Here is a 144,179-nt window from a genome sequence, read left to right as displayed (position 1 = left end):
CATCAGAGTGAGGGCCAGGCCTAACCAAGTGTGGTGATCTGTGTGATAAAGAACCCCATACAAAAACTTAAAAACAAATTTTGGGAAAATATAGGTCCTGAACTGGGGTGAATGGTAGCATGCAGATAATTCTTTTCTTTTTCTTCATTGCTGTTTAAGTCACTCCTTTTCCCAATATTTACTTTGTGTAAATCCTGATTCCTCCCTGGATTAAGTCTTTTTACTACTTATCATTTGGTATTGTAGGGAGAACAAATGCTGCAATTGTAATATTTGGAGTATGCTTTTATCATATTTCATTGTCTATCATCTCTTCTGGTTTGAGGATGCTGATAATATTACCTTTTCCCACAAGTAGTTGTAATGTTCAAAGGAAGAAAAGTGCCAGCCAAGTTATCCTTATTTAATTCAATTAGTTCCTTCTATTCAACAGATACATGCTGAGGCCAAGAAGTGTCATGTTCTTTGCTGGTTTCTGGGGATACCTAGAGTAGGTCTCCCTGGCCATGTGATAGTTACATACACTAATCACAACACTGTATGATAGGAACTATAATGGAGATATCTGATCAATTATATGGCAAATCAGATGAGAAAAGTGTTGATTCTCCCCAAAGGGACATAGTTGAGCTGAGTGGAAAGAATAAGACATCATATGTCCACTGTGGAGGAGAAGGGGGTAAGCAGGAAGTGAAAATATCAGAAAAACATAGAGAAGTGGCTGATCACAGTGCACTCAGGGATGGATCTCGTGTGGACAAAGCAACAGGGCCCCCATTCGGGGCTAATCTCACTGTCCTCTGGAGTAGTCTTTCTCTCAACTCCTAGAAAAACTAAAAGCACAGAGAAGCCACTTTCAGAGAAACAGTGGAGGCCAGAAAACAGCGCTTCGTTCTCAGGAGGAAACGTATTACACTGGCTTCTTTTCTCTGGGGAAGAGGCGAGCAAGGGAAAGAGGAAGATCTCTGTTGCTCTCTATCTGAAACCTGCTAGGGCTTTTCTTTGCCTTCTAAATATAGTTCAGCCTCCTGAACAGCACAAACAAATCTCTTCATAATATGAAACTAGTGTAGTATCTATTTGCTATTTTTCCGGGTTTATTATGGCACAAGAATCATCGTTTCAAGAACTTCTTGGCAGAATCTGAGGTAAAAAATAAATAAATAAATAAAATAAAACTTTTATAGTTGAAGATGCTTGCCTTTAGTAAAAACACCAAATTCAAGATTAACATGTTATAAAACCATGGTTTTTGCAAGTTGGGGCAATTGAACACTGCAGACTTGTGAAATGACTGAAATTGGGAAGAGCCAGGACAGCACCCTTCATTTCGCCCTCTCCAGAGGCAAGAAGGCAGTGGACTGGGAACTCCTAACTCTAAACATACCAAGTGCAGGTGAGAGCCCTGTTGCTGAGGCAGGTCCTTTGGCCTCTAAGAAGAGAAGCATTGTGGTGCATGTTAACAAAAGACTAATTTTTATTGGGTTGTTAACTTGGAGGATGAGAAACATTAAAAGATTGGCAAGAAACAGGTTAAGGAAAATACAGTTCGGTAGAGAGCTGAAGAGGTAAGCTGTGACGTTAGCCCTGGCAGCAATCTGAATGTGGTCAAAGAAGCAGTGACTCTGCAGAGCTCTCACCACAGAGGAGATGACAACCTTCAGTGAAGACGGAAGTTAGAACAGCTGCTTCCTACTCTGAGGGGACAAACAGCCACGTGCACTGAAGGACACATACAAAGTCCTCTGAAACATGAGTAATGTGTGAATGTGTGTGTGTGGTATATGAAACATTTTGTTTCTTTTATTTTTCTTTTTTTTCTTTTTCTGAGATGGAGTCTTGCTCTGTTGTCCGGGCTGGAATGCAGTGGTGTGGTCCCGGTTCACCGCAATCTCCACCTCCCAGGTTCAAGCGATACTCCTGCTTCAGCCTCCCGAGTATCTGGGATTACAGGCATGCACCACCATGACCAGCTAATTTTTTAATTTTTTTTAGTAGAGACGGGGTTTCACCATGTTGGTCAGGCTGGTCTCAAACTTCTGACCTCAGGTGACCCACAAGCCTCAGCCTCCCAAACTGTTGGGATTACAGGCATGAGCCACCACTCCCAGCCTTGTTTCATTTTTATAATAATAAGCTAGATGCCAAAAATGCATGCTCAAGTCAATACTTTCTCGATAAGTCAATGTTAGGACCACTCTTGGGGCCATACATCCCACATCATCTTCATCATCATCTCTAGAACTCACAAGTGAGCTCGTCATCACTCCCTTAGTGCCCATCCTTGGGGGGACATTCTCATTCCCATCACAGCAAACAGCTCCACAGTCTACACAATAACTTGGGCCAGAAACCCAGAAGTCATTCTAGATATCTCTTTGTGTCTTTACTTTAACATACAGATTACAGTTTACATCTATATCTTTGTTTACTTCTTTCTGTAAAAAACTGATATAGCTACTCCATCATCAGAGTGTAAGCTCATTGAGAAAAAGCCTTAATCCCATTTCTGTATGTCTAAGACATCATGCACCATCTTGAACACAAAACATGTTTGTGAGCTGAAATAATACTTTTACACCCAAGAAGTTTTAATTATATACCACATAATGTATGTAAGCATTCAAGCATTTTCACGTTGTTGTTGTTTTTTATAAAGTTCAAAGATTTTAAATGTTCGTAGTCAAAGATCAATACTCGTGTCCTATATAGGATGATTTGTTCCCTAATGGCTATGCAGAGTAAAAAGTTCTATGGTACTCTCCTGCGACACTGGCAGGTCAGATATTTTCACTCACTGGCAGTAATACCTCAAAGTGTCATTCAGGCCTGAGGATGGTCCCTTTCTATTTGGGAGGTGTTCGGACCATCCATATTCTTAAACAGGCTCACTCAATAATTACACAGCACTATGTATCTGAAGACAAAAAATTAATAACTCTTCTAATTAGTGCAAAGAGAATTGTTTCTAGATTTATCCACCAAATGTTATTCCATTACACATAAATAAATCATGATTTTCATCTTTAAGAGTCTTCTATTCTAAAAATAGAAAAGACTGACACACCTAGAGATAGATAAGAATGTAGACAAGCAGAATGAGTTCTGACTTCATTCCAATGGAAACATTCCAAACTAAATTAAGAAATCTCTAGCTCTCTACTCTCTTCTTTCTTAAAGCTTCCTGCCTATCTTTTTTTTTAGAGAAAGAATTATTTATTTTGATTTTACCTTTTGATTAATCCTATTCTCCCATCATTCTTTTTCTTTCATTACTGTCATGGCAGTAGGAAATTAACGGAAATCTCTCAATGCAAATGATGGTGTGGAAATTTTCCATCTAATTATGACAGTTTTTTTTAAAAGGTTCTTTATCACTTAGAACCATCCTGCATTTTAATTTTCTTTGTCTTCATCCCTATTCACATGTCCCCTTGAATCAAACTTTTTTGAGAAATTGAAACCACTACTTTTCATTACAGAATCACTTTATTGTATTTGGTTTGAGTGGTTGCTCTTTGCTTGTGAATTTCTTGAGCTGAGCTTCATGTGTTGAGCATAGTTTATGCACTGGGCTCCTGAAACATGAAAACATCTTCCCTCTCACACTATGTCAAGTCTTGGCTGACATCTTTCTGTAAGGTTAGCTGTAGACAACTGCTTATTTAAAGGTAAATTTCCAACAGGGTATTTGCTTGATTGTTTCTGATTGATTAATTTCCATTTAATCATTGAAACCAGAACCAGCTGCTTAAGACTGTGACAAAATGGTGTTTTTCTCACTTTCTAATGAGTCCAATGTAGTTATTTCTTTTTTTGATGAAGTAAAATGTCTCTGATAAAATTGATTTGTAACATGCATTTATTGCTTTGTTTTCTCTTGAATGCCTCATTTATCTCAGTGGTAGTATAAATGGGAAATACATGGAGACCCATTGTCTAACAACTTATGGTGCTCCAAGGGTGAGTACCAATGAACAGAGACCCACAGGTGGCTTCTTCAGAAAGAGAGAAAATGATTTGCCTTTTAGATTTGCTCAGCTTGCATTTCACTTATTCTGTAAAGAGCCAACAATGACACATACACTTTGGTTCAAATTTAATTTATGCCGTTTGTTGTTAAAAATGACACAGTATCTGTTCTGTTTACCAGGGGGCTGTTGAACAAGGCTGGCCAGTTTTCTTTGAATTCCAGTATTTTCGTGCTATGGGGAATTAGGTGTTTAGCTCAGAGTCATGTTTGCCCAATGCCCCACTGTCAAGACTGGGCTTCCCCGGACCCTCCAACAAACATTTGGTCTGAGGATGCAGTTCTGTTAAAAATAGCAACAACAACAACAACAATCTGAGGAGTAGCCGGTGTTGCAATCCCGCTTTCATGTTTGCTGACTGTCTCAGCTGGCGTTCTCTAGCGCACGTGAGACAAAGACATAGAAGGTGGTTTGCTGGGTTGACCCAGGAAATACACATGAGGGCATGGGGAAAGGGAGGAATGGCAGCGGGGAAGGAGGAAAGAGAGGAGTCATGCCCTGGGTAGCTAGGGCATTTGTTCCCCCACCCCCACCCCGAGGGTCTTATGTCCCCAGCAGTCCCGCTGCCTCGCATGCTGGCTGGGCAAGCTGGCATGACTTGGGCACCTGAGAAAAACCCAGGCAGGACCGCTGAGGGAGAAGTTGTCAGGTGCTCAGAAATTGACTTCTGCCAATGCAGAAGTGAGCTCAGGTGCAGCGGACATAGAGCATCTGCTATACTAATGCATGAAGCTTCCTTGCAGAAACCCGGGTAAGCCTTGTTCTTAGGGCGACTGCTTTGAACACACTGCAAATTGGATGTTAGCTTTACTGGCGTTTTCATCTGAGAAATGTCTGCCCTGTCTGGAAGAGAATGGCACTGCATCCCAGGCAAATTACCAACCGTGATGAGTAGCAGTGTGGTCTTGTGGTGAAGAACACAGGCTCAGGGGCCTAACTGCCTGAGTGTGAATGCTGACTTTAACACTTACTACCTGTGTGATACTGAGCCAGTTACTGAATATTTCAGTCCCAGGTCCACATCTGTAAAGCAGAGAGAATCAGAGTGTCTGTCTCTCAGAGCTGTTGGGAGGACCAACTGAGATCCTAAATATAAAGCTCTTAGCACTCTGACTGGCACACTGAAGCAAAGATGAGCTGTTATCCTGATGAGGTAGTAACGTCTGCTGCTACTTCTCAGCTGAAGGGATGTACGGTTGAGAAACTGGTTTTATCGTTAAAAGCATATTACTAACAAGTCCCAAAAAGACAAATACTGCATGATTCCACTTATGTGAGGTACTTAGAGTAGTTACATTCATAGAAACAGAAAGTGGTTACCAGGGGCTGGGAGGAGAGGAGAATAAAGAGTTATTGGTTAACGAGTACAGAGTTTCCATTTTGCAAGGGGAAAAAGTAGTGGAGATTGGTTTCACAACATTGTGAATATACTTAACACTACTAAACTCTACGTTTAAAAATAGACAAAAAGGTACATTTTATACAATTTTTTACCACAATTAAAAGTTAAATATTTTCAATAACATTTTGTAGAGGGGCTGGGCGTGGTGACTCACGCCTGTAATCCCAGTACTTTGAGTGGCTGAGGTGCATGGATCACTTGAGCTCAGGAGTTTGAGATCAGTCTGGGCAACATGGAGAAACCCCATCTCTACTAAAAATACAAAAATTAGCAGGTCATGGTGGTGCATGCCTGTAATCCCAGCTACTCAGGAGGCTGAGGTGGGAGGATCACTTGAGCCCAGGAGGCACAGGTTGCAGAGAGCTGAGATCGTGTCACTGCACTCTAGCCTGGGTGACAGAGCCAGACCCTGTCTCAAAAACAAAACAAAACAAAAAAGCCATATCATTGATAAGCTTCATCAGCCATCATTTGGACATTATATTTATCAAATGGAATCCACAGTCTATTGTAAGCATTGCTCTCATTTTGTGGTCATCTACTTCAACATGGAATCTGGAAGACATTTCAGATCACCCTGTGTGTAGAATCCACGTCCCCCAAAATGCCATTAAAATGATTCATTTGGGTCACACAATTAAAGACTCTAGCCAGTGAAAGAGCTTCACTGCTTGTCACAGAAAATCAAAGCAGTTGTTTTTAATATAAATGCTGCCTCTTAAACAGTAAGTTTCCAATAAAGTCAGGAGGATACAAGAAAAACAAAATTCAGGAGCTTCTGGATAACTGAACATGTGGAGGTTCCTGGAGGATGGCAAGTCCAGGGAAGGCATGGAGGCCCTGTGCCCCTTCCCACATACCTTACCCTATGCATCTCTTCATCTGCATCCTTTGTAATTCCTTTATAACAAACCAGTAAAAGTAAAACAGACAAATAAACAAATATAATTCAGAGGGTTTGCAGATTGAGACAGGTAACTCTCCATTCGGTCAGCATTCATATTCAGGATAGATTCAATTTTCCGACTGCAAATTCAGGAATGTGGAAAGCCAATTCTTTACAAAGAAAGATCATTGTACAAAAGAAAATGTCAGGCCAGGCGCAGTGGCTCATGCCTATAATCCCAACACTTTGGGAGGCCGAGGCAGGTGGATCACTTGAGGCCAGGAGTTCAAGTCCAGCCTGGCCAACATGGTAAAAGCCCGTCTCTACTAAAAATACAAAAATTAGCCAGGCATGGTAGCGCATGCCTGTAATCCCAGCTACTCTGGAGGCTGAGGCACAGGAATCACTTGAACCCAGGAGGTGGAGGTTGCAGTGAGCCGAGATTGCACCACTGCACTCCAGCCTGAGTGACAGAGCAAGACTCTGTCCTCAGCCTCCCCCCAAAAAAAGATGTCATATAAATTCAATCAGAATAAAGTACAGAACTACCAAAGCAGCCCTGGGCAGTGAAGCCCCAGGAGTTGTATTCTAGCTGTAGGTCCCAGGATGAGACGATCTACAATCCTGTAGAACACTTAAGTGACTAAGAAGGAAGTAAATTGCAGGCATGACCCATTATTTACTAATATTCTCACTTTTAAAGAATTTTCTCTGAGGGATTTTTGCCATTAGCAAGATCATGATGATATCAGAGAAGTACAGAACAATCTCTCAAAAGTGTCCCTTGAGATGGTAATGCCTGGGCGTGGCCCCCATTTCTCAGGCCTGGTTCTTAGTTTCAAAATCCAATTTTTTTACTTCCCAGTTCTTTCAAATCTAAGGACCAGACCCTGAGAAATGACCTGCAATCCTCTAGATTGTCAGTAATATTGGACTGTAGGAGTGTAGGATTTTTCCTAGGTGATTATACATCTTTTCTGACACTGACTTAGGTTAATCAAATTTACAAAAGACTGATGTATACGGTAGACTTACAAATTAATAATTTGTCTGGAATCCAGGCCCCAATTTTTCTTTCTTTCTTTTTTTTTTTTTTTTTTTTGAGATGGAGTTTCACTCTTGTTGCCCAGGCTGGAGTGCAATGGTGCAATCTTGGCTCACTGCAACCTCTGCCTCCCGGATTCAAGCGATTCTCCTGCCTCAGCCTCCCGAGTAGCTGGGATTACAGGCATGCGCCACCACGCCCGGCTAATTTTTTGTATTTTTAGTAGAGATGGGGTTTCTCCATGTTGGTCAGGGTGGTCTCGAACTCCCGATCTCAGGTGATCCACCCGCCTCGGCCTCCCAAAGTGCTGGGATTACAGGCGTGAGCCACCGTGCCCATCCCAGACCCCAATTTCTTATACCCAAAGTCAAGATATTAATTGGAAGACTGCTTATGTACATGGAATTAGAAATAAAGAGGGTGGGATAATCTTAAGACCCATATGAACCAGAAAAAAAAAATCACCCTTGTCTTCCAGCAGCCTATACCTCTCTAATGATTTTAATATATGGCTTCAGTTGGCAGTATTAGATTAACACTAATAAATTCTCAATCTCTACTATAATATCCCTTTTTAAAGCTCCAATCAGACCATCTTCTCTTAATACATTTTCCCAGACGGGATAAACTCATTAGACTCCAGCTTTCCTAGTTACAATCACATTCTTTCCCTGCTTTCTTTAGATAACAATGAGACGGACTTTTTGGGCTTGGATCTTGCCCAAACTCTCCCATGTATTTACTGGAAATCTCTTGGCTTCTTTCTGCTGATTCCATTTGGGTCAACTGGCCTACTTTCACTTTTAGATGAGAACAATTCCTCAGGATATCTCACTTAAGAGGGTCAAAATATTTACGACCATTCTTGAAGTTTGCAAAGGCTTCTGCAGTACAGTAACAGCAAAGGAATTAGCATAGGTGTGAAATAGGCTGTTTTGGTACCTATGGCATTTCTGATATCTAGCATAGTGCCTGAAGCATAGTAGGCATTCAGTAAGCCTGATATGTATGTCATGATTGCTGCTACCATAGAAAGTAGAGTTCACAGAAATCCCTGCTTCCCCTTGCTATTACTCTACAATGTGTTCCCCCGGATCACTGATTACAAGGCAAAGAGAAGCAGATAGCTTCCGAATAGTGCCTGGGATGCAGTAGGAGCTCAGGACATTTTCATTCAATAGACTTGGTTTACTCGTCATGGAGTCATCAGTGCCTCTGTTAAATAAGCAAGGAGCTATCAGGAAATAGCACGGCGGGTGATGTCAATCAAAGTCACTTAAATTCTAATTCTTACTCTGTCACTTCACTAGGTATGAAAAGATAAGTCATTTATCCATTCAGAGTCTTTTCAATTTCTGCATTTGTAAAGTGGAGATGATAGTAGCTAATTTTGCAACGGAGTTGAGAAGAAAATGCATGGCAGGTGGTGATACCTGGTAAGATATAGGAACTCAGTAAATACAAGTTCCCCATTGTAACTTTCTGTGCTTTTCCTCAACTGTTCTGTGGTCCTCAATCTTCCCAGCTGTCCTATCCCCTTGTTGTTGGACCCCAATAAGCCAACTCAGTAGCTCTTAGCATTGGATCTCAGTTTGGCATGTTACTTCTAGTCTCGTTTCTCCTGCCTGGCCTTCACCCAGTCCTGACCTCTCTTACTCACCCACTGAATGTCAGATCTGGAAGAAAGTCTGAAGTCATAGAACCCTGACCCCTTAGGGACTGCAGGGGTGTTACCTCTTCCTCTGCCTGCTCCTCTCAGTACCTTGCTGGGTCCGGCTGAAGTAAATCTCATGCTGCACCGTAGCCACAGATCAGCACTACCAATGCTGAGCTTAGAGCCTGTAGATCCAATTCTTCCCCCACTAACTTCTAGCACAGCTCAAGGGATTGAAAAAGACCTTGTAGTTTCAGGGTGTTCCGAACATCCAATGATCCAGTTTTAGATCTGGAACTCTAAGACTTTCTATGTTATTTTATAGATACCCGAGATGAAGAGAAAAAAATGAATTTGAAACATTCAGCATCACCATTTTAGGCTGTCACACCAATGTTATTAGCATTAATTCCTCTAAAGAAAGGAAGAGGTGGCCAGGTGTGGTGGATCATGCCTGTAATCCCAGCATTTTGGGAAGCTGAGGCGGGTGGATCACCTGAGGTCAGGAGTTCAAGACCAGCCTGGCCAATGTGGTGAAACCCCATCTCTATCGAAAATACTAAAAATTAGTTGGGCATGGTGGCAGGTGCCTGTAATTCCAGCCACTCGGGAGGCTGAGGCAGAAGAGTCATCTGAACCTGAGAGATGGAGGTTGCAGTGAGCCGAGATCAAGCCACTGCACTCCAGCCTGGGCGACAAAGTGGGACTCTGTCTGAAAAAAAAAAAAAAAGGGAAGAGGATTGAAAGATCAAAGCAGGAATTCCTGGCCTTGCTGGGCTACTGCATACGTTTAATTCTTTCCTTCCATAAAAGTAAGCCTAGACCAGTCCCAACCTCCTCTCCAGAGCCCAGACAAATGGGAACCCAGTGTGCTGGATCCAGACTGGGATTCAGAGTTCAGGAAATATCATCCTGTCCCTGGGATCAGGAAAGTGGGGAGAGGGTGGTTTCAGGTGAGGGGATAGTCTGCTCCTTGTGTGGAAAGTGGTGAGTCATGGAGGACCCAAAGAGGAGCAGTGTGTGTGTGTAAGGAGCCAAATCCCAAACACAGAAAACGTCCAGCCCAGTTGATAGTCAGAGGAGCTAAGGTGGAAGGTAGAAGATGAACTAGGGAAACAAGACCACAAGACAGAAGATTTGGAGTAAAGGAAAAAAGATGGAGCCTGTCCTTCCAAAAGGCTGCAGGAACACTTTGTAGCTACTTTCTGCAGGCTATCTACCTTGCCTGGAAGGGAGTTATAGAGCTCAATTGTGAAGCACCAATTGTTATCAGCCAAGAGCATCTGTATTAATTTTCTCTTGCTGTGTAACATATGATCACAAATATGGAGGCTTAAAACATGTAATAGTTAATACTGAGTATCAACCTGATCGGATTGAAGGATAGAAAGTATTGATCCTGGGTGTGTCTGTGAGGCTGTTGCCAAAGAATATTAACATTTGAGTCAGTGGGCTGGGGAAGGAAGACCCAACCTCAATCTGGTGAGCACTATCTAATCAGCTGCCAGCAAATATAAAGCAGGCAGAAGAACGTGAAAAAGAGAGACTGGCCTAGCCTCCCAGCCTACATCTTTCTCTGGTGCTAGACACTTCCTGCCCTCAAATATCGGACTCCAAGTTCTTCAGTTTTGAGACTTGGACTGGCTCTCCTTGCTCCTCCGTCTTGCAGACAGCCTGTTGTGGGAACTTGTGATTGTGTAAGTTAATACTTAATAAACTCCCCTTTATATATATATATATATATATATATATATATATATATGTATGTATATCCTATTAGTTCTGTCCCTCTGGAGAACCCTAATTGAAAACAACACCCATTTATTAGCTCACAGTTCTTCAGGTGGAAAGTATAGCACAGCATAATGAGATTCTCTACTCAGGGTCTCCCAAGGCTGAAATCAAGATGTCAGGCACATTGTCTTCTCATCTGTAGGCTTTGGGTAAAAATCCCCTTCCAAGCTTGTTCTTGTTGTTGACAGAATTCAGTCCCTTATAGTTGTTGGACTGAGGTTCTCATTTCCTTGCTGTTGTCAGCTGGTGGTCACACACAGGCTGTCTTGAGATGTAACCCCCTCCATCTCTAAACCAGCAACAGTGTGTCCATAAATCCTTCCTGTGTTTTGAATCTCTAGCTTCTTCTGAGAGGACACTGGAGAACACTCTTTTTTAAAGGACTTATGTGACTAGGTCAATGCCACTTGGACAATTTTCCTTCTTAAAGGCAACTGCGTCACATATCCTAACCTAATCACAGGAGTAAATTCCATCACATTCACAGGATTACATAGGAGGTATATATGGAGGATGGAGGGAAAGGAAATTTGGGGGTCTATCTTAGACTTCTACCTATTAAAGGATCTCATATGATTTGTTTCATCAATAGGATACTTCCAGCTATTATTGACATATGAATCTGGGCTACATTATGCAAAACTTCATATATAAATATGTATCAATGGTAATTCACTTTGCTATTTTGAATTTGTGTCTCACCACAAAACTTGAGCTGTCTCTGGACATATCAATTTCCTTTTGAGGGCCGATGGAGGATCCAGACTATGGCATTAGCCAGGCAAGCCAGGGTCAGGGACTGGGCCTCAAAGAGCTTGGAAATAGAGCAGGGCATGCAGCTCAAGGCAGCCAGGAGCTCTAGGGGAAAGTCCTAACCAAGTTAGTAGTGAATACTGAAATCCAGCCAGAAACCAGAATCCAAGTACCAATTCTAAGAGGCAGAAAAGGACAAAAATATGAGATGAAGGCAAAGGGCAGGAGCTTGGCAGCATGGAAATGCAATAGAGCAGCTAGAAGCCAAACACAGACAGGGACAAGGTGATTGTTTCAAATGCCACTGTCTGTCTAGGGGAGTTGAGGTAGAAAGAGATGTGGTCTCTGCCTCCTTGTGAAGGAAACGGGCACCTACAGAACAGATCCCTGACCATATTGACAAACGAGCATTTGATGTCTCCAAGGAACAGAATCCACAGTAACATTTGCTTCTGACTGTTCTGGCCCCATGCAGGCAGTCAGCTCTTTTGCAGTCTGTCATGTGAGCATGTAGAATTCATAGACAGCACATTTGCACATGTTGTGACTGCCCTTTACTATGGCTGAGCTAGCCAAGCTCCTTTCTTCTCCTACACTAAATCCCATCTGATCTGATCTACTCCTGCAGTTCTCTCCCTTCTCTCTCCTCCATCATTTCCCCCTTCTTCTGGGTTATTTTGTGTTATTTCTGTTGCCTAACAAAAGCCTTCTCTTGACCTCCCCTTATATCACTTGCCCCATTTGTTTGCTCCCTTTGGCAGCAAAACTCTTTGAGTTATTGTTACTCTCTGTCTTTCATTCCTCCCCATAGTTCCCTCTTTAACCCGTCTGTTGTCATTTAAATGTGTCTTTCCACAAGCATGTGCAGGAAACTCAATCTCAATGCAACAGTACTGAGAGGTGAGGTCTAAAGGGAAGTGTGTAAGTCATGAGGGCATCATCCTTATGAATGGATTAATGCCAATCATAAAAGGGCTTGGGGCTGCAAATTCAATCTCTCTCTCTCACCTGCTCTCACCCTCTTGCCTTCCACCACAGGATGATGCAGCAAGAAGGCCCTCACCAGATGCCAGTACATTGATATTGAACTTTCCAGCCTCCAGAAGTGTGAGAAATAAATTCTTCTCTTTATAAATCCCCCAGTCTGTGGTATTCTGTTGTAACAACACAAAACAGACTAAGATACCATCCAAATAGGATTTCATCCCCAGTCACCTCTTACTGAGGTCATCAGTGGCCTCTACATTGTGAAATACATTGGTTGGCTCTCAGGCTTCATTTGACTCTGTGAATCACTCCACGTTCTTCCACGTTCCTCACCTGCTGTTCAGGACTCCACACTCATTACCCTGGGGAGGGCACCAAGCCATTCATGAGGGATCCACTCCCATGACCCAAACAGCTCCCACTAGGTCTGATCTCAAGATAACATTTCAACATGAGATTCAGAGGGGACAAACATCTAAATTATATCACACTGCTTGATATTTACCCAAGTGAGCTGAAAACATGTCTACACAAAAACCTACATAGGATGCTTCTAGCAGCTTTATTCATGATTGTTAAAACTTGGAAGCAACTTAGATGTTCTTTGGTTCAGGATAAATGAACTGTGGTACAACCAGACAATGGAGTATTATTCACAGCTAAAAAGAAATAAGCCATCAAGTCACTAAGAGACATGAAAGAAACTTAAATGCGTATTACTAAGTGAAAGAAGCTGTATTACGGTTCTCCAGAGAGACAACAAACAGGCAATAGGTCGATAATAATTCAATGGATGAGATAGATAGATAGGTAGATAGATAATAGATTAGATGAATGGAATAGATAGATTAGATAGATAGATTAGATTGATTAGATACATAGGTAGATAAATAGATTAGATGGATTAGGGATAGATATAGATTCGATGGGTGGGATGGATGGGATGCATAGATAGATGAATATATAGATAATGGATTATATGAATGGGATAGACAGATAGACATACAGACAGACAGCTAGATAGATAATAGAGGATTTACTATGAAAATTGGCTTGCATAATTATGGTGACTGAGAAATCCCACAATAGGCCATTTATAAGCTGAAGATCCAGGGAAGCTGATAGCATGGCTCAGTCCAGGTCCAAAAGCCTCAGAACTAAAGAGTTTGATGGTATAACTCTGTTAGAGGCCAAAGGCCTGAGAAACTGAAGGATCACTGGTGCAAGTCCCTAAGTCTAAAGACTATAGAATCTGGAGTTCCAACGTCCAAGGGCAGGAGAAGAAGGGTGCCCCAGCTCCAGGAGAGACAGAGAGAGAGAGAGAGAGAATTCACCTTCCCTCTGTCTGCTTGTCCTATCTAAGCACTGCCCACATTTGTGAGGACAGATCTTCCTTAGTCTACTGATTCAAATGCCAACCTCTTCTGGAAACATCTTCACAGACATACCCAGAAATAATGCTTTATCAGCTATCTGAGTATCCCTTAATCCAGTTGAGTTGACAGCTAAAATTAACCATCACAGAAACCAATTGGAAATGGCTGCATACTGTATGATTCCAACTCCATGACATTCTGAAAAAGCAAAACTATGGTGACAGTAAAAATTTCTGTGGTTACCAGAGGTTGGTGGGGGAGAGAAGGATGAATGGGTGGACCACATAGGATTCTTCTTAGGGCAGTGAAACTATTCTGTATGATACTACAATGCCAGATACATGTCATTAGACTTGTCAGAAAACACAGAATGTACAAAACCAGGAGGAAACCTTGATGAAAACTGTTGACTCTGGGTGATGTGTCATCATAGGCTCATTGATTGTAAAAAAATGTACCACACAGGTGAGGGATGCTGAAAATGGTGGACACTGAGCATTTGTGGGGGCAGAGGGTCTACAGGAACTCTCTGTACCCTCTGCTCAATTTTGCTAAAAACTTAAAACTGCTCTAGAAAAAAAAAGTTAAAGTTCATATTTAATAAATAAACGAATAAATATAGTATGTTTTTTTAAAAAGTCTCCAGACATTGCCAAATGTCACCTGAGGCCAAACTTGCCCCGGGTTGGGAATCACCAATTAAATTTTAGGCAAGTTATATGAACAGTGGTTACAAATAGTGATGTGGTGAGGAAGGAGACAGTAGGTGATGTGATCAAGAGTTAAAGAGAGTCACTTTATGCAGCATAGTAGCTAACCCTCATTTAAGGGAGGAAACATTTAAGCTGAGGCTTGAATTCTAGAAGGGGTTAGCCATAGGGATGGAGAGAAGACATCCAGGCAAAGGGAGGAAACTTGCAAGGCTTTGAGGCAGGATGGTGACTGGAACAGCTGAGGTGCTCCCTGTAGAATAGTGACAAGTAGGGCAGCAGGAGATCAGGCCAGAGAGGTGCCTTCTGAGTCACATCAGGCTGTGCCATTTCCAGTCATGATAGGGGACTGGAAATTTAAACTGAGAGTGATGGCCAGCCCCAGAGGGTGTTAAACAAAGAATGTCATAATCTGACTCATTTAAAAAAATGAGGGATTTAACATTGAAACCTTGATGTGATGATCAATTTTATGTGTCTACTTGGCTAGGCTATAGTGCCTAGCTTTTGGGGCAAACACTAATCTAGATCCTTCTATGAAAATTATTATTATTTTGAGATGGAGTTTCACTCTTGTCGCCCAGGCTGGAGTGCAATGTCGTGATCTCAGCTCACTGCAATCTCCGCCTCCTAGGTTCAACCGATTCTTGAACCAGCCTTCCGAGTAGCTGGGATTACAGGTGTGCTCCACCACACCCAGCTAATTTTTTTTTCTTGTACTTTTAGTGGAGATGGGGTTTCACCATGTTGGCCAGGCTGGTCTCGAACAACTGACCTCAGGTGATCTGCCCTCCTCTGCCTCCCAAAGTGCTGGGATTACAGGCATGAACCACCACACCCGGCCTATGAAAATTATTTTGTAGATGTGGTTAATATCTACAATCAGGTGACTCTGTAAAGGAGATTGCTCTCAGTAACATGGGTGGGCCTTACCTAATTGGTTGAAGGCCTGAAGAGGAAAAATGAGGCTTCCTAGAGAGGAAGGATTTCTGCCTAAGACTCTAACACAGAAATTCTGAGTTTCCAACATTTGGGTCTGCCCTGCATATTTTAAACCTGCCAACCCTCCCAATTGTGTGAGGCAATTCCTGAAATTAAATCTCTTAATGTATATCCTGTTGGTTCTGTTTCTCTGGTGAGCCCTGACTGATGCACTTGGCTGCAAAGAAATTGTGGCCAATGATTAGATTTGATAAGTCCTTCAAGGACAAGGCCTGTGGCTTATTAAGCCGTGAAATTCCACCTCTTCTCTCAGCAGCTTGGATAGATGAAGCTGACATTGAGGTCTGGATTCTGGGAAGGCCTGGAGGGCTAATATTTGATGGCCAGAGAACTTGTGTAACCCAAATGCTCAGAGTTGGGAGACTTTGTGAGACTTTGAGACTCAGCCCTGCATCCTGGGGCCATGTCTTTTCATCATCCACTGCTCTGATGTGGAGCGTTGTATATCACGGGGGATCAACAGGAAGCCAACTCCCAACCCTGTGCCTGGTCCACCAAGGAGATGAGCAAATCTGCAGCACTGTGGACTCATTCAAAATCCGGTTTTTTCAATGGGTTGCTGGCCACAACTGTTTTTTCCACTGAGTCTGCATTTACCTTAGGCATGCAATCATTTATTCACCCTGTCAATCTTTCAACATATTTCTGCAGCACCTGCTGTTTGTAAGGTTCTATTCTAGGTCCTCAGGATTAGATTAAACAGAAGTGAAGCCCTGCCCTCATGAAGCTTTCATTCTAGTGGGGGTGATAGGTAGAAAAGGGGCAAACCAAAAAAATAAAAGAAATGATTGCAAGTTGTGGCAAGCACTGTAAGGGAACCAAAAAAGAGGCTGAGAAGGGAGTGGTTACAGAGTGGTTAGAGAAGGTGTCTTCAATTCACAAGTTGAAATCTGGAAAACAGGGAGAGGTTTGACCACGTGGAGGGTGGAGGAAGCATTCCAGGCAGAGGGTGCAGGGTTAGAAAGGCTCCAAGGGAGGAAGCAGCTTCTCACTGTGAAGGATCTTGTGGAAACAAACGAAAACAAAGCAGATGAGAAAAGTGAAGGCTGTTTATTCCAAGCTTGCGGTAGCAGGGAGTCAGCTACCATCACTTGAGTTTTGGCAGAGGCTCAAAGGCAGTCAGAGGAGTGGGGAAGCTTTCATAGTGGAGAAAAGGGAAGGCTCCGAAAGTGTGCTGATTGGAAGCTATTGGCGTGGGAAGCTGTAGGCGGCTCACTGGAAGTGGGGCATCAGGTGCATACTTGGCTTTCTCTGGTTGTTCATCTGTTGGAAGTAGGGCCAAAAATTAGGGAAGCTGTCAGTTACTCATCAGTCAAGTCCTGGCCACTTCGGTCCTGTTATTGAGGGGTTCTTTTTTTGTCTTCCTGGATCAGTTGCTAGAGACAGTGGTCTGGCTTCCTACAAATCTGGCTTCTAGAGAGAAGGCTGGCTTCCTGGGTTGGTTCCTCTGGATAATGGGCTGGCTTCCTGGGCTGGTTGCTGCAGGTTGGGGGTCAGAATTCTGTTTTTATTTATGGTCTAGCCATTGCCCATTTGTATAGTCAGACTCTCAAATCTGAATGCACACCTCTGTGTTGGAGAGTCTGGAGTGCTGGGGAGAGGGGCACTTGATGAGGCTGGAGAGGAGGCAGGGGCCCGATCATACGAAACCTTATAAACCACAAGTCAGGGCTGGAGTTCCTTCTCATATAATGGGGAGCTACTGAAGGGTTTTGAATAGAGGAGAGACCTGATTGGATTTGTGTTTTAAAAGGAACACTTTTGCTGCTGGGTGCTTTACGGATTTCAGAGGCGGGGAGTGCAGAGAACCGTCAGGAGGCTGTTGCAAGAATCCAGACATAAGACAACGGTAGCTTAGACTAAGGTGATGGTATCTCAGCTGCATAGTAATTTATGACCAGGAATCTTTTCTGAGCAGTTAATCATTTGGGTATAATTTAGCTATCTGTCTCTCTCCTATAGGGGGTGATTGAGCTGCACGTTGACTTAATAGTTATATTTTTTATTATGAATTAATAAGTTGGCATTGCAGTGCACACATAAATCTGTCATGAGTTTATTCAGTATAAGCCAATTGCTAATCACCATGGGTGCGTTTACAAAATTATCCTTAGATCCAATCAGTGCAGCGCAGACGCAGTGGCCACATTGTGTTCCTACCACACTGTTTGTGCAGCCATTTGGCTTCCCGAAAGGGCCCTATATCTATCCCTATATCATCATTTATATCTTGAAATCACACAAATAATAGTTCTTCCTACTAACTTTCTTCTTGCTAGGCATTTATATCCCTTCAGCATATTTCTGGGTCCGATTATTCTGGCTTGTTTGCTTATTCATTCATTGAGCACCTACTGTATGCCAGATACAAGGCTCAGCACTGGGAATGTCATAGTAGACGAGACAGGCACAGTTCCTGCCTCCCTTCAGTCTATACGGGAAAGTGGGGGTTGGGGGAGGGGTCATTAAACAAGCATACACTCAAGTGAATATATAATTATACATGTCTGTAAGTGCTATAAAGGAAAAGATCAGAGATCAAAATGATGGAAATGGGGCTATTTTAGATTGTGTGATCAGGGAAGCAGTCACTGATAAATATTTAAATTGAGGCATGAATGATGAGGAGGAATCAATGCAGTAAAAATTTGGGGAAAGTGAGCATGAAGTCTCTGAGGAGGGAAGCGGACAGAGAAAGGAAGCAGCACTGGCTTGGTAAGTAAGGAGAGCAACTTCCGAAGAAGGTAGAGAATGAGAGTGTGTCTGGGCGAGAACTGCTGTCTTAAGGGTCAAGGCAGCAGAATTCCCTTAAAGATCGCTGTGGTTGTTATGTGGATGGGCTGTAGGGAAAGAAGTGAAGGCTGAGAGAAGGTTGGGAGGTCATTGTGGTTGTCCTGGTGAGATGTGTCAGTGGTGGAACCAAGCATGGAAGGTAGAACTCAGTAGAATGATTTGAGAGATGTTTTGGAAGTTGAATTAATGGATAAGATGTGAGGGAGAGGGAAGGGAAATAGAAAATACGATCCCCGATTTCTGGATTGAGCAATGGGTGGATGGCTGGAGAATTCTGTTTTTAGATTTCCCCCCATGGGTTTTCTTATGGAATTCAAAGGGTTGCTTTTAAATGGTGTGATCATAGCTTCATCATCATTCACTGCTTCTCAAGTATTTCCTCTAGTTTTGTGTTGGTTCTGTAGTCTTACTCTCTAATTTTCATGTTACTTAATAGTTTATTTACACCTGGCTTTGTAGAACTGATACTTTGCTTCTTAATTTAGTCTAATATTTACTTCCATGTGTACAAGAAATGAATTCACATAATTAAATTTGTTTTGCTTTTACCGTTCCAATTTAGTGAACTCTAGGAGTGTGGTTGCGTGAGTCCACAGAACATACCATGTGAACAGCTAGGCTATTAATGGGAGCTGTGTGGACCACTGGCCTCTTCCTCCCTATTTTGCCTTCCAACATAAAATTATATAGATATGCCTTCCATCAATTTACCTGACCTATAGCTCAATGAACTGTGTTCATTCATATTTTCAAGCTTTACCAAAAGAACCTATTCCTTAATTTAATCTTAGATTAAATCTAAGGTTAGTTTAATCCTAGATTAAACCAAGGAATACATATTTTTGGTTGCATATTCTACTTTTAGCCCATTTTTTCCCCCTTTTAAGGTTGATCTTAAAAGTTGAACCGAACAGCTATATTTACATAAAGCTGCTCTAAATCATACCGAAGCTTATTTTTTACTTTATATTTTTAGTTCCATATATCATAAATGAATATATTCCCAATGTAAAAATTCAAACCAAGAATTATATGAAACAAATCTAAATTAAGGTATGTAAATTCTCCTTTGTCTCTATTTATGTATGCATGCAAATATATGTATGTAATCATACTCTGTCAACTGATATGCAACTTGTTTGTTACATACACAGCAAAATATATTGAAGATCTTTCCATATCTATACATGTAACACTATCTCATTCTTTTTTTAATAACTGAAACGTATTTCAATGCCTGGATGTTCTATAGCTTTTTATTAACCATTCTCCTTTTAAGGAATATTAATGCTGTTTCCAGTAATTTGCTGTTACAAACAGTTCGAATGATCTTTCCTGTACATACTTCTTTTGTACACATTTGAGTATTTTTGACAGATTCATAGAAATTAAGTTCTTTGGTCAAAAGTTATGCGCATCCCATCTACACCAACAATCTGTGTGAGTTTTTGGTTTCATGTTCATACAGTCATCAACCCTGAGTAGGAATAATCTTCAAACATTTTTGCCAATTTGGTGAAAGCATCTTAGTATTGTTTTAATTTGTATTTATTTCTTTATTAAGGGGTTGAGTATATACATTTCCCATTGCCTTTTTTTTTGGTAAATTGCCAATTTATATTCTTTCCCCATTTTTCTGTTGAGTTGTCTTTTTATTTATAGAAAATTTTTATTTATTTTTTATTCTAATTGATCTTTTATACACATTAAAATGCTGTCAGCCTGTTCCACATCTTCTAATTTGTTTATGGTATATTTTATCATGTAAACATTTAAAATTTTATGAAATTACATTTTTCAGTTTTTCTCCTTAGACCTTGCAGATTTTTTAATGCTAGGTAGAAAGCTCTTTCCCAACTCAAGATAATAAAAACTATCCTCTAGCTATTATTAAAAAGTCAGAAAACAACAGTGCTGGAAAGGCTGCAGAGAAAAGGGGATGCTTATACACTGTTGATGAGAATGTAAATTAATTCAGCTACCATGAACAGCAGTTTGGAGATTTCTCAAAGAACTTGAAATGGAACTATCATTCTATCCAGCATTCCCTTTACTGAGTATATTTCCAAAAGAAAATAATTTGTTCTACCAAAAAGACATACACACTCATATGTTCATTACAGCACCATTCATAACAGCAAAAACGTGGGATCAATGTAGGTACCCATCAGTGGTGGACTGGATAAAGAAAATGTGGTAATAGACACCATGGAATACTATGCAGCCATGAAAAATGAATGAAATCATGTCCTTTGCAGCAACATGGATGCAGCTGGGGGCCATTATCCTAAGCAAGCTAAGCCAGGAAAAGAAAATAAAAGACTGCATGCTCTCACTTATAAGTGGGAGCTAAACACGGGGTACTTGGGGACATAACGATGACAACAATAGACACTGGGGACTAATAGAGGAGGGAGGGCCAGGGGAAAGGGGTGAAAAACTAACTGTTGGATACTACGCTCATTACCTGGGTGATGAAATCAATTGAACTCCAAACCTCAGCATCACAAAATATACCCAGGTAAGAAATCTGCACATGAACCCCCAAAATCTAAAATAAAAGTTGAAATTATTTAAAAAAAAGTTCTTCCGTGTTTTCTTTTAATACTTTTTATGGATTAAAAATGACTTAGCTCTTTATGATATTGGATATTTATTTTTGTACATGGAGTTGGTTAGAGATCAAATTTCTGTTTCCAAAACATGTGGGCATTTAAATATCTGTTGAATAAATAAATGACATTAATTTTCCCAAAGGATTCAAATTATGCCAATACCATTTATTGAATAGCAAACTGTTTCTTCACTAGATGAAATTATCATCAATATCCTCTACTAAGTTCTCATAGAGAGATAAGTCTGTTTCTGGCCCTTCATCATGTTCCATTGATGTCTACTTGTGCTCCTGTTACCATTTTAATAGCTATAGATTTCAAGTATGCTCTGATATTCGCTAGGGCCAGTTATTAAAATTCCTTTAGCTATTCTTACATATTTTATCTTCCAAATGAACTTCAGAATCCACTTATGAAGCCCTATATAATTTGGTGAGGATTTTAAAGTTGGAATTACGTCAAATTTATAGATAATTTGACGTATGTTTAATCTTAATTACTCTTGTTGTCATAAGACCACCATTATAATTAGAGATGTTTGGTTCTCATTTCTGGAAAAATAAGAATGCTTGTCTTAATATTAGTGATTAAGAATTGCTTAAAATAACTGGAAGTGTGTGTGTGTGTGTCTTGTGCATCTTTAGATCTCTTAGTATGGTGCCTAGCAGAGGGAAGTCATTCAATCATTACTTGTGAAATAAAGGTTATTATCGATTCAAATCTGCAAATTATTACAACTCAATCCTTTTTGCAGCTTTTAAAATTGAAATAATTTAGGCTTAGAAAACAGTTGCAAAAATATTCCAGAGAGTTCCTGTCTATCTTCACCTACCTTCCACTTACGTAGACATCCTATATAACCACAACACAATTATGGAAAGGAGAAAATCAACATTGATGAGACACAATTAATTACTTCACAAACCTTCACATTTCACCAGTTTTTTCACTAGCGTCTGTTTGGATCCTGGACTATATGGCATTTAATTGTCATATCTCCTAATCTCCTTTCACCTGTGACAATTTCTCTCTCCTTGTATTTTCATGGCCTTGATACTTTTGAAGAGTGCTGGTGGGTCATTTTGTAAACCATCCCTTATTTTGCATTTGCTTGTTATTTTCTCAGCATTAGATTGAGATGATGCATTTCTGGTATGAATGCAGGAGTGATATTGTGTCCTCAGTGTAACACACCAAGACATACATGATGCTGCTGTCTTATAACTGATGATGTTAACTTTCAGTACTTTATAAAGGTGGTGTTTGCTGTGTTTCTCCAGAGTAAAATTAGGATGTTCTCTTTTTAATTAATAAATATCTTGTGGGGAGATACTTTAACGCTATGCAAATATTCATCTCATTTTCTTTTCATGGTTTTGCCCAATAATTTTATCATTCTTGGGTTGTTCTTGTGTTTGCCTAATGGTCATTTTATGTGTCCCTCATTTCTTTTATGTCTGTGAAATGAAGTTCCATTGTAAGGAAGAGTATCTTTTTCTTCCCTATTGATTGATTAAGTATAGACTTTTAGATATTTACTTTATTTGATGGGTTATAATCTGATATTATCATTATTTATTTTGTCACTCAAATTATTCCAGCTTTGGCCATTGGGAATTCTTACAAATTGGCTCCTCTGTTCTTCTGACATGGCTCTATCATTTTTCAAACGTGTCTTTATTTTTTGGCACCACAAGATATTCTGGGCTCATCTTACATCTTCCCTGCCAGAGCCCTAAATCAATAATTTCTCCAAGAAGTCGTTATTCTTTTTATCAGAGAATCATATTTAGAACCAATATCTTGGCTCTAGGTATGCTAATTGCTGCTGGTTTGTCGTTGTTTCTAGGTTTTTTCAGCAGACAGAGCTAGGAAATATGCTTGTATATTAATCTGTGCATAAGCACATACCTATATATCTTTGTCTATCCACATATATATACACTTACATACATATGTAAATATATGTGTATATATACATATATATACATAAACCATGAATTCATACTAATACCTTTAGTTTTAATACCATACCACACAGTTCATTCTATTCTCCCCCCTTTCCTTATTTGTAACTTTTTTTCTCCAAAAGTGAAAAACCCAACTTTCATTGTCCACATTATATTTACATATTTGTTCAGTCCCAGTATAAACTTAAGTAGTATTATGGGCTTTTTTATTTAAAAAACCCTCGGATATTTTCTGATATAATTCCTTTATTTTACAAGTGAGAAAATCCAGGCCCGCAGTGATTAAGCTGCCAGAAGAAAGAAACAAATTACTAGAAGAATTATAAATGTCAGGATTTTAAATTTTAATATTGTATATATTTTACAGGAGAGTTTAGAAAAGACAGGAAGTGTAATGTCAGGTCACTGCTGAGAAGAGGCATTAATTTATTTTTTTTCTCCACTGTTGCTATTTAACTGAAGCCATTCTAGTTAACACAGTAAGGCATTTGGTCAGCATGGCTTGTAAGAATAAAATAACCAAAGGTCAGAAAAATTAGACACCCTGCTCGTGTGGTGTTAAAACAGCCTCTGGAAAATGGAAGAACCAGTGTTCCATTACCATGTCTAATTTCCACAATTATAAATACAGTTTAACCCACAGAGGTCACTGAGGTTTTCAGATCTGGTTACATGAAGCAGACTTAAAGTAGGGATTTTATTTCTTCTTTCTCTTATAAATGTTATCAACATCTTGTCTTTCATGACTCTATTTCAGTCACAGCAATTGAAAGTTGTAAAGGTGAGTTGAACAGTATGCCTCCTAGAAAGCCATTCATTTTTCCAGCCTGAAAATGGACAGTTATATGTCATGCGTTGAAAACCCGATCTTTAAACTCCTTCAGTGTCTCATCTCTCCTCTGCTATGGAGATTTGGGATCCTGTTTTAAGGATGCCTTAGGATTCGGATTTTCTTTGAGGCTGGAGAAAAGGAAGAGTTTATTCTCACTAAAAAGTGGGCTATGGAAAGAGGTGCTCATGAAGCATCTAGGAATTGAAACATGAAACTAGTTTTCCCATAAAACAATGGCACACATAATGATCAGGCTCTGCTGTTAATAACACAATGTATATATCTTGTGGGTTGAAACTTAAATTCCACATATATTGTTATTGTTGTGGGAAATTGTTTCCAAAAAATCAGCTTGGAAATCAGCTTATAATTGGTGACACCCTGTTGAGTTCATGTATCTGTAGAATTTCAGCAATTCTATTTTACTATATTTATAATTTGTTATTCCTAAATCTTTTTTTTTTTTTTTTTTTGAGATAGAATCTCACTCTGTTGCCCAGGCTGGAGTGCAGTGGCATGAGCTCGGCTCACTGCAACCTCCGCCTCCCAGGTTCAAGCAATTCTCCTGGCCTCAGCCTCCTGAGTAGCTGGGATTACAGGTGCCAGCCACCATGCCTGGCTAATTTTTGTATTTTTCAGTAGAGGCGGTGTTTCTGCCATGTTGGCCAGGCTGGTCTTGAACTCCAGACTTCAGGTGCTCCACCCGCCTTGGCCTCCCAAAGTGCTGGGATTACAGGCGTGAGCCACTGCACCCAGCCAAATTCCTAAATCTTTATTCACGTTCTAGACACATTTTTTTTCTTTTGTCTTGGCTAGAACAAGACCTAGGAAATGGTAAATTGGATCATTGCCTTGAGTTTTGGGAGCTCTGCAAAGCTGGTAGAAGAGCCTCGCCATTTCCAAGGAAAGTTAAAAAGACTTCATGCATCTACAGTAGTCTCACAGATAATCCTCATCTTCTTCAAATCAAATACTTCTCCCCAGTTTCAGACTTGCATAGTTACCCTTCCCAATTTTTGCTCTATCCTTTTGCATTTGATATATTTTTAACTTCAAGTCATCTATAATGAAATATTTAAGTGGAGATGAGTATATGGTATTGTAACCAAGACTACACTCTGGGGATATGAGTTAGTCATGAATTTTTATCCTGATTCAAGATATTTATAAACATCAAAATATGGAAAATATGATCTTGCTTTGTGTGTCTTAAAGAACTGGAAATTATTTCTGAGTTGTTTGATTGAAAAGGAGATCTATAAAAATGTCACCTCACAAAACATTGAAGGGTTTACTGCTTAATTACAAAATAAACATTCTTACCACAGAATAAGTAGTACACTCTTTAAAAGGGGTCTTCATATTGCAGAAGACATTATTATAAATCTTTTTTAGAAAATATACTGATTTTTTATGGTTGTTACTTTACTGAATCCCTTTTCTTATTTGTCAATGACAAAAATAGTTCTCAAAGTATGTTTTCTTTCTTTCAGTCCAACAAAATGAAAATGTTTATAACAATACAAGTGAGCTTGAGACAAAAACAAAAGCAAAAACAAAACAAAACAAAAACCCCAGATGCTGTTATTTTGAGGAATGCACCAAGGGGAATTGTGGAGGGCTGTGAAGAACTGATTTATACACATATGTTTGCAATAATAATTGAACTTAAAATTATACTCCAAATCGATTATATTTTATGTGTTTTCTCTTTTCAAATGTGTTAAGATGAGAAAGTTTCTCTTTAAATTTACAAGGATTTTGAATGCTTAAATTGTTCCCACGACTCACATTAACATCAAGTGGCCTCATGGTGAGAAAAGAATAGTTCCCAGAGTGTCTAAATGACATTCTGAAATGGGTCCTATCAATTTTACTATGTCACTACTCTTCTCATTTTTGATCCATTTCACATTTGAAACAGGAAATGAAGTTATGGTAAAAACATTTGTAAAAACCAGTCTACCTGTTGATGATGAGTGTAGACCCTTGAAAAGCTAGAGCTGGCAGGGCACAAGTCATTGAAAATATTCAGGAGGACAACATGGATAATATTTCCAGTCTTCAAGGGAAAAAGATTTTGCCCTAGGAAAAAATTGAGACACTGGGATGAGAAGTCAGGTAACATTTTACTTTGTTACCAAAGAATCTTATTTAGAGAATTTCTTAGAAAGTTTCTCTCTGAAATAGGCCTAAGTGACTGACCCCTCCACAATTTATATCAAAAAGGACTTGCTAAGATTCTAAGCTATTTCAAGTAAAATGTAACTCATTATCATAATTTTTCTGTATTTTTCAACAGTGCTATCTACAAATATGATTAAACATGCAGGGCTAAAATAATCTATGAGTAGTCGATCTTGATATATGTCCCCCCAACTCAAATTCACAGGTTGAAGCCCTAGCCCCAGTGTGACTGTATTTGGAGATAAGGCTTTTAGGAGGTAATGAAGGTTAAATGTGGTTTTAAGGGTGGGGCCCTACTCTGATAGGATTGGTAGCCTTATAAGAAGAGGAATAGAAAGACTTATTTCTCTCTCTCTGCCATGTGAGAACTCAGTAAGAAGATGGCCATTTGCAAGCCAGGAAGAGAGCCCTCACTAGAAACTGAATCAGCCAGAACCTTGGTCTTATACTTTCAGCCTCCAGAACAGTGAGAAATAAGTTTCTCTTAAGCCACACAGTCTACGGTATTTTGGTGTGACTACTTGAGCAGATGAATACAACTTCTTTAGCAATATTTCCAATAAGCAGCCAGAACTTGTGATTTAAAATATTTCTGACCCAGCTTCTACATGTCCATACACAATTCACAGTTCACAGTGTAAGGACCAAACTGTGATGCAGGCTGAGTTGGCTTTTGGAACCATGAAGCTCCAAGCTTTCTGACTTTTGTTTTTGTGGTGTCTCACCTCAGCTTGATTTCAAGCTACTTTACTTGAAATGTCAAATAAGGGTCTGTTACCAACAAGTTTCCACTAGAGTACAAGTAGCCTCTCAGCATTGTTCTTGCTTTAAGTCTCTTAAATTCAAATTTTTAATGAAAGGCTAACAAAATGGTGGTTGTAATTGTTTTTGGTTGTTGTTGCTTTTACAAAGGTGGATTGTTTTACCATTTGTTATCATGGAAATCATACCACTTTTACAGGAAGGACTTAAAGGCTAATCCATGAGTTGTTTTAGAGTGATGTGGAGACTGAGGTATCAGAAGATAGAGGGCTTATTTCCATGTTCATCTCTGCTCTGCCTTTTCTGGAAGAATAATCTTTGGGCTGGTCCAGCTGGATTTATTATAAGCCTATTAACAGGAATGACGAGAGTGTTGAGGTATTGCTCAATGTTTTGTCTGTTTATTTTTGAGTTCCAGCCTCAGGATTAAGAGGTTGCTTTACCTTGTATAAGTGTTTCTGCAATGCCAGATTTTTTTTCTCCTTTTCTTTCCCCAAGCACAAGACCAGCTGCCTTCTTTTACACGCTTTTCTTCCTCTGTCTCCTAAGGCTCAGATTCCAGCAATTAAAACTTCATTATTAACTGTCTCCTCTCTCTTTACAGCATAGAGTTATTGCTATAGACGTCTAAGGCAATTTTTCAGTGATTGGATCATCCATTGCTTCAGGCCCATTGATATCCAGCGTTTTGGTTTGTTTGGGCTGCTGGAAGAAAATACTTTATTTAGGCTGGACAATTTATAAACAACAGAAATGTAGTCCTCACAGTTCTGGAGGCTGAGAAGTTCAAGATCAAGGTGCCGGAAGATTCAGTGTCTGGCGAGGGCCCAGTCCCCATAGATGGTGCCCTCTATGTGTGCTCACATGGTGGAAGAGACAAGTAGGTTCCCTCAGGCCTCTTTTATATGGGCATTGATGCCATGAATGAGGGCAGAGCCCTCATGACCTAATCACTCCCCCCAAAGACCCCACCTCTTAATGCTATCACCTTAGGAGTTGGATTTCAGCACAGCAATTTTGCGGGGACACCAACATTCAGGCCATGGCATCCAGGACACAAGAGAACAGCCTTCCTGGATGGTACTGAACAATGATGTTCTTGTGAGTGAAGATTAAGCCTTGTACGTGTCTCTAGATCCAGTTTTGTGGTCCATGGCTTGTGGGAAATATTTGTTAACTGACTGGTTGAGTAACTGATGCATGAATAAAAGTAAATGGGTGGGAAACAGCTAGGTGCTGCCTAACAGTCTCAGGAGTGAGGTGGAAATTGGATAGAAGAAAATAAGCTCAGTAAATATGAAGAACCAGAAGAACCAACATTTCTGGAACATAGGGCATTGTATGTAAACAGGAGCTCCCAGAATACTCTGTAGAATTATGTAGGACTCCAGGTTATTTTTCAGGGAATGCGGCTATGTATAGATGTGTGCACATACCTATGTATGGATTACACTGTGCAGAACATAAGAGATATTAGTTACAAAAACAACCCTAACAATGAGAGGCGATAAGCTACAAAATGTGTTTTGAATATGTAAGAGTTATATTGATTGTAGCCACTTAAGTCTCTAGTGATCATGAAGCATAATGTCATCTGTGTAAAACAGTAATTTTATTGTGAATGATAGAATACTAAATTACATTGAGCAATATGTGGTTTTTATTGTGTATTATACAGGTAGCAGGGTTTGGTGCCATAAATTCAAAAATCTACATGGGTATGACCATTGATAAGTCTCACATGCCACAGTGCCTGAAACGTAGTAGGTCTTACTAAATATTTATTGTTGAATGAAGCTGTAGGCAATTATGCAGAAATCTTCAACTACGGAATTTCAGTAGCATTGAACCACTTGTGTTCTCTCTTACATCTCTGACAAAATCATTTGGAAAACATTTGCATTAGGATAGGTACCTTTTTCAATGAGATTTTTATTTTTGTGCAATTTTGTCTCTTTACCTATGACAATTCTATATACCTATCTGCATATATACAATTTTTTAAAAGGACAAAGCCTGATGGACAGCCTGAGACTGGAATTTGATTATTATCAATAGTGATCCAAAGGAGTTGGAGATCTAAAAATATGTAACTGTGTGTTTTTGCAGTGAGAGAAAATTTGATAGCCTTTTCAATTTATTTTTTTCCAGCTTGATTAAAGTATACTTGACAAATAAAAATTGTATATATTTAAGATGTACAACATGATGTTTTGGTATACATATACATTGTGAAATGATTATGACAATCAAACTAATGAACATATTCATCATCTCACATAGTTATGCTTTTTTGTGTGTGTGTTGAGAACACTAAAGATGAACTCTCTTGGGAAATTTCAGATATACAATACATTATTATTAACTATAGTCACCATGCTGTACCCTATTAGATTTCCCAGTATTTACTCACTGTGCATAACAAAACCTTAATACCCTTTGACCAACATCGCCACATTTGTCCCAACTCCCATTTCTTGGCAACCAACATTTTACTCTGCTTTTATGAATTTGACTTTCTTTAGATTCCATATATAAGTGAAACCGTGCAGTATTTGTCTTTCTGTGTCTAGCTTATTTCACTTAAAGTAATAATGTCCTTCATGTTCATCCATGTTGTTCCAAATGGCAGGACTGCTATCTTTTCTCTAAGGCTGAATAATACTGTATTATATGTATATATACATATATGTATATAACAATTTATTTTTAATTTAAATCAGAGAACAAATATAACTAATAGCCTACTAAGTGAAAGGTGCATACAAGATAATTCCTGTGCTCAAATCCAAGTCTGGGTAAAAAAGGCATAAAAACAGTCATGTGTCACTTAACGGAAGGGAATATGTTCTAAGAAACATGCCATTGGGCAATTCTGTCATTGTGCAACATCATAGAGTGTACTTACATAAGTCTAGATGGTAGAGCCTACTACACACCTAGGCTAGATGGTACAGCTTATTTCTCCTGGGCTACAAAGATGTTGTACAATATGTTGCTATACTGAATAGGATAGGCAATTGTAATCAGTGTTAAGTATGTGCACATCAAAACATACTAAACATAGAAATAATGTGTTGTGTTATGACATTATAATGGCTATGATGTCACTGGGTGATAGGAATTTCTTAGCTCCATTATAATCTTATGAGACAATAGTCATATATGTGGTCTGTCATTGATCAAAGCATTGTTATGCAGCACGAGTATATAGGAAAAATCATTGCTAAACACAAAAGGCAAGGGGTTCAGATTAGAGAACTGAACCTAGACCACATCTGAATCGAAGCAGTGGAAGGCCAATACTAAGCTAGAAAAGTAGCATTGTAAACAACACAACTGGGTTGACAGGAACAGAGAACAGAGATGTGAACTCTAAAGGTGCAGCATCAAGTCACAGAATTTAGCACCTCCTTTCTCCTAGTGGATGACCTCCCTCACTGCACTCCAGAGAGAACAGATTTCACGCAGGAGGTCCTGCAACTTCCCACCCATTCAAACCATTCTGAGTTCCAAATAAAATGATTATAAGCAATCCATTCCTAGGTAATAGTAAGTTTTTTTTAATTTCACAGATAAAGAAAATAAATTATATAAGCATGAAAGCAGAAGAAAAAACCTAGGTAATGGTAACATACTATCTTAGAGTTCTCAATAGGATGTGTGTGTGTGTGTGTGTGTGTGTGTGTGTGCATGTGTGTGTGTATATAAAGAGATTTATTATAAGGAATTGAGTCAGTGGGCTGGAGAATCAGGAGAGCCAATGGTTTAAGTTCCAGTATGAACTGAAGGCTGGCAGGTGTGAGTCCCAGGAAGAGATGATACTTTAGTTCAAGTCCAAAGGCAGGAAAAAACCAATGTCTCAGTTTAGAGGCCACCACACCGGAGGAATTCTCTCCATTACTCAGGGAAATCTTGGGGGTTCCAATCAGGTCATCAAGTGATTGGATAAGGCTTACACACAAAAGGAAGTGTAGATTTTGCAACAAGTCAATTTAGTGATTTAAATGTTAATTGCATCCAAAACCCCCCTCACAGAAATACCCAGAATAAGAGTTGACCAAATAAATGGGTACCCTGTGGCCCAGTCAAGTTGAGACATAAAATTAACCATCACACATACAAAGGCTAGCCTCAGACTTTGTCTCCACTATTCTGTATATCAAACAGCAATAGTTATACATTTGTGAGGGAAAAGATTGAGGTGTAAGAATTCTGTATCCTGCAAAGTGTTATTCACGTATGATAGCAACAGAAGGGATATTGTGTATATGTAAAGGCTCAGAAAGTACCCCTGTATGCTTCCTAAAAAATTTACTCAAAGATTTATGATAGCCAACTAAGACACAAGTAAAATCCAATAACTCAGCAGTTTGAAGTACAGGGTAAACCAGCACTGTGAATAATTATTACAGATAAATGGTTAATAATCTTAGTGGTCTTGAGAAAGACTTCGAACAGCAAAAAAAAAAAAAAAAAAGGCACTAAATCCTCAAAATATGACCAAATAAACGTTGCTCAGAAAGACCTAAAATGCTATTCAATATTATATATAATAAAATTAGAATTAAAAAAATTGTTACCTGTCAAATAGGAAAATTTAAAATATGAATAAAATCTGAATGTTGTGAAACAATACCTCTCATTCCACTCAGGAGTATTTTTTTGAAAAGCCATTTTACAAAATGAATTAAAAGTCATAGAACATGTTCAAACCTTTTTACTCAACATTTCCATTTTAGCAATTTATCTCAAGGAATTAATGAGAAGCATGCACAAGGATGTTACTGTGAAGATGAAAAATTAGAACCAAACCAACTAGCCGATAATACAGGAATGGTTATTTAAAACGGCCCATTCATATAAGATGTTATGCAGCCCTTACAAGCCATATTTTGAAGACAAATTAATGATCTCATACAACACTTGCTCTATAGTATATGAAAAAATCAAAATATATACTTACAACCAGTAAGGTCTCAATTTTGTTAAACGTATTTAATGAGAGATAGTTTAAAGACTAGAGGGCTTTAAACCCTCTAGTTGCCAGTCCTTAGTTATAGGAAATAGAACTAAAATTATTTAATTTTTCTTCCTTGCATTTGTATACATTCCTCAACATTTTTTCATTGGACTTTTATTTTAAAATACTTTTATTTAAAAAATCAAATTTTATTTAACAAAGATTATTTCTTAAAATGTCCATTAAAAACTTACTTTATTAAAAAATCTAACAAGCTTTTTTAATAAAAGGAAATAATTTGTCTGACTGATAAGCCTATAAAGAAATAGAATATTTACACTGCTACTGAGGCAAGACATAAAGGTGTAAATAAGCAAAATTTTTGTGGATTAAATTTAGAAATTAGTAAAATATAGTCTCAAAAGAATTTACTCATTTTGACATAGCAATTGAATTTATGAACTCTTTCTTTCTTTCTCTTCTTTTTTTGAGACAGAGTCTCACTCTGTCATTTGGGCTGGAGTGCAGTGGTGCGATCATGGCTCACTGTAGCCTCAAATTCACCCCGGGCTCAGGCGATTCTCCCACCTCAGCCTCCTGGGTAGCCGGGACTACAGGTGTACTCCACCACATCTGGCTAATTTTGTCCTTTTTTTTTTTTTTTGCGGAGATCAGGTTTGCCATGTTGCCCAGGCTGGTCTCTAACTTCTGGGCTCAAGTGATCCTCCTACCTTAGCCTCCCAAAGTGCTAGGATTACAGGCATGAGCCACTTCACCCAGCCTGAACTCTATCTTAAAGCCATAAAAATGCACTTTTACTTAAAAAGATTTTTATACATGGATGCTTATGCAAAGCATTTGGAACAACCCAAATTGTTAGCAGTAAAGGAAAGGCTAAACAAAATTTGTAGAGTCATTTGTTGTAATATTGGTCACTCATTAGAAATCATGTTGTCAAAAATTATTCAATGATGCTGGAAGATACAGTATAATAGTAAGTAAAAAATGTAGAATATGAAAATTGAAGTAGGATAAAAAGTGTATAAGTATGTAAATAATGGAAGAAAATACTCCAGAATATATTTAGTAATCCTCTCTGGATAGTGACAATATAAAAGGTTTTTAAAAAATATTATACTATTTTTAAAACATATATATAAACATAAGAGCAATAATCCTTTTTTTTTACTCTCAATGGCTTAAAAGATTCTCCAGTTTCCTTAACATGTTACACAGGTCTATTTCCTATCTATGTTCTGAATACCTCCAGTCTCATTCCCCATCACCACTGAATACTACCCAAGCTGGTATATTTACAGCTCTCTGAGAAGTTGGGTTCTTCTGTTGCGTGACTTTGGGTTAAATAGCTTTGCTTCCAAGAATAATCTTCACCCTTTTTCAACCCATTCTGGTTAATGGTTAAATTAAAACATCAAACATCAGATTAAGTATCACCTTCTAGGGAGGGCTTCTGGATCTTTCCACGGAGGGGAGGTAATGTACCCTTACTCTCTGATCTAATATTACCATTTTCATTCTTTTTATAGCACTTGTCACACTGTCTTAAGATTAGTTATTTGTCTGCTTCTTTCTCTCATATGTAAAAGGCTTGAAAAAGTAGCATAAAGATTTTTGGTAGGGTACTGTGGATACTCAACTATAGGCACTCAATTAAATAGTTTTAATTAATGGATATCTGATTATACACACTTTAAATTCCTAAAAACATAATCACCCATCAAATCAATCACCAATGAAAATGATTCACAAGGATTCAATATTATATTAGAATTTTTATTTACAATGTAAATCATATTTACCAACCTATGACATATGTATTAGTGTCACAGAGATATTTACATGTATAGGCTTATTGAATAAGATAGATTTCATAGAGGGCAAGGAAAAATAAACTTTATTTTTTTTTTCGCTACTGCTTCTGCAAACCTTGCTGTGTGGGTCCATGTCTTCCTGCACCTTGGTAAAGTATCAGCATGTCCTAGAACTATTGGCTTCTCTCTCAGATAATGAGTCCTCTGTCTCTTCCAGATGGAAGAAAGTCCAGGACAATGTGATGTCACAATGCCAAGCTTTCAAACAATTTGAAACTTTTCCTCCTTCCTTAGTTCATATCTGATTACTCAACCCATTTTTAATTTCTCTTCTTTCCCCAGGTCAGGCCTAATCGACCAGATAGTTCATGAGCTTCCCCTACCTTTTAAAATGACCAATTTTCCAATTACCTCTCTTGCAGTCGGGTTGGGGCTATGTGACTAGTTATGGCAAATGGGCTAGATGCAGTTAAGAGTGATGTGAGTGGCACATGCTCTTTCTTCCCCTTATGCAGCTCCATGTTGAGATGGCAGCATCACAACGTGGTGTAATACCTGTTATCCTGGATCTACTTGAATGAATCAGTGGAACAGAGTTCCCATCTAATAAGCACTGGATATATAGCATGAACACATAATAAATCTTGGTTGCGTTAAGCTATTGAAATATGGGTGTTTATTTGTAACCATAGATACCTTATCCTATCTTTTTTTTTTTTTCTTTTGAGATGGAGTTTTGCTCTTGTCCAGGCAGGAGTGCAGTGGCGTGATCTTGCCTCACTGCAAACTCTGCCTCCTGGGTTCAAGAGATTCTCCCACCCCGGCCTCCTGAGAAGCTGGGATTACAAGCACCGGCCACCATGCTCAGCTAATTTTTGCATTTTTGGTAGAGACGGGGTTTCACCATGTTGTCCAGGCTGGTCTTGGACTCCTGAGCTCAGGTGATCTGCCTGCCTCAGTCTCCCAAAGTGCTGGGATTACAGGAGTGAGCCACTGCACCTGGCCCCTTATTCTATCTTGACGAATTCAAATCGAATTGATGAATTAGTCTTCACTCTAATTGTAATTAGCTGGAATTTGACCTGTGATCCTTCCTTGTATTTATGTCTGCCTTCTTCCTCTTTTCCCTCACTCTTGTTGCTATATTGGGTTATCTTTTTCTCCTTCATGATTTTCCCTGTCTCATAACTCCAGTCACCAAGACCATCAAACTTCTTTTGATCCAATCCTACTCATTTAATGCTACCCCATCACTCTGTCATGTTGCTCAGCACCTCTTTTTGTAATGAGTAGACTATTGTAATAAGCCCTCATCAATCCATTGCCTCTTTTATCTTGTATATAGTGCCACACAGCTTTGATCATATTATTTGCTCAGAAATCTCTTGTTCACCTATGTAATATCTGAACTCTTCTTAGGCTGACATTCAAGGTCTTTCATATCAGTTTCAACCACTCAGCAATAATAACTCCTGTTTTCTCCTACATGTTCCTGCTATCTCTGATCCTCCCCACAGATGTGTCATTTCCTGCCTTTGCTCATATCAGATGTTCTCTGGCTAGACTATCCAAATCCCGGCCACCTTCTGAGCACAGCTCAGGTGCCTCCTCCTCCAGGAAGGAGCCCTACTGGCCCTGGTGCTCTCTTCTTCCTCTGAACTACTCATACGTACTGTCTAAAGCACCTGTTTGATTTCTCACCTGTGTGCTGCTTTTTCACATTTTAAGGTTCCAAAACCTGCCAAGAAAATAGCGTTTTTTTTCCAAAAATTGTTATAGACGCCTGCATTCAGATTCCAAGAAATAATCATTTCATCAGTCCCATGCTTTAATAACAGTCTTTAAGAAATAACTTAAAATATGTAAATCAAATTTAATTTTCTCATCTAAAGCATCAATCGATGATTTAGAAAAGATAGAAGCCTGAACAATAATACTGAATTGTAAATGTGCATTACCAAGTCCTATGTGTTATTTTACTTATGAACTCAGTTTTTCTTTCCATTGCTCTTAGATACCTGGACAATTCAATCTTGTCATCAAGGTAATTGAATCGACCTCTCTGAACAAAGCCAAGGTGCATGAGCTCATTTAAAATTCACTTGTGTAACAGAGGAGTCGAAAACCGAAAACCGTATGTTCTCACCTGTAAGTGGGAGCTTAGCTATGAGTACGCAAAGGCATACAGAGTGATATAATGGACTTTAGACATTCAGAAGGGGGAGGCTGGAAGGGGGGCTAGGGATCAAAACTGCACATTAGATACAATGTACACTATTTGGGTTACTGGTGCATTAAAATCTCAGAATTCACCACTATGTAATTCATCCACATAACAAAAAACCCACATATACCCCAAAAGCTATTGAAATTAAAAAAAAAACTCACTTGCATTGTTGTTCACTTATTAAATGAAATATGTTTATATGTTTTTTAAAAAGCCAAGCATTATTAATTGAATTGTGTACCCCAAAATGATTTGTTGTTCAACAAATAGGAGTACTGGGGTACTCCTAACCCACAGTACCTCAGAATATGACCTTATTTCAAAATAGGGTTGTTGCAGATATAATTAGTTAAGATGAAATCATCCTGGAGAAAAAGGTGGACCCTTAATGCAACATGAGTGGTATCCTTGTAAAGAAGAAGGGAGAGACACTGGGGGAAGGCGGCCACAGAAACAGAAGGCAGAGATTGGGGTAATGATGCCACAAGCCAAGGGTGGCTGGCAACAATCAGAAGGGAGACTGGCGGCATGGAACAGACGGCCTCCCTGAACTCCCAGAAGTAACCAACTCTGCCAGCACCTTGATTTTGAACTTACAGCCTCTAGAAGTATGAGAAAAATTAAATACGTATATTTATATATTATACATGTATATGTGTGTATTATATATTATATATAATTTATATTATCAATATATCATATTCTATATTAATAATATAATAAATTTATATTATAATTTATTATAATATAAATTTATTATATAATTATATATTTAATAAATGCATTATAATTTATAAATATAATATATTAATAATATAATAAATTTATATATTATAATTTATTATAATATATATTCATTATATAATTATATATTTATTATATTTAATAAATACATTATAATTTATTATAAATATATTAATAATATAATACATATATATTGTATATATATTTGTTGTTTTAAGCAATCCAATGGCATTTTGTTACAGCAGCCCTGGGAAACTAGAGCACTAAGTATTCAAGATTACTACTTTTTGTTTTTTTTTTTTGGAGACAGAGTTTCACTCTTGTTGCCCAGGCTGGAGTGCAGTGGCGCAATCTCGTCTCACTGCAACCTCCGCCTCCCGGGTTCAAGGGATTCTCCTGCCTCAGCCTTCCCAGTAGCTGGGATTACAGGGACCTGCCACCACACCCGGCCAATTTTTTGTATTTTTAATAGAGACAGGGTTTCACCACATTGGCCAGGCTGGTCCCGAACTCCTGGCCTCAATTGATCTGCCTGCCTTGGCCTCCCAAAGTGCTGGGATTACAAGCATGAGCCAACATGCCCGGCCAAGATTATTACATTTAACAGTGATGCTCTATCACAGGGAGAAGTGAGCTGTGGCATGTGCATCAAATTCTGCTTGTTACCTGTTTTCATAAATACAAAATTATTGAAGCATACCCATGATCATTACTTTATGAATTATCATGGCTTCTTGCATGCTTTAATGGCAGAGTGGAGTAGTTATGAGAGGGATTATCTGGCCTACACAACCTTGAAATATTGACTTTCTGGTCCTTTGTAGAAAAAGTCTGCCAATTCTTGATATATGCTACTAAGCCTTTGATTAAAAGGTTGAAATGTATAAGAGTCTAACTAGATTTTTAGTTAGCTCTCAAAACTGAAACCCATTCTTCTCTGTATCAGGACAGGCTACGCTTGCTACAGTAAATAACAGCTCCTAAATTTCAGGGTTTTTTAAAATACAGTAAAAGCTTATTTCTCACTCCGGTAATGTCCACTATGGGTCTGTGAAACACCGCCCAGTGCAGTGATTTGCAATGGAGGTTGCTTCAATCTAAAGTCTCTATTATCTCATAGACTTCTGTCAACCTTGCAGATTTAAAGAACTAGAGAATTGCGTAAGGTTTTTCCATGCCTTGGCCTGGAAGTGACACACTTCATTTCCTTTCACATCCATTGGCCAGAAACAGTTATGTGACCCTGTCTAACTGCAAGGAGGCTGGAAGAAATAGAAGAACGAATAGAATATTCACGAGTACTGTTATCACCACCCTACTAATACCTTGACTGAGTATTATTATTATAAAATTAGCACTTCAATGACTTCTGGAATTTAAAATAGTGAATATTGTTGTAATCGTGAATGTTGTTGAAGAGTCACAGGTAAGTACTCTTATTGTCAGGTAATTTCTTGGGAATCTCTATTAGCCATTTGTAAACTGGTGATCTTTATAAATGGTGAGACTGAGATTTTGTGAAACGTCGTAAATGATACACATTTTTGCGTTTTGCTATTGTCAAAGAAATACCTCATGCGGCTTAAAAGGCATTACTCAAATTAAGAAATAAAAAAATCTGAATATGTACACCTGGCACTAGGCTGTAAGCATGTTTAAGCACTATTACTAATCTCTGCCCCTCTTCATACACATGAAAGGAACTGGCTCCAGAAGTCACACACTTTATTTGTACATGCAGAAACAGATATTCCATATTTAGGTGTTTTTTTTTTTTTTTTTTTGAGACCGAGTTTCACTCTGTTGCCCAGGCTGGAGTGCAGTGGTGCGATCTTGGCTCACTGCAACCTCTGCCTCCCAGGTTCAAGCAATTCTCCTGCCTCAGCCTCCTGAGTAGCTGGGATTACAGGCGTGTGTCACCACATCCGGCTAATTTTTGTATTTTTAGTAGAGAGGGGGTTTCACTATGACCCACCCACCTCGGCCTCCCAAGGTGCTAGGATTACAGGCATGAGCCACTGCTCCCAGCCATAGTTAGGGTTTTTTACATATAGAAGTATAGGGTTTTTTTTTTTTTTATTTTTGCTGGACACAAGCAATTAAAGAAAATGAAATACCAAAAAATAAATACATAAATAAATAAACCTTTGTGATCCCAGCATTTGCTCCCTAGCTGGAAGAGAATGAAGGAATGAGACAAGGACTCAGGAGATTGTTGGGCCATCTACCCCCTGCCTTACAGAGGGAGTTGTCAAGAAAAGAGATCAGCAGGTGCTCCGGAGGGAAAGTGGCTTGGCCAAGGTTCACAGCCCGCGTTGTTCAGATACCATGACTGCTGGGCTTGCTCCCCCTATAGCGGTGGGGGAGGTTCAGATGTTGTCAGGATAAGGAAGTTCCTTATTTCGCTGTCTTCCTGCCACTGGACGCTCTCAAGCCCTTCATGCTCTGTCCCAACTTGTGCCTCTGCTCCGTTGGCAACTGCTCCCTTCCCCTGTCTGTGTGCCAGCCTGGCAGACCAGAAGGGACAGTTTGGTTCCTTTTGTAGCATTTCTCCAGCTCTCACCAGCATCCATCCTTTCACTGTGTAGCCCCAGTGAATGGATCGGGGACTCTGTGATCTTTGCTTTCGTTTAAAAAGTTTGTTTTTGCATGTCCACTGGAGCCGATCATTTTCTCCTATTCACCTTGGTGACATCTTAGCCTTGAGGTTTATCTGAAATGTGATTGTTGCTGATTGATTGCTTCTAAACATGCTGGTGCAGCCATTTGAAAAATTAGTAGAGTCAGGGTTTTTCTTTTGTTTTGTTTTGAGAACAGTCAAACCAGTTTGTGCAAAAGTATAATTATATACTTCAATTTTCTTCATAAAAGCTCAAAAGCATGGTGTAATCACTTGTACCATTAAGCTATCTAAATGTGCTTATTCAGACCAAGTGTAAATAATGCCAAGAAAAGAATATGCTGGATAAAGAAGTAGAACTGCATCACACATAAGACTATCCTGCATGATGATTGCACATAAATAGGTATTAAATCTATGGAAAGACATTGTGAATTCATGCTTCTTACAGACGACAAGCTTTTAAAGTATAAAATCAAGTTGTGTAGTAAGTATTGCAATACAGATTCATTTGAGCCACTGAACTCAATACATTTTTAAATTATATCCATTTATGGAGCAAAAAAATTAAGTGGGTCTCAGCAGCAGATAAAATTAGTCATACTTACATGAATTTGACTAATCATATATGCATGGTTGCAAAAAATCGACTACTTCCCAACTCAAATTTAACTGCTATCAATGCTAGAATCTATAGGACCAAAATTATAACTTTACAATTTGTAAACTTTGTCCATGTACATAATCTCATTGATCTGCATTGATTTCTTATGAGGCAGGTATTATGATTCTCGTTTTGCTGGTTAAGAAAGTGAGGCTTCACAAGGTTTGTGACCTCCCTAGGATCACCTGAACATTAAATGATCTTGGAGAAAAAAATCAAAAACCTCTACTGTCAGTTCCTAATTAGCAACCAGAGCTCTTTGTTCATTGAAATATTTAGGTATTTTCCTCATTTGAGAATTCATAAATGGTTCTAGGTGTATTTTCTCAAGAGTTACTGTACATCACTGTTGGAGGAAAATTTCTTATACATAATGCCCACATCTACTCTAGGGGTCAATCAACCATTCCAGGTATTTTGATCTTCTTCTTAGGTATTTTTCATTGGTAGGAGTTTGGGGTAGGCTTTTGGTTTGCTTTAGGCACAGTTTATATGTAAAGTTTATAATCTCAAACAGGGAAGGAATTTAATCAGTTTTAAATTAAAAAGGCTAAGGAGGTTTCACTTTCAGAAAGATGAACTTTTATTTTTTCATAAGATTATTCGATGCTTTCCTTTTTACTACAAGTACCCAGTGTATGCAAAAAAAAAAAAAAGTAATTTGTGGAATCAATATTTATTATCCCCAAAAATGTGTAATTATAAATGGAAAAGGCCTCTAATGTAGTAAAATAATAATAAAAATCTATTAATATGGGAGGCTGAGGCAGGCGGATCATGAGACCAGCCTGGACAACATGGTGAAACCCTGTATCTACTAAAAATACAAAAATTAGCCAGGCATGGCGGCGGGTGCCTGTAATCCCAGCTAATCGGGAGGCTGAGGCAGGAGAATCACTTGAACTCAGGAGGCAGAGGTTGCAGTGAGCTGAGACTGTGCCATTGCACTCCAGCCTGGGCGACAAAGCGAGACTCTGTCTCAAAAAAAATAAAATAAAATAAAATAAAATAAAATAAAATAAAATAAAAAATATAGGACCTATCGCTGTTTCCAATGTACCTTGGCAAATTTTCCTTCTACCCTGGCTATCAGGAAGCTCAGAGTCTAATTTACAGCCTAAATTTGCACTAACTACATCTTAATATCTTTCCCGATTTCTTCTGCAAGATTTTCCCTGATACTCTGAATTTCATACTGATGGGATAAATCTTTTAATTATAATTTGTCTCAATTCCATTAAAAAAGTTGGTGTAATTTGTTTAACATTATTTCAACATTGATTAATCACCTACTATCTACGTGATCTTATGATACAGAGATAAGTAGAACAACTGCTTCTGCCCTCAAGCCAATTATGAATTCTCATATAGACAACTAAAACTAAATAAATATGCAAACAAACAAATAGCTCATGCATAGATACAAACATGGGTCTAGACTACCACATGAATCAAATATACCTTTTAGTTGTTACGAAATCAACAGATCTTCCATCTCATAGCATGGTAGGTACATTTTATATATATATATCTGTTGAATAAATGAGTTCATTCATGCCTGGATGAAAAAAACTATAAAATATAAACATGAATACATAATGAAATAAATACAATTTCAGAGAAAACAATGTTATAGGTTAAAAATCCAGGAAAAGATAGAACTAATTCTAGAGTGATCTCGAGAGCTTTTTGTTTTCATTTTTCTTTTGAGACAGAGTCTCACTCTGTCACCCAGGCTAGAGCGTGGTGGTTTGATCTTGGCTCACTGCAACCTTCACCTCCCAGGTTCAAGCCATTCTCATGCCTCAGTCTCCCAAGTAACTGGGATTACAGGCACCCACCACCATGCCTGGCTAATTTTTGTATTTTTAGTAGAGAGGGAATTTCACCATGTTGGCCAGGCTGGTCTCGAACTCCTGACCTCAGGTGATCTGCCCGCCTCGGCCTCCCAAAGTGCTGGGATTGCAGGTGTGAGCCACCATGCCCAGCCGAGAACATGGAGTTTTTAGGTCCTCCTTGTCCCAGCATGTCAACAGGCAGCAGGGTCATGGAGTGCAGTCTGCCTCTTGGTGCCTCACGGTCCCATGTTACCTTCTCCATGGTCCCATGTTACCCTTCTCCACATTAGATGCAGGGTGAGATCTCCGTTATACCAAAGACCTCACCTACCTTGAGCATGTCATCCGGAGAGAGCTCTCTGAATCATCTTAAATACTTCATTGACATGTCACGTTCAACTAGGCTACCATACAGGGAATTCCTTCATCTGCTGAGTACCTATCATGCGAAAGGTCCTTTGAGGTGGGGGATAAAAAGAATAGAAAGGGACTAAAAAATAATTCATCAAAAGTGAAGTACTGATGGTTCTAACCAGCTGGATCACTGATGTTATATAGTTTTATGAAACTAGGGATGTCTAACAGATACATAAAGTACTCTAAAAACTGATTTGGGGAGAAAAAATGTTTATGGAAGATGTCTCATAATGCTTTAGGAGTATCTACTGCTGAAATCACTGAAAAGGTCATTTATTAAATAGATCTGATGTAGTCAAAAGCATCTCATATCTTCCAACAAAATGAACAATGGATCCTTCTTAGCAGCAAGCCAGTGAGAAAAGAATTGTGCTTCTCATTAGGCATTCTGTAATTCCTCAGTCTATCTTCTGAAAGGCCTGTACAAGGTAAATATTTCTTTTTTTTTTTTTTCTATCTTATCTTGAGCGTGGGGAAGGTTAAGGCAGAGAGCAAGAGCTTTGCGAAGGCACTATAAATTGGGCTAAATTGAGTTCCTCCTACCTCCGCTTGTTATCAAAGCTGCCCATAGTACAAAAAGTACTCTTTGCCACACAGATTTGTACTTGTAAATATGTTGCAAAACCCGGGTGAGACTTGCTAGGGCAGCCCAGTCTTGTTTGTGCAATAACAATCATAAGTGAAGGTTGAAAGTATTCTGGCATCCAAAAATTATGCCAATAAATGGGATTCTACCTTGTTTACCATATTTCCCAAATTCACTAGGCCTTTCCTGAAATGCAATATTTTTAGCTTAAAAATCATCAATAGTGAACAGCCTACGTGTTCACAGGATGCTCAGGAACAGAAGGAACCAAGGAAAGAACTACCAGGTTAAAGCCTTCTTTGAAAACAATTTGCAATTGAAGGACAATTGAAAAATTGGGGAAGTGTTTGCATATAAAACCTGCTTGCTTTAAACTATTGTGTCCTGAGTTGGTGGGTTCTTGGTCTCACTGACTTCAAGAATGAAGCCACGGACCCTCGCCATGAGTGTTACAGCTCTTAAAGTGGCGCGCCTGGAGTTTGTTCCTTCTCACGTTCGGATGTGTTCGGAGTTTCTTCCTTCTGGGGGGTTCGTGGTCTCGCTGGCTCAGGAGTGAAGCTGCAGACCTTCGCGGTGAGTATTATAGCTATTAAGGCAGTGTATCTGGAGTTGTTCGTTCCTCCCGGTGGGCTCGTGGTCTCGCTGGCTTCAAGAGTGAAGCTGCAGACCTTTGGAGCGAGTGTTGCAATTCATAAGAGCAGCGTGGACCCAAAGAGTGAGCAGTAGCAAAATGTATTGCAAACAACGAAAAAACAAAGCTTTCGCTGTGTGGAAGGGTACCTGAGCTGGTTGCCACTGCTGGCTTGGGCAGCCTGCTTTTATTCTCTTATCTGGCCCCACCCACATCCTGCTGATTGGTAGAGCCCAGTGGTCTGTTTTGACAGGGCGCTGATTGGTGCGTTTACAATCCCTGAGCTAGACACAAAGGTTCTCCACGTCCCCACTAGATTAACTAGATACAGAGTGTGGACACAAAGGTTCTCCAAGGCCCCACCAGAGTAGCTAGATACAGAGTGTCCATTGGTGCATTCACAAACTTTGAGCTAGACACAGGGTGCTGATTGGTGTGTTCACAAACCTTGAGCTAGATACAGAGTGCCGATTGGTGTATTTACAATCCCTGAGCTAGACATACAGGTTCTCCAAGGTCCCATCAGAGTAGCTAGATACAGAGTGTCCATTGGTGCATTCACAAACCCTGAGCTAGACACAGGGTGCTGATTGGTGTATTTACAATCCCTGAGCTAGACATAAAGGTTCTCCACCTCCCCACCAGACTCAGGAGCCCAGCTGGCTTCACCCAGTGGATCCCGCACCAGGGCTGCAGGTGGAGCTGCTTGCCAGTCCCGCGCTGTGCGCCCGTACTCCTCAGCCGTTGGGTGGTCAATGGGACTGGGCGCCCTGGAGCAGGGGGCAGCGCTCATCGGGGAGGCTTGGGCCGCACAGGAGCCCACGGAGGGGGTGGGAGGCTCAGGCATGGCGGGCTGCAGGTCCCGAGCCCTGCCCCGTGGGAAGGCAGCTAAGGCCCGGCGAGAAATTGAGCGCAGCGCCAGTGGGCCGGCACTGCTGGGGGACCCAGTACACTCTCTGCAGCCGCTGGCCCGGGTGCTAAGCCCCTCATTGCCCGGGGCCAGCAGGGCTGGCCGGCTGCTCCGAATGTGGGCCCCGCCAAGCCCACGCCCACCCGGAACTCCAGCCGGCCCGGAAGCGCCGCGCGCAGCCCAGGTTCCCGCTTGCGCCTCTCCCTCCACACCTCCCTGCAAGCTGAGGGAGCCGGCTCCGGCCTTGGCCAGCCCAGAAAGGGGCTCCTACAGTGCAGCGGTGGGCTGAAGGGCTCCTCAAGTGCCGCCAAAGTGGGAGCCCAGGGAGAGGAGGCGCCAAGAGCGAGCGAGGGCTGTGAGGACTGCCAGCACGCTGTCACCTCACTATTTTGCATTAAAGCATCATTGACTAATCCATGGCACCAACAGCAAAGAAAGTGAGTAAAGCATACATACTCTTAGGCTATTTCTGGCTGAGGTTTTTTGTTTGTTTGTTTGTTTTATAAGGTACCCCACAATAGGTAATGGCAGAATGGCCAGGCCTAGAGCCTAGAACCTTCTCCCTCTGGCTCCCTGCTTCCTGTACCACCTGGCCAGGAGAACATGCAGACACAGAATTTCTTCCTCCAAACATACTTTGTAGGTGAAAATGTGGTTGACTTTGGATCTTCTAACTTTTTCTGTGACCACTTTCATGCTTATTTATGTAATCATTCTAGATCATATTTATAGGATCACTCCTTCTGGTTTTAAAATTTTCTCTGTAGCCGGGAGGTGGGGATGGTTAATGGGTACACATGAAAAAAAAAAAAAAAAAAGAACAAATAAAACCTACTATTTGATAGTACAATAGGATGACTAGAGTCAATAATAACTTGTTTATTAAAGAATGTAATTGGATGTGCTTATTTCACATTGCATGGTTGTATCAAAACATCTCATGTACCCCATAAATATATATACCTACTATGTACCCACAAAATTAAAAAAAATAGTTAAAAAATAAAAAAATCTATTTTTTTCTCTGCTTATGTTTCCTCGGAGTCTTCATCAGAGCTGGCCTTTTGGACTGAATTCAGAGTCTAAACTGAGTCTTCACTACATCAAGGCTTGGAGCTGGCTCTAAACAAAACTGGGGGTGTGAAATGTTCAAAGTTTAGCCCTCCTGGGCCCTCATGTCTGGAACCTCTCTCTTAACCCGGTATTTCTTCTGTTTTGATCTCCCTTTTCTTCCTCTTACCTTCTATTAGTCACTATTCCTAATGAAAAGACTCTCCAAGGCCCTGGAGCACCTGGCCCACCTCTCCTTGCACTGGCTCCTGTATGCTTGGGCCCCCTCTGAGGCCTGACTTCGCTGGTAGGTGCTGGGGGCTGCCCCAGTCTCGAGCTTCCTTTGATCTCTGGGCACAGTGTGCATCACGAGTCGTGGAGGCAGCTTGTCATAGAGAGCAGACATGCTCCTTTCAGCTCTGTGCTATTGATTCTTTAGGTCTAGTATGAGGCCTGGGAACCTTCATATTTAAAAAATGTCCCAGGTAATTCCGATGCAATCAGAAGATATGTATTTTCAAATGGCCGCTTGTACTCCAAGAAGAGCTCAAATATGATGAATTTTAGATAGGCAGGTGGAGAAGGTGGGTCCTTTGGAAGCATTGGCTTAAACTGATTAAGCTTTGAGGAGGCCCAGGACCCAGGGCAAGTCTTTTCCAAGAATAATATGCTGTTGGGTCCGAGCCCCCACCAAGTCCTTCCACTTTGTTTGCCTGAAGGGAGCTATAGAGGATGTTAGAGATAAGGTCAGATGGAAACTAGCCCAGGTGCAGCCAAATGATAGCCAGGCAAGAGGCTTCTCTATGGAAAACTCCCCTCTGAGTCACAGAAAACATTTTTTTGAAACACTATTTTTTAGGAGAGAATGCTTGCAAGTTGACAGTAAATGTATTCAGCCATTTGTAGAGTTCAGCCATCCTCAGACTTTTTGGTCTCAGGAAACCTACATTCTTAAAAATAATTGACGACCCCAGAGAGCTTTGTTATATGCAGGCTGTTTCTATCAATATTTATTGTATTAGAAATTAAAACTGAGAAATATTTTCTTCCTTCTTTCCTTCCTTCCTTCCTTCTCTCTCTCCCTCCCTCCCTCCTTTCCTTCCTTCCTTCTTTCCTTCCTTTTTTTTTTTTGAGACAGAGTCTCACTCTGTCTTCTAGGCTGGAGTGCATGATCTCGACTCACTGCAACCTCTGCCTCCTGGGTTCAAGAATTCTCCTGCCTTAGCCTCCTAAGTTGCTGGAATTACAGGCATCCGCCACCACACCCAGCTAATTTTTGTATTTTCAGCAGAGACAGGATTTCACCGTGTTGGCCAGGCTGGTCTCGAACTTCTGAACTCAGTGATCCACCTGCCTTGGCCTCCCGAAGTGCTGGGATTATAGACATTAGCCACCGTGCCCAGCCTAAAACTGAGAAATCTTTTCAATTATTATTTAATTCATTTAAAATAACAGTAATAAACCATTATTTTAATGTAGATAACATATTTTTATGCAAAATAATTTTATTTTCCCAAACAACAATAATGAGGAAGAAGAATGGCATTGTTTTACATTTTTACCAATCTCTTTAATATCTGGCTTAAGAGAAGAGCGCTTGATTCTCATATCTGTTTCTGTATTCAGTCAGTTGAGCTGGTTGTGATGTCACAGTTCATGTTTACTACACCCTACACACTCGTGGGACAATGATATTTACAATGCAGAGTAACATATTGACATTCTTATCAAACAGTTTTGACCTTGAGGAGCCTCTGAAAATGTTATGGGGATCTTGGCACCCACAATTTGAGAACTACTGGATAGCTCATCCTCCCCTTCCTATCTTGTTTTTTGGATCTCGTATGGACAGGACTTTAGGTGCAGATATAGCGGAATATTTTTCTTTGTGAACACAGCTTACTAATAGTAGTTCTTAATATTACTTTTGTGAATGTTCTAAAAGAAACATGTTCCAGCTGTGTGAAAATCTTTTTCTTTTTTTTTCTTTTTCTTTTTCTTTCTTTTTTTTTTTTGAGATGGAGTCTCTCTCTGTCACCCAGGCTGGAGTGCAGTGGCACGATCCTGGCTCACTGCAACCTCTGCCTCCAGGGTTTAAACGATTCTCCTGCCTCAGCCTCCCAAGTAGCTGGGATTGCAGGCATGTACCACCATGCCTGGCTATTTTGTATTCTTAGTAGAGACAGGGTTTCTCCATGTTGGCCAGGCTGGACTGGAACTCCTGACCTCAAGTGATCCGCTGCCTCGGCCTCCCAAAGTGCTGGGATTACAGGCGTGAGTCACTACACCCGGCCACGTGAAAATCGTCTTCTTTTGCAAATGTCTCTGTGTTGAACAATCTTCATGAGTTGAACTTAATCTCATATTGATTATTTCAAGGCAACATTCTATTTCAAAAAGCCTGGACTTTCTGGGAATTAAATAAGGAATCTAGGAGCTGATAATAAATGATGGAGGAAGGTGTGACTCACTCGACTCCCTGGGGGCATAATTCACTCTGGAGATGAGTTTTGACGAGTTGCTGGAATGGTGCGTCATGGAACAGCAGCCGGATTTTGCTTGCCAAATAAATGTCAGAAGTGGAGGGATATCCCTTACCCAGTCCACTGACGATTAAGAATAATGTGATCATGGAAGTCTATCATTAACCTTGTGGCTAATATAACAACTATATGAGAACAGACTCATTCTCTCTCTGTCTCTCTCTCTCTCCCTCTCTCTCTGTCTGTGTGTGTGTGAGTGTGTTGGAGGGTGTGATGCAGTGGTTCACAGTATTGTGACACATACATGTTTATGACACAAGTATAAACATTCTAGGGAAAATATAGCTTACTCTATTAAAGTAATGTGTCTTAGTAACATGCCAATGGCAAGCCTATTTATCCTGCCTTTGTTTATGGATAAGTTGCCTCTTCTCTCTATACGCGTGTGTATGGTTCTTTGCTGTAATTATCTTTCCAGTTAAAAAAAAGGACTGGGCGTGGTGGCTCACACCTGTAATCCAGCACTTTGCAAGCTAAGGTGAGAGGAAAACCCAGGAGTTCAAGACAAGCCCCGGCAAAATAGAGAGACCCCATTTTACAAAATAAAATAAAATAAACCAACATTTAAAATTAGCCAGGCATGGTAGCAGGCACCTGTACTCCCAGCTACAGGAGGGTCGCTTGAGCCCAGGAGATCAAGGCTGCAGTGAGCTATGATTGTACCACTGCACTCCAAACTGGGTGACAGAGTGAGACTCTGTAACTCAATAAAATAAAATAAAATAAAATGTTACTCTGGGTCAGATTGTTTTATGTTCAGTGCGCTGGTTTAATGGGAATTGTGGTATTAAGTGCATGTCAGAAGTGTGTCTTCTCTTGGGACGTCTACAGGGCCCGGGCCTCTGCTTTGCGCACAGCTATCCTCCAATCAGAGCCAGTAGCAAATACATCTTGATTGAGAATGGACGTGTGTACATATCAAGACATGCAGGTTCCATCCACCATTCTGCAGATACAGAACTGTAATAAAAAGCTGACCTTTTTATTATACCTGTGTCAACATTTAAAAACTAATCCCAGGCTGGAGTGTAGTGGCGCGATCTCGGCTCGCTGTAAGCTCCGCCTCCCGGGCTCACGCCATTTAAAAAAAAAAAACGAAAAACAAAAAACAAAAACCATTCCGCTTTCTTGTAGACAGAAACTGATCAGAATGTGTGTATTCTAGAATATTAAGTGAAATTAAGATTTTTTTTTTTAGATTTTGAAATTTTAGTCCTTCTTCGTATCTTTGCAGTTAATGCCCATATTTCTCCATTTTTATTTTAAAGTCTAATTTGAAGAAAATTCCTTTGATTAAAAAAATTCACTTGTACATATAAAAACTTTTAAAAATATTATTATATGTAGACTTGATTATTATTTTAACAGAAGTACTAAATGTCACAACTGTTATTTCCATAATAATATGGAATCTCAATAACCTCAATATATTCTTAAATAAGAATACTGACCTCGGAACTTCCCTTAGGTACAAAGAACTGCCCCAGTGAGGAAATTACTTCCCTATCCCAAAGAGCTGCAGGACCGCTCTGTCCCTCTCCATCAACAGTGTCCCTGGCAGCTGTTCTCTTTTGGCAACAATCGTGTCCTGGCCACAGAAGCTCTGAGCATCTCCTTGCCACGGCTGTGTTGGGACCCCTGTACACCATATGTGCCTCTACAATCCTACCCTTCCTAGTGCTTCTGCCCACACACTCAACACGTTTCTCCTCTGCCCTTATTCTATTTCATCATTAGTCTCTGTTCATCTTTTTCATCCCTTATCAGTGCCCGATGCTAGTTTTTTATTCTCTTCTAAAACATCTCCTTCTGGCCTCGCGGTGGGCTAGCTTTCAGGACCTGTGAATGAGTGTGGGCGGCGACATGGCTACAGGATTGGCATACATCCTGTAGAAGCATGTGTGTGTGTGTGGTGTGTGTGGCCTCAGGTTACAGTGCATCATTTTGGTGGTGCCAATGCAATATGCTTTCCTGCACCCTTCTCCATCCCTCACTTCCAAACAGTAGGCACACAGGTGGCCTTCTGCCACCTGACTTCCAGACATAACTTCCCATTTCCAGAGAGATTTCTTGGGAAAAGACCCAGCAAGAAGATTGTGACCGAAATAAGCTCCAGTGTGGGACATACAGGCTCCATCTATGTGTGATTTACTCTCTGCCTCATTGTAGCCCCTTGTAAATGTGTAGAAAAGACTAAGCAACCACCATTCCAGATTTTTACACGGCAAGTTGGGGAGTTTATCTGGCGGTTGCCCGGAAGCAACAGAAAGGGAGTCAGTGATTTCTGTGAAGTGAGGGAGGTTACTTTTTCAATTCCAGCAAACATTTTTGCAGAGTAAATATTGTAGGGTAATGAACCTCCTTAAATTCCAACATGTCATGGATTTGTATGGTTGCAAATTAGACTTAGCAGTATGTGGTGCTATAGAAAATCCAACAGAGTACTTAGAGTCTACTCTGTGAGTTAATTGCATGAAAAATCTCTGCAATTATTTTATCAGCCCAGATACATGGAAATGAGTACTTCAGTTCAAATGAATGTAGACAGTAGATAAGAGAGAGAAAAAAGAGGGCATTTCAGAAGATGATGGGGAGTCAAAATGACAACAGAAAATGAGGATGTAGTTAGAACCAGGCTGGGCATCTGATCACTAAAGGATTTTGCCAGTAGCACAACATTTAAAAAAAATTTAACACTTTGCACCGAGTCTGGATTATCCGTCATTTCCCAGTTCAGTTTACTGAGCACTCACTATGCATTTCTTTCTTTCTTTCTTTTTTCTTTCTTTCTTTTTCTTTCTTTCTCTTTTCTTTTTCCCTCCCTTCCTTCTTTCCTTCCTTCCTTCCTTTCTCTTTCTTTCTTCCTTTTTCTTTTTCTTTCTTTCCTTTCTTCTTTCACCTTCCTTCCTTCTTTTTCTTTCTTTCTCTCTCTCTTTCTTTCTCTCTGTTTCTCTCTTCCTTTCTCTTTCTCTCTTTCTTCTTTTCTTGGCAGTCTCATTCTTTTGCCCAGGCTGGAGTGCAGTGGCACTATCTCAGCTCACTGCAACCTCAGCCTCCTGGGTTCAAGCAATTCTCCTGCCTCAGCCTCCCTCTCTCTCTCTTTTTCTCTTTTTTCTCCTTTCTTTCTTTCTTTCTTTCTTTCTTTCTTTCTTTCTTTCTTTCTTTCTTTCTTTCTTTCCTTCCTTCCTTCCTTCCTTCCTTCCTTCCTTCCTTCTTTCTTCTTTCTTCCCTTCTTTCTTTTTTTGACAGAGTCTCATTCTGTTGCCCAGGCTGGAGTACACTGGCACTATCTCGGCTCACTGCAACCTCAGCCTCCTGGGTTCAAGCGATTCTCCTGCCTCAGCCTCCCGAGTAGCTGGGATTACAGGCATGCACCACCACACCTGGCTAAGTTTTGTATTTTTAGTAGAGATGGGGGTTTCACCATGTTGGCCAGGCTGGTCTTGAACTCCTGACCTCAAGTGATCTGCCCGCCTTGGCCTCCCAAAGTGCTGCAATTACAAGCGTGAGCCACAGCGCCCAGTCGGATTTCATGCAATGCATTATACATGAGACAAAGATGCCCTTGGACGTTGTTCCTGTCCTCAGGGAGTGCAGGTCCAGTAGAGAGGCGGGACAGATGACACAGTACAGTGTGACAGAGCAAGAGGCACAAGAGGGTCAAAACATCAGAACATCGCATGAGCCACCTGTTCTACTTGGGAGTGAAGGGCAGACCCATGCGGAGGAGCCGGGGAGAAGCAATGGGTGCAGCGTCACGGGATGACAGCTTAGTGGGCAGCCTAGTGGGGCTTTTACCGCCAGCAATTCAACGCTGCTGGTGCCTGAAGGAGGCAGCAGTGGAAGCAGAGGACGTTACAGGGGGCAAATATCAGCAAGAAGACTGTGGTTGGCAGCCCAGGGGCAGGTGAAGGGTGGGTAGGGCCCCAGCCTGGAGATTCCAGCTTGCATGCCTGGGTGGGCGCCTGCAGTGTGAGACGACAAGGCAGGGAAAAAGGAGGAGAAATAGCACTGGGGGTCGGGGAGGGGAGTGTGATCATAATTCTGTTGTATTTATTAAGATGTGTGATAAAATAACTCTTGGGAGCTGGCAGGTAGCATCTTCCTGACGTAAAGATTACCTGAAAACATGCCTGAAAATCAGACATGATAAAGTCAAGCCACAGGCTTCTATATTAATAGAGAAATATTATGCCAAAAAATTAAATTCTTAAAAAATCCTAAATAATATTACTTTCCTTTTAGATATAATGCTTGATGATATACTTCCAAGCTTGTCATTCTTTTTTGTTGTCTCCTTCACAACTGAAAGCAGTCCATCAGGTTAAATCTGGTGAATAAAGAATCATCATTTTAAGCAAGGTTAGCAGTCTTCATCTTTATCTGTGTTGTATCAAGCATATGAAATGAAGTTACGTGTCTCTTATCAATAGCATCTGCTTTCGTCTGTATTTATTTTTTAATTTATTCATTATTCATACATTCATTCATGGTAAGGAGAACATCTCAGTTTTTTTCCCTCTGCGAACTGCCTTGCTGAAGTATTATTTTATAAAAAAGAAATTATATATTACAGACACAGACAACATACCCTATGTATCTGATTCCATGTCACCCCTCTCCTCCCCAGGAATAACCACCATCCTTTAATTTTATGTTTTTATTTCCCTTGTATTTTTTTTTATTTTTATTTTTTTAGACAGAGTCTCCGTCGCCAGGTCACCAGGCTGGAGTTCAGTGGCACGATCTCGGCTCACTGCAACCTCTGCCTCCCAGGTTCAAGTGATTCTCCTGCCTCAGGTTCCCGAGTAGCTGGGACTACAGGCATGCGCCGCCACACCCAGCTAATTTTTGTATTTTTAGTAGAGACAGGGTCTTACCATGTTGGCCAGGATGGTCTCAATCTCTTGACCTTGTGATCTGCCTGCCTTGGCCTTTCACAGTGCTGGGATTACAGGCGTGAGCCACCGCGCCCGGCCCATTGTACATTTTTAACACTTTAACTGCAAGTCCTTGTGTGCCCCCTCAATACTGTTTTTGTTGCTTTAAATTTTATATAAATGCTATCACACTCAGCTGAGCCTCTGTAACCTACTTTTCGTCTTCGGTATTAGATTTCTGATATTTCTCTATAGTAATCCATGTAGTTGATTTGTATTAACTGCTCTATAACATTCCATTATATGACTACACTAAATGTCTTTATATATCTAATTTCAGTATTCATTTCATTTTTTACTATTTAAAAATAGCAAAAATAACTGTAATGAGCATTCTGTCTCCTTGTGCATGTAGGGCTAGAGTTTCTCTAGGGCATATATTTAGGAATAAAATGGCTAGGCTCTAGAGTATGAGCATCTTCAAGTTGATTTGGTATTGTCAGATTATCTCTAAAGTAACTGTCCTAGTTGTATTCCCACCAGCAATGTAGGAGAGTCCTTTTAAACTTGGAATGGTCCAGTGTTAACATTTTACCAATCTGATGGTGGCGAAAACTGTCAGATTCAACTATTCTTTCCTACGTCTTCAAGCAGCTTTTATCCATTCAAAAACATTTTCTTGCATCTGAAAACTCCCACAACAAACAATAAAAGCCTTGCATGTTTTCAAGACCAATACATAGATTTCTCTTATTGCTAAATGTAATGTTCATTTTAGTGTTCAAATGCTGTATAATGTATTATTTTTGAGCTATTATTGAAACAACGTATCTTTCTGCATGCAAATAGTTACCTTCAAATTAGACTTTTGCATATTTCCAAAAGATGGAAAATGTATCCCGCAATTCTTGTCTTTAGCTATATATATATGTATAAGCCTTTCAGTGAAGCATCACTTAATGCAGCTAATTTATATGAGGATTTATTGTGCAAAGTTGGAGAACAGGATTTCCAGAAATCAGCTATACATAAAGTTGAATAACTGTAATTAAGAAGAATTTTGAAAATGCAATGACCTCATACAATGACAAGTGGCTAACTAAATAATAACCAAACTTGGGGCAGATACACTCAGAGAAAGAACAAATATATTAGCAGCATAGTAAGTAAAGAGATTATAGTCCTAAAAGAAGAGGCGGATATTTTCAGCAACTTTAAGCTGTAGAATATCTCTGGGTCAGACAATAAGAAGTACCTTTGGTGAGGCAATATTTGTTACTTACTTTCCCCTAGCTAAAGCTGTATACATGGATAAAAATTTCATCAGCAGTTGTGTATTCAGTTTAAAAACAAAAAATCACAAGCACTCCATATGCATGCATAGAAGATGCCCAGATAATTACCTATACAAGAAATAAGCTAATTTAAAGCAAGAAGAAAAGGTGGGAACCTTAAGATAGTATAAATATCTACTGGGCATTTAATTAATCACCTTTTCAAAAAGAAAGGCAAATTTAAAGATTAAAGATGATATAATTCTACTCCTTGTTAAATATTTCAGAAAAAGAAAGCCTTAGTAATACTTAATTATAATTATTAATTTGTGCAATAAAAAGCAAGACGAATATCATGAAGTAATTAGAGAAGTTATGTGGTATTCACCAGCCCTACCACAGTTACCACACACACACACACACACACACACACACCATCGCTACCATCACAACAACTACATGCTGACACACAGCTGTACATTCTAGCACCACCGCCACCGCCATCATTACACGCTTATACACGTACAGCCAGGTGGAGTGCTTTAAATATTTTAGAGGGAAAAAGCAAGCAAATGGCTGCACAAATTATGACATTATTAAACTGGTATATCCAAAATAGCGAACTAGTTTATTCAGTTACCACTGTGAATCCATTAATACATTACACAACTTATTTCAAGCCATTTTTAAAAAATTGCAAAATAGATTTCATTTCTTGATATTTCATCTCTATTTCTTTCTGCTTATCTTGTTCTGCATTTTTCTTCCATCTTAAATTACTTTTATTTTCTTTTATAGTCACTTTAATTTTCTATCATATTACATTTTAAGCCAATTGCTAGTATCATTAGGAAGAGATCAAGAATTTTCAAGGCCAAAACCATTATCTGCTATAATAATGTGAAATCTGTGTAACAGTGCTCAAGAATACTTTCTTTCAATAAGAAAAAAATTGAACCTACTAGTTCAAATTTAAAATGGAAGATAACAAAATATCTTCCATGGACACTTCATTTATGATAATTAAAATATACATACATTTTACTCATAAACATTTTAATATATGCTTAGGACAGAACAATTTTGTCTAATTTGACTGATTTCCTACTGGTCAATCATTTTGGAGGACTTAGTTATGCTTTAAGGTAATCCTGCATAGAATTCAGAAACATATACATATGCATATGTGTTTATGTACACAAAGATCTTGATGTATCTGCAGGCTACAGTCAAAATTAAATGTTTCTCTAAAGCAGCTTCTAAGTGAAAGAAAAATTTATTATTCCTTGTTTCTCTTTTTAGACTTTATAAAATGTAGAGAATAAAATTACCAGTTGCCCATATAACTAACATAATCTGATGTTTCTAAAATAGTCTAAACTGAAAGGCTTATACTGTTTCATAAATATTATTTAAAATCTGTTTTTTTTCATGAAATTGAAAAGCTAAAAATCCAAACTCCAATAGAGAAAAAAAAAGACTAAAAAATAGGAGATGAAGAGATGGAGTTACAAAAATACCCAATTGTATAATTTGAGAGGCTGCCATGAGAACCAATGAAACTAGGGTAATAAATAGAGAAGGCTTTAGAAAAGACGCCAACATCCCAGGAAATGTGAATTGGCTGTGATGCTTATAAACCTGAGGCTTGAGGCCTCTCACTTACTGGGGATCCCTATGAGTTCCAGGAGTTGCAGAATGTTCCAATTGCTGAAACAGGCCTAAATCTTCAAAGCTCCAGTGACTTCCTGGGATTTCTTTTCTCATTCCAATAAACCTTCACATTTGTATTTAATTCTGTAATCCTAATTTTATATTCTTTTACTTACTTAGAATTCATTCCAACTACAGTTGTCAGAATTACCAAATGAAATTCAAGACTCACAGTTAAATGTGAAAATCAGGTAAATAGTGCATAACCTTTTAGTGTAAGTATTTCATGAGTGATATTTGGGACATATATGTATTAACATTTTCTGATTTCTTTGGATGAAATTCAAACTTAACTGGGCATCAGGAATTTCTCTGGTAACTCTATCCCCAAATTGTGTACACTTCGGGCTTCATAAAACCTGAATCTACCAGATTTTCCTCCTGGGTAAGAAGTACTCAAAGAGGAAGCTTATGGGATCATTAGAATCATTCTTTTAGAATCGGAGGAAACTTTAAGGAACCTCTAGTGTCAGCCCCTCAATCCCCTTCTTTGTAGATGGAGGAACTGGTGTGAGATCAGATGGCAGCTGGGCCTAGAACTCAGTGCCCCTGAGGCTCAGGATTGTACCAGGGCCAGAGGCTCCGCTCTTAGCCTCAGCCTCGCCCTTGCCTGCTGAGAAAGCTCTTGTTCCTTCTCGGGCTGCTTGGAAGCTCTATCTGCACGCTCACTGCAGGGCAGCTTCCAGAGGAAAGCTGTGAGTCAGCAGGGTTTGGCTTGGCTCTGTATGGGTCTGCTCTCTCACCCTGACACACCAGGACACCCAGGGCCCTTGGGCTTATCTGACTGTCACTGATCTCATCGCTTTGCCTCTCCACCCATCCCTTCCTGCCCCCAGACTGGAATACCACTTCAAGATCTCTCCAAGCCCCCTAGCAAACCCACCGTACCTGAAAGAGGCTGTGGAGGGGGGTTCCAGGTAGCTGTTCCCATGATCGTGAATCTTTAACCATAGAGCCCTTTGAGAATCCAATAAAAGCTATGGATTTCCTGGTTCCAAAGAGGTACAAGGAAACCAAGGCAATTTTGCATCTAATATCGAGGGACTCACAGATCTCCTAATGCCCTGTTTTTGGGCCCATGGGTTAAGCATCTCTGTTTCACACCATGCTTATGCACTGACATATACAAGAAGGTTGGGCCCTACCAAAACTGCCTGTGTACATATGCCCTAACATTGAAATATATGTCTTGAGAAACCCAGGACACTCAGCCCATGGTAGGATGCGTCTTGGAACACAACAAACTCATTTATGGGGACAAGGGAGAACTACAGACACTTCTGGAGGTGCTAAGTTGCATTTTAAATAAGGAACAATATTTAGGAAACCAGAGAAGTTCTCTAATAAGGGACTCCGGGCATCAAGAACAGGCTGACTGAAGCTGGGTGTGGTGAGGTGCGCCTGTATTCCTAGCTGTTTAGGAAGCTGAGGTGGGAGAACCGCTTGAGCCCAGGAGTTCAAGGCTGCAGTGAGGTATGAGTGTGCCACTGTATTCCAGCCCAGGTTCCAGAGAGAGATCTTGTCTCTTAAACAAACAAATAAACAAAAAATAGGCTGACTGAGAAATTTCCCTCTCAAAGCACATCATGCCATTAATCCCCACACTGCCTGTGTAGAGTGCTAATAATAATGATAGTAACTGCTAGCATTGACTAGATGCATTGACTAGTCATCCTAGACGACTGTTCACTATGTCACAGACACCATGCAAAGTACTTTGACGACACCTCTGTGAGGCAGGTATTGTTATCAATCCCTTTATTCAGGTGAGAACGTGAAAGCTGAGAGAGTTTAAATAGCTGGCTCAAAGTCAAGCAGGTTCAAACCCAGGAAGATATGAAGCCATCTTACTCTATGCAGACTTCCATGAGGAGTCCACAGTTGTCCCTTTGAAAGTTGAGTTACGGCCGCTGGGTTGGAGACAGCAGGCTGCAATATCTGCTGTGCTCACTAGTCACTCTTCTTTTTTGCCCTTTGGGCAAACATCTGGTGAAGGAAAAATCCAGTGGTTGCTTGAGGGTGTTCATTCTGGGAAAATTTAGGAGGGTGATTAGAGAGAACTGGTCAAAACAGAAAAGTTTGGATCCATTTTTTTTAAAGGGGTGTGGAATTTGCTCAGCTTTTTTCTCCTCGAAATTTTCTTTAAAAACAATTTCAGGTTGAGAATCCCTTATCCGAAATGCTTGGAACCAAAAGCGTCTGGATTTGACTTCCGGATTTTTTTGGATTTTGGAATATTTGCATATGCATAATGAGATATCTTGGGGATGGGACCCAAGACTAAACAGGAAATTCATTTATGTTTTATATACATCCTATGCACATAAGCCTGAAGGTAATTTTATTTTTCCCTTAAGGACGCTGGATAACCTTGGGGGGTGCACTTGGGTTTTGACTGCTGCTGGCCATGTGAGGTCCAGTGTGGAATTTTCCACTTATGGTGTCATAACAGCAGCCACAAAGTTTTGGATTTTGAGCATTTAGGATTTTTGGATTAGAAATGTTCAATCTGTACTACAACAAAAGAGGTAGGCCTACTGTCTCAGCAACAGAAGTGAATGAAAAAGCCCTGGTATTTCAGAAACTTAAAAAAAAAATCACATATATCCCATCTTTTGGCCCGGTGACCTGAGCCAGCTGTTTAGATGATAGAAAATACTAAACTAATTGTGATTTGGCTTGATCATCTAAACACGAATGTGATCCAGGAATAAGTCATCTCCAGCCCAGCCCCACTGTGTCATCTGCCAGACGTCCCTCACTGTAGATCCTCTCAGCAGAGACAGCTAATGGTCCCTCATCCCTCTTTACCCCTCCCTCATCCCAGCTTCCAGCCTCAGAATCAGGCTCCCCTGCAAGGAGCCCCCTGCACCCCACTCCTGCCTTAAGTGCTAGAAAAGCCGACTTCAACTCGGGTTCCTCACGTTTTCAAAGAAGCAGGTTCCAAACCTGCTCTGTGTTTTGGGAATTCTCTGGCTAAAACCCCCTGCTTCTGATCATTCCAGTGTACACTTTGTGAATTTAAACCTATTGTGAATTTAATGTGATCTAATGAGCTTTGCTTAGGAAAAAACTGTTCTTGGGTCACAGAATCACATTCGTTGCTCTCACCAGCCAGCTTTTAATTACATGCTTTTCATTACCAGGGCAACGAGGGGAGAGACTGAGTCCTCTGGGTGACCTCATCACCACAAACAGAAAAACAAGGAAAATAGCAGGCACTCTGTCTTAGATGGAGCATTATATTTATCTATGAAGCAACACATTTATGGGGTGACTTTATCTTGATAACAGTGTGGGATGGTAACTGCTTCTGGATTGGCTTTTGTTTCTTTGTAGACTTTGAACTGTTTGAGAAAAGAGACTGTATATATATATACATATTTGATTCTGTGCTTTTCCAACACACACACGCACACATTCCACATTACCTCATACACTTTATGCTGAGTTAGAATTTATTGTTGTTAAACTGACTGGCATAGAAGTGTTAAATGTTTCAGGAAAAAAATGGGCAGATTCGAAGCCTCAAGGGATCAGGAGTAGGGAGAAGCCATATTTCAGTTTCTAGAGAAGCAGGAATCTGCCCTGGGACATGGAGAGGGCAGTTGGCCAATTGGAAGGAACACGTTTTGACATCAGAAGCAGTGGAGACCCCTGGCTGTCTGGGTCCCACCTGCATCTGCATGCCTTTGCCAGCTCCGTGCACACTAGCCCTCCCTCCAAGGGCCAGAGAACCTTCCTTTCACTGCCTGAGGCTTTCTCTGAGTAGTGTGAAGGCTGCTTTGCCTACCTATTAAGCAGGCCAGAACTTCCAGGAAATTAACACCCCTGGGAGCAACTCTCAGCCAATGACTGACCATTGGTGTATGTATTGGATATCCATGCTTCCTAAAAAAGTAATGTGTGCAGTAACTCTGTAAAACAACAACAGTTTCGTATTTCTCATGATTCTGTAGGTCAGAAATCTGGGCAGGGCTCAGCTGGCTTCAGGTCTCTGTGATCTTGGGTCATGTGCTCAATGGCATTCGGCTGGCCCCTAGAGGATTGGAGGGCCCAAGAAGGCTTCCTTCACATGGCTGGCACTTGGATGTTCCTCTCTGTGGCCTCTTTCTCTCTCTCTCTATTTTTTTTTTTTTTTTTTTTTTTGAGACAGAGTTTTGCCCCTGTTGCCCAGGCAGGAGTGCAATGGTGCGATCTTGGCTCACCACAACCTCCACCTCCTGTGTTCAAGTGATTCTCCTGCCTCAGCCTCCCGAGTAGCTGGGATTACAAGCATGCACCACCATGCCTGGCTAATATTTTGTATTTTTTTTTTTTTAATAGAGACGGGGTTTCTCCATGTTGGTTAGGCTGGTCTCAAACTCCCAACCTCAGGTGATCCACTTGCCTCAGCCTCCCAAAGTGTTGGGATTACAGGTGTTAGCCACCACGCCCGGCCCCTGTGGCTTCTTTCTCTTTGCATGGTGTCTCATTTTTTTAGTAGTTGAGTCCAGATTATTTACAGGATGACGGCTGGCCTCCCCAGACAGCATGGAAATGGAAGCTTCTAGATGTCTCAGAATGGGCCCAGCATCTGTTGTCCTGATATTTTCTGCCTTCTCATGATAAAAGCATGTCACAGGCTAGTCTGGGTATGAATAGAGGAGAAATAGACTCCACTTCTCATGGGGAGGAATGGCAGGCCCATGCATACAGGGCCGGGAGGAACTGCGGCCCTCACGTTTGGAAACCATCTTCCCTGGGGTGCCAGTATCTAGCTCCCTCAACCACCGGGCTGGACTAGGTTGAGAGGCGTACCGTGCACTGGCTCCGCAGCAGACGCAAGCGTGGGAACTCGCTGCCCTGCCTTTCCTGCCTGATTTCTTCCCTCCCTCAGCCATGCTTCTTGAGATCACTCCCAAATAACCCTCTTGAACTCAAAGCCTTTCCTCAGGGTCTGCTTCTAGGGGAACACAAACCTAGGCATGAGGGATCAGGAATATTTAAGGCACAAATGTGAAGCTCTCATATTTCCAGTCAGTTGAAAGCTGTGAGTGGGAATGGGGGAAGATGAGGGAATCGGAAAACCTTGTTCTTTTCCCTGATCTTACAGCCCTCAGGATAAACTCTGTGGCTAGGGGTGAGGCACGAGGCACGTAAAAGAAGGAATGTGGTCCACATCTCCTTCTCTCCCCTGAATGGCATCCTGGGAGCTGGTACATGGGGTGCATCCTCTTTAACACCCCCACCTTGGAAACAGCACTGGAAGTCACTCTCTACCACGAGGCTCTGGAGATTCACTACAGACTCTGCTCTTACTCATCTTTAGGTTAGAAAGCATATCTTGGCTGGGTGAGGTGGCTCACACCTGTAATCCCAGGACTTTGGGAGGCTGAAGTGTGAGGTTCACTTGAAGCCAGGAGTTTGAGACCAGCTGCGGCAACCTAGTGAGACACCCCATCTCTACAAAGAAAGAAAAAGAAAAAAAATTAGCTGGGTGTGGTGGCACAACCTGTGTCCCAGCTACTTAGGAGGCTGAGGAGGGGAGATCACTTGAGCCCAGGAGGCTGAGATTGCAGTGAGCTGTGATCACGCCACTGCACTCCAGCCTGGGTGACAGAGTGAGACCCTGTCTCAAAAAAAACAAAAAAAAAACAAGTATCTCCCATCCAGTGCATGATGACTAACAACTGCTGCCTGTGATGCTGATGACAGGGGTTTGTTTTATTGTTTTAATCTCTGCAATGTGAAATGTAAATAAAACCCAATTGTACTATATGTAAATAATTGTCAATATTTCAGCAAACTTTTATATAAGAAATAAATCTCAATCCTGAGAAAACTAGCTGCAAGTGGATTGGGATGTTAGCTCTCGGACTTTGTTTGTCCCCAGCTGTGTCCCCAGGTGCCAGAGCATATAGTAGTAGGCATTTAATAAGTATTTGTTAATTAAATGAATGTCTGTATTTTGGGCAGGGGTGACTAATGACAGGGATAACAGTGTTGTTGCTTCCTTCTCATACCTCCCCCCTCCCCACATGTCATTTGACAGGTATTATAGCAGGGAATAAAGATGTGCTATAGGAAAACAGTATTTGAAGTGTAGAAAAAACTGATAGATGCCGGGCGCGGTGGCTCATGCCTACAATCCCAGCACTTTGGGAGGCCAAGGCGGGCGGATCATGAGGTCAGGAGTTTGAGACCAGCCTGACCAACATGGTAAAACACCGTCTCTACTAAAAATACAAAAATTAGCCGGGTGTGGTGGTGGGCGCCTGTAATCCTGCCAACTCAGGAGGCTGAGGCAGGAGAATCACTTGAACCCAGGAGGCGGAAGCTGCAGTGAGCCAAGATCCTGCCATTGCACGCCAGTCTCGGTGACAGAGTGAGACTCCATCTCAAAACAAACAAACAAACAAAAAAATTCCCAAAAATTGATATCTACATTATTGACACATAAGAAATAAACTTAAATAGTTACTATAACAAAATTTTGAGGTAAAAAATAAGAAAAGAAAGGAAGAGGAATATTTTAAAAACTTACATATGCTAATACACATCTAAAAGAAAAGTTAAGAACCACCATTATTAAATAGCCTCATATTTTCTTTGACCTTTACCTTTTGAATTCTACTCTGTAAATGCAATTCATTCGCTTTTTGTAGAGAAAATTCAATTGTCATATAAAAGTTGCATGGTAGGAAAAATAGAATAGAGGAAAGAAAGAAACTGTCTCCTTACAAAATCAGGATAATATATACATATGTTTATACTAGGCAGGTGAAACTCAAAAGTAGGTTATTCCACCTTGGGGCCCCTCTTTCCACCAACTTCTTTCTCCCAACTCCTCCCACTTCTTGAATATTTGCTCTGTTTTTTGCCCAGGCTGCCATTCATTCTACTATCACTCATTGAATTCCACTGAGCACCTACTTTGTGGCAGGTGCGCTCTGCGGCAGGTGCAGAGGTGAGCACGATGAATGGAATCCAACCTGCATGGAGCTTATTCATTGGAGGGGAAGGCAAAGAATAAATAATCACAACTATAATAATATAAGAAATAAACAGCAACACCCTGTGATGAGTGTTGTGCTTAGGTCTGAGTTGCTAAACTCATTTGTCTATTTTTGACATTTGAATAAGATTATATACATATTAAATTAAAATAGATTTGATATATTAGAAGATTGTATTTCATAAAAAATACTCTTGGCTGTATTGCCTCCCATTCTAGTTCCCAGTACAGGACTGGCCTCCAGCTCCACCAAAATATCTTAATTGTATCCCACTTCCTTGGTTTAGTAGACCGCCTTATCCACGGAAATATGTTCCAAGATCTCCAGGAGATGCCGAAAACCGCAGATAGTATTGAACCCTATATACACTATCTTTTAGATCAGATCACCTAGACCAGGGGTCCCCAACCCCCTGGGTCATGGGCCGGTACCAGTCTGTGGTCTGTTAGGAACCAGGCTGCACAGCAGGAGGTGAGTGGCAGGCAAATGAGCATTACTGCCTGAGCTCCACCTCCTGTCAGATCAGTGGCGGCATTAGATTCTCCTAGGAGCTCGAAGCCTATTGTGTGGAAAAATTGTCTTCCACGAAATCGGATCATGGTGCTAAAAAGGTTGGGAACCACTGACCTAGATAGCTACTAAGTGACTTGTGGGTGGGTAGCATATACAGGGTGGACCCACTAGACCAAGGGGTGATTCACGTCCTAGTGGTCCAGAGTGAGATTTCATCATGCTACTCAGTACAGCATGCAATTTAAAACTTATGAATTGTTTATTTCTGGAATTTTCCATTTAATATTTTCTGACTGCAGATGCCCATGCGTAACTGAAACTGCAGAAGGCGAAACTATGAATAAGGGAGTTATTCTGATTCTCTAATCAAAGAAGCCATGCTGAGTCGTTACTGGCTGATAAAGAGCTGTTTTGTTGACCCTTGTTTAGAGATACAATAATATCATACCCCCAAAAAACGGATATTTAAAGGGATTTCAGGCTCTAGCAAAGGACTGCTGGGGACGGAATGAAATGGTTGATGCCTTCAAAATAACATTTAAGCAGAAAGAAATTCAGCCTACTTGTAAGACTGTTATATGGTAATGCAAAACATTCCTTTAAGTGCTTCAGCTGTGCCTTCAGTAATAGCTTTGTGGTCTGAAAGAGATAACAGAGGCTTCCCGAAGGTTTCACTTACGTGGTTTTTCTGGTGATGGGGGATCTCTTTCCAGTAGTTTCTATACAATGTACCTGCCAAAGCGTTTGAAGGAAAGTATGACTGGTGACAGAGCTAGGCTGCAGACTTTGGCCGTGACCACAGAATGGAGACACATTTCACATTTATTCTTTGGAAATCCCAAGGCAAAAATGTTCATCTTCTTTACTTTGGGCTCTATGAAATATTCTACTTGACTTCCTCTCCAACAAGCTGTCTACCTCACACTTCTAAATTCACCTCTCACATTCATTTCCTCTCAAAAGCTCTTCCTACGCCAAGACAAACTCTCCTGAATTGTGTAAAACCCTGCTTGTTGCTCTGACATTGCAATTCTCAGATGTCATGTCGTATTTCCCCCACAGAATGGCCTCAATCTCCCCATGTGATATGCTTGCAAATGCTTTCATGCTTGTTTATTTAATTTCAGTTTTAAGTCCATTTATTACTATTTTTTCTACAGTGCTAAATGCCTAACGCTACTCCTAATAAATTGTAAATTAATGTTTTTGCTATCATACAAGATTATTATACAATTCATCCATCATCGTCATTATCATCATCTCTGAATGGAGGTGTAATCGTCAGAACCTTTTCAAATTCCTCCACCTCATTTGTAATCATATAAAGTTTCTTATCATATTCATTTTTTAAATAGCTTTATTGTTTTTGCAAAATTGCTGAGTGTTCATTATAAAAATTCAAGCAACAGAGAAAAGTAATGAAAAAAGTAGAAATAACTCTAGATTCTACCATTAAAATTTTAACAGCCATTCTTTTGGATATTATTTTATATTCACATGTAGATACATGCATATAATTTTACACAAATGAAGCATTACCATATATACTGTTCTATAAATTTTATTTGTAGTCAATTAAATGTATTGAGCATCTTTCCATGTGAATACATTTACCATAGTTATTAATCATTTTTAGTGTTTTCATAATACCATCATATACATGTTCTACCACCATCCCCAACCTTTTTGACACCAGGGACAGGTTTCATGGAAGACAATTTTTCCACAGACCAGAAGACGGCAGAGGACGGTTTTGGGATGAGACTGTTCCACTTCAGATCATCAGGCATTAGATTCTCATAAGGAGTGTGCAACCTAGATTCCCCACATGCATAGTTCACAATAGGGTTGTCACTCTTATGAGAATCTAATGCTGCCACTAATCTGACAGGAAGCAGAGCTCAGGCCATAATGCTCGCTTGCCACTTACCTCCTGCTGTGTGAGCCCATTCCTAACTGGTATTGGTCTGTGGCCCCTGGGGTTGGGGACCCCTGCTATACGCAACACTTTGCTATAAACATTTGTTGTTTCTCCATTTTTACTGATCTAAACAATGCTATAATAAAGGCTCTTATGCATAAACTTTTTTGCACTTGTGGTATTATCTCCTAGGGCTAAATACCTAGAAGTGAAAATTACTGGGTCAAAGGGTATGCAGTACTACACCTTAATACATATTTTGATACACGATGATTGGTTGTAATCTATCCACACCAACAGTGCATGAGAGTTTTCTATCTTGTCTTTTCTCATAACATCATCTCTGTGCCCAAAAATTTTTGGTGGAGGGGACTGCTAATTACCGAGCTGGGTGAACAATAAAGCAGTAGTAATTTTGGACCGTGTTTTTCTCATCAACAGTGGGAAGGATAACACCTTTATAGTCTTGTCCTATTCCACTACTTTGTTTTCATCATCTGAATGGATGATTTTACTGATACATCACACGTAAGGATTTTATGACAGTCAATTTATATGAGCACCTGAACCCATTATACAGCATAATTCATACTTAATATAAAGTGACAGTTGTTAGCAGATTGCACTGGCATTCCCTTCAAAAAGACAATTGCTCAACAGGAATCATTCTGAATCGATTAATCAAGCCACAGCTCTGCTATAATGCTGTGGTATTCTGACATCAGGAAAAAGGAACTAGTGCATTCTGAGCAATTTTTGCCCACATACTTTTACATTGCTGAGCTCATTAAAGCCATTAGGTCTTTGACAGAGATCTTATCCATCTAACATCCTCAGCCTCTTGAAATGGCTATGTGAAAAACTGGCTCATTTCCTCTGGTTTTTGTTTGCTAAAGTGGGTATAGTGAATTAAAAAATATAAATGCTATTGACTTACAATGGGATTACATCCCAATAAAGCCACCATAAGATGAAAATATCATGCCAAGAATGGATTTAATACACCTAACTTACTGAACATTATAGCTTAGCCTAGCCTATGTTAAATGTGCTCAGAACACTTATATTAATGTACAGTTGGGCAAAATAATTTAACAAAAAGCCTCTTTTATAATAAAATGTTGAATACATAATGTAATTTATTGAATACTGTACTGAAAGTGAAAAACAGAATGGTTGTGTGGGTACTTGAAGTAAGGTTGCTATTTAATGTGTATTGCTTTCGTACCACTGTAAAGTTGGAGAATTGTACATCAAACCATCCTAAGTCAGGGACTGTCTGTATGTACAGCTGACCTTGAACAAAACGAGTTGAATTTTGTGGGTCCACTTACATGTAGATTTTCTTCCACTTCTGCAATCTCTGAGAGAGCAAGATCAACTCTTCCTCTCCCTCCTCCTCCTCAGCCTACTCAATGTGAAGATAATAAGGGTGAAAACCTATGATGATCCACTTCCACTTAATGAATGGGTTATATATATATATATATATATATAGAGAGAGAGAGAGAGAGAGAGAGAGAATCTGTCTCTGTCACCCAGGCTGGAGTGCAGTGGCTCAATCTCAGCTCACTGCAACCTCCACTTCCCAGGTTCAAGTGATTTTCCTGCCTCAGCCTCTTGAGTAGCTGGGATTACAGGTGTCCACAACCATGCCCAGCTAATTTTTTTAGTAGAGAGGGGGTGTCACCATGTTGTGCAGAGTGGTCTTGAACTCCTGACCTCAAGTGATCCGCCTGCCTTGGCCTCCCAAAGTTGAGATTACAGGCATGAGCCACCACACCTTACCCCTGAATAGTAAATATGTTTTCTTAATAACATTTTCTTTTCTCTAATTTACTTTAAGAATATAGTATAAAATATATATAACATACAAAATATGTGTTAATTGACTATGCTATTGGTAAGGCTTCCATTCAACAGTAGGCTATTAGTAGTTAAGTTTTGGGAGAGTCAAAAGATATATGTGAATTTTTGACTTAGTGGGAGATGGGTGCTCCCAATCCTAGTCCCAAGGGTCAACTGTATATTTCTGTGACATGAATGTAACCGGATGAGGGTATAGTAAATCTTTAAAAATATAAACCTGTTTCTGATGTGATTATGGTCTTGGGAAATTGATATCTTAATTAGCTCTGAAATCTGCCATAACAATCTCAGAAAAATTGGATTTGAAAAGGTATACAGAAGTGAAGAGGTATTCTGGAGACGATAGTGGAGATAGACCAGGATCTCCCATTCAATGGAATTTTATATTCTTTGGGGTTATTCTCAGGTCTGGTGTCTTCATGATAATGAATTTTGCCTCTAGAATCAGGAAAATAGTCTTCTTTATGGGCTTTGACTAGCCATAGTTCCAACACTAATGACTAAGTCTCATCTTTAGAGACTCTGAATTCATCATTCTGGCATGTGGCCTAGACAGCAGCATTCGAAAAAGCTGACATAAAGCCGAGGTTAAGAACAATTGATTTAGATAAAGAAAGACATTCAAAATAAATGATTCGGTGCAAAGTGTTTTTGAAATTCCTTCAGTGTTCCTTGCATTTCATTCAATTCCAACCAGTTAAAATTCTCCCATTACTGTAATTTTACATTTAAAAGCAGCTACATTACCCATAAATGAGGGGGATGGATTTTTCACAGTGATAGAAAACTATTACGGAAGTAATTTTCATGTTGCCGCTGTTGACAGGATGAAGCTAGGGTAGGAATTCTCTAACATTACTGTGCATGTGAATCACTTGGGGAATTTATTAGAACTGAGATTAGCAGGCCAGGCTCCTACGGATTAGGGTTTCTAGGCCGGGAGAAAGCTGGTGAACTGCTTTGTCACAGGCACCCCAGGTGATGCTGATGCCAAGGAACCTTGGACCACACTTTGCTAACTCTGAACTGTAGGGGTCTAGACTTGCTGCAGACTGGATCATGGTCTCCCATATGGTGGACTTTTAAAGCCTTGGTAAGAGCAATTTAAGAAATGTGAGATCGTTTGAACCGGGAAGGTCGAGGCCACAGTGAGCCATGATCGTGCCACTGTGCTCCAGCCTGAGTGATGTAGTGAGACTTTGTCTCAAAAAAAAAAAAAAAAAAGAAAGAAAGAAATGTGAGAAGGACTTCAGCATGCTTTATTTTATTTTCAGCCAGTAGGCTCATGCATAAGTCCTCACCTGTTCTTAGCAGCCTTCAAATAACTGCCTGAATATCACTGTCAAGAAAGAATTACTTGAGAGAAAAAAATTGCATACTTCCAGCTCACCTTTTTGAAAGGGTAGGAGATATAAGAATGAAGGAAATAATGCACACAAGTGTGGTATATGTACATTGATAGAAGAGATACAGAGAAAAAGAAAATAAACTTTTTTTTTCTATTTGCCAATGGTAGGCAAGAAGGCAAAATTAAATTTAACTCTGGATATCTTTAGGTAGTACACTATTGGCAGAAATACTCATTCAAAATTGGTTTAAGCAAAAATAAATGTATTGACTCGATTACCTGGAATTGTTTATGGGCAAAGGTAGCCTCAGGCACTATCTGCCTCAGGTTTTAACTATGTCACTTTGTTCTCTCCCAAGGCCCTCTTTCTCTTTTGGGTTAGCCGTAAGCCAGGCTATATGTGGTGCTCCCAGTAGATCCAGGCTTTCTCCAGATGGTTAAAGCAGCTACAAATGTTAAATTCTCACATCATTAAATCTAGCTGAAGAGAGAGAATGTTTGCTTTCTATCTTTCCCAACAGGCTTGCCAATATGTATTGTTGGCTGTGTAATATGAACCAATCACTATGGCTAAGGGTATCAGGTTTGCTAATTGGCTTAAAGGCCAGGGATATCCCATCACTGGGGCTGGGAGAGGACTCATCTCCATCTGGAAGCATATGGACTGATGGGGGATAACTGTGATTTTCCAGAGTTAAGTCTGTTTAGCAAACAGCATGCAACATATGTGGTCTACTCAGGACACAAAACCTTGACTGTCCACTAGAAATAATGTATGCTGAAATTTTTTTCTCATAGCAATGAGTGTGCTTTAGAACATATTGAAACACTTCTGAATATAGAAAGAGCAAGAACTACCACAGATTTTTCCTGCACAAAACAGGTGAGGACTGAAACAACGGATTATATGCTGACCACTCAGCACGGTGACTTGGTCTTGACCTCCCTGAGCAAATGTGGAATTAATTTAAATTTAGCAAGAGATAGGATTTATAATAACTAAAGGTTGTCTGTACCTCAAACTCCAGAAAATATAAATTGGCATTTCTGTAGATATTTTGAAACATGAAACGTGCACAGAATAATAAGTTGTTATTGTGTGAAAGGAGAAGTTTATCGAATTTTCACATATTCCCTGCTCCCTCAACCTCCCACCTTCCAAACTTTTTTCAAAAGACAATTAAAAACAATGCATCTTTTTTATAGGTTTTTTTTTAAACCTACTTTCAGCTGTCATGTAGGGTCCTCTGTCTCATCTCTGTCTTCATTGCTTCCCTTTGGTTTTGAAATTTCGCTTTTGCTGATGAACAATACAGTTAGGAGTTACTGTGTTTCATTAATCATTCTAAGAGTGATTTACAGACTTACAGCATATATACTTATGTATACCTATTAATACATTATAACACAAGATAAAAATAAGTAAACATGATTTAGTGAAATAAAAATAAGTTGAAAAAGTCAAGTCAAGCCAAGTCAAAGGAGAGATCAGTCTACAATATGTGGGCCATGAGAATCACCATAGTTTGTAGAAGTCCATGGATGTGGCTCTGAGCTTTCTAGCAGCCAATACAGAGAAAGATGATGTAATTATTATTTATCTGATTCATAAAATAATTAAAGTCAAGACACAACTTTTCCTGGTACTATGTCCCCAACAAATTTCCTCCTGTGGGCCTCTGGCAAGAAGACCCTGTGTGATGCAGTGAATGGAGTCCTCAGTTAATCAAGAGTGTGTCCAACATCAAATTTCATAGATTTGTTTCCCACAATGAAATGCATGCAGGTTGATGCCACAATCTTGAAGAAAAGTCTATTCAAAGAAGTTCTACGGTGTTCAGTTAGAATGGAGATCATTAAAAAGTCAGGAAACAACAGGTGCTGGAGAGGATGTGGAGAAATAGGAACACTTTTACACTGTTGGTGGGATGGTAAACTCGTTCAACAATTGTGGGAGACAGTGTGGCGATTCCTCAAGGATCTAGAACTAGAAATACCATTTGACCCAGCCATCCCATTACTGGGTATATACCCAAAGGATTTAAATCATGCTGCTGTAAAGACACATGCACACATATGTTTATTGCTGCACTATTCACAATATCAAAGACTTGGAATCAACCCAAATGTCCATCAACGATAGTCTGGATTAAGAAAATGTGGCACATATACATCGTGGAATACTATGCAGCCATAAAAAAGGATGAGTTCATGTCCTTTGTAGGGACATGGATGAAGCTGGAAACCATCATTCTCAGCAAACTATCACAAGGACAAAAAACCAAACACCACATGTTCTTACTCATAGGTGGGAATTGAACAATGAGAACACTTGGACACAGGAAGGGGAACATCACACACTGGGGCCTGTTGTGGGGTGGGGGGAAGGGAGAGGGATACCATTAGGAGACATACCTAATATAAATGACGAGTTAATGGGTGCAGCACACCAACATGGCACATGTATACATATGCAACAAACCTGCATGTTGTGCACATGTGCCCTAGAACTTAAAGTATAATTTAAAAAAAGAGAGAGAGAATAAACAAGGCTATTCCTGCCCCCCCAAAAAAAGAAGTTCTATGGTGTTAAATGGGAAGGACAAGGAGAATGGAGACCAGCTTTCTGATGGCCTGGCTTAATTCTGAAGAAGGTTTTGGTTACTTGGAGAAATGGATGAATTGCATATACTTTAGGCAACATTTGGTAAATAGTGCTTCTCTCCCTGAACTTTTGCTAACATTGAGTAGCAGTGATTTTGAAGTTAGCTATATTGTTAAACTCCTCAAAAGAGTCCTGGAATATTTTGCTTATTAAATATAGTTCTATATACTTTAGAAGATAGCCTAGCTGATGATTGGGTTGATATTTTCTATGAACGTTAAAAAATCTGTTGGAAAGCTAGCTATTTCAGCCTACCTCTGTGATCCAAAATATTCCCTGAAAAATATTTTGGTAGTGAAGCTTTTTTCTATTGATATGAGCTTTTTGAAAAACTTGAAGGCAGTTTTAAAAAAATGCAATTTGTAGGCTTTCAATTTAGCTTACAAATCTTACTCTATTTTTAAGTCTAGTAAATTTTATCAGTTATTTTTAAGGGATTTTAAAATTCAGTTTAGTCATATTTACAGATTTTGCTAAAATGTTTAAACCTTCAAACATTTAAAATTTTGTTTATAAATTTGACACATTTAATTTTGTTTTATAGGACATGTATTTCAATTTTCTCAACAACAACAACAAAGTCTTTCTGAGCATTTAAGTCTTATATATTGTAAAATTTCCAATACTAAACTAAACTTAGTAAGATTTTAGTTTAAAATCAGAAGTCTACAATGAGAGTTACAAAACACTGCTCAAAGAAATCAGAGAAGACACAAATGGAAAAGCATCCGATGCTCATAGATAGGAAGAATCAATATCATTAAAATGGCCATACTGCTCAAAGCAATGTACAGATTCAGTGCTATTGCTATCAAACTACCAATAACTTTCCTCAAAGAACTAGAATGGGATAAAATATTTGCAAGCTATACATCTGACAAAGGTCTAATAACCCAACATCTATAAGAAACTTATACAAATGTATGAGAAAAAAACAAAGAACCCTATTAAAAAGTGGGCAAAGGACATGAAAAGACACTTTTCAATAGAAGACATACATGCAGGCAACAAGCATACGAAAAAAGCTCAATATCACTCATTAGAGAAATGCAAATCAAAATCACAATGAGATACCATCTCACACCAGTCAGAATGGCTATTACTAAAAAGCCAAAAAATAACTGATGCTGGCGAGGTTGTGGAGAAAAGGAATACTTATGCACTGTTATTGGGAGTGTGAATTACTTCAACCATTGTGGAAAGCAGTATGCCAATTCCTCAAAGAGCTAAAAGCAGAATTACCATTTGAACCAGCAATCTCATAACTGGCTATATACCCCAAGGAATATGAATTATTCTACTATAAAGACACATGCACATGAACATTCATTTCAGCACTGTTCACAATAGCAAAGTCATGGAATCAACCTAAATGCCCATCAATGACAGATTGGATAAAGAAAATGTGGTACATATATACCATGGAATACAATGCAGCCGTAAAAAAATGAGACCATGTCTTTTGCAGGAACATGGAAGGAGCTGGAGGCCATTATCCTTAGCAAACTAATGCAGGAACAAAGAACCAAATACTGCATGTTCTCACTTATAAGTGGGAACTAAATGATGAGAACTCTTGGACACAAAGAAGGTAACAACAGACACTGGGATCTACCTGAGGGTGGAAGGTGGGAGGAGCGGGAGAAGCATAAAAGATAACTATTAGGAACTGGGCTTAATACCTAAGCCCAGTATGGTGATGAAATAATATGTACAACAAACCCCTGTGACATGAATTTACCTATGTAACAAACCTTCACATGTACCCCTGAACCTAAAATAAAAGTTAAAAAAAAACAGAAGTCTATCTCAGTTACTTATTTACATGTTTCAAATTGGAGTTATGAGATTATCATTCTATTAAGTCACATTCTCTTAAACATTACATCAATATGAAATATTAAATATACACAGAATCCTTCTCAATCTGGAAATATTAAACTGTGGTTTTGACTGTGTAAACCTTTCTATACCTTTTTTCCCCCCAGGCTAAAAGAGTCATACACTTTAAAGAAGACGAATACCATCCTAGTTTACTGAAGTTATTCTGGCTAAAAATTCTATCTGGACATTTCCCTCAAAGCTACCCTCACACTCGCTTTTTCCTCTCAATATATTATAAAAATTTTTAACTGCAATACTAAAAGACTTGTACAGTGAACACTCATATACACACCACCAAGACTCTACTATTAACATTTTACTATGCTTGCTTTATCACCTTTTTCCTTGATCCATCCCTCTGTCCTCCAATCAACTCATTATTTTGATGCATTTTAAAGGAAATTGTAGACATAAATGTACTTCCTTCTAAGTATTTCAGCAGACATAATATTAACTAGAGTTCAATATCAATATACATTTTCTTCTTTTGATATAAAATTAACAATCAATCAAATGCATAAGTTTGAAATGTACAGTTACTGAGTTCTGACCAATGGTCACACCTGTATAACCAAAACTATGATTAAGATATAAAACATTACCATCTCCCCTTAGAGTTTCCTCATGTCTCTTCCAAGTCAATTCCTTCCCCCACCCACAGAGACTGTTTTACCTTTTTTCCACCATAGATTAATTTTGCTATTTCTAGAACTTGATATTAGTGGAATCAGCCACCGATATTAGTAAAGCCAGCATGTACTGTTTTGTATAAAACATGTTTCATCCAGCATAATGCTTTTGAGACATATCCATGTTGTTGCATGTATCAATAGTTTGTTTCTTTTTATTGATGAGTATGCATATGCCCTAGTATGCATATATTACAACTAATCCATTCGCCTATGGATCCATCCTGGACCATTTCCAGGTTTCGGTTAGTGTGAAACAAGTTGTGAACATTCTCATATAAGTCATTTTGCTGATTACTGAGTCCCTTTTAAATTTTACTGTTAATATGTCATGGGATGCAAAGCTTAAAAAGATATTGGTCTTCTAAGCACATCTTACATAAATATCTGTGAACTCAGAGAAGCCTGCAACTCCTACCCAGAATGAATAGTTTTACATTTTCTTGGCTTTTATTATACATTTATGTAGTTTCCTTTTCACTCTTAAGACTTTTGATGATAGACTACTAATACAATTAAAGGGTACTTTGTGCCTGACTTAATGGAATCTTGAATTATTTCATATTCTTAGGATAGAACTCATAGGGATAATAAAAAATGGAATCCAATGGTTTTATCTGAGTTGGAGGTCAGACCCAATAATCTATTAATGAAAATAAATATATTTCTAGGAAACAAAATAGTCTAAAGCCTTTGAAAAAGTGAAACTGCTACTTATTTTCACTTGGGGGTGGAAAATTTTTATGTAAAAGATTGCTGTTAATCTGTAAGTATTTGTTTTTCCCTTGTTTCTCAAAATTAGACCTTCTGAGTTTTAGCTGAGCTGGGCCCACCCAAAATAAAAACTACATTTCTCAGTCTTTTATATACCTAGGTGTTTTCACATTATTAAATTCTGGCCAATAGGATAGAAGCTAACTGTTATAAGTGTATGTAACTTCACTGCAGAGAGGGGAAACCCCAACAGAACCAGCCAGTTATAATGAGTGGAGGAGGCAGAACTCAGTGTTCCAGAAGGCTGAGACTAGAATTTGTGAGTCCAAGTATCAAGAAGAAGAACTGCACACCTGAGCATCTCCAGAGAGCTGCAGAGCACTCTGCTGGAGTCTCTCATTGAATTCCGGCCGACACCTGGGTGGTGTTCAAACTCCATGAGGCCAAGGAAAGAACCACTAGAAAACAGTAAGCCAAATGCTTCCCAGAGTTCATTCACGTTGAGAAAAAATTGCTTTATCACCAGCCAGAAAGTAGAGACCTCATAAGGCAAGGGTTATTTGTTAAAGTTCTCAGAGGAGTCCTGTCTTAGTACAATGACTTAATTAGCCCTAGAGTAAAAGCTGCTCCATACCTGACCCAAAATTTGCTTATAAAGAACATAAACAGATAGAACAGATGTGCAGAAAGTTTTAACAACATGCCACAGCAAAGTCCAGCACTCTTTACAGAAATAAAACAAAATCCCAAACTCAAAAATGTAAAAATCTAAAATGTCTAACATCTAACCAAAACTTAAGAGGCATGCAATGAACCAAGAAAGTATGACCCATAACAACACAAAAGCCCCAAAACAAAAAAACACAATAAAATCAGACCAAGAAATGACAGAATTGATGGAATTAGCAGATAAGAACTTTTTAAAAAGGCCCAAATGGAACTTCTATATGTGTGTGTGTGTGTGTGTGTGTATATATATGTGTGTGTGTATATGTGTGTGTGTGTGTATATATATGTGTGTGTGTATATATATATACACATATATATATACACACACACACAATTATATATATATATATAAAACTTCATCTTAAAGCATTCACTGGAAGGAACTAATTAAACTTGTCCTTCTCCTAAAAATAAAAATCAGTGGACTTGAAAACACAGCAAGAGAAACCATCCAAACTCAATCACAGAGAGAAAAAACATTTGAAAAAATTAATAGACACTTAGTGACTTTTGGAAAGATATAGAGCATTCTAACATATGTATATTTGGGGTCTTGGAGGAGCAGGGCCACAGAGGGGAGGATGTCAAAATATTTAAACAAAAAATTGTCAGAAATGTTACAAATTTGATGAAAACTATACAGATGTAAAGAAGCCCCTAAAACCTTAAGTAGAATAAACATAAAAATAGTGACACTAAGAACATGATATGCAATTACTAAAACACAGTGATAGAGAAAAATCATAAAAGCAGGCAGAGAAAAAAGACATTATGTACAGAACAACCAAGATAAGAACGACTGAATTCTCATCAGAAACCACGTAAGCCGGAATACTGTGCACCGACATTTTTAAAGTACTAAAACCACAAACGTATCAAACCAGAAAAAGCAAGTTAGGATTTTCAGTTTTGCATGTAAGATAAGAAGCTTGAAAGTTGCCAGTGTGCCCTAACAGCATGTTAAAAGCTGAGCGTACCGAAACATTAACAACTCTTCTAGGATCTGAAAGAGAGGTAAGGACATTATTCCCACGATTGGAGAGTCAGACAGGCAAGTGCAGGGAGTCACCGTTTTCCAGAGCAGAGACTCACCTGTGGAAATCGCTGTGGGGACCAGTGCTGGGGCAGGAAAACCTGAGCTCTAATTTACAAATTGCCAGAGAATCAGGGTGAATAAGCCTGAGAGTTAAAAACTCCAGAGCAATCCTTTCTAGAGCGACTACCAAATATTTGTCAGCTCCAGGAGCTTGGTCAGATTCTCACAGAAAATATCAGAGAAGAATCTCTACATGCTTTCAGCAGGGGGTGAGCAAAAGGAATCATTTAAAACTACGCCAGAGCAATCTGTTCTTCTTAACAAAGACTACCCTCGGGAGAAACTAGTTAACTAGAGCCTCACCTGCTGGAGTATTGTCAGAGTCTAACTGACTTGGGGGAAGGGACATACCCAACTCTGGTCAATTCTAACCTTCCATGTGAAAGAAGGAAAATACCCAATTCCAGCTCACTCCATCCATTCTCTCCCACCTAAGAAGGGAGAGAAAAAAAAAATGAGAAAAACTTGAGAAGTTCACAGTTGAGACATAGGTTGAGTGAAAGACTGAAACTTAAACATAAGACTATAGAACACTTTCCCTATCCCAACACATTAATAAAGCTTATTTATAGCAGTTGCTTTTACCCAGTACATCATGTCTGACTATCAAGAAAAAATTACAATGCATATTAAAAGGTAGAACCACCCCCCAACAATTTGAATAGACCAAGGAAGCCTCAGAACCAGACCTGGAAGGGATTTTGGAATCATCAGGCCAGACATTTAAAACAATTGTAATTGATACACTAAGGGCTGTAATGGATAAAGTAGATAACATGCAAGAACAGATGGACAATATGAGTGGAGAAATGGAAATCCCAAGATAAGACCAAAAAGAAATGTTAGAGATCAAAAACGCTGTAAGAGGAATGAAGAATGCCTTTGATGGGCTTACTAGTAGACTGGACTGGCTGAGGGGAGGATCTCTGAGTTTGAGGACATATCACTGGAAACCATCAAAAGTGAAAAGCAAAGAGAATAAAGACTGCAAGAAACAAAAACAGAACATCCAGGGACTGTGGGACAACTACAAAAGGTGTAACATATATGTAATGAGAATATCAGAAGGAGAAGAAAGGGAAATAAATGGAAGAAATATTGGATACAAAAATGACTGAGAATTTCCCCAAATTAGTGTCAAACACCAAACCACAGCTTCAGGAAGTACACAGAATAAGAAGCAGGATAAATGCCAAAAAAACACACTTAGGCATATCATTTTCAAACTATAGAAAAATCAAAGATGAAGAAAAAAATTCTGAAGGAAGCCAGAGGGGAAAAAATACCTTACCTATAGAGAAAAGAAAATAAGAATTACAGCTGACTTGTCCTCAGAAACCATCCAAGCAAGAAGAGAGTGGAGTATAATATTCAAAGAGTTTAGAGGAAAAAACCCACCAACCTAGAATTTTGTACCCTCTAAGATTCTCCTTCAAAAGTGAAGGAGAAATACTTTCCTAGACAAACAAAAATTGAAGAAATTTGTTGTCAGTAAATCTGCTTTGCAAGAAATGTCTATTTTCTTTCACTGCTACACAATATATTCATGTAACAAATGTGCACTTGTACCCTGTAAATTTATGCAAATAAAATCTATTTAGACAACAATATAAAACTTATAATAAGCAAAATACAAAATAACATTGTAAGTAAACAATATTTTATAGAGAAGGTAAACCATACAGGTCAGAAACTCAGATCTACAAAAATAAAGAAAGAACCAGCACTTTGGGAGGCTGAGGCAGGCGGATCACAAGGTCAGATCAAGACCATCCTGGCTAACATGGTGGAACCCCGTCTCAACTAAAAATACAAAAAATTAGCCGGGCGTGGTGGCATGCACCTGTAGTCCCAGCTACTCGGGAGACTGAGGCAGGAGAATCACTTGAACTGGGGAGGTGGAGGTTGCAGTGAGCCGAGATCACGCCACTGCACTCCAGCCTGGGTGACAGAGTGAGACTCCTTCTCAAAAAAAGAAAAAAAAAAAAAAAGAAAGACCATTAAAGGTGGAATAAGTCAAGATAAAATGAAAACTTTGATTTTTCTTATTCTTAATTGATCTAACAGATAACAGTTTGTTCAAAATAGTAATAGTAATTTATTCAAATATGTATTTGCTTATGTGTGCTTATATATAAGTGAAATGAATGACAGCAATGATGCAATGGACAACAGGGAGGAATTAGGATTGTTTGGTTAGTATAAGGAACTCACACTTACCACTGTAAAGTGGTATATATACTGTCATTTGAAAGTAGGCTTAGATGAATTGTAAATGTACGCTGCAAACTCTAAGGCACTTACTAAAAAAAGTAAAATAAAAGAAGTATAACTGATATGCTAAATAAAAGAGAACATAATCATATAAAATGCAAAATTAAAACCACAAAAAGCAGCAAAATAATGGAAGATTAAAAAAGAAACAAACAACAAGGACTACAAATAGAAAATAGTAATAAATATGATAGATATTAATCCAATTATATTAATTACTTTGAACATCAATGATCTAAGCCTACCACTTAAAAGACAGAGATTGTCAGAGGGGATCAAAAAACTAGACCCAAAATCATGCTGTCTACAGGAAGCCCACATTAAATATTAAGACACATCTAGATTAAAAGTAAATGGATGGAGAAAGATATAATATGCTAACATTAATCAAAAGAAAGCAGGAGTATCTATGTTAATTTCAGACAGAGACAATATAACATAAAAGAAATTATCAGAGATAAGGAAAGGCATTATATAATGATTAAATTATTATATTCTCCAAGGGTTAATTCTCCAAGAAGACATAACAATTCTTCAAATGTATGTGCCTGACAACAGAGCATCAAACTACGTGGAGCAAAATCTGATAGAACTGCAAGAAGAAATAGTTGAATCCACTATCATAGCTGGAGACTTCAGCAACCTTAGATCAGAAATAGGTAGATCCAACAGATAGGAAATCAGTAAGGACACAGTTTAACTCAATGACACTATTAATCAACTGGATATCATTGATATCTATAAACTAGTTTATCCAACAAAAGCAGAGTACATATTCTTCTCAGGCTCACAGGAAACATTCACTAAGATAGATCACATTCTGGGCCATAAAACACACCTTAAAAATCTAAAAGAATAGAAATCATACAATGTCTGCCTTCAGACCACAATGAAATTAAACTAGGCACCAATAACAGAGAGATAACTACAAAATCTTGAAATACATGAAAATTAAATAACACACTTCAAAGTAACACATGGGTCAAAAGAGAAATCTTAAATTTAAAAATATTTTGAACTAAATAAAAATGAAAACACACTTACAAAACTTGTGGGATGCAGCAAAAGTAGTGCTTACAGAGAAACTTATAACAATGAATGCATGTATTATAAACAAAACATCTAAATCAATAATCTCAGCTTCCATTTTAAGAAACTAGAACAAAAGAGGAAGTTAAGTTCAAGGTAAGAATAAAAGAAATAATAAAAATTACAGCAGAAATCAATAAAATGGAAACCAGAAAATCAATAAAGAAAATCAATGAAACAAAAAACTGGTTATTTGAAAAGATCAATAAAATTAAGGAGCCGTTTGCCAGACTAATTAAAAAGAAAGAGGGAATACAAATTACTAATATCAGAAAGGAAAGAGAGAATATCACTACTGATCCCAGGGACACTGTAAGGATAATAAGGAATAATAATAAAGAAATGCTATTATAACTTTATGCCCACAAATTTGATAACCTAAATGAAATGGACCAGTTCTTTGAAAGACATAATCTACCAAAACTTATGCAAGAAGAAACAGTCTGAATAGACTTATATCTATTAAAGAAATTAAGTCAATAATAAGTAATACTAACCTCCAAAACAGAAAGTAACAAATCCGAAGAGGTTCACTGGTGAATTCTATCAAAGATTTGAAAAAGAAATTATATCAATTTTCTATGATCTCTTTCAGAGGACAAGCAAAGGGAACACTTCCTAACTCATTCTATGAGGCCAGTATTATGCTAATATTAAAACCAAATGAAGACATTACAAAAAAAATACAGACCAATATCTCTATTGAACATAGATGCAAATGTCCTCAACAAAATGTCAGTAAATTAAATTGCAATTTATAAAAATAACTATATACCATTACCAAGTGGGATTTATCCCAGATATACAAGGCTGATTCAACATTTGAAAATTGTAATTTATCACATTAACAGGCTTAAGAAGAAAATTCATATGGACATATCAGTGGATACAGAAAAAAACATTTGTCAAAATCCAATACCCATTCATAATAAAAACTTTTAGCAAACTAGATATAGACAGAAACTTCCTCAATGTGATTTTTAAAAAATCAACAAATAACCCCACAGCTAACATTGTGAGAAACCAGAAATTTGCCTGCTAAAATTAGAAAAAAGGTGAAGATGTCCTTTCTCATCACTCTTTTTCAACATTGTACTGGAAGTCCTTGCTAATGCAATGAGATGAGGAAAGGAAACAAAATGTACACAGATTGAGAAAGAAGAAATAAAACTATCTTTCTTCACAGATGACATAATAGTCTCTAGAAAATCCAAAAGAATAAACAACTACAACAATAACCACCACCAAAAAATTCCAGGAACTAAAAAGCTATTATAGCAAGGTTGCAGGATACAAGATTAATACACAAAAGTCAATCATGTTTTTATACACCAGTCATGAACAGTGGAATTTGAAATTAAAAACACAATACCATTTACATTAGCAGCCCCCCAAAATAGAAGGCTTGAGTATAAATACAATAAAATATGTGCAAGATCTATAACAAGTACAAAACTCTTTTGAATAAAATCAAAGAGGAACTAATGGAGATTACATATTCATAGAACAGAAGACTCAATATTGTCAAAATTCTCTTTCTTCCCAACTTGATCTATAGATTCAATGCAATCCCAATCAAAATCCCAGCAAGTTATTTTGTGGATATTAACAAACTTGCTCTAACATTTATATAGACAGATAAAAAACACAGAATAGCTAACACAATACTAAAGGATAAGAACAAAGTTGGAGGAGTGACACTACCCAACTTTAATACTTACTATAAAGCTACAATAATCAAGACAGTGTGGTATTGGCAAAAAGCAGACAAATAGATCAATGGAAAAAGATAGATCAGGAATAGACTCACATAAATATAGTTACCTAATCTTTGACAAAGAAATAGAGGCAATATAACAAAATAGAGATAGTCTTTTCAACAAATGGTGCTGAAAAAACTGGACATCCACAGGCCAAGAAAAAAAAAAGACACAGGCCTTATACTCTTCATGAAAATCAACTCAAAATGGACAGTATGCCAACGTATAAAACACAAAACTATAAAACTTCTAGACAACAAGATGGGAGAAAAACTAGATGAGTTTGGATATAAAGATGACTTTTTAGATACAGCAGCAATGGCAGAATCCATGAAAGAAATAATTCATAAGCAAGACTCCATTAAAATTAAAAGCTTCTGGCCAGGCGCGGTGGCTCACGCCTGTAATCCCAGTACTTTGGGAGGCCGAGGCGGGCGGATCACCAGGTCAGGAGATCGAGACCATCCTGGCTAACACGGTGAAACCCCATCTCTACTAAAAATACAAAAAATTAGCTGGGCGTGATGGCAGGCACCTGTCGTCCCAGCTACTCGGGAGGCTGAGGCAGGAGAATGGCGTGAACCTGGGAGGCGGAGCTTGCAGCAGTGAGCCGAGATGGCACCACTGCACTCCAGCCTGGGCGACAGAGGGAGACTCCGTCAAAAAGAAAAAAAAATAAAAAGCTTCTTCTCTGCAAAAGACAATATCAAGAGAATAAGAAGATAAGTCACAGAATGGGAGAAAATATTTGCAAAATACATATCTGATAAAGGACTATTATTCAAAGAATACAAAGAACCATAAAACTCAACAATAAGAACACAAACCCAATTAAAAAAATGTGTCAAAGACCTTAACGGATACCTCACCAAAGAAGACAGACAGAAGGCAAATAAGCATATGAAAAGATGCTTTATATCAGATATTATTAGAGAAATGCAAATTAAAACCAAAAATGGGATAATACTGTATACCTATTAGAATGGCAAAAATCTGAAACACTGATAACAACAAATGCTGGTGAAGATGTGGAGCAACAGGAATTCTCATGTATTGCTGGAAGGAATGCAAAATGGTACAGTCATGTTGGAAGATAGTTTAGTGGTTTCTTACAGAACTAAAGAAACTCTTAACATACGACCCAGCAATCATACTCTTTGGTATTTATCCAAAGAAGATTATAACTTATGTCTACACAAAAACCTGCACACAGGTGTTTATAGCAGCTTTATTCGTAATTGCTAAAACTTGGCAGCAATCAAGATATCCTTTAGTAGGTGGATGGGTAGATAAACTGATACATCCAGACTAGGGAGCATCATTCAGTAGTAAAAAGAATAAGCTATGAAGCCAGAAAAGACATGGAGGAAATTTAAATACATATTACTGACTGAAAGAGGCCAATCTGAATGGCTGCATACTGTGATTTAAACTATATGATATTCTGGAAATGGCAAAACTATGCAGAAAGTAAAAATATCAGTGTCTGCCAGGTGCTAAGTGGAGGAAATACATAGGTGGGACACACAGGATTTTAAGGCAGTGAAACTATTCTGGATAATACTATAATGGTGCATATATGTCATTGTACATTTGCTCAGATCCTTAGCATGCAGGACACCAAAAGTGACCCTAATGTAAGCCATGAGAGCTACCTCCCCCATTCAGTATCCCACTTGTAAATCAGGAGTGCTACTCTAAGACAAGGGTGCCATTGTCTCTACCTCTAGCACGAGAGCTGTGGTACAGAGGTTTTGTTCAGGGGATGGGGAGGCCTAAGAACAGACATGGGGAGGTTCAAACCTAAGTGTGATGTTTAAATTAATGGTGATTCTGGTGGTAATCAATTAAGAAGAGAGCTTCATGATAGCAACAAGCTAAACTGTAGACCAGCTAGAAGTTTAACAGAGAGAACCAGGGAAAGAAACAGCTAAGAAGAACCCTTCTGGGGTCAGAAAAAAATCTCACTGCCTAGCCTCAAAGACTATTTCTGAAAAGGGGCCTGAATCAGACTGTGGAGAAATGTATGATGCATGATTTTGTGGAATACTGTAGAGAAATCAGCTGGATACTGGAGAAGGTTAACCGCCGTTGTGATACTAATAGAGGCAGAGGAGCTAGAAACTTAAGAGAGAAATCATGGGAAGGAGACATTCAAATATAATTCTGGTAAAACCACTGTCCTCCCAAGGTAATCATATACATACTCAAGTCTGTGCCCTCTGAGGAGAAATATCAGAGGCTACACCCTACAAGGTAAATACATTTTACTGAAATTGCCCAGTCAAATCACTAAATGAATAAACAACCAAACAAAACAACAATACTTCTGGGAGAAGGACAATATCAAGTGTCACCACAGTATATTATCTAAAATGTCCAGTTTTCAAAAAAAAATTATAAGACATACAAATAAATGGGAAAAGCACAACCTGTACAGGGTTGGGGTGGGGGAGAAAAAAATAATGTTTTATGAGAAAGCCCAGATGTCAATGATTTCAAAGCAGGTATTATAGATATGTTAAAAAACTAAAGAAAACAATACTTAAAGAAGTAAAAGAAGATATGATGACAATATCATCATGTGGAGAATAAAAATAAGAGATAGAAATTATTAAAAAGGACAATGGCAATTTGAAGTTGAAATGTGTGATAGCTGAAATGAAAAATAATCTCTTAATAATTAATGACAGCAAGAACAAGAGAAGAAGGAATAGAGTTTTATAGAAGTAACATTTCTACATTTCACTGGAATTAAGCTAGGAGAAATCTAAAGTAAATTCTGATAAATTAAAATGTATATTGCAATCCTAGAGCAACCATTAAGAAAATAACTAAAAACTATAGTGAAAAATCATTAAAGGAATTAATTAAAATGTTACACTAGAAAATACTTAATGCAAAAGAAAGCAGTAAGAGAGGAACGAAATGGGAAAAGATAAGTAATAGAAAAAAGAGAAAGTAAAATGGCAGATGTAAATACAACAAAATGTAAATATAAATAATGACATTAAATGTGAATGGATTAAACAATCCAATCAAATGAAGAGATTGTCAGATTGAATTGAAAAATAACAAGATTCAACTATATTCAATACACAGGAGACATATATTCAATTCAAAGATAAAAATAGGTTGAAAGTATGACTGAAACAGCAACCATAAGAGAGCTGAAGTGAATGTGCTATCAGATAAAGTAGACTTGAAAACAAAAACAGATGCTCCTTGACTCATGATGAGGTTATAAACTAATAAACCCATTGTAAGTTGAAAATATTGTGGAGTTGACTTATGACATTTTCAACTTATGATCAGTTTATCCAGACATAACTCCATTGTAAGTTAAGAAATGTACTCAGTGTGTATTGCTTTGGCACCATTGTAAAGCTGAAAAATTAAGTTAAACTTCATAACTTGGGGACTATCTGTAATATTACTAGAGATAACAGAGCTTTTCATCTGATAAAAGGGTCAATCTATCACATTATATTATAAAGATATAACAATTATAAACATATATGCACCTAACAGCAGAGCCCCAAAATATATAAAACAAAAACTGACAGAATTGGAAGGGAGAAATAGACAATCTAACAAAATAGTTGGAGATTTTAATACCCCACTAAACAAGAGCATAATATAAATTCCTCAGAAGCACACATGGAACATTTTCAAGGATATATATACCATTGCTTGTGAAAATGTAAAATGGTGCAGCCATTTTGGAACACAGCCTATAAGTCCCTCAAAAGGTTAAATATAGGGTTATCAAATTACCATATGACTTAAGAATTCTGCTCCTAGGCACAGATGCAAGAGAAATGAAAACACATGTTTATATAAAACTTACACACAAATATCTATAGCTTTATTTATAATAACTAAAAAGTGAAAACAACCCAAATGTTCATGAATTGATAAATGGACAAGTCACATGTGCTATATCTGTATGATGAAATATTATTTGGCAAAAACATTTAAAGTAATCATATATGTTACAACATGAAAGCCTTGAAAATGTTATGCTAAGTAAACTAAGACAGTCACAAAAGATCATAGGCTATATTATTCTATTTATATAAAATATTCAGAATAGGCAAATCTATAGAGATTGAAAGTAGATTAGTCATTGCCCAGGTCTGGGTAAGTTGGGAGAAAATGGAGAGTGACAGCTAATGGGTACAGGGTTTCTTTTGGGGGTGATGAAAATGTTCTAAAATTGACTGTGGTAATGGCTGCTCAATTTTATTAATGCACTAAAAAACATTAAACTTAAAATGAGTGAATTATACTTAAATGAGTTAATTAGATGATATGAGAGTTATATCTTAATAAGATTGTGAAGAAATATTTCAAGGACCTCATTCTCCTTGCTCAGTCATTTTACTAGGTATTGGGTAACAAGGTGTAACTAGAAATTTCTTGTTAAATAAAAAGGTAAAACTTTAGATGAAAGGACTTTTGCCTCTGTGTTTTCTTTCCACCTTCAATTTTTATGTGATATCTGAAGCTTCAGTGGTCATCTTTTAGCCCTGAGGCAAGAAAAATGAGTATGAAACCCAACCCACTAAGGATAGTGGAGAGAAAATGTGGAAAGAACTTGGCCATTGGTGGCATTAATGAGCAACTGAGCCAATGCTGACAATAGTCTTCGTCATATATCTTGTTACATGAGCCAATTTTGAGGCTGGTTCTTCTGTTAGTTGAAGACAAATGCATTCCTAACTTACAAGAGAAGAAAAGGTAAAAGGTTTATTTAAAGAAATAGGCAAAGAGAGAACTTCTTGAAAACTTATCATTGGTTATGCAAGAAGGAAGCGATTTCCTCAATATCTACCTCATACCAGGCATATATGTCTATTTTGCTATATTTGATCTTCCCAACAATATTATGAGGCAGTTACGATTCTTTGCCATTTATAGATGAGAAAACTAAGGCTTGATAGGATAAATAACTTGTAGAAGATCATGGCAAGGAGCAGAGAGGGATTTGAGCATTGGCTTGTCTGACTCTAATGTCTATGTTATTTATACTGTCTCATGTTACTCCTTTGTGCAATTGCCATGGCTTTGTTTTGATTATACAAAAATGTCTCATCATAGTCATGTTCACCTCTGAAAACTTATGAGCCTTTTCTATGAGGGCTTTTCTTTTTTGCCCTTTTTTAGAAAGCACTCCCCAAATTTTTGCCTCATTTCTAATCAATGCCTTAGCTGGGTCTTCTTATATAAACTGGTAATTTAGTACCCTAGCAACCAGTTCTACCACAGGATTAAATATAAAATTGCTGTAGTTACAGAACTTAGAGTACAAAAATATTGGCTTACACCAGAAATTGTTTTCTCAAGGTTCGACATCTCTTCTAGAAGAAATTATCTCCAATTAAGATTTAAACAGACAATGTTCCTTTTTTAACTTAACAATCTTAACTCTTGAGGCCAGTTTTATTTTACCTTACATGAAGACAGTCTTTTTTGTTAGACAGAAGGAAGATAAGTTCATCATAAAAAACTTTGAAACTACAAGAGAGTAGGCTAAGGAAAAATATCCACTCATTTCTACCTCTAACAAATAATATTTTGAGGTATTTCCTTCTAGTGTTCTTGCTATTTATTACATGCCTAGATTTGCATAACTGTGATCTTATAATTTCTTTATATTTATCCAATTTTGTATTACACATTTTAAATGAATTGTATCATCAGCATTTTTAATATACGGGATGTTTTTATAAGTTATGCCTTCCTTCACTCTCCTTCACTTTCTTCTTTTAAGCTATCAAATCACTTCCAAAATATTTGAGAATAATAGGTAGTCACCAAAAAGTGAATTAAATAGAAATAATGTTGTGATAAATAGAGATTGTGTACATGCATATTTATAAGTACAGTATTTACCTATTGACTATACCACACACATTCTCCTTTCCACAGCTTAGATGTTTTAAGTTGTGTTTTTGTGTTAAATTGCTTTGTATATGTTATAAAGGAAAAATATAATGTAAAAAATAAACATAAAAATGGAGAATTAGTGGAGGGTGATTTTCTCTGCAATAATTTTTGATGTTCTTCACCACAATTAGACACCAGAAAAGTTACAGAAAAATTATTTTACCTATTCTTAGAATGGCATAGAAAGGAGAATAGAAAATTAGCCATAAAATATTCCTCCTTGAGGCTATGAATCTTTCTCCATTACCCCAAAGCACTTAGATCATAATTCGGTCATGGTGCATGATGTTATGAATAATGAACATTATGACTTCCTAACTGGTGTGTCATACTTTGTAAAAATCTTTAGAATTTTTTGCAGATGGAGATGTTTATAAGAAAACTGGAAAGAGAATTGAAATGAATTATGTATGCTTGTATGTGTGTGTGCACACACGCCCATGGGCATTCTTGCACTAATTGATTTGAATGCTATGTGTGTAGCAATTGGTGACTGAATTCTTTCTTGCCTTTGGCATTAACATGTAGGCCATAACCCAGAGATGAATATTAATCACATTCTATAATTATCCTTTCAGTTATAAACATATAATATTATAAATATATAGACCAGTGTCTATATCTAGATATAGGTTTATGCATATTTAAAGAGATAATTAAAGAGATAATTATACATATAATTATATATGTATTATGTAATATGTTACATATGTAATATGTTACATACAATCAGTGCTATTTCAGTTAGACTGCTCTGACTTTTAAAAGTTAGTCATTGCTACCCTGTCAGAGAATAAAACTAATTAACTTTCAGGAATTTGGGAATAAAAATAAGCTTGGCTTACTCATGAACAGGAAAATATTTGGTCTGGCTTGAGCAAAGGTTACTTGATGAGACTATAAAAAGTCAAGTTGAATAGATAGATTGGGTGAAGTACTAAATTATAAAATAATGAAAAATGTTAATTAAACTGTGGAGTTTCTTTTTTTGGCCTCTTCTCATATCTTTGCAGTTATAATTGCAAAATAATCTCCCAAATATCTGTAAGTTCTGAACAGGTAAGAGGACCTAAGCTCCCGTGAAGGTAAAGGAAAGATAGTAAGAATAACTTGTGTTTCATGGTCACAGGAAGGGGGACATCACACTTCAGGGACTGTTGTGGGGTGGGGGGAGGGGGGAGGGATAGCATTGGGAGATATACCTAATGCTAGATGACCAGTTGGTGGGTGCAGCGCACCAGCATGGCACATGTATACATATGTAACTTACCTGCACATTGCGCACATGTACCATAGAGCCTAAAGTATAATAATAATAAGAAGAAGAAGAAGAAGAAGAAGAAAAAAAAGAATAACTTGTGTTTGCCCAGAGTGGACCACTTTGCAGAGAACTTCCATCATATTATTAAACTTAATGTGTCCACATTCCTTGTCAGAATTCCAACCAAAAAGAGCTAAACAATGGGATACTGGACATCAGAGAAAAGGAAGGAATGTTTTAGTGTCACAAAGCAACCTCAGCTGTTTCCCACCTTCTTCCATGGGCTTATTGCTGTGTCCTGTGAAGGCAACTCACTAGGGTCTGTTTCTGGTCAGTATTCCGTAGTTTAGCTTCAGCTTTCTCTTTCCATCTTCCATCTATCAATCTTTTCTCTCAGAGCTCTGTACCTGCTTCTACTTTCCAGGTCGGCTAACTAGTTGATGAAACTCACAAATCTGCATTGATTTTTTTTTTTTTTTTAAATACAGAATCTCGCTCTGTTGCCCAGGCTGGAGTGCAGTGGCGCGATCTCGGCTCACTGCAACCTCTGCCTCTCAGGTTCCAGCGATTCTTCTGCCTCAGCCTCCCGAGTGGCTGGGATTACAGGCGCCCACCAACACGCCCAGCTACTTTTTGTATTTTTAGTAGAGACAGGGTTTCACCATGTTGGCCAGGCTGCTCTTGAACTCCTGACCTCCGGTGATCTGCCTGCCTTGGCCTCCCAAAGGGCTGAGATTACAGGCGTGAGCCACCGCACCCAGCCTGCATTGATTTCTTAAGATGATCTATGATGGCTAGCTTGTCTTCTCTCAGCATCTAAACTTCAAATCACCTTTAACCCCTTTGTCTCTCTCATTATTTTTCATCTTTGGTTACTCATCAAATCTTTTTTCACTTCCCTTCAGATTTTCTCTTTTATCCACAGATTATTTAGAAGTTTGTTGCTTAATTTTTTGGTGTTAGGAGATTGTTTTGGTCTTCCTATTATTCAGTTTTGGTTGATTCCCTTGTGGTTAGAGAACACAGCTCTAAATAATTTCATGTTTTTATTGTCTTCTATTTATCCCATTGGCAAGGGAGAAATTTCTACTCTAGGTTTGCTGGGATGGCCAAACTTAAGACACTCAGTGCTGTACAGATGAGCTTGACAGCAGTTTACCAGTTACATATACCCATAGCCTGCAATAGGAGGGCACTGCGCACCATGCAGGGCTATATAGGTGTTGCACTTGGGAAAACAGTGTACAACTGGGGGTTGTGTGAGGTAGGTTTTGCAGTATTAAGAGGATGGGGAATCCCCTGATTTCCACAGGCATATATGATTGGCATGTTTGAATAATTCCATAGCTGCAAGGGTAACTTGCTACTCAGAGATGTGCAGGAACTGCATCTGTTCCTCTTCATAGGAGGTTTGCTTGGCTAAGGGGACCTTATCCACAATAGCAGAGTGGGGAGGGGAATTTGTGATTAGGCCAGATGAGGCTCTCTCAATTTTACCAGCTATCAAGGCAGCACACAATATCGAGCCTTTATTTTAGGTCTTACACTACATCTCAATTATTTTCAATTTTGGGGAATTTGTTTAATGGCTCAGGATGTGGTCTATCTTGGTCTATGTCCTGTGGGCACTTATATTCTGCTATTGCTAGGTGAAATGTTCTATAGATGCCAATTAGATTTTGTTAGTTGATGATGAGTTCTTAAACATCCGTGCTGCTTTCTTATCTAATCATTCTATTAATTTTTGAGATAAGGGTGCTAAGATCTTATAATTGTGGATTTATCTCTTTCTCCATTAAATTCTATCAGTTTTGGCTTTACATATTTTGCAGCTCTGTTATTTGATGTATACACATATAAGATTGTTATATCTTCTTGGTTAACTGAAACTTTTATTATTATAAATGTCCCTTTATGTTTCTGGTAATTTTCCTTACAGTCTACTTTATCTGACACTAATATAGCCACTCCTGCTTTCTTTTGATTAGTGTTTGCATGTTTTTTTAATCCTTTTTCTTTCAATATTATTGTATTATTACATTTAAAGTGATATTCTTACAAAAAGCATATAGTTGGGTCATGTTTTAAAATTCATTCTGCCAGTCTCTGTTGTTTAATTGGAAGGTGTAGATCGTTTAAATTTAATGTAATTATTGTTATGTTAGTCGGCCATCTTAGGTTTTGTTTTCTATCTGTTCCAGTTTTCATTTGTTTACTTGTTCCTGTCTTCCTGTGGGTTATTTGAACATTCTTTAGAATTCAATTTTGATTTATTTATAGTGTTCATGAACATATCTCTTTGTAAATATTTTTAGGGTTTACTCAAGGTATAACATTCTATACACATACATTATCACGGTTTACTGGTACCACCATTTCCCAGTTCAAGTGAAGTATAAGAACCTTCCTTTCTTTTATGTCCCTTTACCCTCCCCCATTGTAACACAATTATCTTAAATATTTTCTTTACATATATTGAGCACCATAGCAAACACTGTCATATTTTTTTCTTTCAGTCCTCAAACATGATTTAGAGAATTCAAGAGAAGAAGAAAAATACATTGTATTTACCTATATTTTTTCTTATGTTCTTTTTACATCTCTGACATTGCATGATTGTTTTGTGTTGTTCCCTCTCTGTTTAAGGAGCTTCTTTTAGCTATTCTTTTTGAATAGGTCTGTTGGTAACAAATTCACTTAGCTTTTCTTCAGCTGAGAATGTCTTGATTTCCTCTTCATTGGTTAAAGATATTTTTACTGGACATAGGATTCTGGGTTGATGGTTGTTTACTTTCAGCACTTGAAAAATGTGCCAATTCTTTCTGGCCTCCTTGGTTTATGTTGAGAAACCCATTATTATTCAAATTGTTCTCCTCCTATAAGTAAGGAGTTCTTTCTCTCCCAGTGCTTCCAACATTTTTTCTTTGTCTTTGGTTTTCAGAAGTTTGACTCCATACCTGAGTGTGGATTACTTTGGGTTTATCTTGTTTAGGTTTTGCTCAGCTCCTTGAGCTGCAGGTTTATGTCTTTGATCAAAGTTGAAAGTTTTCAGCCATTATTTCTTTGAATATTTTTCAGTCTCAACCTCTTTTCTTTTCTCTTTCTAGGACTCTAATGACACAAATGTTAGCTTTCTTATAATAGTCCCATCTGTCCCTGAAGCTCTGTTCATTTTTTATTTTTTTTCTAGTCTATTTATACTCTGTTGATACTATTGAGTAATTTCTATTCTATCTTCAGGTTAACTGAATCTTTTCTCTGTTCCCTTCATTCTTTTGTTAAGTTCACGTACAGCATTAAAAAAATTTCAGTTATTGTATATTCAGTCCTAAAATTTCCATTTGGCTCTACTTTATATTTCCTATTTCTTTGCTAAGACTTTATTTTTAAATTTGTTTTAAGCATGTTCTTAGTTGTGTGTTGAAGGATTTTTTATGATGGCTACTTTAAAATTTTTGTCAAACAATTCTAATATCCCATTCATTTCAGTGTTGGCATCTATTACTTGTATTTTTTAATGCAGTATGAGACCTTCCTGTTCCTTGGTATGAGTGATTTAGATTGAAACTGGTCATATTGAGTCTTATGGAACTGTAAATCTTATTGAACTTCGTATTTTGGTGGTCTTTTTCTGCTACCACTTTGGGAGGAGATGAGAGATAAACCCTTGTTTCTGCAGGTGGGAACAGAAATCCAGGCTCACCACTCTGCCTCTATTGACACCTGGGGAGAAAGGTCCTTATTACTGTCATGGTGATGGGAGTTCTGGCTTCCCCTAGGCCTCCAGACATACCTCTTTGATATACTGGCTGGGAGGCATAGGAGTGCCTCAATGCCACTCACCATGTGATCCCTACTGACACCATGGTGGAGGGTTGGCTCATTACTACTGGTGGGAGTGAAATTCTCAACTCTTCACAAGGCTTCTCAGACACCACCTCATCAGGAAGGAGATGTGCCTGGACTTCCACCCCCTTAACTGGGGTGGAAGTCTAGGCTCCTACATGGTCTACACTGACACCTCAAAGGGGACACTCATTACTGCTCATTGGGAATGGAAGTCTGGGCTCCCTACTCAGCCTGGCAAAGAGATTGGGGAGCCTTTCTACAGTTTGATAAGGATGGAAGTCTAGGTTCTCAATTTAGTGTTTGCTGGTGTAAGTGGGAATGTGGCCACAGGGTCTTTTTACCCCACTGTGGTGCTTGGCTACAATGGAGTGTTTACTTTTCTAAAAATTTTGCATTGTGCTAGACTGTTCCATTTCTGATCCTTTGGCTCAACAGAGAGGGATTTTGTTGGGCTTTGTTTGGTCCGTGTTTGTGGACATTACAAGATTATTGGCTTTTTTAGTACCTGATTTGGGATATATGGGGAAAATAGAAAACCTAGAGAACTCTCTGTCATGTCATTTTTTAGGTTCTTAGGTTCCTAGCTAGTATGCCTTCTTTCCACCTTTCAGAGACTTTTCATGTTTGTTTCATATATAATGCCCAGGGTTGGGGAGCAATTTAGTGTTCTTAGTGGAAGGTATAGAAAAAAATTTTCTACTCCATCTTTCTGTAAGTAGAGATGTCCCCATTAAGTTGTTTTGATTCTACCACCTAATTACAAAATATTATTGATTTTCATAAGTGTTGGGTTATCATGTAAGAATTCCCCAATTCTTGAATACATAAGAATTATAAATGCAGCATATTATAAAATATATTTCAATTACTTTATAGTATCATGTATTATATACACAAAATATTATAAATATATATTATTATGTATTACATATACATAAAGTGCTAATAATACAAAATATACAATTTTAGAAGCCATTGAAAGGTGCTGTTCAGATCTTTCCCATGATGAGCATAGTGTTTGATGGCTCCAGCTGTCACCCTCTGGATTCACCACTACATACACTCCAAGGCCATGCTTCCCACAGGCTGCCCCCAGCACAATGGGGATACTAATTGTTTTAGTCTGTTTTCACACTGCCCTAAAGGACTGCTAGAGACTGGGTAATTTATAAAGAAAAGAGTCTTGACTCACAGTTTTGTATGGCTAGGGAAGCCTCAGGAAACTTAAAATCGTGGCAGAAGGGGAAGCAGACATGTCTTTTTTTTAAATTATGTTTTTTAAATTAATTGTTTTAATTATACTTTAAGTTCTAGGGTACATGTGCACAACATGCAGGTTTGTTACATAGGTATACATTTGCCATGTTGGTGTGCTGCACCCATTAACTCATCATTTACATTAGGTATTTCTCCTAATGCTATCCCTCCCCCCTCCTCCCACCCCATGACAGGCCCCAGTGTGTGATGTTCCCCACCCTGTGTCCAAGTGTTCTCATTGTTCAATTCCCACCTATGAGTGAGAATATGCGGTGTTTGGTTTTCTGTCCTTGTGATAATTTGCTCAGAATGATAGTTTCCAGCTTCATCCATGTCCCTACAAAAGACATGAACTCATCCTTTTTTATGGCTGCATAGTATTCCATGGTGTATATGTGCCACATTTTCTTAATCCAGTCTATCACTTATGGACATTTGGGTTGGTTCCAAGTCTTTGCTATTGTGAATAGTGCCACAAAAAACATAAGTGTGTATGTGTCTTTATAGCAGCATGATTTATAATCCTTTGGGTGTATACCCAGTAATGGGATCACTGGGTCAAACGGTATTTCTAGTTCTAGATCCTTGAGGAATCGCCACACTGTCTTCCACAATGGTTGAACTAGTCTACACTCCCACCAACAGTGTAAAAGTGTTCCAATTTCTCCACATCCTCTCCAGCACCTGTTGTTTCCTGACTTTTTAATGATTGCCATTCTAACTGGTGTGAGATGGTATCTCATTGTGGTTTTGATTTGCATTTCTCTGATGGCCAGTGATGATGAGCATTTTTTCATGTGTCTGTTGGCTGCATAAATGTCTTCTTTTGAGAAGTGTCTGTTCATATCCTTCACCCACTTTTTGATGGGGTTGTTTGTTTTTGTCTTGTAAATTTGTTTAAGTTCTTTGTAGATTCTGGATATTAGCCGTTTGTTAGATGGGTGGATTGCAAAAATTTTCTCCCATTTTGTAGGTTGTCTATTCACTCTGATGGTAGTTTCTTTTGCTGTGCAGAAGCTCTTTAGTTTAATTAGATCCCATTTGTCTATTTTGGCTTTTGTTGCCATTGCTTCTGGTGTTTTAGTCATGAAGCCCTTGCCCATGCCTATGTCCTGAATGGTATTGCCTAGGTTTTCGTCTAGGATTTTTATGGTTTTTAGGTCTAACATTTAAGTCTTTAATCCATCTTGAATTAATTTTTGTATAAGGTGTAAGGAAAGGATCCAGTTTCAGCTTTCTACATATGGCTAGCCAGTTTTCCCAGCACCATTTATTAAATAGGGAATCCTTTCCCCATTTCTTGTTTTTGTCAGATTTGTCAAAGATCAGATGGTTGTAGATGTGTGGTATTATTTCTGAGGGCTCTGTTCTGTTCCATTGGTCTATATCCCTGTTTTGGTACGAGTACCATGCTGTTTTGGTTACTGTAGCCTTGTCGTATAGTTTGAAGTCAGGTAGCGTGATGCCTCCAGCTTTGTTCTTTTGGCTTAGGATTGTCTTGGCAATGCAGGCTCTTTTTTGGTTCCATATGAACTTTAAAGTAGTTTTTTCCAATTCTGTGAAGAAAGTCATTGGTAGTTTGATGGGAATGGCATTGAATGTATAAATTACCTTTGGCAGCATGGCCATTTTCACGATATTGATTCTTCCTATCCCTGAGCATGGAATATTCTTCCATTTGTTTGTGTCCTCTTTTATTTCACTGAGCAGTGGTTTGTAGTTCTCCTTGAAGAGGTCCTTCACATCCCTTGTAAGTTGGATTCCTAGGTATTTTATTCTCTTTGAAGCAATTGTGAATGGGAGTTCACTCATGATTTGGCTCTCTGTCTGTTATTGGTATATAAGCATGCTTGCGATTTTTGCACATTGATTTTGTATCCTGAGACTTTGCTGAAGTTGCTTATCAGCTTAGGGAGATTTTGGGCTGAGACAATGGGGTTTTCTAAATATACAATCATGTCATCTGCAGACAGAGACAATTTGACTTCCTCTCTTCCTATTTGAATTCCCTTTATTTCCTTCTCTTGCCTGATTGCCCTGGCCAGAACTTCCAACACTATGTTGAATAGGAGTGGTGAGAGAGGGCATCCCTGTCTTGTGCCGGTTTTCAAAGGGAATGCTTCCAGTTTTTGCCCATTCAGTATGATATTGGCTGTGGGTTTGTCGTAAATAGCTCTTATTATTTTGAGATACGTCCCATCAATACCTAGTTTATTGAGAGCTTTTAGCATGAAGGCTGTTGAATTTTGTGGAAGGCCTTTTTTGTATCTATTGAGATAGTCATGTGGTTTTTGTGATTGGTTCTGTTTATATGATGGATTACGTTTATTGATTTGCATGTGTTGAAGCAGCCTTGCATCCCAGGGATGAAGCCAACTTGATCGCAGACATGTCTTACATGGTGGCAGGAGAGAGAGCACAAGCAAAAGCAGAGGAAATTGCCTTATAAAATCATCAGATCTTGTGAAAACTCACTCAGTATCACAAGAAAAGCATGGGGGAAACCCCCATGATCCAAGGACCTCCCATCAGGTCTCTCCCTTGACATGTGGAGATTATGGGGATTATAACTCAAGATGAGATTTGGGTAGGGACACACAGCCAAACCATGAAATGAATGCAGGCCATCTCTGAGATACTCAGGACTCCTCTGCTTGGTGACTTTGACTCAAAGACTCCAAATGAGCCTGGCAAACTGTTCATGGAATTTTCTTGACACTTTCTTGGAACATTCCAAGACTCTTCCTACTCAATGGATGTCCATCCCCCTCCTCTCCTTCACAGGTGTTATGTCTGCTCCATGGTCCGAAGGCTCTGCCTGCGTCCTCTGCTGCTCTCCTCCTTTTCTTCTTCATAGATTTGTACCTCATGCAAATCTAATCTCACCTTGGCATCTACTTTTCAGAGGATCTGAGCTGGCACAGTCAGCTGTTGACACAACCACCAAGTACTTTACACATCTAGACCCAGTTATAGGAATGGATATATTAAATAGATGGACCTGTAGATATATAATACATCATACTGTATTATATGTAGCACTATGTACACAAACACATGCATTGTGCAGGATGATTTGATCATCACAGAGTATCATTGATATGAAAATTCTGGTGGGGACAGGAACAATGTGGCTCACCAGTAGCCAAGTAACTATCTCCCACGTATCAATCCACAGTAGGGTTCAAATTCATGCCTTTTTAATACTACAAATTCTAATGTCATCAACCTTCACAGTTAGTCATAAATTTTTGAAAGAACAAAACTCTACATAGCCTTTGTAGATGGAATGTTCTCCAAATGCAGACACATACTATATTTGCACAGTCCAATGAGGTTGCCACTAGCTAAGTGTGGCTATTGAATCCTTGAAATATGACTAGTGTGACTATGGAATTTTTATGCTATTAATATGTTTAATATTATTTAATTTTAATGATTTAAAATTTAAATTTTAAATTTAAGTAGGCACATGTGGTTAGGAGCTACCATAATGAACAGTGTGGGCTATAGTATGTCACAAATCCTTACCTTAGTTCCTATTCCAATAATTACTACCTGATATGGTTTGGCTCTGTGTCCCCAACCAAATCTCCTCTTGTAGCTCCCATAATTCCCACGTGTTGTGGCAGGGACACAATGGGAGATGGTTGAATCATGGGGGTGGGTCTTTCCCATGCTGTTCTCATGATAGTGAATAAGTCTCATGAGATCCGATAGTTTTAAAAATGGGAGTTTCCCTGCACAACCTCTCGCTTTACCTGCCGCCATCCATGTAAGATGTGACTTGCTCCTCCTTGCCTTCTGTCATGATTGTGAGGCCTCCCCAGCCATGGGGAACTGTGAGTCCAATTAAACCTCTTTCTTTTGTAAAGTGCCCAGTTTCGGGTATGTATTATCAGCAGCATAAAAACAGACTAATACACTACCTGAGACCAGGCCTTCATCCTCACATGCCTGGACTCTTACAATAGCTTTCCAAATCTTCTCCATGTTTCACCTCTCCTAACCCCCAGTTAGCCTCTAAGTTGCCACTATGGTGATTTTTCTAAAATACAGTATCAGGTCACTTCCCAGCTAAAAAGACCTCCCAGAGGTGAGACTGTGGCTGACTCAATTGTTGCATTCTCTTCCTTTCCCTTATACCCGGCCCCATACATACCTGGTGGCCTAATAAATGTCTAGTGGGAGAAAAATGAACATATTTCAACTGTAGGATATTCTAGAATAGTTTGTCTTAAGTTACCCTAATTTGAGGAATTAGGCCCCCTAAATTAGGAAGACAATGAGGGCATATTTTTGGGAGGTGACATAAACATGTATAATCTTTATAAGACTTACTACCTTCTAGTGGGTAGGCCTTGTTCCCAAGCATCCCCTGGCTATTATCAATGCAATGGGCAGGAGAAAAAGTGCATTTCTGGACCTCTTCCAAAGTGACCCTCTGTGAGACAGCCACCCTGGCTCAATATGAGGGAAATAAGATTCTCAAGAAGGGAAAATCTTATTTGTGAAACATTAGACACCATTTTCAGTGCAATGAATCACTTCATTATTTCACTAATAAATCCATTGCTTTCCTTAGTAAAGCCTCTCCTTAGCAAGGTGAAACATGAGTAAAAGGAATATGATCAATAGCAAAGCTTATTTAAGTTTGATCCTTGTCATAAAAAGCATTTTGAGTATTAGCAGTGTTTTCTGTTTCTAAGGGACAAGTGCATGCACACACACACACACACACACACACCCTTGAGTGTATGTTTGAATACATGAAATCCCCAGATGTGCACAAGAATTTTCCTCTTCTCCTCTCCCCAAAATGTACTTCTGTTTTCATCCCATCAGTGGGTCTTCCCACAGAAAACACTCCTCTCTCCCATCGCAGTCTTCTCAATGGGGGATGCAGTTGGTTTCTCTGCTCAGTGAACTTTCCTTTTCTCAGGGAGGAAGATTTAATTGCAGGGTTTCACATTAAAAAATAATGTTTAGACTGGTAGGGATCAGCCACATTCAAGGAATGTGGTTTGCTCAGAAATGAGTGGCGCAAATCCCCTGCTTTTTGCCGGCAGGGAACTCAGGAAGAAACTCTTTGGCTGTTGTTGAAATAATCCATATTTGATTACATTTCTTTCAAACAAGTGCTTGATTCACTTGGAACCCAGTTGTTAGGCTTGATGCACGGTCAAAAAAATCTACAATTGCATATGTTGGTCATATGCATGTGACTGGAAAATCCCATAATTCATTTGCTGTAAAGGCGGGCTCCTAAATATTTTTTGCACACCGCAATAACATTTAATTATTTTGCAGCTTGCAGTTATGACTCTGACTGTTCTAAATCGTTTGCCTTGCTTTATCATTAGTGACAAAGTTGTACTGTTTTACTTCAGCTCAGGCATGAAAGATGATTTTATTATATGCTTGTCCCTTCCTTGACCAGAGGCTAAAAAAGTCACTTGTCTGATTAAGCCAGCTACAAACTGCAGGAAGTAAGATATCACCTGGAGTAGCCTGTTTATTGGGAATACACTAAGATAAAGTGGTAGGAAACGCTCTCCCTGCAATTATACATCAAGCTCTAATTTTCCATTCTGAAACATCAACATTCAACCACTAAATCTGACTTTCTTGTGCATGTCACTAGCTTTATGCTTTAGCTCAGAAAGTGAAATTCCCCAACTCATCTTCCTGCTGTTCAGCTTTTTGTTGTGGCTTCATAGCAAAGCTCATGTTATCTTACTCCTTTGGAAAAGGCACTGTGAAAGTTCCTTTCCGCCTGTTAAAAACCGGACGTGCTTATTGGCAGGCTGAAGCATATAATGCAGCCATGTATCATTTATTTCCAGTGTGAATGTCTTTACTCATTGTGAAGAGAGCAAACTGTTGCACTAGCAAACTGTTGCAGATGAATGATTTCCTTGTCAACAGGACAATGATGTAAAAGGCTTGTTAATATGGACGTATTTGTACAATCTCTACATACTTGAAAAAAGCCAGATGCCAAAGAGTATATACTGTGTGATTTCATTTGTGTAGAGTTCAAAACAAACAAAAAGAATCCCAGGTGTTGGAAGCCAGTAGTGGTTACTCCTGAGGGGCTAGACTAGAAAAGGCATGAGTGGTGTTTCTGGGTGCTGATAGTGTCCTGTTTTTTGGTCTTCATTATGGTTACATGGGTGCGTTCACTTCATGAGGATGTATGGAGGGTACACTTACAATACATGCACTTTCTGTTTGTGTCATACGTTTCAATCAGAGGTTGACACTGGAATACACTGAAAATGTTCTTCATGCAGGTCATCAAAATAGTAAGGATTTGAGGGTTTGGACCTAAGAGGCTCTGCATTTAGAGCACAGGATGTTACTGCTGTTTTTCTTCTTTTCTATGTCTCATAACTATTAAGCACCAAAATGCCACACAATAAGTGACCAGTTCCAGTTCTTTTTCTGAGAACATAAGCTGATTGCTTGCTTTCCTGGTACATAAACATGAATCGAATGTGATGAATTTTTCAAAAAGCACTCTATGGCTAGGACAGCTCCGAGAATAAACACCAAGGCCTCTGCCCACGAAGAGAAGCATTTTAAACAATACTCTCAACCACCCCCAATCCAACTGCCACCAAACAGTTGAGCTGAAGGGTAAAAGCCCAAGTGCGCTGCAAAACCTGTGAGCAGGAAGTCAGACAGCATAGGTAATGATATCTACTCAGAGCCGGATTCACATCCTACTTAACTCCATGGGAATTCTCAACAGTTGGTCTTGACAACTCCGGCAATGCCAAGGCTCATTAACCTATTTGCAGGTGCTCTGCTTTCTAATCCGCCTGTGTTTAGAGAGAAACGTCCTCAAAATTCTCTGATGCAGCCTGCCACCTGGGTTCAGGGTTGAGTTCATTATGCATTTTGGGACTCGAGATGGGAAGTGAAAGCTTTGGGTGATTCTGAAGTCGAGAGTCTTTCAGTTGGTAATCCCATGAAACATTTAACATCAAATTCACAGTAATCAGAGAGAGGCATGGTAGGTAGTCTTCAATGGTTGAGCAAACCTTCCTAGCCTACTATTTATGAAACTAGGCTGTGCTAAAACTCCCAAATATCTGAACCTTTTAGGGTAGACAAAAGAGAACCAGAGCATTTCCTCATGTCCTTCGTTTATTTCTTAGGACACATGTCTGTGTTTTTCTGCCGAACTGTAGAGTGGGATTTCTGAATTAAATGGTTCTGCCTCATCACCCTGGGGAGCTGGACAACTCTTGTTTGATGGTTTCTATTATGGGCTACCTTTGAGAATCACGTTATTTCTAAAACACAGGGACTGCAAAATCTTTTGCTGGGTACTCTCCCTTTTGGAGACATTATAGGATTTACAAATTGACCTCAAGTATTTTCCTCTGTAAAAGGACCGTTGAGTTAACCCTTCATAGTGGGGTTTCTGATATACAGTAAGTTTGTTATAACAAGATATTTTCCAAGATTCGCAGGAATGAGTCCTCTGGACAGGGGCCAAGACTAGCTTGCCTGCCACTGACCCTGTGATAGATACCCAGAGAAACGATGGAGACAGTCTCTTACATATTAATGGTCAGTCTGCTCTGCTTTCTAAATCAATCTTTCTTTCTTTCTCACCTTCCTGCCTTCGTTTCTTCCTTCCCTTCATCCCTCCCCCACCTCCTTCTTTCCTTTCTTTTTTTTTTTTTTTTTTTTGGTTTTGGATCAAAACTTTAATAAGGATTCCAGAACAAATAACAGGTAAAATTATGGAGCCTCCAACAAAGCAGAATTGGCATAAGTATACAGCATTTCTGATCTCCCTTTAAAAATCAGCCATTAGCCTAAGATGTGACCACCTTCACTTCAATTCACTGTCAGGTATTTTTGTTTTTTTAGGTCTAATACTAGAAGATAATTGTGCCTCAATTAAAAGACAAAGTCTCTTAAAGCTACAACTTTTCAGAAGTCATTAGGGAGCGAGTACTAACAGCAAAGGTCCTCATAGTACACCTGGTGACGTGGGAACTGCAAAGGAAGGCTTGTTAGCACACGGTTCCACAAGGTTTTGCTGGATGAAATAATCATGTGTATATATCCTGTCTTGGCCTTGGGAAAGAACAAGTTATCTCTGACTGAACTATAATCAAGAATTCTGTCAGTACCTCAGAGTACTAGACAAGCAAGCTCCTGGTTATCCAGGGACAACGTATAGTGCCACTGAAATGGCTTCTGTTTGAAATAAGTAATATGATTATTTCAGTTGTAGCATTCAGTGTGCATTATCATACTACCGATTTTGAACAAATCTTTCCTTTCTGCAAATCGCCTCACAAATAACCTCTTTCCCAGGAGTCACTGGGACTAATTGTTTTGAGAACATGAAGTCCTAAGCTTGTCCCTGAGAGTGTATTCACAGAAGCTCATAGTATTCAGGGCAGGTAATTGGATTGTGCTTTTGTGGGCTTGGAGGGAGGGTGGTCAACCGTACTCTGCTTTCTGGGTGGAAAGAGGGCTCTGTTTCTTAGCAGAGCAAGGGTTGGAACCAGGACTGCTGATTCTTGTTGCAGCCCACCTTGTCACATACTTACTTTTGCAAAACCAACCTATATTAATCTTCTGAAAGCTGGAGTAAATGATCTACAAATCATGAGTGAGTGGCCACAGGATTACAGGGGTTAGCTGGAGTGGCAGAAATAGAGGTAGCATTTGATGGAGTCTTGGCATTTTTCTGACAATACCCTGCAAAGATTGCTTGTTGAATTAACCAAAATGTTGAAAAGCTAGAAGGCAAATTTTTTGCTGCTATACCTTTCTGCTGGTCTCCTCATGATTCTATATTTATGTAACACTGACTCTATGTCCTGTACAAACAGCTTTTAATATATGTAGTACCACTAATTAAAGCAAGGGAGCTGGAGAAAGGTTTACCTCATTAAGAGAAGCAGCTTTTGTTTTGTTCTAAAGGGCAGTCTGAAACACATTTCATCACTGTTGCTTCTTGAAGAGTATGATTTGTCTTTGATGAGTTCCATTATGAAGAGTAAGTCTAAGGTCAGTGCTGAGAAGAAAATAACTGTGCGTATGTTTGGGATTGCATCCTTCAGAAAGAGAGGAGAGAAATGACGAATGTGATGTTGACATCAGATTAGAGACCATGCACCTAGGGAAGATAACTGGGATGCCAACTTTAGTATGGAAAAACATGCATGGGTGAATGATTCAGCTATTCCCATCGGAGCTACTGATCTCATGCATGGCATGCACGAACTTTTGGGGGTTTGGGCCACTTGTAATATAAACTGGTTATTATCTATCCATTAAACCCACTGGATGTAGCTATAATCTGTTAAGATAAAAGGCAGATTTCATTGTCTTCAGATGAAACAACTTTTGTTTGAAGCTAAAACAAAACCTTTCAGCCCCTCTCAGGATAAAAATTAAAGTCTTTATAAAGACAGACAAAATGGACCCCAGACGCTCTCCCTCACTCTGTCCTGGCAATCATTGCCCCTTTGCGGGTTCTTGAACACCCTAGCATGCCCCTTCCTCAGGGCCCACATTGTCCTAGATAGATATTCTCTTGATAAGGGATATGGGACAATCCTCTCCATTCTTTTTTTCTGTCTTTCTTTCTCTTTTTTTTTTTGTAAAGATGGAATCTGACTATGTGTCCCAGGCTGGTCTCAAACTCCAGGCTTCATGCGATCCACCTGCCTCGGCCCTTCACACTTACCTGGCTCACTTTTTAATTTCCTTTAACTCTTTTCTCACTTTGAACCTCAATGAGGCCCATACTGCCAACCGATTTAAAATTGTAGCCCTTCCCTCAGCACTCCTGGTTTTCACTCTCCTACTGCCTACTGAGCATGGACATAGATTCATTGATTTGCCCTGGTCTCCATCTATAACCTGCGTGATATCTTCCCAGAGCACATTTTATATTCTAAAAATAATAATACTTACTAAGTCATTATGTTTACTTTAAATTGTTGACTTTTCCCCCACTAGAATGTAAACTGTCAAAGAGCAGGGGTTTTTGTTTCTTTCGTCTGCTGATGAATCTGTAGAACCTAGAATGGTGCCCAACATAGAGGTGTTAGCAGTATATTTGTTGAATGAACACACAAATGGTTGACTCTGTTGGAGCCCTGGTGAAGAATTAGGTACACAGAAAACGAAGCAATAAAAATGTAAGGTGATTATTACCAGCATTAGAAAAAAAATCCTCAAAAGTTGTCTGAGTAAGAAAATATAATCTTGGCTCAGAAATAAGCAGTATTTATAGAATCAAGATACTGTCATTGCTGAATATTGATTAAACAAACATTTTGTTTTATCTTTATTGGAAAATGAGAAGAGTGGAAGGAAGGTGACAGTAATGTAAGAGAGCCAGGTCCTGATCTACTGTAATAGAAAGTCAAGAGAGAATGGCCTAAAAGTGATAAATCTAGAAATTATGGAGAAAATATGTTATTTAGCAATATGAATTGTCTCTGAGGGTGTGGGAAAGAGCGGGGTGGGAAACATGTTTTTCATTATAAAATATATTACTCTTTGACTGTGTACAGCTACTACCTTGATAATAGTAAAAAAAAAGAAAAAAGGAAAAAAGGAAACATTCCACAAGCCCGTTATTCAGAAAGTACTACATTTCTCTTCGAATTTTTTTCAACTTTTCTTCTTAAATATTTTCAGATGATTAATACTATTTATTCTCTGAAATACAAAACTTCATGTATCATGAAGTATTACAATTGCTAGATTATTAAAAATTGTTAAAGATTTAAGTATAATTCATATAGTAGATAAATTATAAATTATCTATAAATAGATAAATTATGTATGATGATTTAAATAAGTAATTACATTTTCTTTACTTATATATTCCACATTTAAAATGATAACATTGAACTATTTCCAATGTTCATTGGATGCTTAGATTTTTAAAAATAATGTATTTATGAGGAATAAATGCAAATACAAAGTTACAAATAAATACAAAGTTTTAATTTGCTATTATTTACCCTGGCCTCCAAAAAAACCCCACACGTTGAAGAAAAACAAGAAAATGAATTCGGAAAATGTAAAGACTGCTCTTTTGGCTGAAAGTTACAGCATCATTTAGGTGAGTCAGTCTTGGATGTACTGTGTAGCTCATGAATGAACTTTATTTAAAACAAAGCAAATAATAGCAACAATAAAAGAAAAGTCACTAAAACCACACATATGTATAAACATAAATAAATTATATATACAAATATATATAATATATACTTATTTAGATAAATATATATAATATATACTTATTTAGATAAATATATATACCCTTTTTCTACCATATTGATCAAGCACAGAAGACTAATACTCAAATTCCACCATCCATATCTCCATGTACCGTGACACAACCTTGGCAAAGTCGTCCAGAACTTCTGATTACTGATGAGTGCACTTTGGATGTTCTGTCAGAATCAGGAGCATTTAACAAATAGCATCAACTGAATCATTTTAATGATTACTGAGGCCATGGTAGTGACCTTCAAAGGAACATTATGTCTTTACCTATTTATAATTATCTCTATATATGTGTGGTTTAACGATGGTTTGGTTTCTTTCTAAATATTAGGGTAAAGACATATGTATGTATAAATAGATAAATATAGTCTGTAGACATGAAATTGTATAAATTATTAGGATATACACATACGTAGATGAATGTATTACTTTTAGTTGTTATCGAGCAATAGGTTGGCCTGTAATATAGCAACTTTTAATTCAATCAGCCCATGAACATAATTAATAAACATAACAGAGAATGTAAATTATCTAAGATAAATGATTTATCATGATTTAAACAAGTAATTATGTTTTCTTATAAAATTAACATTTAATTTTTTAAGTTAAAAAGTATGAGGTCTTTCAAATTAAGCCACATGTTTGCTTCTATTATAACATTCATTGCCTAGTATTATAAATGACTCTTCTCTCAGTACCTGACTAATAGGTGACATTCAATTTGTGAATAGGAAGGAAGGAAGGGAGGATAGAAGGAAGGAGGGAGGGAGGGAGGGAGGGAAGGAAGGAAGGAAGAGAGGGAGGGAGGGAGAGAGGGAAGGGCACACACTAGAGCACCAGAGAGAGATTCCCAGAATGAACAATTTGGGTATTGATATGGTTTGGCTCTGTGTCCCCACCCAAATCTCATCTTGTAACTCCCATAGTTCCCACATGTTGTGGGAGGGACCTGGTGGGGGGTGATTGAATTAGGGGGGTGGGTCTTTCCTGCGCTGTTCTCGTGATAGTGAATGAGTCTCATGAGATCTGATGGCTTTAAAAATGGGAGTTTGCCTGCACAAGTTCCCTCTCTTTGCGGGCTGCCATCCATGTGAGATGGGACTTGCTCCTCCTTGCCTCCCGCCATGATTGTCAGGCTTCCCCAGCCACTGGAACTGTAAGTCCAATTAAACCTCTTTCTTTTGTAAGTTGCCCAGTCTGGGTATGTCTTTATCAGCAGTGTGAAAACGGACTAATACATGTATCTTTTTTAGTAGATGAGAATCATATGGCTAATAAGAAACATTAAACTATTATTTAATTCTATCATGTTTGGGCAGCAAATTGTCTGGGCTGTGTTGTTAGTAGAAAATTCAAGTGAAAAACACATCATATGCTTTCGGAGGCTTACAGACTGACCTTACATCCAACAGAGAAGACAAAGAGAATCAAACTAGAACACTCCAGGGAAGGCCACTGAAACAATCTCTAAAGGACTACAAAGGAGCTTTGAAGGGACAGTCTGAAGCATGCCTTCCATACAATGGATCACACATTGGTGGGCTCTGTGGTGTCAGGCAGACCAGTCTGGCACAGAGTGACTGTCACCCATTGACAGGGGATCATTGAGCCCATGATGGGGTTTCTAGTTATGTTCTAATATGGGTGGTTCCTGCTCACCAATACTGTGTTAAGATTGGACAGCATATACCAAGAGTGGCCCAGTCTGGGACTTCACATGCACAAGATACATTCACTCTGAATCAGATGAATGAGAAAGTCCACCAGTCTTTCAGGGCTTAGTGAGTTTCCACAGACCCAGAAAGGCATATCTTGGGGCCCAAAGTCCAGTCAGGCAGTGATAAAGACTCCAGAAAAGGTTCCTGGGATACAAAGAGTCAGAAACCTGGCAGATAGTCTATGTGAAAACAAAAAGACTCCAATATGAGACTAACTGAAGCCTCCTGGTGTCTCCATGTTTCTTCTCATGGTCTTCATGGTAGGGGAAGATGGATCCATTCTCTGGAGGCAAAGAGGACCCTTGGCCAGTGTCAAGGAGTGAGAGCACCAGGAAGAAGCTGTTCTGAAAGAAAGTTCTTTTTCAGGACTGAATTAACAGGATCATCTCCAAGGCGAAGCCGGGGTGAGAGCGGGGGCTGAAAAACAAGAGGGAAATGTAGCTGTTTTGTAAAGCTAGTAAACGTTTTTCAGTCTGTTCTTCCACCCAGAACAGGCAAGATGTAGGCCTTTCCATAATTGTAGACAAGATGAAACCAAAGAAGCCTCAGGCCTAAAACACCAATCCTTCATGACAGTTCGCTTGCTTTAATCTTGGCTCAGCGCTCAGAGTTCTGAAAAATAGACCATGCAGTTCAACCTCCTGCTAATAGACGGTCGCCATCCATGGCACGCCTTCCACTCTTTTAGATGTGTGACGGTACCCTTTTAGGGTACAGATTAAATCCCTCTGTAGCAAATTCTCAGAGAATGTCCTAGAATTTGGTTGCAAGGAATATGCTGGAAATAAGAGAGAAGGCCATTGGCTGAGGATCAGGAACCTTATTATAATGACCACATCTACCATAATGTAATTTGACCTGTGTTCACATTGGGGATTAGGAGAAAGTCTTCAGAGATGATTTTTTAATGGCATCATTTATTGAACATGGCTAGATTTAACTTTATTCTTCCCGCATCTAGGACTGGCAGTTTGGCTTTGGGTCAGATGTTCTTCCCAGTTTCTCAGGCACTGACTCCATGCTACAAGGTTTGGGTTGCAAATATTGCAAGGGAATGCTTAAACACAAACAGAATGTCTCACTGATTAAATGTCAGAGTGTAGTTTGCTTCCTGAAATTCAGGGAGGGGAGCCAGAGACCTGGGCTCCATGCCCAGCTCTTCTACTGACATTAGGGGTGACCTTGGGGGAAATTATTTAACTGTCTCCTGCCCAGTGAAATGTGACACTTCAGGGCATTGCAAACACATTCCTGAGGTTTGTAGGTTCTTTGCAGATTTTTGAGCAGTGATGGGTTGCATGGAGTTCTTTCTTCTGTTCACTTTTCTACATGAACACCTGAGGCCCTTTATTAAAAAAAATGCCAGCCGGGTGCGGTGGCTCACGCCTGTAATCCCAGCACTTTGGGAGGCCGAGGAGGGTGGATCACGAGGTCAGGAGATTGAGACCATCCTGGTTAACGTGGCGAAACCCCATCTCTACTAAACAAAATACAAAAAATTAGCTGGGCGTGGTGGCGGGCACCTGTAGTCCCAGCTACTCAGGAGGCTGAGGCAGGAGAATGGCGTGAACCCAGGAGGTGGAGTTTGCAGTGAGCCGAGATCGCGCCACTGCACTCCAGGCCTGGGCAACAGAGTGAGACTCCGTCTCAAAAAAAAAAAAAAAAAAAAGCCAATAAGGAGTTCTAAATAAAAGGCACTTCTAGTATTAATGGTATCGACAACAGCATCATCTCCCAGAAGGAAAAGCAGTGAGTGAACACATAACAATGCTTTTTCTTGTACGTATTATTTTCAACCCATTTGCAGGAAAATCTATTTTTTCTGTAAAATAAGCCAAGCATGTCTATGGCACATAAAAAGTACCATTTCTTCGTTTCCCATAATATCATGTAGCAAATTGCATAAGAACACGGACTGGAGTTAGACTCCCTGTGTAACCTTACTCTGACAGGTCCCTTCAACTCCTCTGTGCCTCAGTTTCCTCTCTGGTAAAAATGTGCCCGTCTATTGGGCTTGCTATGAGGACAAATTCGTGCACACATTTAAAGTGCTTCGAACAGTGCCTGGCACTTAGTAAGCATTCCAGAAACGCTTGCCTTTATTGTTGTTCTTGCTGCCATTAATGTGATGAGCCCTAGGAAAGAGTGTATGTTGCTATATTTAGAAAACAAAGAGAAATTGCTTGTCTAAGGTGGAAGGAGTAAGTAAGTCAGTTACCAAAAAAATAAATAAAAGTGTTTCTTTAATTAATTCAAAAGGTTGGAAGAGGCACTAGACCTTGGCCAGTCAATGGAACAGGAATCCATAGTTAGATGCCCTCCAGGAATCACAAGGACAACATTAAACATTTCACAATATTACCTCATTTTGTACTTAAGGCTGCAAGTGTCTTCTGCTATGCTGATAGCAGGAAACTCAGCTTCAACCAGGAGAAAGGGTTTAATTCATTTCAGAGCTGTAGCCAACCCAGGAGGGTACTTCAGATGCAGCGCACCGTGCCACAGTCACCAGACGTCCATGTGGCTGTGTCCAGCCAATGGCCTAATGTGCACCGTGATCCAGTGAGATCGGGAATGCTTCCAGCGACTTTCCTTCTCAATGCAGCCCCTCTTACCTTTATTAGGAGTACTCAGCACCTTCTTAGACACTAGGCTCAGATTCAGGGCCCAAATCTGCCACAGCTCAACCTCAAACATCCCTTTTGATGGCTAACATTGTTCATGGCCCAGGGATATGCTTCTCAACATCTTTGTCTAATGTCCTTGAAACAGTAAATGACTGCATCTGAATGCTATGGAAATTTTGGGGTTGCATCCCTGCTGTCAGCACAGACAAAAGCACTACTCCAGAGTATAGGGAAAATTTAAGTGGTGAGATCTTTTGGGAGACAGAAAAGGTAAGTTAATTAATTTGCCAAATCCTTCTATTCTTTTCCATTAATTGATTGATCGATTCTTTTTGATACAGGGTCTCACTCTGTCACCTAGACTGGAGTGCAGTGGCCCGATCTTGGCTCAGTGTAACCTCCACCTCCCAGGCTCAAGCAGTTCTCCTGCCTCAGCCTCCCGAGTGGCTGGGATTACAGGAGCCCACCAACACGCCCAGCTAATTTTTTTTATTTTTAGTACAGACAGGGTTTCACTATGTTGGCCAGGCTGGTCTTGAACTCCTGACTTCAAATGATCCACCCACCTTGGCCTCCCAAAGTGCTGGGATTACAGGCATGAGCCACCGCACCCGGCCCAACCCTTCTATTCTTATACAACAAAATACTGTTTCTCAGTGTTGCCCAGCGTTCATTTCCTGCTTCTCCTCCTGTTTGTGGTTCTGCAGGTACTTGGGAATTAGCAAGGTCTTTTCAATAGTTGCGCATAGTAGCTAAGAGACATTTTGCTATGTTAAACAATCATATTATTTTAAATTTATATATAGATCTGGAGTTTGCTTGAGTGATACCAATGCTTTATGTTGGCAACTAGATAGATATTGAAAGCTAAAACTGTGAATGGTTTTATTAAAACACTTAATAAGTTTAAAATGTTAATTCATTTAAATAAGTTTTATTTTAAAAGTTGATATTTATTAATCATAATTTCTATGTAAACAACTTTTATTATACATTTTGATTTCATGTAACACAATTTCTATTTTTTCTCTTAGTTTTAATAGAAAACTAACTATTTTGGAAGAAAGATAACATTAAAAAATAAATATTTTAATTTTTCAATTTTAGTATTTATTTAAATTTGCTCTTAGATAAAAATATATTTATATTTTGAATATATATATTGCATACAATTACATTTTTAATTCTTTGGTTTATTCTTAACCATAGAACAAACTATATGGAAATCTTTATTATAACAACATTATTGGTGTCTTTGCCGAAATGAAGGCAAGAAAAAAAATATGGAGTATATACACAGTACCTCAAGAACTATGTGTGTCTTTACAGTTCATCCAAACATGGCCAACCTGTTCACAGGACACCACGATATCCATGATAATAATTAAAGTCTATTTTCTTTGATATTTCTTTTGATATTTTAGAAGATAATTTTTAGTCATCTAAAAACCATAGCTTTGCACATCTTCTTTTATTGTGTCTTTATGAATGTGTATGTCTTATGGTAGGAGGCCAGTACAGTTGATTCTTGTTATTTGTGGTAGTTGCATCCTATAAAGTCACAGCGAACACCGAATTATCAAATACTGAACAATTGCCCTGGGGAAATGCATGGTTAGGCTCCTGGTAACAGCATTTTTATCAACTGATGAGTACCTAAACTGTTCCTGTTCAAAGACACCTTATTTAACATATATTGTTGATTTCATTAATGTCGAACTCAGGGCTAACAGCACTGTCACTCATGTCTGAGCGCTGCCTATTGTATGTTCTCCATAAAGCTCATCACAGCCTCCCTGCAGTTAGGGGCACTGTATGGCAGCGATCCCCTACCTTTTTGGCACCAGGGACTGGTTTAATGGAAGACAATTTTTTCACAGACCTGGGGGTGGGGAATGGTTTCAGGATTATTCAAGCACATTACATTTATTGTGCACTTTATTTCTATTATAATTACATTGAAATAGATAATGAAATAATTATGTAACTCATCATAACGTAGAATCAGTAGGAGCCATGAGCTTGTTTTCCTGCAACTAGACAGTCCCATCTGGGAGTGATGGGAGACAGTGACAGATCATCAGGCATTAGGTTCTCATAAGGAGCACACAGCCTACATCCCTCGCATGTGCAGTTCACCATAGGGTTTGTGCTCCTATAAGACTCTAATGCCACCACTGATCTGACAGGAGGCAGAGTTCACGCGGTAATGCGAGCGATAGGGAGTGACTGTAAGTAGAGATGAAGGAAGCTTTGCCGACTCACTGGCCACTCGCTGCCTGCTGTGAGGCCCAGTTCCTAACGGGCGGTGGACCAGTACCCTGCTATCTGGCACTTCAGCACGACACTTGGGGCCATTCTAAACAGCAAAACCACCAACAAAAAGCACTAAAACTTGAAACATGTGACACTAAATAGACCAAAAAAGGACACCCATTTACCAGATGAGAGCTGAAAGGAGGAGGCAGAGCTTCGCCTTGTTCATTTCAGCTGGGAACATGCGCATTGGCAACTCAAAATTTTTGCCTTGCTTTACAGTCTGTGAATGTCCACAACAGTGACTTAAGAGCTGATTTTGGGACTCCAGATGAATTTTAGCTAGTAGGCAAATTAGCAAATACAGAATATGAGAATAATGCAAATCAATTGTACATATTTTATATAATAGTTTGTTAACTTGATTTATACTTTTAAATACTTAGTCATATGGTATGTGAACTTCTGTTTGTATTCTTAGGCCCTACAAATGTGAGGAATGGGACTGGAACACAACATTTGTTGCTGAAGTTACATATTTTGGTATGTTTGATAAATTTAGGTAAATATCATAAGAGAGATAATTCATTTTAGAATAGAATTTTTTAAAGACTAATTTAAATGCTAACGAAAATCTGCTGCAGCCAATATTCTAACAGAAAAAGTTAAAAAGATCCAAAAGTGTACTGTGCTGTTTTTCTAAGTGTATCATAAATTTTAATATTAAATGAATGTGTCTCCTAATAGTAGTAAAATAAGAAAGAGTGTTATACTCAAAGCAGGGTGACACACATTAATTGTTGCATTTCAGGCAGCTGTAAGCAGTTTTGTGCCACTGGAAGAGAGAAAAATGATTCTGGTTGTGTGGAACGGACACAAGAGATTAGGCAAAGGATAACTCAAACCAGGCAACTTCTTTTTCTTTTCTTTCTTTTTGCATTTTTTAATTTTAATTTTAATTTTTTTAATTTTTTTATTATACTTTAAGTTCTAGGATACATGCGCACAACGTGCAGGTTTGTTACATATGTATACATGTGCTGTGTTGCTGTGCTGCACCCATTAACTCGTCATTTACATTAGGTATATCTCCTAATGCTATCCCTCCTCCTTCCCCCGACCCCACAACAGGCCCTGGTGTGTGATGTTCCCCTTCCTGTATTCAAGTGTTCTCATTGTTCAATTCCCACCTATGAGTGAGAACATGCAGTGTTTGGTTTTTTGTCCTTGCTATAGTTTGCTGAATTAATGATGGTTTCCAGCTTCATCCATGTCCCTACAAAGGACATCAACTCATCATTTTTTGTGGCTGCATAGTATTCTATGGTGTATATGTGCCACATTTTCTTAATCCAGTCCATCATTGATGGACATTTGGGTTGGTTCCAAGTCTTTGCTATTGTGAATAGTGCCGCAATAAACATGTGTGTGCATGTATCTTTATAGTAGCATGATTTATAATCCTTTGGGTATATACCCAGTAATGGGATGGCTGGGTCAAATGGTATTTCTAGTTCTAGATCCCTGAGGAATCGCCACACTGTCTTCCACAAGGGTTGAACTAGTTTACAGTCCCACCAACAGTGTAAAAATGTTCCTATTTAGGAACTGTCTCCAAAGCTGGCCCTGGAGAGCCCCAATTTCTCAGATGATAGCAATGAAGAAAGGGGATTGTAAATCAGCTAGCTGTAGTTTAGAGACTGGAGGTTGTCAGAACCACGGTAACCAATGGATTGTTTGTGTGAGGCAGGGTGGGACAGTAGATTGATAGAGAAACAGATAGTGTGCATAGATTGACGATTGGACAGATTTTTTTTTTTTAAGTCACCTCTAGTCCTATTTGTTTATCTTTACTTTTGTTGCCTGTGATTTTGGTGTCATACCCAAGAAATGTTTCTGTGTATCAAAGGAAACAATCAGTAGAGTGGAAAGGCAACCTATGGAACGGAGAAAATATTTGCAGATTACATAGTGGATAACGGTTTAATATTCAGAATCTGTAAAGAACTCTTACAACTCAACAACAAAAAATTCAAATGAGCAAAGGATTTAAATAGACATTTCTCCAAAGAAGATATACAAATAGACAACAAACATATAAAAAGATGTTCAATATCACCAACCATTAGAGAATGCAAATCAAAACCACAATAAGATATTGCTTCATATCCATCAGGATCACTACCATAATAAAAAACAACACACATAGAAAATAACAAGTGTTGGTGAGAATATGGGGAAATTGGAAATTTTCTGCACTGTTGGTGGGAAAATAAATGGTGCAGCTGCCATTTAAAACTCTATGGAGATTCCTCAGAAAATTAAAAATAGAACTACTATATGATTTGGCATTTCAATTTCTGGGCAAATATCCAAAAGAATTGAAAGCAGAATATTGAAGAAATATTTGCACACCCATGTTCAGAGCACCATTATTCACAATAGCCAAGGTTGGGAACAACCCAAATGTCCATTGCCAGATGAAGGGATAAACAAGAGATGTTCTACACCTACAATGGAATATTATTCAGCCTTAAAAAAGAAGGGAATCTTCTCACATGCTACATTATGGATAAATCTTGAAGACATATGGTAAGCGAAATAGGCTAGTTACAAAAAGACAAATATTGTATACTCCCATTTATGTTAAGTATTTAAGGTAGTCAAATTCACAGAAACAGAAAATACAATGGTGGTTGACAGGGGCTGGGAGGAGAGAGAAATGGGGAATTGTTCAACAGGTATAAAGTATGAGTTTTGCAAGATAAAAATGTTCTGGAGATCAGTTTCACAGCAGTGTGAATACCCTTAACACTACTAAACTGGATGCTTAAACATGGCTCAGATGGGCTTACATAAAATGGCCAGAAACATTAGCCTAGTGCTTATTCTACTCTCTGTAATGGGAAAGCAGTAGATTACCAGAAACTAAACTGTATCTGCCTCTATTTCGGAGAGACTCACATTCAACTCTGGCTCACAAAAAGCTGGGAAAAGTTCATGAGTCCTTTTTTTAAAAAAAAATTAACATAAAACTATAGCAAAACAAAAAGCAATCTGAACTGTAGTAACACAGCTGAAACCATCTGCAGCAGTGACAGCAATGGCAGGAGAGGAGGTTTAATTTAGTTGATTTTCTGTGGCTGTTGGTTTGTTCACTGGGAGTTGCACATTTTTCCTAAGGGACTGAGAAGCTGCTAGAGGTCTGGTTCTCCTGGAAACAACTCAATGCAAACCAAGGATCTGGGGCGTTTCATACTATTTTCAGATCTGAATGCGGGCATACCTTTTTGTTTGTTTGTTTGTTTTAGGAAGAAAGTCTTGCTCTGTCACCCAGGCTGGAGTGCAATGGCCCAATCATAGCTCACTGCAGCCTCCAACTCCTGGACTCAAGTGTTCCTGCCGCCTCGACCTCTCAAAGTGCTGACATTACAGGCCTGAGCCACCGTGCCCGGTCGAGACATTTCATTTTGAAGACATGTTGTAGCACCCTCTTGCCAAAAGCACTGGTTCTCCTTTTGAAGCTTGCTAGGGATTACAATGGATTTCACTCAATTCAAAGCTTCTTTTATTTTCCTAAGGATTTCTTGAAGCCTTCTCACTAAAGGTACCTGGGATTTTCAGAAAGAAATTGAGTTTCTTAAAGCAATTTTTCCAAATGGAGCAGTGTATTATATGAGACATATGAATTCTGACTGTTGGTACTTATATATTCCAGATTTCTCAGAGAGTGGGGTAGTAAGCCAGATCAAACCCTGGAAATGCTGATGAGAGAGTTTGACCTGGCAGTTAAGGGAAGATTCTTTCTCCATGAAAGACTGTGTCACTGCAGAGGATGTCACGTGGACTGGAATTGGTGCCCTGACACCAGGTTCTGTCATTGATGCCACACTGTTCAATCCTTGTGGGTAGTCGATGAAAGGAACGAAATCGGATGGCACTTATGGAACTATTCACATCACTCCAGAATCAGATTTTTCATACATCAGCTTTGAAACAAACTTAAATCAGACCTCCAGTGATGACCTGATCAGGAAAGTTGTGGAAGTCCTCAAGCCAGGAAACTGATGACGACTTCGTTTTTTTAAGGTTTTTGATTTTTTTTTATGTTTTGGAGACAGAGTCTTGCTCTGTCGCCCAGGCTGGAGTGCAGTGGCATGATCTTGGCTCACTGCAACATCTGCCTCCGGGGTTCAAGTGATTCTCCTGCCTCAGCCACCTGAGTAGCTGAGATTACAGGCACGTGCCACCATACCCAGCTTCTGTATTTTTAGTAGAGACAGAGTTTTGCCATGTTGGCCAGGCTGGTCTTGAACTCCTGACCTCAATTCATCTGCCCGCCTCGGCCTCCCAAAGTGTTGGGATTACAGGCGTGAGCCACCACGCCCAGCCCACTTTGTTAATCAGAGTTCTACACAGTGCTTTTTTGCCCCAGATGACTGAAGGTTTTAAGTGTCTTGATTGTCAGAGTATTATGTTCAATGATTATAATTTTGTTTTTACCAGTTTTGTTAAGAAGCAGCAACAGCACCGTTGACTAAGAAAAATGAAGAAAAAATCACAAAAGGAGAACACTCATAGAAAGAGGTGGCTGCTTTTTAGATGTTGAAACCAGGGGCCATGCTTTCCATAACTACTACCTTGTAGTTTCAGAAACCCTAGATATAATGAGAGTGTAATCATTTTTGAATTGTATGTGTTATTATATCAAGGAGTTAGATATATTGCATGAAGGCTGTCTTCTGCATTTAGGTATTCTTTGCCATTCTTGCTGTGAAATTGAAGTGCATATAGAAAAAACCTTTTATTATATGAAACTTTACAACCCTTGTGAAAGAAACTCAATTTGGTTTAGGCACAGTGTAATCTTTCTCCAGGTATCGTCCAAAATTCTCCACAGACAAGACGTTTATCCTCAGCCTAACCATCTGGGACTGTCCAATTAAATTGCTGCCAGAATTTTACATCCAGTTTCATCTACTTTCCAGGATGTATTCTTTACTAACGTTATTGAAACAAATTTCTGCTTCACACAAATATTTTTTTCAAACAGCAATTAAAGTTTTTCTTCCATGAATCAAGTCCTTTTGAAAAAAAAATGGTTAAGGTGGTAATTTTTTTTTTTTTTGAGACGGAGTCATGCTCTGTCACTTAGGCTGGAGTGCAGTGGTATGATCTCAGCTCACTGCAACCTCCACCTTCCAGGTTCAAGCAATTCTCCTGGTCTCAGCCTCCCAAGTAGCTGGGATTACAGGTGCCCACCACCACGCCCAGCTAATTTTTGTATTTTTAGTAGAGACAAGGTATAACCATATTGGTCAGGCTGGTCTCGAACTCCTGACCTCAGGTGATCCGCCCGTCTCAGCCTCCCAAAGTGCTGGGAATCAGGAAAATTTTATTTCTACCTGTAGAGGGGGACAGGGGCAGGATGTCAATCCTCGTTCTTCTGACTGGCTCTGCTTAGTACGTGAATGGTTCACGTGGGCCATGATTAGTTCTTACTCTTTGTCCTTGTTTCTGAAATTAGTTATCTATTGCTGCATGTCAAATTACTCAGAAATGTAGTGACTTACAACAACAACATATATTATTCTATTTCACAGTTCTCATAGGTCAGGAAATCCTGGCTGGCCCATGGCTTAGCTGGGTCCTCTGTCTCGGGTCTTTTATAAAACTGCAATGGAGGTGTACACTGGGGCTGTAGTCATCTCAAAGCTTGGCTGAGGAGAGATTTGTTTCGAATGTTGCCCACGTCGTTGTTGGAAGGATTCAGTTCCTTGATGGCTGTTGGCAGGAGGTACCCTTCATTCTGGACATGTGGGCCTCTCCATCAGGGCAGCTCACTTGAGAGCCGGACTCATCAGAGCAAGTGAGAAGGGCCTAAAAGATGTTGGCAAGACTGAAGATGTCATGCTTTATAACCTCCTCAAAGTGGCATTCTATCACTTTTGCTGTATTTCATTCATTAGAGGCAAGTCACTAGGCACAGCCCACATTCAAGGGGAGAAGATTCTATAGGGCATGAAGACCATTGAGGGGCATTCTAAAGACTGCCTACCACACCAACCTTCACACAGGTGTGTTTCATTTGGGCTCGCATTTCTATTCAATTTCTAAAGGGGGAAAAGAGATTTGTAAGAAATAGGTGAAGTAGGAATGGAATCAAAAGTGTATCCATGGAAATGGGCTATAGATCCAAGAAACATTGAGAGAGGAGAGCTGGATGGGTTCAGGAGTTACTGGAATTCTAGCCATTAAAAAGATGCAGGTCTATGGAGAACCCTGAGGACCTAGAGAGGCGATGCATTGGTGGGAGGAACGTTAGTGGTTTTCAAATATCTGAAGTTATATACGGAAGAGGAATTATATTTACTTTTTTGATTCCAGAAAATAAAGTCAGCACCAATGGGTAGCAATTACTCAAGAGATAAATTTCTGCCAGTGGAGCCATGAACCAGTGGAATGGGTACTGCCACGGTGGGTGCCCTCACTGCACAGAAATGTTCAGGAGGAGGCTGGGCAGCTGCAGACAGAGACTGAAGTCTGGAACCCTGCTCCTGCTGCTGCTAATCCCCCTGGCCTTCAGTTCCCTTGCCACAGGTAGGACTCATGCAAGTGAAAAGAGCCCGATGAAATGAGGGGCAAAGGAAAGACCCCGTCATGCCCAAGGCAGGGTTGCTCTGACAAGTGGTCTTGGAGTGTGAGGCACAAAGTGAAGCCCTCCACTCTCCCCTTTCTCACCCTCCCCTGACGTAGATGGCTGAGATTGCAAGGCAGATGCAGTGCATTCAATTAACCAGCCCTACAAAGATCAGAATTGAGAGTACTGCCTGAAGGCCAGAGCCTGTGAGTGTATACATTGCAATGAAAGAAATAGAGATCCACTTGATTCTTAATCATTGCTGCTTAGTATTCTGGTGTGGAGATGTTTATCTGAACAATCTAATATTGATGAAGGTACTTAGAACACTGCAACAAAATAAAGCAATATTTTGCATATAGAAAAAATCAAATTAAAGAAATGATCAAAGAGAAAAATCCAGATCTTTCATAAGAATTGATCTGTTGTTCTTATTAGGTAATACAGTCATATATTTGCATAGTTCCAAAGGTATATGTTGAGTAGTGTCACTCCTGCAGATTCTACCTCCAGCTCCTGACTCTGTAGGTCCCACTCTTTTTTCATTGTGCGAAATATACATAATATAAAATTCATAAATTTAATATGCTAGGGTATAGTTCAGTGGTATTAAGTACATTCACACTGATGTGCAACCATCACTATCATCCATTCCCAAAACTTTTCATCACCGCAAATAGAAAAGCTGTACCCATGAAACAATAACTTCCATTGCCTCCCCCTCAGCCTTTGGTAACTTCTATTCTACTTTCTGTTTCTGTGAATTTGACTGTTCTAGGTACCTCATATAAGTGGAATCACACAATATTTGTCCCTTTGTGTCTAACTTTTTTCATTTAGCATGTTTTCAAGATTTATCTGTACTGTACCATGTATCAGAATTTCGTTCTTTTTCAAGGCTAAATAATATTCCATTGTGTGTATGTATCATATTTTGTTTAACCATTCATTTATTGATTGACATTGGAGTCCTTTTCATCTTTTGTCTATTGTGAAGAAAGCTTCTGTGAACACTGGTGTATAAATAAATATCTGTTCAAGTCCCTGCTTTCAGTTCTTTTGTGTATATATGTAGAAGTGGAATTGATGGACTGTATGCTAATTCTATGTTTAATTTTTCTGGGAACATAGGCAGATACTTTTATTAGTTTCTTGTTTACTGTATAGCTTCTTGTGCATAGGTAGCCACTTACATTAGTTTATTTATGTTTTTAGTGATTCTTCATGCAGAGAGAGCAAAAACAAGCATATGTAGAGCATATTGGATTGACATACTATCAGCAACACTTTTCTGAAGATATTTCCATATCCGTACGCAGAGAGCATTCTCATTCTTTTTTCTATCTTTCTTTTTTGGTAGCTACATAGTATTTCACTCAGTGGCTGTGCCACACTTTAATTAACTACTCATTTACTGAATGACATTGTTTTGATTTCTTATTATAACATAAATGTCACCTAAAAAATATTGCACACATATAATTATGTAAATATGAGTTGTATGTTTAGGATAGTTCCTTAGAATTGGATTACTGAGTCAAAGAGTAAATGTATTTTTACGTTTGGTCAATATTGTTAAATTGCTTTCCATGGGGAATGTGAAAATTTACACTATTTTATTGGCAATGAATGAGTTTCTGTCATGTCACATTTTTATCACAGATTTCAGATTTTTGTTACCTGCTAGATAAAATCTCATATCTTAGCATAATTTTAACATGCATTTCTCTTATTATAAGTGAGGCTAAGCAACTTTTCAAACACTTAAAGTCTATTTGTCTTATTTTTCTGTGAACTTTCTGTTAATATCCTCTGCCCATTTTTTTTTTTTCTACTGATTACTGGCTGTTTCCTAAGTACCATCTAGGAATTCCTTATACACTTGAGAGATGAGCTGTTTGTCTGTAAAATAAGTTAGAAATATTTTTCCCAGTTTGCCATTTGTCTTGTGACTAGCTCAGGATGTTTTGCTCTGAAAATATATTGATTTTTAGATACTTGAAATGATACCTCTTTTTTGTTTTTTTGATGTCTGGATTTTGAGTCTGTTAGAAAGTGCTAAAGGATATTGTCTATGTTTTCTTTTGGTATTATGCTTTAATGGAATTTTTTAAAACCACATTTCTTTTCTAGAATTTTTTGAAGTTTATCTGGAATACAGTGAGAGGTAGATATCCTCTTTCATATTATTTCACCACTGCTTGGTTGTCCCCAAAACGTTTGTTAAAAAGTCCTCTTTCACCCCACTGACTTGAGATATCATCTTTACTCTCTGTTAATTTTAGAGACTATTTTGGATGATGCATGGGCTCTCTATTCTTTTCCTCTTGTCTGTCTATATTCATGCCACAGTGTCGCAATGTTTAAATTATTGAGGTTTTATGGCATATTTTACAATATATCTAGTATAAATGATAACTGCTCTTCTTTATCAGTTTTCTCTAATTGGTATTTTGTTTGGAACATTCTACATTTATAAAATAACTTAGGAGAAACTGACATCTTCATGAGATGGAGTCTTCTAATTTACCACATTAAGTGTTTCCATTTGCTAGTTGTCACTTTAGTATCCATCAGAAATGATTTAAAATTTTCCTCATAAGGGTTATATACACTAGTTAAGTTTTTTCATGGTAACTTATCTGAACTGCTATTTTTGGTCTTTTTTACACTTTATTAATATTATTGATTTCTGACATGTTCTACAAACTTATTGATCTAATTTATGGCTTGCAAGTGTTTTGGAAAATTCTCTGTGATTTTACATTTACATAAGCATGTTATCTACAAATAGTGATCATTTTTCCTCCTCTTGCCAATTTCATACCTCTAATTTATTTATCTTATCAAATTGCATTGTTGAATACTTCCAGGGAAATGTAAGAGTAAGAGTTATAAAGGACATCTGTATCAAGTCCTGTAGTTCTCTACTGTGTGATTATCTATTTCAGACAGTATCTGTTGACTTCTACTAGGAAAAATTAAGACTTTTGCTTAAATACACTACCTTCTTTCTCTACCCCTCTATCCCTCCCTGTTTCCCAGTTTTGGTTAGTCATATTATCATTTATTGCTAACATTTATGACATTAAATTCAACTAGCCACCTGTAACTGCCTTCCATGTTTTGTCCTTAGATATTTACTCTGAAGGAGTATTGGACTATTGTAATTATAGAAATATTATTCATAAAGGAATCCATAAAAGAGTAATATGATCCTGTGCCACAAACTTTTGCTGCTCCAAGGAGAATGTCCAGTTAGTATCTATTTAATTCTTTTTAACTTTATTTGCAGCTTCCTCACCTCTTCTTGGTCACACTTCATTATCACACTCTCTTATGTCTCATGTTCTTTTGAAAATTGCTTTATTTTGGTAGTAAGAAAGCCCCCGGGGAATACTTCATATGAGCTATGGGAGTGATGTACTTTTTGAGTTACTGCATATCAGGAGGTGTTTTAATTTGACTGTGTACTTTATGATTGTTTGGCTGGATATAGAATGCAAGGACCAAATTCATTTTTCTTCAAAACTTTGAAGCTTTGCCACCCTATCTACTAGTGTCTTCTGTTGCTAACAGAATGTCTGACACCAATTTGATTTGCATCCTTTGGCATGTGGCCAATATTCTTCCCTCTCTTAGCAAGTTTTTAGGCTTTTCTGTTTATTCTGTGGAATTCTAAGATTTCATCAACTTGAATCCAGGGCTGAGTTTTTCATCCACCTGCTTAATCCTTACTAGATACTTTCAGTATTAAGACTTCTAACATTTTCAACTCACAAGAACTCTATAAAATATGATTATTATCTCCAATTTACAAATAAGGTTCAGAGAGATAAAAACAAGTGCCCCAGGTCACTGCCTGGTCTTTCCACTGAATTATGTTTGGGGTAAGGAAATATACCTGAAGGCCATGATTAAGACTATACTTGGTGCAAAATATAAAGCACTTTGATTTTACTTTAGAAAGCTCGATAGTTGCTAACTTGAAATCTTGATGTTCATAACACTAATGATTAATAATAAATTGATAAATGTATATCTGCAAGTTCTGTCTACTGTAAAAACATGAAGAAACACTTGAATAGTTACATCCTTATGAGCACTCTCCCTGACTACACTTCAAGCAAAACCCTTCTTTTATGGGCCCTGAAGGTGAGACGGATGTAGAAACAGTGAAAATAGGATCTGTTGGAGTACAGCAGTAGCAGCATTTGGGGTTCATCCCCTAATCAAACCCTTCCTGTTGATGTAGGAAAAAGGTAGGCTGACACACCACACACGCGCGCACACACACACACACACTATATATACACACTATATATATATATTTCAATAAATCATAGTTGATTCTTTTAACAAATTAGAAGAATAAACTGAGAGAGACAACACCATGTGCTCTCAGTATGTCACAGATCACGGAGAACTCATGAGTCATTATGTTTTTAAGCCAGGGAGTTCCCCAAGGTCATGCTGCAAATCAGTGGCAAATACTAAGTATTTTTTTTAAGATATCAAATTCTTTTCCCATCATATCAGCTGAAAATCTATTTCTTTGCCTCTTTTCTCTATAGGCAGTCAGGAAATTTGCCATGACTAACAAGGAGAGCACCAAATTCTCTTTAACATACTGAGCTATTTAAGCCATAAGTAAAATGAACTAGAATCTCTCACTTCCAACTTGGTGCTCAGTTCCCTGACTGGATATGCACAGAAACGGGGGATGTGTATTCTCAGGCCAACAGGGTTATAATTGCAAAGGCCACTGGTGGCTGCTCTGAGTATATTATGGGCGACATTCTCTATTGGATGGAACAAACTGTAGTGTTGTCATGTATAACCAAGATAGACGCTCTATACCAGGGTCTTTCAGCCTTGGCATTATTGAGATTTGGGACTGGATAATTCTTTGTTGTGGGGACTGTCCTGTGCATGGTAGGAGGTTTTGAGCACTCCTGGCTCCTGTCTACTCAATGCTAGTTGTGACAACCACAAATATCTTCAGTCATTGCCCAATGTCCCCTGGGAATCAAAGTCACCTCTGGTTGGGAACTACTGATCAATGCAAATTCAATAAAATTTTTTTTTTGTAAATAACTCTGGAAAATACACAACGGGTTTTTAAAAACACATTCTACTTTTCACATCAGAGTCTCTGAAGATTATGCGCTAAAATATAAACATTCCAGGCTCTGGAAAGAGGCAAGGAATCTTTATATAAACATAATGAACCCTTGGGACCATCAGATAGCAATAATGAAATACACACAATAAAATTCTGTGTGTCGCATGAAAAATAATTCTCTGAGCAGATTATTAATCTCACCCTTGTGTTACTTATAGTCACACACGACAATTAATCTCTCTGTGCATGCCTTTAAGCTTCGCAATGTTTAAACATCATCTATCTATATATATTATATATATATTTTTTTATTTGAAAATAGAACAACTATGTGTAAAGATGTTTCAGTCCCCAGGATGCTGTGGTTGGCACTCCCCTAAATTCTATTTTTGCTGACAGGAGCAGCTGCCTTAAAAAAGAGACATTGAACCTTGGAATATGTTAAAGCACTTTTTGCTGCACAGTTTTGCTTGGATAAATTTGCTTAATGGGCATAGCTTTTGCCCTGAAGATAATCTTGTGCCAAATGTTTGGAAGGCAAATGAAGGAATTACTCAGAAATTACTAGGGGCCTGAAATGGAACAACTTCCAGAAACTCATTTGAATTTTTTGACTGTTGCCTAATATTGACATTTCTGACTTCTGTTGATTGTATTGACAATGGAATGTTGCCTAACTTGCCCATAAAAGACATTTTCTAGCACTAACCCAATCTGTTGTTCCAGGGTGGGGGGTGGGAGGGAAGCTAGCAGGGTGTTGAGGTGGGGAGGGGAAACAAAGTGTAAAAGGTTTCTAGTGAAAGAAGTGGAATCTTTAAGTGAAAATGGCTTATTTATAAGTTCAAACTGTTTTCTATGCTAAGATTTTTGGAGTGTTAGATCCTCAGACATATATACATAAATGTCTATGTATATATCTATATAAACACACACATATATATACATCCATATATATATATAGACACACAAATATATATAACTATATTTAATCTCTAACAATATCTAGTCCTGAGAAACAACCATCACAGAGCCCTACGGAAGATGAATCCTGTTTGACTTGTGGGATGATGAGGTTGTAAATAAAATTGTTCTGCTTTTTAGTGTTTTAGTAACACCTCTGTAAGTCCATTTGCTAAATCAGCCAGTCCATTAATTAATTAGCCATCCAGTTGGCCTCAAAGGATCTGGAGGAACACGTGTCCAAAAGCTTGAATTGGAAAAAAAATCCACCAACCCAAAACTCCTTACTCCAAGTCTCTTTGCGGGCCAGCACTTCTGAATATTTATAAGACTCTTATTTAGAGGAGGAATAAACAAGGAATACATATACTCCCCAAGAGAGTGGAGAAGACACGGACAGCTCCTTTGTAACAGCAGGACAAAGAAGATGTGAATCAAAGTCATGAAGAAAGCCGGCATAGCATGAAAGAAGGAAGCTCCTGCCAGAAGTTCAAGGCTTTGATAAAACCCGGAGACGCCATTTTTAGGCCTCTGCCTGGTCTAACCTGTTAGAAAGGGAGAGGGTGCATCCTCTTATTTCTCCCAGCTCAGGAAATAGAAAATTCAAAGGAAAACTTGAAATGAAGAAGCAGCAAAGGTTATGTGGCTTCTTTCAAAGTAGATGTAGCAGCTTCAAATCAGGCCAGAAATGTTCCTAAAAATAAAGAAATACGTAAATAAATAAATAGCATTTCCTCAAGAGGCTATCACATCAAGGAAAGCAAATAGAGGAAATGATGTGTTGAGTATTGGTCCTTTGAACTACAGCAGTGTGGGAAGTCTTCAGGCTGCCTTCTGCGGGCAATGGAATAGGGAGAACAGCTTATTTCCTCAGCAGGGCGGTGCTGAGGGGGTGGGAGGGGGCTTTCCCTTGACCTATTAACCCTGCTCCCTCTTCTCTTCCACACTCATTCTGCACTGCTGCAGCAAAATTGAAGCAAGAACCTGACTCTCTGCACACCCCAACTAAATGCATCTGTTGTACATACCTCTAATATTCTCAGTGTGAAATGCTAACTATAAATACCTGAAAGAATGGATGTCAAAAATGTTTTTTGAACCAAAATGTGCTATACAAAGTGGAGTTATTAATATCAAGAATACGAAGACATGTGAAGACCTGGTCACAAAAAGTTTCAATCTGCCTCTACCGTTAGTGGAGAAACCGAAAGCTGCCGCCCCATATCGTCTGTTGGCTCATGGCTTTGGCGATTGTTTTCATTCAGCCGTCAGTTGGACAGTCAACCATGTAATCAATTATCCATGTCAGTAAACCTTTTTTAAAAATCTTAGGCCAACAGAAGTCTTTCTGGGTCTGCCGTATTTTCCACTACTTTTCCACCATTTCAACCCACCACATTGGTTCCCTGTACTATTAAGTTAAGAGTAGATTCTGTCTTAACTAACAAAAGAAAAATGCTCAAATCCCCCCTTGAAAAGAGTGCGTGAAAGAAAACAACCTGGATATATTCTGGGACAAACAGAGTATTGCCTATGATGTATCCATTTTTGCTGTGTTATAAACTACCCCAAAGCATGGTGGCTGAAAATAACAATCATTTATTAGTTAATGATTCTGATACAGCAGTTGGAACTGGGCTTAGCAGAGCAGTCCTGCTGGTCTTGCCTGGGCTCACTCATCCACCTGTGGTCAGTGGGCCATTCATCTGGGATCTGCTTGGTTTACGATGTCCTTACTCACGTGTTTGGCTGTTGGTACTGGTAGTTAACTGGAGTGAGACAGCTGGCTGAGTCAAGAGTCTCCAGCTCACCAGTCTAGGTTCATGGCAGTTTCAGGATTCCCAGGGGCAGCATTAGGGAAAGCCCTGAGACACAAGCACATTTGAAGCATCTCCTTCACAAATGAGTCACATTTGCTGATGCCCCATTAATCAAAAAAAAGTCACAGGGCCAAGCCCAGATTCAAGAGGTTGAGAAATATACTCTTGATGGGAGATGCTACCACACCACATTGCAAAGGAGTGTGCATAAAGGTATGGGAGGAATTTGGGGTTATTTTTACAATCGACCATACAAGGCTACTGGCATATTTTTTACATGGAGGGAAGAATGCACATTAGAAGTTCATTCAGGCTGATCTCCCATCTAAAGATGGAACCAACAACATATTGGTAAATGTCTTTCTAATTATTGATGTGACTATTCTAAGTCCCTTGCTTATAATAAAAAATGTGATTGTATCCAGCAACTTGCACCTGTTGGTCTCAGTTCTACCTGTGGGACCAATCACACAGACCAACAAGATCTCACTTCCATGTGACAGCCCTTCTGATATGAAGGACAACTTGCCGTGGCCCCTGGACCATCCCTTCTGCAGGCCGTTCATCCCAGATCCTTCCACTCTTTCTCCTCAGACATGGTTACAGGACTCTTAAATACTCCACTTGCTCTTTTCCACCTTTGATCCACCTAGAGAGTCTGGTACCTACCTGAGTCCAAAGCAATATTCCAAGTGTGATCCATCAGCGTGCAGAAAACGGGACTACCATTTCCTTCATTATCTGTTCTTTACTTCCTTTAGGGAAGCCTTAAATCACACCGTTAACTCATAGTGTGGGGAGCCACAAGTTCCCTCAACCTACACACAGACGCTGTTTGAGAAGATGTTACAGAGCCTTATATTTTGGTCTTGTCAAATTTCATCTGACAACATGCATACCATTTCCTCTTATTATTGAATCCTCTCAGGTTCCTTATATTGGCTTGCAAAGTATTTTGATGACAGCTGTTATCTATGAATCCACTCCATGTGCCTCCTTGATCTTCATTCAAGTGTTGGATAAACTATTAAATAGGACGAGGTTGAGAACAAAACTCTAGGACTAACCACTAGAAACCTACTTGCATTTCCCACTAACTGACACCAAGACAACATCCTCTTGCTTTTCTGTGCTCACCTCATTTAGAACAGACTAGTGTAGACCTTGTCAAATGGACCACTGAAGTCTATGTACATGGAGTCTGTCTCATTTTTTTGATTCAATAGACTAATTAACCTATCCCACAAGAAGTGAGATTCCAATATTCCTGGTGAAAACAACTACCTTTTACTAAATATTCACAAAATGTTATTATCATTATTTCTGAGATTGACATGAATCTAACCAGTCTGTATTGAAAACCATAGTACCTATCTCCTCTGAATTTCTGGTGTTTTTTCTGTGCCCATAGTTTATTCCCCTAAGAACACTGACAGTGGGTTGAGATGACTTTGCAGTCAGTTTTCTCACCATCTCCTGGTATGTTACTCCTCTTGGCCAGCAGACCTACCGATGGCTCATTAAGAAACTATATGCACCTTTTGCTTAGCTCAGACATCAAACCCTCATACAAATCCATTCCTCCTGCAGCGGCCCGTAGCTCTCCATTCAATGTGCCTTTATTAAACATCTACTATGTCATATGCGCTGAGAGGCATTGGGGATAAATATGGACAAAAATTAAGTCTGTGTAGGATGTTGGCACTATGTCTGTGGGTGACACTGAGATTCTGTCTATGAGGGATGTTGTCACTGTATACCCCACTGTATGGGTGACGTTGATACCACATTTGGGTGTGATGTTGACATCTTGCTGAAAGATGAGAGAACATGTGTTGTAGGCGTGGGTCTGAGAGTATTTGGGGGGTGTTAGTGAGTGTGTGTATGGGAAAATTTGTGTGGGGTACAGGCCAACATACACACTATGATGTGTATGCAGGAGGTTATCTAACCATGGCCCTGGGCCTTGTTGATAGAACTATCAAAGAGTTTATATTTTAGTCAGGAAGATAAAAAAGTTAATTGAGGTTTGCAACAAAAACAAACATGATGTTATAGAGATACGTTTCTACAGGGTGCTGTAGAAACTCAGAGGGGCACCTTGCTCAGGGTGGATATCCGGGAAGGCAGATGGCGACTGCAGTAAGATGTGGAGGTAGACACATGAGGTTGGCATATTCAGACAGTTCCTGTGGGAGTTTCAAAGAGTTTGTTTTGGCTGGAGGCCCATTTGGGAATGAGCATGCCTAGAAATAAAGCCAGATAATTGCTTTTTATACCATGCTTTGGAGCTTAGAATTCTTCTATACACAGTGGGGATCTGACGACTAGTTTCAAGCAGGAAAGTGACATAATCAAATTTGTGGGTTAAATAGATCTCTCTAGAAGGAATTTGGAGAATGGTGTAAGGGTGTAAATTATGAGGCTTCTGCAGTAAACTAAGAGATACAAAGCAAAGAACTGAATTAAGGCAGCAGAAGTGGAGATGAAAATCAGATATATTTAGCTATGAGATACATTTAGGAATAGAAAGGTTTGGGTAATTGATTAAATGAGATGGAAGTGAAAAACAAGATTCTAGGATAATTCTCCTTAGTTCTGGCTCTATCAGTTAGGTAGATGGCTGCACATTTACTGAGACAGGAAATAAATTATTGATTTTTAAGTTACTATTTCCAGAGTTACACATATTTTATTACATTTGGATTCTTCTGAGAATTTTCTACTTAATTACAATTATTTCCCTATGTTTCTTTTTTTCTTACTGTTTAGCATCTATCATGATGGCATAATCAGATGAAAAAATTCTAGGATACCCCCTCAAGCTCCTGAACTCTTTGCCCTTTTAGTATCCCATGCAGATGAGACACTTCAGTGTTTTCCTTAGACTTTTTAAAGCCTGTCTGCCACTTGACCATGTGCTACCCTGGTACTGAGAATTTACTTTTTCCTAAAGTTCCCATTGAATTCACTTTCCTGGTAAATTTCTCTAAATCTATTCCAGATCTAGATTACCTCCCCCACTTACTATCTAGGACATGAAATGATTGAGGGTCAGTCTAGAATTTCTTCAGTACTCTGCATTTTTGCTGAATGAGATTTAGAACCGGTGTCTTGATGCAGAGAGTCCATGATCACTCACTTCTATTTCTTGCTTTTGTGCCAATTTTATGGTTTATTTCAAAAGCACATTATCCATTCCCTACATCTGGCCAAGAGGTCTCTAGGATATAATCCTACCATGTATGTATCTGAGGGAGACATTGAATCATACTTGCAGAATTTCAGGCCTAGAAGGGACTAGAGAGTCCACCTAATGCTTGTTCTGCAGGTAAGGAAACCAAAGTCCAGGGAGATTATGTGATTTGTGTAAGATTGTACACCTGGTGAGTTAGGGACAGAGCCAGGGCTAGAACATATGTCTCCTGGTTTTAGCCAGAATTTGTATTGAGTTTTTCCCTTGGTAGGAAGTCAGACACTAGGACTTAAGTAAAGAATTTAGAATATTCCACTTGCAGCCCTGCAGGAGCCCAATGACGCACAGAGGGTATAACACGGAAGTATGTGATCCTGAGAAGCCGTGAAGATGTCCTTATATAGTAATAGGAGACCCTCGGGTATGGATGGAGTTTCAATTACATCCTTCAGCTGAAAGAGCCCACAGCTCTGGGAATATTTGACCCAGCAGCTTCTTTACTTCCCAGGGGCTACCTTGACCACTGGACAGGTCTCTGAAAATTCACAGCAGCATCAAGGTGCTGTGTTCACTTGCTGTGTCACTAACTATGTACATTTCCTTTTGCACTGCCTTATCTAGTTCAGTAGTAAACCTAAAAGAAAGTGTCATCTAACAAAACTCAAGTTGTTCTTCTTGCTCATCTCTAAACTCAAACCACCCCTTTGTGGTCTGGTCTATTTCAGGTGAATTCCAGAAAGTCCCTTTTCACAACTGCTCCTTGGAAGCAGTGTACCAATTATGTCTTGTAGTAAGAGAAAATAAAATAATAAAATAAAGAAAAAGAGCTCCAACAGAGAGAGGGGCATGTTTCTCTGAGAGGGGTCACATAGATTCTGTGCCTGGAAAAGCTCTTTATAGAAGCCCCTGAGCCATGAGCAGATGGGGTGACATATAAGTTGATTCATGTACCACAGTCTGGCCTGTTGTATCAGTCCATTTTCATACAGCTATGAAGAAATACCCAAGACTGGGTAATTTATAAAGAAAAAGAGGTTTAATGGACTTACAGTTCCACATGGCTGGGGAGGCCTCACAATCATGGCAGAAGGCAAAGGAGGAGCAGAGGCACGTCCTACATGGCAGCGGGCAAGACAGCATGTACAGGGAATCTCCCCTTTATATGACCATCAAGTCTTGTGAGACTTATTCACTATCATGAGAACAGCATAGGAAAACCTTCCCCCATGATTCAATTATCTCCCACTGGGTCCCTCCCATGACACATGGGGATTATGGGAGCTATAATTCAAGATGAGATTTGGGTGGGGACACAGTCAAACCATATCACCTGTCATTGTCATTGATTGTATTCGGAGAGCTAACAAATGAGCCATCACCCCTAATTAGAATGCAAGGGTGGCTTCCAGGAACTGTTCCTAAAAAGAAAGAATGCCATCTGAAAGAAGACACCAGCCCACCTACCTGAAGGGATGTTGTAAGTCACTGAGGATGTAGTAGCTGTGAGTTGGCCATGCCACTGGAGGAGATCTACCATCAGGGCCCTGGAGGGCCAAGATGCAAAGTGCAGATGGAGCCCTGGAATATGGTGCCAGAGACCTTACAGGTGGTCATGTGTTTTAAAACGCTCTCCCTCTGGGACGTTGGAGGATTCTTGTAGGACCAGGAAACACTGCGCTTGTAACAGCATTTCTACGTACTATCTGCAGAACAGATAGCAGCCACTGACTTTCCACGCTTTAAATTTTTCCTCCCTAGGGCAACTGAAACAGAGTAGGAGTGACTCTCCAATATGAGGAATGATCTACGTTTGGGGAGGGAGGAATGTACCTCTACTGCTCTCCCTCAACCCAACTAATGTTAACCTAGAATGTTCTTGCTGTATGTGATTTGGTATTAGAGGTAGTAGTCTGAAATTAAGAGTGAAAGGTTGGAGCCAGGATCCTCAAATCTTATTTTCTGTTCTGTTGGTGGCTCATTGCCTAACCAAAGGTTCTTTGAAAAGGACAGCCACAGACCTGGAGGACAGATGCCAGAAGTCGTGAGCCACATTGACAAAGGGTTGCAATACAACACAGTTTGTTTTTCAAGTGTATATGTAATAATAGGGCAATACCATCCACATTGGTCATTTAGTGCTTCAAGCTTGCTTTACTCTCTGGAGAGGTACGGGTCACTGCAGGTTTTCCAGGAGGCTGCCCCAGATCTGTGCCCACATAGCCTGAACCTGTGAAAGGATTGCATTCCTTCGTTCTTTCTCAACAGAACTGGTCCTGCCAGTCAAATTCTTTGGGGTTGTGAGGACAGTGCACCTACACATCATGTAACTGTAAAATGAAAATTGATTTTAAGTGTTTATGGAAATGTGGGGTAGGAGGATTGTTTTTCATCTCACCATCATCTTGGATTTTAGACCTTCTTGTCCTGGAATCTGTGACATATTTTTGATTCTACCAAGAAAAAAATCTGTGTCCCTTAGGAGATGAACTCGAGCTCAAGTGACTAGACCTTTTTGTGTTCACCTAGCACTCACACTTTCCAAAAGAAATAATCAGATAAGATGACCTCATTGCCAAGCACTTCCACTGGCTAGTCAATGCCTGCCTATAGGGGGTAGATCTCTCTCTAGCCCAGTGGCACTGGGTAGGATAGCAGTTCTTTTCCAATTCCAATCTGCTATGTCCAGAGTAAACATGATAACTGATTTTACCTCCCAAACTAAGCAGCCTGTGCAAGTCACAGGGTCTACTGAGGAAGATCAAAGGATTTAGGGCCATTTCCTTAAAGATGGGATTGTGCCATTGCAGGCACATGTGTCTTCATGAACTCTGCCATAAGTGCATGCAACACCCACATCCCATGTGACTACCTCCATCCACTAAAGCGTAGTCACCATTTCAAATCACCTACGCTGGGCTCCAGAAGGGATTTTCATTACAGTTGATCATCTCCAATTCCCAAATTCAAAATCCAAAATGCTCCCAAATCTGAAACTGTTTGAGCCCCAAAATGATGCCACAAGTGGAAAATTCCACATCTGACCTCATGTGACAGATCACAGTCAAAATGCAGTCAAAGCTTTGTTTTATGCACAAAATTATTAAACATATTGTATAAAATTACCTTCAGGCTATCTAAAGCATAAGTGAATTTTGCTTGGGTCCTATCCCCAAGATATCTCACTATACATATGGAAATATTCCCAAATCTGAAAAAAAATCAAAATCCAAAATATGTCTGGTTCTAAGCATTTCAGATGAGGAATACTCAACCTGTACTGCAAAGTTTAGTCTCACTACACATTCTGAAAATGTTACCAAAGGACTTACCTGTCAGGGCAGCTCTCTGAAGTTCGTAAGAGAAAGTTTCAGATGTCCTTATGATTCCCCAGATGAAAAGGAGGACAGAAGTGCAAATTATTGGCATTAGATAGGAAAGAACATCATTGGAAGCTCAAGTGCAGTTTAGGGGGAAATTAAAATAAGAACAAAGGAAAGGAAATTAAATTCAGGACTGTTCTTTAAAAGGTTGGGTTCTGATTTTGATCTTGAAAAAAAAATATCTTCGAGGAAAGGCTGTTTCCAACTCTGTCCATCTTCTAACCTTTCATAATGTCTTTCATCTGTTGCATGGTGGGTGGAGGGAGGGAGTTGACGGTGACAAAGTCATCCTAGGACTTAACATTTAAAAATAACAGCTAGTTTATATAAAATGATGGGAGCTGTACACATCTGTCACAAATTTCTAGGTCAGTGCAAACAAAGAGTAAAGAAATATAACTTGCACAAGTAAAACAAAAAGGCAGCAACAAATGTAGCATTTTTATTCAAATATTACTCTTTTGCTGTTTATCTCTTCGGTAAAGATATAATTTTCATTTTCGATAGAAAAATATAAACTGCGTAGGCATTGGAAGTTGTGATATTGACATCATGGAATTCTTTGAAGATTCAATCTATGGCTCTCCTTTTTTCCTCTTCTTTTCAGCCCTTCTGGGGAATTTGGCCATAATGACAGTTACATTTACTGCAGCAACAATTTAGATTCAAGATAGGTTTGAGGGACTGTTATAGCTTATGCCCTCATTAATAAAAATTGAAACTATTTTCTGAAAAATATTTGTCTACAATAAATGAAAAAAAATTTTAATGTTAGCCTTAGTCTTAACAAATGGAAGAAAATTACAGTTTTCTCTAGTGGTTTAGAGCACAGGATTATGAGGCTGAAGACCAGTTCCCCACCTCAGTTTTCAGTTGAGAAGATAATATCTTCTGCCTTGAGTCTCTCAAAGGTACAAAGAAACTAAACAAAGGATGTGATGATTCTCTGGAGAGTTTTAATTGATGAACAGTAGAAAAGAAGGCACAGCCATAATGCTCATGTGTCTGTATGACTAATCAGTAGTGAAGAAAACCATTCTTGGTGGTGGAATGGCTTCAAGTAGTGCCAGCTTCCGACAAAGTGAGAAGTAATGGGATATTATTTGGAATACCTGCAGGTTTCCTACTGAGAGCCACTTTTCTCCGTTCTGCCCACCAAACACAAATATAGCAGCATCCCCCACTCACCCTGATTCCCCTCTCCCTGTCTCCCCTTAAAACTTTCTTATTTCATGGGTCTAAAAAGCAGTTTGAGATGCTGTGATAATGTGATAATGTTTTTCTTTGTCATTCTCTCCCAGGTCTTTTTGCATTTATACATGGAACAGTGTCTTAACCCATAGAAATTATTTTAATGGCAGAGATCTTGGGCTCCTGATTATTTATTCATTACTGTATACTTTAATCTTTTGATCATGGATTCAACCAATATTTATTGAGCATTGACACTGCCAGAAAATGTGCTAAAACTGGAGATGCAGCTGAAAAAGAGAGGAGCATAGTCTGGGCTCTCATGAAACTGACTTGGAAATAGATGCTCAAATAGGGCAAAATAATTCATGAGGTGGGGGCTTTGACAGAGCGGCCTGGGATGCAGTGAGAAGCCTCCAGAGAGGGTGAAGATCTTGGTGACAGGTGGCTTGGAAGATGCTGGGGGCATCTTTTTTAATTTTTAATTTTTATTATAATTTAAGCTCTAGGACATATGTACAGAACCTGCAGGTTTGTTACATGTTATGTGCCATGGTGGTTTGCTGCACCCATCAACCCATCATCTACCTTAGGTATTTCTCCTAATGCTATCCCTACCCTAGCTCCCCACCCCCTGACAGGCCCTGGTGCATGATATTCCCCTCCCTGTGTCCATGTGTTCTCATTGTTCAACTCCCACTTATGAGTGAGAACATGCAGTGTTTGGTTTTCTGTTCCTGTGTTAGTTTGCTGAGAATGATGGTTTCCAGCTTCATCTATGTCCCTGCAAAGGAAATGAACTCATCCTTCTTTATGGCTGCATAGTATTCCATGGTGTATATGTGCTAAATTTTCTTTATCCAGTCTATCATTGATGAGCATTTGGGTTGGTTCTAAGTCTTTGCCATTGTGAACAGTGCTGCAATAAACATATGTGTACATGTGTCTTTAGAGTAGAATGATATATAATTCTTTGGGTATATACCCAGTAATGGGATTGCCAGGTCAGATGGTATTTCTGGTTCTAGATCCTTGAGGAATCACCACACTGTCTTCCACAATGGTTGAACTAATTTACACTCCCTAGAACAGTGTAAAAGCATTCCTATTTCTCCACATCCTCTCCAGCATCTGTTGTTTCTTGACTTTTTAATGATCACCATTCTAACTGGTGTGAGATGGTATCTCATTGTGGTTTTAATTTGCATTTTTCTAACGACCAGTGATGATGACCTTTTTTTCATGTTTGTTGGTCACATAAATGTCTTTTGAGGAGTGTCTCTTCATATCCTTTGCCCACTTTTCGATGGGGTTGTTTGATTTTTCTTATAAATTTGTTTAAGTTTCTTGTAGATTGTGGATACTAGCCCTTTGTCAGATGGACAGATTGCAAAAATTTACTCCCATTCTGTAGGTTGCCTGTTCACTCTGATGATAGTTTCTTTTGCTGTGCAGAAGCTATTTAGTTTAATTAGGTCCCATTTGTCAATTTTGGCTTCTGTTGCCCTTGCTTTTGGTGTTTTAGTCATGAAGTCTTTGCCCATGCCTGTGTCCTGAATGGTATCACCTAGGTTTTCTTCTAGGGATTTTATGGTTTATGTCTTACATTTAAGTCTTTAATCCACCTTGAGTTAATTTTTGTATAAGGTATAAGGAAGGGGTCCACTTTCAGTTTTCTGCATATGGCTAGCCAGTTTTCCCAACACCATTTATTAAATAGGGAATTCTTTCCTCATTGCTTGTTTTTGTCAGGTTTGTCAAAGATCAGATGGTTGTAGATGTGTGGCATTATTTCTGAGGCCTCTTTTCTGTTCCATTGTTCTATATATCTGTTTTGGTACCAGTACCAAGCTGTTTTGGTTACTGTAGCCTTGTAGTACAGTTTGAAGTCAGGTAGCGTGATGCCTCCACTTTGTTCTTTTTGCTTAGGATTGTCTTTGCTATACGAGCTCTTTTCTGGTTCCATATGAAATTTAAAGTAGTTGTTTCTAACTCTGTGAAGAAAGTTAATGGTAGCTTGATAGGGATAGCATTGAATCTATAGATTACTTTCGGCAGTATGGCAATTTTCACGATATTGTTTCTTCCTATCCATGAGTGTGAAATGTTTTTCCATTTGTTTGTGCCCTCTCTTACTTCGTTGAACAGTGGTTTGTAGTTCTCTTTGAAGAGATCCTTCACATCCCTTGTAAGTTTGATTCCTAGGTATTTTATTCTCTTTGTAGCAATTGTGAATGGGAATTCACTCATGATTTGGCTCTCTGTTTGTCTATTATTAGTGTATAGCAATGCTTATGATTTTTGCACATTGATTTTCTATCCTGAGACTTTGCTGAAGTTGCTTATCAGCTTAAGGAGATTTTGGGCTGAGAAGATGGAGTTTTCTAAATATACAATCATGTCATCTGCAAACAGAGACAATTTGACTTCCTCTGTACCTATTTGAATACCCTTTATTTCCTTCTCTTGCCTGATTGCCCTGGCCAGAATTTCCAATACTATGCAGAATACGAGTGGTGAGAGGGGGCATCCTTGTCTTGTGCCAGTTTTTAAAGGGACTGCTTCCAGCTTTTGCCCACTCAGTATGATATTGGCTGTGGGTTTGTCATAAATAGCTCTTGTTATTTTGAGATATGTTCCATCAATTCCTAGTTTATTGACAGTTTTTAGCATGAAGGGGTGTTGAATTTTATCAAAGGCCTTTTCTGCATCTATTGAGATAATCATGTGGTTTTTGTGATTGGTTCTGTTTATGTGATGGATTACATTTATTGATTTGCATATGTTGAACCAGCCTTGCATCCTAGGGATGAAGCTGACTTGATCATAGTGGATAAGCTTTTTGATGTGCTGCTGGATTTGGTTTGCCAGTATTTTATTGAGGATTTTCACATCTATGTTCATCAGGGACGTTGGCTTGAAATTTTCTCTTTTTTTGTTGTGTCTCTGCCAGGTTTTGGTATCAGCATGTTGCTGGCCTCATAAAATGAGTTAGGGAGGAGTCCCTCTTTTTCTGTTGTTTGGAATACTTTCAGAAGGAATGGTACCAGCTCCTCTTTTTACCTCTGGTAGAATTCGGCTGTGAATCTGTCTGGTCCTGAACTTTTTTTGGTTGGTAGGCTATTAATTACTGCCTCAATTTCAGAACTTGTTATTGGTCTATTCAGGGATTCGACTTCTTCCTGGTTTAGTCTTGGGAGAGTGTATGTGTCCAGCAATTTATCCATTTCTTCTAGATTTTGTAGTTTATTTGCATAGAGGTGTTTATAGTATTCTCTGATGGTAGTTTGTATTTCTGTGGGATCAGTGGTGATATCCCCTTTATCATTTTTTATTGTGTCTATTTGTTTCTTCTCTCTTTTCTTCTTTATTAGTCTGGCTAGCTGTCTATTTATTTTGTTAATTTTTTTCAAAAAACCAGCTCCTGTATTCATTAATTTTTTGAAGGGTTTTTCATGTCTCTATCTCCTTCACTTCTGCTCTGATCTTAGTTATTTCTTGTATTCTGGAGCTTTTGAATTTGTTTGCTCTTGCTTCTCTAGTTCTTTTAATTGTGATGTTAGAGTGTTGATTTTAGATCTTTCCCACTTTCTCCCGTGGGCACTTAGTGCTATAAATTTCCCTCTAAACTCTGCTTTAGCTGTGTCCCAGAGATTCTGGTATGTTGTGTCTTTGTTCTCATTGGTTTCAAAGAACTTATTTATTTCTGCCTTAATTTTGTTATTTACCCAGTAGTCATTCAGGGGCAGGTTGTTCAGTTTCCATGTAGTTGTGTGGTTTTAGTGAGTTTCTTAATCCTGAGTTCTAATTTGATTGCACTGTGGTCTGAGGGACTGTTTTTATAATTTCCATTCTTTTGCATTTGCTGAGGAGTGTTTTACTTCCAATTGTGTGGTCAATCTTAGAATAAGTGTGATGTGGTGCTGAGAAAAATGTATATTCTGTTGATTTGGGGTGGAGAGTTCTGTAGATGCCTATTAGGTCCACTTGGTCCAGAGCTGAGTTCAAGTCCTGAATATCCTTGTTAATTTTCTGTCTCGTTGACCTGCCTAATATTGACAGTGGGGTGTTAAAGTCTCCCACTATTATTGTGTGGGAGTCTAAGTCTCTTTGTGGGTCTCTAAGAACTTGGTTTATGAATCTGGGTGCTCCTGTATTGATGCCTATATATTTAGGATAGTTACCTCTTCTTGTTGCATTGATTCCTTTTCCATTATGTAATGCTTTTCTTTGTCTTTTTTGAACTTTGTTGGCTTTTAAAGTCTGTTTTATCAGAGACTAGGATTGCAACTCTTGCTTTTTTTTTTTTCTTTCCATTTGCTTGGTAAATATTCCTCTATCCCTTTATTTTGAGCCTATATATGTCTTTGCATGTGAGATGTGTCTCCTGAATACAGCACACCAAGGGGTCTTGACTCTTTATCCAATTTGCCAGTCTGTGTCTTTTAATTGGGGCATTTAAGCCATTTATATTTAAGGATAATATTGTTATGTGTGAATTTGATCCTGTCATTATGAGGCTAACTGGTTATTTTGCCCATTAGTTAATGCAGTTTCTTCATAGTGTTGATGGTCTTTACAATTTATTATGTTTTGGCAGTGGCTAGTACTGGTTTTTCCTTTCCATATTTAGTGCTTCCTTCAGGAGCTCTTGTAAGGCAGGCCTGGTGGTGACAAAATCTCTCAGCATTTGCTTGTCTGTAAAGGACTTTATTTCTCCTTTGCTTGTGAAGCTTAGTTTGGCTGGACATGAAATTGTGGATTGACAATTCTTTTCTTTAAGAATGTTGAATATTGGCCCCCAATCTCTTCTGGCTCATAGGATTTTGACGGAGAGATCTGCTGTTAGTCTGATGGGCTGCCTTTTGTGGGTAACCTGACCTTTCTCTCTGGCTGCCCTTAACATTTTTTCCTTCATTTCAACCCTGGTGAATCTGAAAATTATGTGTCTTGGGGTTGTTCTTCTCAAGAAGTATCTTTGTGGTGTTCTCTGTATTTCCTGAATTTGAATGTTGGCCTGTCTTGCTAGATTGGGGAAGTTCTCCTGGATAATATCCTGAAGAGTGTTTTCCAACTTGGTTCCATTCTCCCCATCACTTTCAGGTACACTAGTCAAATATAGATTTGGTCTTTTCACATATTTCCATATTTCTTGGAGGCTTTGTTCATTCCTTTTCATTCTTTTTTCTCTAATCTTGTCTTCATGCTTTATTTCATTAAGTTGATCTTCAATCTCTTATATCCTTTTTTTCTGCTTGATCGATTTGGCTATTGATACTTGTGTATGCTTCACAAAGTTCTCATGCTATGTTTTTCAGCTCCATCAGGTCATGTATGTTCCTCCCTAAACTGGCTATTCTAGTTAGCAATTTGTATAACCTTTTTTCAAGGTTCTTAGCTTCCTTGCATTGGGTTAGAACATGCTCTTTAGCTTGGAGGAGTTGGTTATTATCCACCTTCTGAAGCGTACTTCTGTCAATTCATCAAACTCACTCTCCGTCCAGTTTTGTTCTCTTGCTGGCGAGGAGTTGTGATCCTTTGGAGGAGAAGAGGCATTCTGGTTTTTGGAATTTTCAGCCTTTTTGTGCTAGTTTCTCCCCATCTTTGTGGATTTATCTACCTTTGGTCTTTGATGTTGGTGACATTTGGATGGGGTCTGAGTGGACGTCCTTTTTGTTCATGTTGATACTATTCCTTTCTGTTTGTTAGTTTTCCTTCTAACAGTCAGAGCCCTCTGCTGCAGGTCTGCTTGAGTTTGCTGGAGGTCCACTCCAGACCCTGTTTGCCTGGAAATCACTGGCAGAGGCTGTAGAACAGCAAAGACTGCTGCCCGTTCCTTCCTCTAGAAGCTTCATCCCAGGGGGCACCCGCCAGATGCCAGCCCGAGCTCTCCTGTATGAGGTGTCTGTCAACCCCTGCTGGGAGATGTCTACCAGTCAGGAGGCACAGGGGTCAGGGACCCACTTGAGGAGGCAGTCTGTCCCTTAGCAGAGCTCGAGCGCTGTGCTGGGAGATCTGCTGCTCTCTTCAGAGCTGGCAGGTTGAAACATTTAAGTCTGCTGAAGCTGCGCCCACAGCTGCCCCTCCCACCAGGTGCTCTGTCCCAGGGAGATGGGAGTTTTATCTATAAGTCCCTGATTGGGGCTGCTGCCTTTCTTTCAGAGATGCCCTGCCCAGAGAGGAGGAATCTAGAGGGGCAGTCTGGCTACAGTGACTTTGACTTTGCCAAGCTGTGGTGGGCTCTGCCCTGTTCAAACATCCCAGCAGCTTTGTTTACACTGTGAGAGGAAAACTGCCTATTCAACCCTCAGTAATGGCAGACACCCCTCCCCCACCAAGCTCGAGCATCCCAGGTCAACTTTAGACTGCTGTGCTGACAGCAAGAATTTCAAGCCAGTGGATCTTAGCTTTCTGGGCTCCATGAGGGTGGGATCTGCTGAGCTAGACCACTTGGCTCCCTGGTTTCAGCCCCCTTTCCAGGGGAGTGAACAGTTCTGTCTTGCTGGTGTTGCAGGGACCACTGAGGTATGAAAAAATTCCTGAAGCTAGCTCAGTGTCCACCCAAACGGCTGCCCAGTTTTGTGCTTGAAACGCAGGACCCTGGTGGTGCAGGCACCCAGGGGAATCTCCTGATCTACGGGTTGTGAAGACCATGGGAAAAGCATAGTATCTGGGCTCAAATGCACCATTCCTCACAGCACAGTCCCTCGTGGTTTCCCCTGGCTAGGGGAGGGAGTTCCCCAACCCCTTGCACTTCCTGGGTGAGGCAACACCCCACCCCCCTTTGGCTTGCCCTCCATGGGCTGCACCCACTGTCTAACCAGTCCCAATGAGATGAATTGGGACAATGAGATGAACTGAGGTACCAACAGGTACCTCAGTTGGAAATGCAGAAATCACCTACCTTCTGCACTAATCTTGCTGGGAGCTTCAGACCAGAGCTGTTCCTATTTGACCATCTTGCCCAGGTCCCCTCAGCTGTGCAGGTTTTGATGCCACCACTTAGGAGACTGATGTCTTCCACCTTCCAATAGGGTTGGTTCTGTGGAGAAGAAACTGATGGGGGGCCAGGTGCAGTGCCTCACACCTGTGATCCCAGCACTTTGGGAGGCCAAGGTGAGTGGATCACTTGAGGTCAGGAGTTTGAGACCAGCCTGACCAACATGCTGAAACCCCATCTTTACTAAAAATACAAAAAAATTAGCCTGGCGTGGTGGTGAGAGCCTGTAGTCCCAGCTACTTGGGAGGCTGAGGCTGGAGAATCACTTGAACCTGGAGGCAGAGGTTGCAGTGAGCTGAAATTGTGCCACTGCACTCCAGCCTGGGTGACATAGTGAGACTCCATCAAAAAAAAAAAAAAAAAAAAAAACTGGTGGGGAAAAGAGAAAAAGTGTTGAATTGAGAGTGGAATAACCTAGACTGAGCCTTAGTCCTGGCTTAACCAGCTATATTTCTCTGGAGAATTCACTCAACTTTTCTGAGCTTCACCTTCCTCCAGAAGAGGAGAATTTGGTGGTCTTTATCAATTTAAAAATGTATATCAACATGCTTTCTAAGGCCTATATTAACTCTTTCAAGCTGAGGGATTATATTCTAAATCTAAGGTCCAAAAATGCAGTTTTGCTTGGTTCTATCCAAAGGATGTCCCATTGCCTATCTATTTTTCAGTGAAACAATTTCTTTATCACTGACCATGGCTACTCCTATAACTTTCTTGAAAATCTGATGCAAGGATCCTGGTCAGATGAATGATAAACATGTGTTCGGTGTTGTCACCCACAAGCAGTGAAGAATGGGCTGATAACCAACCTGAGATGCTCAATAGACATCTTATTGTATCAGGATCAGAATCCTTAGATCCATTGCACATGGCAAATTTAATGAACCTCGCCAAGGGGGTAATGTGAAAACATTAAAGGAAATAATAATTCTAAATCAGATAAGTATACTTTGTCATGCAAACTTTCCTTGTTATCAAGCTTTAAAAAACATAACCCCAATAGGGCCAAATTACAATGACAACTTCTCTCAGGCATATAATTATAAAAAATTAAAGGCACTTAAGAGGTCATTTGATCCAAACCCTACATACACTTCAGAGATGAGGAAATTGAGGCTCAGATGGGATAAACTATCTGGCCAAGAACTCACAGCTGCTTGGAGACAGATTAAGTCCAGAATTGTGATTTTCTGATTCCCAGGCTCTGGGGCTCTCTGTCTCACGTCGCTATCTACCCTAGATTTTAGCTGTGTTCTTTAAGCTGTACATTTCCAAAATGACCCTTGCCACTCTTGGGGTCTGTTCTGGTTCCTCAGCTATAACCGAGGTTACCACCACAGCTTCACTGACTTTGTGAGTGCCCCTCTTGCTTGCAGGGCCTCTGGAAATCCCATTTCCTTTGATCTCTGTTTTCTTCATAGCCTAGCATTGTCCCTGCATCCAACCACATGCAATCTGCGTTTGACACAAAGGAGGATTGTTGAAGAACCAGTTAGGAGACTTGGTTCCTCACCACACATTATTTTTGTGTTTTCATGCGTCTCTTGGGATTTGAATGTCGTTGCTGTGGAACAAATGCTAGAGCCATCAGGGAAGCCACCAAGGCCAGAGACAGACCTCAGTGCCAATTAGGTAACGCCTTTAGTGGAATTGGGGTCTGAGCCAAACCCTTTCATGTTTCCTGCTCTTAAAAGGGCATGCTGAAAGACAGGAGGGAAAGGTGGCCAGTCCAGCAACCCCAGGCTTCAGGACCGGCTTTCTCCTCTTGCCAGTGAGCAGTCAAACCACAAGAAGAAAAAACTTCATGCTGCCCCACCCCTTTTTTTTAATGTCCAAAGAACATCAATTTTAATTTAAATGATTTCTGGAAAATGAATTGTCATTTTTTCTGAGAGAAAGGAAACACGGTCATGTTTGCATTCTCTTAAGAAGATGCAACAGCAAATACTTTTGGTACATACATTACAGGAAAAAAGTCCATAAGAAACAAGAAGAGCAAGATAAATGGATGATCATATTGATCTAAATAGAACAAAGACAGTTCCAAACCCATAATCTCTAAAAATCATTACACACACACACACACACACACAAGCATGCACCTATCTTTAGGAGTTTTTACCAATCAATAAGCAAAAACATGTATTAAATACCTATGTGTATATAAAAGGCACTGAGCTAGCAGCTTTTTTCTGATATCTGAATTCCAAAATTCAAGGGGTCTTATTACTAGCTAAAGGTAGTACTGCCTAAGCAAGAAAAGAAAGAAGGCAGTATTGTATCCCATGCATACTCTGACACAATGTTCTTCAAGACCAGGTCACCCACCTGTTGGTTATTTTAAGAAGGGGAATTCTGGCGGCAGCTGGGACTCTGCCATAAATAACTTAGACGTCAACATTCTAACACTGAAACCTTCTTGTCACATCTTTCTAAATGAGTTTTGGAGGTATCTCAGGTAACCGGTCTGTCCAGAGCCATAGAAAATGGCAGAATCATGCTTATGTTCATGACCATTTTCTTTTTATCCGCCGTCTCCACCTGCAAGCTGGCTGTGGGCTTCGAAGAACTTTCCTTAGTGGGAAGGGCTGAAGAACAGCAACAGCACACAATCATCATTGTTACTATCTCAGGCTATTGACATCAACTCAGTCAAATAATTAAACCCACTCATATTTCAAAAGCTTCTAGTAACTACCATGGCCATTAATTTTAACCTCAAAATTCCACTCTTGGCATTTGAAGTTCTGCCAGAGTTCCTGATTACTTTGAATATTTGTCTCCTCCCAATCTCATGTTGAAATTTGATCCCTTGTTGGAGGTGGGGCCTGGTGGGAGGTGTTTGGGTCACGGGGGCGGATCCCTCATGAATGGCTTGGTACTGACTTGTGGTAATGCAGGAGTTTTTGCTCTATTTGCTTACCTGAGAGTTGGTTGTTTGAAAGGGCCTGGTACCTCTCCCCTCTCTCTCTTGCTCCCTTCCTCTTGCTAAGTGATGCCTGCTCTCCTTCATCTTCTGTTGTGAATGGAAGCTCCCTGGAGCCCTCACCAGAAGCAGATGTTGCCACCTTGCTTTTTGTACAGCCTGTAGAACTGTAAGCCAACTAAGCCTCTTTTCTTTATAAATGACCCATTCCTCAGGTGTTCCTTTATAGCAAATGCACTGAGATAACACCCAACCTCCCTGTGACTATGCTTCTGACCCACTGCAGCTTCACTGGCTCCTTCGTTACTCTGATTTTTCACCTGATTCACTGCTTCCTATTCTAATGGCTTTCATGTTACCAAGAAGAGCTCAGTATCCACCTGTCTCCCCAAAGGCCTCCCTCTCATGTGAACTGAAAAAATCTTGGCTGGGCACAGTGGCTCTTGCCTGTAATCCCAGTACTTTGGGAGGCCGAGGCGGGCAGATCATGAGGTC

The 144,179-nt window shown here is 39.1% G+C and overlaps 1 pseudogene; it reads left to right on the top strand.

Annotated features, from left to right (window-relative positions):
- Positions 1-51,543: 51,543 nt before the first annotated feature.
- On the top strand, positions 51,544-115,514 carry LOC129038983 (S-adenosylmethionine decarboxylase proenzyme 1-like; annotated as a pseudogene).
- The last annotated feature ends 28,665 nt before the right edge of the window (positions 115,515-144,179 follow it).

Source organism: Pongo pygmaeus, chromosome 5 (genome assembly GCF_028885625.2).
Source record: "Pongo pygmaeus isolate AG05252 chromosome 5, NHGRI_mPonPyg2-v2.0_pri, whole genome shotgun sequence".
In the NCBI taxonomy this organism is placed as follows: Eukaryota; Metazoa; Chordata; class Mammalia; order Primates; family Hominidae; genus Pongo; species Pongo pygmaeus.
This window is presented reverse-complemented; position numbering and strand designations above follow the sequence as displayed.